At 43.5% G+C, this 144,179-nt stretch overlaps 1 protein-coding gene across 4 annotated transcripts; it reads right to left on the bottom strand.

Annotated features, from left to right (window-relative positions):
- Nucleotides 1–6,508: 6,508 nt before the first annotated feature.
- On the bottom strand, nt 6,509–108,746 carry CDC42BPB (CDC42 binding protein kinase beta). Of its 4 annotated transcripts, none has more exons than XM_083609380.1 (38): nt 107,933–108,734; nt 83,106–83,197; nt 73,181–73,264; nt 71,496–71,591; nt 63,963–64,111; nt 57,302–57,395; nt 56,529–56,729; nt 55,529–55,777; nt 54,731–54,810; nt 53,276–53,442; nt 53,047–53,166; nt 50,303–50,436; nt 47,211–47,453; nt 46,290–46,400; nt 44,670–44,917; nt 44,376–44,481; nt 43,716–43,840; nt 42,350–42,455; nt 38,545–38,693; nt 36,954–37,048; nt 35,686–35,765; nt 32,704–32,754; nt 31,220–31,312; nt 30,708–30,782; nt 29,112–29,217; nt 28,541–28,677; nt 26,679–26,818; nt 26,128–26,209; nt 23,825–24,041; nt 22,822–22,884; nt 18,153–18,749; nt 15,013–15,110; nt 14,816–14,900; nt 14,174–14,291; nt 13,922–14,039; nt 12,023–12,128; nt 11,868–11,938; nt 6,509–8,481 (listed from the first exon to the last, which is right to left on the bottom strand). In XM_083609380.1, exons 1-38 carry the CDS (start codon nt 108,108–108,110, stop codon nt 8,350–8,352), a joined length of 5,196 nt encoding a protein of 1,731 aa, XP_083465506.1. In that variant the 5' UTR covers nt 108,111–108,734; the 3' UTR covers nt 6,509–8,349. The 4 variants fall into 4 exon arrangements, with proteins under 4 accessions (XP_083465506.1, XP_083465505.1, XP_083465507.1 ...); XM_083609379.1 differs by having other exon boundaries at nt 14,174–14,294; XM_083609381.1 differs by lacking the exon at nt 32,704–32,754 and having other exon boundaries at nt 14,174–14,294; nt 107,933–108,746.
- Nucleotides 108,747–144,179: the final 35,433 nt, after the last annotated feature.

Consider the following 144,179-nt stretch of genomic DNA (forward strand, 5'->3'; position numbering starts at 1 on the left):
GTGATCAATTCTGTCAGCGTGCTAACAAAGCACATTCTGTTCCCTTCCTGAGGGAAGACACGTCCCATCACCCACTCAGGGGCTTTTCAAAGAAGTAGGAGGCAGGGCTGGCTGCTGTGAACTTGCTGGAAATGGTGGAGTGCCCTGATAAGCTGCTCTCACTCCTTTAGGTCTAAGCTGCATGCCTTGGAGGGGGCTGAGGGCCGGAGGGAAGGATGGGAAGGGGTGCGAGCAGTGGCGTAGCGTGGGGGGTGCAGGGGGGGGGCCGGCCGCACCGGGCGCAACATCTGGGGTTAGGGCAAATCCACGGGTTAGGGGGCGCAAATCCACGGGTTAGGGGGCGCAAATTACTTGCCTTGCCCCGGGTGCTGACAACCCACGCTACACCACTGGGTGCGAGAGGCATTTCCTCCATCAGAGGACTGATTTCTCTCGCAGAAAGAGTTGGGCTGCAAAGCTCCCGGGCGATTCCTTTCCATTTAAAATTTTGTTTATGAATTTCCCAGAAACGCAATACAATCAGTTCCAGTGTCCAGTGTCCCTTAGTGATTAACTTCCCTTCCGTGGTTTCCTCAAGTGATTATTCTATTCCTTCTTTCCTCCATCTTACTCTCAAAATAACTTTTTCTGCTGAGCATACTCCAAACTGGCTAGCGTTTTAGCATGTTTACAATATTTTTTTTTTTAAAAAAATAAAAATCTATGGTTTCCAATCCTCCTTGAAGGCTGCCTCATCTCATTCTCTTAATTTGACGAGTTAAACTTGCTGATTCAGCATATTCCATCCATTTCATCCGCCACTCCTCTTTTGTAGGTACTGCATCGTCTCACCATTTGGGGGCATATAATACGCTCAGGGATGTGGGTGGCGCTGTGAGTTAAACCACAGAGCCTAGGGCTTGCCGATCAGAAGGTTGGCAGTTCGAATTGTCAAAAGTGCAAGTAGATAAATAGATACCGCTCCAGTGGGAAGGTAAACGGCGTTTCCGTGCACTGCTCTGGTTCTCCAGAAGTGGCTTAGTCATTCTGGCCACATGACCCGGAAGCTGTACACCGGCTCCCTCGGCCAATAAAGCGAGATGAGTGCCGCAACCCCAGAGTCAGCCACGAACTGGACCTAATGGTCAGGGGTCCCTTTACCTTTAATACGCTCATTGCAGTCATCACCCAACCACCCAGGTTCCTTTGATTCTTCAGTAGACCACAGAGATTGTCAAACTCTGTGCTGTGAAAAGTTTGGAAATGTGCTGTGGGGGAAAAAGCAAGCCATCACATTGGATACGTTGGGTGCTCTGTTACCAAATCTTTTGGGCCACTGGGCGCATTTAGGATTCTGAGAAAGTGTTGTGGGTGTCAGTCACAAAAAAATAGGCAGTGCATTTAAAAAATAGGTAGCATCACAAAATGGTGCCAGAATGGCTTTATATCAGTGGGGAAAGAGCACTGATAACCATCCTTGCCACTCACTCACAGCTCTTGGTGCCTCTTCTTTATTAAGAATGAGAGGTGTCTCCAATCCTGGCGCTCATCTCGCTTTCAAGCTGAGGGAGCCGCCATTTGTCCACAGACAGCTTTCCGGCTCATGTGGCCAGCATGACTAAACCACTTCTGGTGCAATGGGACACCGTGACAGAAACCAGAGTGCATGGAAACACTGTTTACCTTCCCGCCACAGCGGTACCTATTTATCTACTCGCATTGGTATGCTTTCGAACTGCTAGGTTGGCAGGAGCTGGGACAGAGCAACGGGAGCTCACCCCATCGTGGGGATTTGAACCACTGATCTTCTGATCAGCAAGCCCAAGAGGCTCAGTGGTTTAGACCACAGCGCCACCCGCGATGTGTTCAGTGCAGGAGAGGTGGAGCCAGTGCAAACAGGAAGTTAGAAGGCAGAGTACACAGTCTCACCTGTACTGTGAATTTTTAAAGAGGATATTTGCTGAAACCTTTTGTGGGTGCCATAGCAGGTACCAGTGGTCACCCATGGGTGCCTGAGGGTGCAGCAGTGAAGACCCTTGCTTTATGCCCTCTGGGAGACCCAGTGTAGCCCTGGATTCTCTCTCTCTCTCTCTCTCTCTCTCTCTCTCTCTCTCTCTGTGTGTGTGTGTGTATTAGGGGCAGTAAAAATAAAATAAAATAGAGACACCAATACTCATAAATTGCTAAAAGTGCCACGGGTGCCGGCACAAGTAAAAAAGCTATCCAGTTCCACTTAACCCATATCCTGTGTGCTTCAAAGTCAGTATACTTTTGTATAGAATGTAAAAGCACTACATTTGTAGAACAAATATGCCCATAATTTTCATTGCCCATTCATTTTCATATGCCCATAATGTTGACCTTCTGTTTCACTTTTTTGGGCAGTGGGGAGCAATATTTTTCAGTGTATGGATCACGTCGTTTTAAACGGATGCTGACCCTTTCAGGCCTCTGAAAAAAAGAAACCCAAATTAATCGTAGCTTGTCAGTGGAAAAAGATAACCTTGGATGCCTTTGTCACACCTATGTACCAGCCTCGCTCCCTGCCTCTGATCACTTCCCACTCCCAGCCAGAAAAGGCAGTGCCTGGTCATGTTATTATTGTTGGAAAGGACTGAGGTGCCGGAACTGCAAGGAGTGCAGCAGATGGCTTATCTCATCCATTTTTATACTGTAGCTCTCTGGATCCAAACTGACCTCAGAATAGCTTCTTTGCTGGTTTACACAGCCGCCACGCCAAGTACGCAGGGTGTAGGGAACAAGCCTTCTGTGACTGATATTGTCCTGAGTGTGCTGACACAAGGAGGAAAATTGCTTTGGTAATCTGTTTTGCCTCTGGGTGATGTATAGGGAACCAGGAGATAGCAATGAGATGGGCTGGTGAGAGATTTATTTTATTCCATAGTCCCCCTTCTGGTTGAGACTGTGGTTGGCATCCAGAAAGATTTTACTTAGAACAGACCCACTGAAAGGAATATGATGAAATTCAATCCATTAATTGGAGTGGGTTTGCTCTGAGCAAAATTTTGTTGAATACCACCCCTGTGAACTGCAGCTTATCAAAGTGTTGGTGCTGACCTTTAAAGCCCTAAACAGCCTCGGTCCAGTATATCTGAAGGAGCATCTCCACCCCATCGTTCTACCCGGACACTGAGGTCCAGCGCCGAGGGCCTTCTGGCAGTTCCCTCACTGCGAGAAGCCAAGTTACAGGGAACCAGGCAGAGGGCCTTCTTGGTAGTGGCACCCGCCCTGTGGAACGCCCTCCCATCAGATGTCAAAGAGAAGAACAACTGCCAGACTTTTAGAAGACATCTGAAGGCAGCCCTCTTTAGGGAAGCTTTTAATGTTTAACAGACTACTGTATTTTAATACTTTGTTGGAAGCCGCCCAGAGTGGCTGGGGAAACCCAGCCAGATGGGCGGGGAATAAATAGTAAATCATCATCATCATCATCATAAATCGCTTGTAACAAGAGCCCTAGGGGCCACTTTCTGCAATCCTCCCGGTGGCCGTTCCTCCTCTGGTCACTGCGGTGGTTGCATGACCTGTCTGTCTTTCTTCAGGCACCACAGTTGCCTACAAGAGATTCCCACACGGAAGGGTTAATGTTGCCAGCCTTCAAGCCAAGGTTGCAGACATCTTTGTACTGCAGACTTGGCCTGAACAATGGGCCTGGTGCCTGAAGCTAGCTCCCTGCCATCTTCCATTCTGATGAGGACACAACCTCTAAGGTTTTGCTCATAAACTAAAGGTTCAATTCAAGGGCTAACCAAAGGCAAAGCAACAGCCCATTCAAATATTCCCTTTGGTGTTCTGTATATACAGAGCTTGCCCTAGTTTTCAAATTGCACCATCGAGCATTGGGAAGGTCTTCCCCCTTGGAAACCCTAATTTGAGGCCTAAGTTAACTCTCAGCTCTCTTGGGGCTCTTACAAAGACTTTTAGATAAGAGGTTTATTAACCATCTTAGTTTATACTTCAACAGTAATAGCCAATCAAGCTTTTAACATGCTGGCTTTTGATGTTAATTCTTGAAGACCAGTTCAAACTGAGTAGCTGTATACTGTCTGCTTATACTTTCTTCATGGCAAACTCAATTTATGTTCTCAAGGAGGAAAAGCCTTTAATTATGACATGGTCCTCCACTAGGATGTTGTACATATGACCATAAACCTCATGGACAATAGTAATGTCCCTTCCATTTTTCCAGTTGTGTTTTATTGTAAGACACATTTCCCAATCTACCTGCTTTGTCTTAGGTTTTCCCCTGTGGGGACAACTATTCCTGGAAGTAGGTCTGGAATGCTGGGGGTGTGGCAAATTTTGCAATCTGTGCCTAAGATAAAAGGGTAGCAAGTTTTCAAGAGATTTGTTTCATCATTTAATTCCTCTATGCTAAAGTGCTCTTCTAAATATGTACTTCTTCTTTGGTTTAAGGCATATTCCAACCTAGCAGTTCGAAAGCACGTCAAAGGTGCAAGTAGATAAATAGGTACCGCTCCAGCGGGAAGGTAAACAGCGTTTCCGTGCGCTGCTCTGGTTCACCAGAAGTGGCTTAGTCATGCTGGCCACATGACCCGGCTCCCTCGGGTACGCCGGCTCCCTCGGCCAATAAAGCGAGATGAGCGTCACAACCCCAGAGTCGGCCACGACTGGACCTAATGGTCAGGGGTCCCTTTACCTTTACCAGTTCTGCTCTAGCTATTCAGTCATTTTACAGCATGGCAAAGTTACTGAGAATGAATATAATCTGTTAAGGTGCAATCCTATGTATTGTTTACTGCCCGGAGAACTTTGCTGAATGGGAAGTGTACATCTGTCAATGATAAAAATAAATTCACGCAGAAGCAATTCCCACTGCGTTCAATAAATCTTACTCCCAGGAAAAATATATTTAGGAATGTAGCTTAAATGACTTTTAGAAGATCCTGGGTCTAAAATAAAGCAAAATTGTGCAGCCACATCATGCTCAATTTACTCCAGCTTTGCCATTAGCGTGAAAATATTTGGAGAAGCAAATATTTGGTGGCAGTGAGCTTGATCTGGCACTTGGTGTCCATGTTAAATCTCCTGGCCTGTTTATGAAGTTATGCCTTGGTTGTATCCCAGTGAAAATTCAGCAAAAGAGGTCAAAGTATACTAGCATTTATTTGCTAGGATACCTCATTTCAGTGATGCCTTTGCATTAGTAAATTGTGGTTCAGGTCCAGCCTGCAGCTCTCACCTGCTCCCTAAATGCTGCAAATAAATTGACAGCTTTTCAGCCAAGCGCTGTCCCTAGATAGAAGAGGGCTGCTTAATTTAAACTTCCTGCCTTTGCACATATTCTTCACTGTCACTCTCTGTCTCTAAGTAGTGAATTCATGTGGATTCTTCCGCGATTGCTGTTATGTCTGCAGTGCAACCTGGAACAAGTTGTGCATGATCAAATCCACAGTGTTAAATTACATCCTCTAGAGGGGCAGCCATTAGTCTGTTGCAGCAAAACCAATGGAGAATCTTGTGGCACTTTAAAGACCAAAAAGTTTATTGGCAGCACAAGCTTTTGTGGACTGGAATCCACTTCATTGATGTAGAACAGGGGTGGCCAACTCCCGAAAGACTGCAATCTACTCATAGAGTTAAAAACTGGCAGTGATCTACCCCCTTTTTGGGGGTTCGGGGTCAAAGTTGAGTTTTTTCAGGGAGGAGGTAAAACATTGAGCTTTTTTTAGGAGAGCCACAGTTGTTCAGCTTCTTTGGGGGGAGCCAATGTTCTACCAGTGATCTACCGCAGACGTCCAGTGATCTACCGGTAGATCACAATCTACCTGTTGGACATGCCTGTGGTAGAATATTCAACACCAGAATTTAATTCCTAGTTCTCACCCCTCTCCCACCTTAATTTTTCTAAGCTACTTAAAATATATTGCAGCAAATTTGTCGGGGTGTGTGTGAGAGAGTCAACAGTCCTTAAAAGCTTCTGCATTTCTGGAACAAAATCCCACATGATTGTTTTTCCGGGGCCTGGTCAAAATGCTTGTGTGTAATACTGGCAATGCCCCATTATGTGCCCCCCCCACCCAAAAAGAATAAGAAAAGTGCTTTCCATTTGCATTGAGGAAAACAAAAAGGTTAATCAAGACTATTAATACCATTCTCATCTAGCTATTATTTCCAAGACAAGCTGCCTGCTGTCTACTGCTCTGACCTGGCCTCAAGTCTACTGGATGACCCTTGGGCCAAAGGAAAAGAGCAACAGAACATCAGCAGCAATTACCACTCTTTCTGCAATCTCTAGTAAGGAACTGAAAGACTACGGCAAGCTACAGGAAGCAACTTCAGGTGCTGATACATTTCTCGTCCTCAGAAGACCACTTAAGAGTTGCTGTTTGTATCGAGGTTGCGTATTTGGTTGGTTGAAGGTGAAACACAGAACACAGGGTTGTTCTTCCCCTTTCAAATCATGTCCTGGTGACTTTCAAATGAACCAGACCGGTATAAGAGGCCAACGCATGCTTGTCCAGAGAACGAAGACAGGAGCTCCGGGTACTTTTTAAAACCTTCCTCTTCTGCTTTATTGACAAGTAAATTGTTCAAAAATGTTCTCACAATTCAATAATTACAAAGACTTCAGACTTACATTTAAAAAAAAAAGGTGTAAAAACCAGAAAACCCCAAAAGCAGTAGTGTCCAGCTCAAATTGAGCTTCATTGATCAAGAATCTGAGAAAAGAGCAAGTATTGTCAAACACTTAATGTAACAGGATTAAATGTTGACTAGAGCCACTTGATTTAAAACTAGGGATAAGTGCATGTCCTATACAGTGTTTCAGGAAAGAGTATTAGCCATTGGTATAGCATTAGCCCATAGAAACCAGATTTTTTAAAAAAACAATTGACATCCAACTGTCATCAAATTGGCACAGAAGGCACACTAATGTGACAATGACAAACTGGATATGCCAGCCACAGAATTAATTACACATGCATTTTTAAATGAAACATGATCACAATTCCCCCCGCCCCCTGGGAAGGGGGTGTGGAGAGGTGGAGGTGGGGAAGAGGGAAAATTACTAAATGTATAATACATGGAAGCATGAGATTAAATATACACGCAATATGTCACCGCTGCACATGGGCCGTAGCAAAATATACAGGAGTGTGCTGTGCATTTTTCCTTTTTTCTCTACATGATCAATACTTTTGATTAGCAATCATGGGGTCTTCATGCAGGCGAGGATACAATGAACTGGGGAAGGTGGTGGTGGGGAGAAGATGAGGCACCCTCATATACACATCCTTCAACGTTTCCACTTTGGTTACCAATCAAGATAGACTGATGGTTTAAGTACTACTACACAATCCCTTCGCATAAGCAGCCTTCAAGGGAGCGATCCCAAGAGAACGCTCCCTAGCGTATTTTATTTTATCTTAATGTAGTGTATCTTTAACACTGGAACAAAAGCAAAACAAAAAGAGGAATTACAAGAATGTCCGCGAAGGTGGTAGCAGGAAAAGCAAAGTAAAACCTGTTTCACAGCAGTCTTTTTTTCTTTTCATCTTTTTTTTAAAGCCCTGCCCCGGCTAATGATGAACTGAAGAGGTCTAAAAAAGCAGGGTAAGGATAAAATGTTACCGGCAATAGTTTTATGTACATGACTAAAAAGTTGGGAGAAGGACATTTACAAAGCTGAGAATGTATGTAATGGCTAAATAAGTTAAAAGGCCACAAACTAGAACCTCGGTTTTCAACTTCCTGACATACTTCTACTGATGCTGGGAATGGCCCTACAGCTTCCTATCATTCTCCTAAAACTTGAAAAAACACACAACCAGAATATATTTAGAATATATTTAGCCAAGGATGCAACTAGCCTGCTTTTATAGCCTGCTTTTTACTTCCCACTCAAAAGGACCATTTCCCCCCCTAAAAGGATTTCCTGTTAACGAGACATTACATCATCCTATAGAAAAATATTCCTGACACCGCACTGTAGTAAAAAAAAAACTACCAGCGACTCTTCTCTATTTTCTTTCCAACTTAAATATGAAGACTGTTTACCAAAAACCTGTAGTGTATGTCACATTAATATCACGTCTGTGCAGAAATTGATCCACCATAGGGTTAAGAACGAACAGTTTTGCATAAAAAACAGTAACAACTTGATCCGTGTCGTAATAAAGAACTCGCTCCTCCTTTTTTTATTCTCCCAAATCTACACCTCTAACTATAGAATTTACTTTTGTGCAACACTAGAAATTCAGTATCAAGTCTTGGCACAGTTGTTGTTGGAGACGGGCCTCCTGCTCCTGAATACTCCGTGGAGTAGCTGCTCCTGATGCCGATGGTCCCGAACAGGATTTGGGGAGGGAGGGGGGAGCCGTAGTGTTATGCATCGCAGGTCGACTGGTCCAACCCGTCTAGCGTCAGCTGATTCCTATGTGGGGAGTTGGGACTTGGGGGCCCGCTTGGGTTCGAGCTGTTGGAAGGAGTCGAGTGTTTGGTAGAATCTGAGTCAGGCTGCAAAAAAAAAAAAAGGGGGGGGGGAGGAAAAATACTGCATGTCAAGCGCCTGAAACCATTAGGATGCTTCTGATGGGAGACAGAGGCAGTGCAGCAAGAGCTCCCGAAAGAACTGGGCCCAAATTGCACCTATTAGTGTGGACAACTGGCTGACAGTGTGATAAGAGGGAAGGGAGAAGAGGGGGAAGGATGAAAAGAAAGCCTGTCTTTCTTCTCAGCATAGTCCTATTGCGGAAGGCCCTGCAAGGAAGTGTGGTGTTCCCAGGGGCTGCCTGAGAGTAAATCTTCTGAGCCATTTAGATGGTCTTGGGGGAAATTTCCCAGAGTTTCTGGATTTGGGGTCAGGGGACCCTCAACCCAACCTGAGGAGAGCTTCGAAAGACTAGCCCGTCTCTAGTTCAAGCAGCTGCCTTGTAGGTTTCTATGCATTAAACCGTCTTCAGTCAGAAGCCAGAGCTCATCATTTCCCAAGGCCTTGCACAGAGAGCATCCAGCCTGCTGTCGTGATAAACATGAAGCCAAAATGGGAGAAAAAGTGTCCTAGGAAGCGGCTGCAGAGGGAAAGAGAAACGGCGGGGTGAGGAGTGTTCAGCACAAACACCCTCCATAGATCCTTCTGAGCTTTATGCTGCAGCCTTCCTACTTTAGAAAAGTCTCTCTCTCGGGGGGGGGGGGGATAGCAGCACCTTTTTCATCCACAAGGAGAAAACATAATGGGCATACATTCACCCCCACAGGTGGGAAAGGAGTGGGGCAGGACTGGACAGTATTAAAGGCAGTGTATCCACTCCCATCTCTCTTCCTGCTCCTGACAGCAGCCTTGGGTGGCTGTTTTACATTAAAAGCAACAACAGCAACACACCACCACCACAAACCCCAGATAGGGGAAAGGATCACTCAGTTGTGAGTAGTGAGTAGCTTGGAAAAGCAGGGGCAAAGACCGTTATGTAAAACAGCAGATGAATTTGTCCACTGGTTATTTATGTTATGTCCTTGACAGCAAAAAAGAAAAAAAGGGGGGAAAAAGAAAGAAACTGAAGGTTTCTGACTGCAAATGGTGTCAGGGAAGACACAAATGGCAGCCCAAAATGAGGAATTTACTGGACAGTCAGTTGCGCCTATCCAGCCAGCATTATTTTCTAGTTTGTTGCTGATGGCTCTGTGGTGTAGCCCTTCCCTTTTCACTTCAGCCATTTGCTTGGACATTTTCCCAGCATTTTGGAATGCAGTTAGCTCTTTGCAAAGTACAGCAGAACTGTTGCCACGCCAGCTCATTTAATTGGGGGAAGAAGAATTTATATTTAGCCAACAGATTAAAAGCCGATATCACTGAGAGATACCATCAGCAAGGTTTTGCTGTGGGTGTAAACAGCAACTTCAGACTATCATTTAGGCAAGATCTGTTAAGGGAGAGCTGTGACAAGGCAAGGAGCCACCGAGTTTCATAGCACACTGTTGATATACAGGCAATAGCTCACATGCTCTGATCTTAACTATTGTAAGCATAAACTGAAAATGCCACCTCAAAACCTGACACTTATGGCAACCTGCTGGGCAATTCTCAGGGCTGCAGCTGCAAGCTTCGCCTCTTATTTGGGTCACCATGGATGGAGTCTGCAGCCGTGTGGTTTCTGCAGTCCTCATGGGGCAAAATTAACAGAATGCTGACCCAAGGTGCAGATGGCAGAAATTTAAAAAAACAACAACCACCACACACCAGTGACAGCCCACAGCCCAAAGGGTGCTGGATCTTTCCACAAATGTGGCTCTCTCTAGTGCAGTATTCAGTAGGAAAGTGGCAAGGGTCAACAGATATTTGGGGAGCTTTTAGTAGATGCTTTGAAGCTCACTTTCATCCTTTCATATGCACCTTCCCAACACATGCTTCTTTCCTCCACGACACCCACCAGGCACTATTGTATATTTAAAGGTATCTTTTATTCCACCTCTCTCAAAACTGGAAGCCCCTCCATTAATGGAAGGAACAGGTGGGAAGGAATAGGAGGGTAAGGGAAGCAGATGGCAAACATGACCCTCAGAGCCTGATGCAACTGGACTGCCTCCTCCGCCATGGGTAAACTGGAACATAAGATGCCAGCTCCTGCTCCAGCCTGCCTGTTTTACTTTGAGCATGTCATTTGTGGCGTACCCTGCATTTTATAAATACTATAAAGCACTTTCATGACTACAGTTGAAAACTGACATATAAATATACTACCTTAAATTTTGTTTACTATTGGCCGTTACTTTAGTCCCCAATGGCTCCTTCACTAACAAAGAGGCTACAATCACTACATATTCATAAAACAGCCCCGTCACTGCCACTGCTAACAGTGCTAGAGGGTATCGGAGGAGGAGAACAGATTTAAAAGCTGCAGGCTTCTTTAAAAGGTCCAGCCATCCAGCGATGGCTGTATTAGCATTCTATGATACAACTGCAAAAATAATTTTGCAAGAGATGGAAGGAAAGCATTTGTGCGAACCCACAAATTAGGAAACCAGAGCATGGCTATGTTTGCTCCTGATTTCAGTCTCAGAGACATCTTCCACTGGGAAAATTGTTTTCCTTTGATTAGAAAGGGCTGTAGCTAAGGGTAGAACACACACTTTGCATGTAGAAGGTCCCAGGTTCAATCCTTGGCAACTCCAAGCAGGGCTTGGAAAAACTTGACTGAATCCTGGAGAGCTACTGCCAATGAGTGCAGACGATATAGAGCAGATTGGCCAATGGTCTCACTCAGTACAAGGCAACCTCTTATGTTCCTTGTACATGTCATTAAAATCAGGCATGGCAGGTCCTGGTCTTTGATGAATTAGGAACCAGTTTCAAAAATGCAGTTGGTACTGTTTGATAATCTCTCTAACACTCCAGGAACATTGCTAAAAGTTGATGCAAGGTGGCAGACCAACTTGCTGGCAAGAGGGCTCGGATAAGGAATCCAGGCTGTGTTCTTCTAAAGCAGGGCTTGCAAAACTTGGGACTCCAGCTGTTTTTGAACTACAGTTCCCACCCTCTGCTAGCTAGGGATGATGGGAGTTGTAGTCCAAAAACAGCTGGAGACCCAAGTTTGGGAAACACTGTTCTAAAGCTTATCACCTATTTTGGATCCTCAGTTATGAACTGTTGCCAAGACACCCACAAAGTGTTTGAGCATGTGTTTCTTGGGAATCAGAGCTTTCAAGACATTTCTCCCTAGTATTTTGTAGTGAAGGAGTCTTCTAGAATCAAGATTCCTGAAGGTCTATGAAACCTGAGATCTGGCACTTGAGATATACACAAATAACCAAACAGCTGCTGTATATGTAGAAGGCTCTTTCCAGACTGCATAGAGAGCTATGCACCAATATGAGGAAATCAAAGGGTGTCTACAGATAGATCTCACCTCTTTGTCAAACTCCTGGTCTGGATCAGACATACTCCTCAAGGGCATAGCTGCTCCTAGGTCACTGCCACCTGTAAAGCAAATATGTTTGAGACTCTCCACTCTGATAGGTTTACAAAACTGCAGGATATAAATAGATCCATTTCTACTGTTACCTGAAGATGGCCACGAAATGTAGCTTTTGTTTCTCTGAGGTGCTTGGCGTGAAATGTTGGTCGTGGGAGGACAAGCCTTTTCATCTTGTGAAGGAGGTAAGACACTCTGCAGCAGAAATGTAGCCACAGACAATTAGACAAGACACTTTCAACATTATTTTCTTTCTCAGTGAAACATTTAGCAGAGTTTTTTTAAAACACCGAAGGAATACTGCTTTCAGAGCTATTGTATGGTGGTATTTTTTTACAAACTAAGCTTTGCTTGCTAAAGAGGGCCATTTAACACAAAGGCACATCATTCAAATAACCGACAAGGGGGCAATTTATCCCTCCTCTCCCCCCCCCCGCCTCCCAAAAAGCAAGCGAAACAAAACTGAGTCATCAGTCTAAGTTCCTTCCAAGTGCTGGAGGCAGGATAACAGAACTCACCAGTAAACCAGACTGTGTAAAAGAAAAGAATGGAGTTTGACTGCAGATCATGCCTCAATGTTTTTTCCAATTACAAACATATGAAAATTGTTTCTGAGCTATGGTATATTTGACACCTGGAACAGTAAATACTGCTTTCAAAGCATTCTCCAGTGAGCTTTCCCTTTGCCACCTGCTGTTGGAAGGACCATAATCTAGTCTGTGTAGGGGTTTAGCAGGACAACCTGCTAACTCGAGTGTAGGATTCAGAGCAGCAAGCACTAGTTTATATATATATACAGGTTAGTAATTCTCTGCAAACTGCTAGTGCCCCCTCCCAACTTTTCTTTAATGTTGGCAGAGAGGCATAATGCCCACCGTCACCATCCAGTTCCTAAAGAGCTGCTCCTACCCTTGCTACAGAAGCAGAGGAGGGACAGGAAGAGGAGGAAAGCAGTGAGGAAGAATGGTCACTCTGGAGAAAGATTTCAGCAGAGATAGGGCTCGTGATAGACGTGCTCAAAGCCTGTTGGAGGTGATATCAGAGCAGAATGTCGGGAGAGTGAAGGGGAAGGAAATTCATTCTGTTATTTTAGACAAGACAAACAAGAAAAAGGAAGGAGGAGAGAATAGTTATTTAGAAAACACTATTGCACTCTTGGCAGTGATGCCTGCTTACTTTCAGTGCCGTGTGCGTGTGCTGGTATTCTCAAAGAGAGTTTTCACACAGCCTGCTCAGGCATCTGCCTCCCCTCCCCTTCCCCTCCTGGATAAGATTTGTCGCAGGGGTTGGGCTGGCATGCTTGCTCCTCTCACTATGGAAAGACCTGGGGGGTTCCTAGGAGATACAATCCCTTTTAAAAGGGAGTTTGATTTCCCAGGGTTAGAAGACATCCTACAACTGAATAACTATCCTGTCATTTGCATCACCCTACAGTGAAGCGAGCTGAAGAAAAGTGGGGAGAGAGCAGGCATGGCCAAGGCCTCCTCCTGATCCCTTCCAAGACGTACACAGTGGTGCCTCGCAAGACGAAAATAATCCGTTCCGCGAGTCTCTTCGTCTAGCAGTTTTTTCGTCTTGCGAAGCAACCCTATTAGCGGCTTAGCAGATTAGCGCTATTAGCGGTTTAGCGGCTTAGCGGCTATTAAAGGCTTAGCGGCTTAGCGGCTTAGAAAAAGGGGGGGGGAGCGAAAAAAATTGCAAGACTCGCAAGACATTTTCGTCTTGCGAAGCAAGCCCATAGGGAAATTTGTCTTGCGAAGCGCATCGAAAAACGGAAAACCCTTTCGTCTAGCGGGTTTTTCGTCTTGCGAGGCATTCGTCTTGCAGGGCACCACTGTATTAGCCCTGATTAAACATTGCAGCTGCCCCTTAGAAAATGAACAGCCGCTCTGCTCAAGCTATAAAGTTCTTCTGCCAGTTTGTTCCCAAGATATGCGGGCTGAGCATAGGCCTGCCTATCTGCTTTCCCTAGGAACAAGAAGTTTTACCAGTGGGAGATCCATGAGCACTTGCATCCCATCTCCTGGTCCCATATGAGCCACGTGGTTGAAATTGGTCGGATTGGAAATCATTTTGGATCGGAGTTCAGGGTCTCGGAGCATCTCCCTAAACCAACAAAGACATTAAATGATGGGTTTGCATAAGTAGAGTCTCCTTTACCACCAACTGTGGTGTGTGTGTGTGTGTGTGTGTGTGAGAGAGAGAGAGAGAGAGAGAGGAGAGAAATAGTAAAGCCACACCTTCTTTGTTGTATTCTTTCTTCTTCGGGGACTTTAAAGACAAATCTTCTCTTGCTTCTGGTGCGAAGCATTTGCTTCTTGCTGTTGTCGGATGTCTCCGGCACGCTAAGGGCGGCTCCTGCTGTAACAAGACATAATGGAGTTTATTCGGGTTCTTCCCCTCTTTAGTATATCCTCACAACAGAACAGCCCTGAGGTAGGTTAGGCAGAAGGTCTGTACAAGCCCTGCTGCGGTGAAGGAGACTCATGCAGGAGACCTTTGTGGAATCCTTAAGCTCTTTTTGCAGAGGAACCTAGGAATTTACAAAGCACCAGGTGGACTCTTTGCTGAGTGAGGCAGGGTTACAGCCCTCTCTTATCTGATCTACAGAGTTGTGCCCTGCATGCACACATGTGGGGAGTGTGGGCTAACCACATCCACTACCTGCATGCAGCCCCTAGAGGGCAGGCCGAGGCTGAATGTGGCCCTTGGGGTGAAGGAGGCTAGCCACCCATGGCTGCCTCTGTAATTTTTTACACATGGCTGTAATTTTACACAGACTCTACTTGCCTTCCCTGCATCACCAACACATTACAACCACTCTTCTTTATCCCTTTTCCTTTGTATGTTCCCCACCCCCCACCCCGACCGAACGCACTAACCTGAAAACTTGTTCTTGAAATAGATCAGTCGAGGAGGTTCACAGTTAAGGAGATTCAGTGTGCCCATCACATTTAGGGGTCTGATCTGTTATGGAGACAAAGTAAGGGAAGCTTAAACTTCATCCTCAACACACTGCCAAGAAGTTTGGAGTAAACGAATAAGGCACTGTGTTTTACAGTACGGGCAAGCTACTTACCTTTCTTAAGCCGATAGTCTGAACCCATTCCATCGTGCTGACATTAAATACATCAACACCGTATTCACTGTAGACCGTTAAATAGAATGGACTGCAGCCTAGAGAGAAAATACGAAAGCTGGTTATGGCTGCATACTTCTGAGATAAAGCTGAGCACCATCATTATTTCAACTGTTACTGTTTCTCAAGCCATCTCTCAGGTCTAGTTCTCGCTGATATAAGTAAATGAAAAGGCATTGATTCTGGCAGTCAGCATATTAAGAACTCTTCATCCTGACATTTAGCTTTTCGTGTGGGAAAGATTTATTGTAAAGGGAGCATTCCATCATGAGAACACCCTCCCCCTCCCATCCTGCATTGGTACAGCCTAGACAGATTCCTATCTAGGTATTTGTCTATTTGAAACCCTTTTTATACCTCCCATCATTCTATATAGATTTTCAGCACAGTGTGCCATCAGTTATATTGCAACACAAATACAATAACAAAATAGATAAAACCATCAATGACAATAATAAAAAATGCACAAAAAATGAGCAGGTGGACAATTTTTTTTAAGGGGGCACAAAAAAGATAGCAATGTGGCTATACTATATACCATAGTTGGGGGACGAGTGCTGCGAAAAGCCTTTCCTCTGTTGCCACAGACCATACAGAAAAAAGGTTGTGAAGTAGGTTGTAGATCAGGCCTCTCTGGAGCAAGCAATTTTGTTGCAAGCATTTCATTATAGATCATCAGCAGTTTAAATCTGCAGGGTCCTTTCCAATGGCCCCTCTCCACCAGCCTGCAAGGCAGGTCATCCTTCCCATTTAAAGACAGAAAACGGAGGCTGGAAGATTTCTCCCGGGTCCAGCCTAACAATCCACCCTGCTATCTACCAGCTATGCCTTCAAAGGGTTAATTCTTTGAAGATGGGAGGAGAGTCTTATTTTTCTGAGAGAGACTGGAAGGCTACAGGAAAGCCAAGATTGCTTCAGAAGGTGCTTTAAAAGGCACAGTACTAGATATGTCTAGCAACATATCTAGAATGAGAAAAATATGTAAAAAAAATTCAGTTAGAGGTGTAGCTATGCTACACGCCTTCATTTCTGCCTTTTTGGAAAAATACAGCCCTTTGCCTGAGTAGGTGTTTTGATTTATGGTTTCCAAACACCAGCTGGCTATGACACACTTTCTGGGAGATGCATTTGACTTGCTTTCTGCTGTATAAAAGACACCTGCAAAGAAGAACAAGACTGACAAGTCCTTTTACACGGTAGCAAGGCAGAAATACCTATTCCACAGGCAAGATTATCTGCGTAAATACAGAGGAAGAAGGAAAGACGTGGGCAGGGCTGTCACTTCCAAGAGGCAAGCTAAGGGAAGGAGGAATGGCTTCCCCTGGGCTCTCCGCCTCAGCCCCTCTGCCATGCCTTGCTCTGAGGAAGGGTCAAGGGGGACCTTCCTCAGAGGAAGGCATTCTGGGTATGTTAGAAAGTTTAAACAGAATTTCCAACTGCTCTGGAAGAAAGAAAAGGGGGGGGGGAGAAGCGAGGAGGAGGAGTGTGGCATAATCTCTTCTGCTGCACCTGGTAGTGAGGGGAATAGAAAGGTCACTGCACTCAGTCGCTGAATGAGGATGAGGTGAACTCCAGAAGCTATGGGGTTTTCCCAAAGAGAAGTGTGGTGTGCTATGGTCATAGGAAGTTGCTTATACAAGAAAACCCCTTTCAGAAGTGATTCAGAGGAAACACAGCAGACCATTTCTCCCAACGCGTGGTTGGGTCCCTCGTGAAAAAGAGCCCTCCCCCATGGTCTTTACCAGTGGTCTTTCAAAATGGAGCGCCTGATAGCAACAGCTCTCCTATTCCCCCCCCCCCCCCGCCTCCAGCCTCTAGCTGGAACCATCACAGCTAGCAGCTACTGCAGGGGTGGCACTTTTGTTAAGGACAAGCTCCTGTGCCTTAAATCGTTGAATGCATGAGATGTGCACCAGCTGAAGTATTTCCCATTACTGGAAAAGGTATAGCTGCTGCAGCTATGTTTGCCATACAGCTGCTTAAAGCACAGAAGACTCAGGTGGTGCTGTTTTTTTAAGGGAGAAAAAGGAAAAGACGTGGCAAGTCTAAGCCACTCTTTAGTTTTGTTGACTGCCTTACTCACATTTCTTAAACGTTTCAATGTTTCAAGTGTTTAATCCCCACCCACCCCCCCGGAATAACTTCCATGATGTTATGTGAGCCCGCTTTGTTGGAAGTGGTTGTTACAGATCGCAGTTGGGAGGGCAAGCAAACTGCAAGAGAACAAGCCCAGACAGGACTGAGCATGCCATAAAAAAGGCCCACGGACAAGGCTAACAAAGGTTTGCAAAAATGTGGGAGGGCAGGGAGTATCCCCTCTGTGCACTAGCACTATCAACACAACAGGGTACACATTCACACAGTACAGTGGTACCTCTGGATGCGAACAGGATCCGTTCCGGAGCCCTGTTTGCATCCTAAAGCGAACGTAATGCGCTGCGAGTCACGTTTCACCACTTCCTCGCATGCCATCATTTTGAGCGTCTGCGCATGCGCAAGCGGCGAAGTGCAACCCCAAAATGCTTAACCTGAAGCGTATTAATCCCAAGGTATGACTGTACAGTGATTAGGAGAAGATGGGTTAAAATCTGCCTTTTAGAACAAGACATTTGAAAAGGTCAGTCAGATGTTTTAGGGAGTACACATTTACACACTGTGCTTGAAGTTGACTGAACTAAACTATTGGTTATCAACATGAGAAGTACATGTTTTAAGGGGGTGGCTCATATCTTACAATTAAGCCTTTACTACAAAATCAGTGTTCTCCAAGAGCACCTGGATTTGGTCTGTGAACACCTGCTCAAGAACCTTGCCCAAGAAGAGGAGATTGGTAACTGGTCGGTTATGAAGGTTTCCTCTCACCCAGCCACCTAGCAGCTGGTATGTAGAGCAATACAGCCTTCACTTAGCTGTCATAATTAGTAGGCACTGAAAGCCCTATTCAACGTGTATAGGTCTATATTAGCGCCATCAAAAACAATGGTGGTATAGCGCGATTTAAAACTATGATGGTTAAAACAGTTATTTGCCGATTATTTTTCAGACAAGTGAAGCAGCAACAGAAAAAAACATATACATACTACAGGCAGCAGGAGTTGCAGGCCACATTAGCTCTTGCATGCGTGACCTTCGACCTTGCGCATCAACGTACACTCCCAAAAGGCTGAAGCAAAGCAGGTATTCCTCATTGCTGAGCTCCACAGCACAAAGGGCGTCAAGAGGCTGTTGTGAGAGGAATGCAAGCGATGGGTCATTGGAATTTACCAGGTTTATAGATTGTCCATCACCCTGGATGTTCAACAGAGAGAAACCAGATGGGTAGCCAACACAAAGCCTGTCTTTGAACACTGTCATCCACTGTATGCTGCCAGGTGCCTGGATTTCACTGAACTTTTTATGGAAAGGTTTAGTCCTATGAATTTCATAGCACAGAACCTGCCGTTTGACTGCCACAAACAAACTTGTTGAAGAGCTCTTCTTCAGTGTCCCAGTTGTAATGAACTGGCAGCCTTTAGTTTCAGGAAGCTTAACATCAAGACTGCCTTCAGATCCATCCAGAGAGGACCAGGGATACAAGTGAACGTGATGATTCCGGCCACAGATAAGGATAATGATTTTCTCTTTGGGAGCCAGCTCTATCTGGTAGACCTTCTTGCAGTCAGCAGCTCGGACGATCACTGTGAAAACAACAGGTCAATGTGAGTAAGTGATAGGAGTGCAGACAGGCTGAGCCATTTTAAGTGTCAGCAATGTCATTACTTAGGATATATGCATATTTCCATAGTGATAGCAGCCTTCCTCAATCTGGTGCCCTCTAGATGTTGTGGTCTACAAGACTCACCAGTTCCATGTAGCATGGCCAATGGATAGTGATGATGGGTGTTCTAGTCCTCAACTTTTGGAGGGCCACGGGTTATGGGAGGCTGATGGTAGGAAGACATAGTTTTGACCCAGTCCCACTCTCAACTTTCCCTTAAAACTGTACACCAATATTGCAGTATTACAGAGAAAGAATATTTTGACCTCTTAAAAAAAATGCAATATCCATGGACCACTGGTATGTTTTAAACATACAAAGCAGGAGTACATACTCTCATCTTTTAACAATAAGGTATAACCAAACTGTGTCAAATGGTCCTATATTTCCCTTTCTGGATTAGCCCATTCAATCCAGTATTTTTGTAGGTAACATAGTACTATGCTGTCCACCATAAATTAGTTAGTGGCCTTCCAATCAATCATCCCTGATGTAGAGTGAACATATTTTTAAGGTACCCAGCGCCAACAGACAAAACCTTCCTATTTTCTTATATCCAGGGAAACGCCAAATGCACTTTACATTGTATTTTAAAGGTCAACACACATAAGTTATTATTCTATTAATAACTCATTTTTTATGAAGAAAAGGTTTTTCATTATTAATGAACAAATGGAACGGGGAAGAAAGATACTGGGAAATGCTAAGATAGGTGAGGATGATGCAGCATTAAAGAAAAAAACAATTCTTTGACCTGGTTGGAGGGGTCTGACAGCAGGCATACACATTGAGTGCAGAAAAAGTGAAGACTGAAAGATAGGATGGAGTTCAACATTACACTGAGCTTTACTTCAAATAAAATATTCTGCAATTACAATATATGAAATACTAAAACTGGCCAGATGCAATGTGAATGTCAGTGAATCCCATGAAAGCTACCGTATTTTTCGCTCTATAGGACGCACTTTTTCCCCTCCAAAAATGAAGGGGAAATGTGTGTGCGTCCTATGGAGCGAATGCAGGCTCCCTGGCTTCAGTGATAGCAACGCGAAGCCTCAGAAGCCTGCGCTCCGGAGGCTTCGCGTTGCTTCCGCTGAAGCCAGGAGAGTCTGCTCTTTGAGGCTGGCGGTGGGGAAAGCAGCGCTTCCCCCATTGCCCGCCCCAGAGGATGGGGGGCAGCAGGAAGGCGCGCAACGCCTTCCCGCTACTCTCCAACCCGGCTTCGAGGCTGGCGGTGGGGAAAGCAGCGCTTCCCCCATCGCCAGCCCCAGAGGATGGGGGGCAGCAGGAAGGCGCACGACGCCTTCCCGCTACTCTCCAACCCGGCTTCCAGGCTGGCGGTGGGGAAAGCAGCGCTTCCCCCATCGCCAGCCCCAGAGGATGGGGGGCAGCAGGAAGGCGCGCGACGCCTTCTCGCTACTCTCCAACCCGGGTTGGAGGCTGGCGGTGGGGAAAGCAGCGCTTCCCCCATCGCCTGCCCCAGAGATTGGGGGGCAGCAGGAAGGCGCGCGACACCTTCCCGCTACTCTCCAACCCGGCTTCGAGGCTGGCGGTGGGGAAAGCAGCGCTTCCCCCATCGCCTGCCCCAGAGATTGGGGGGGCAGCAGGAAGGCGCGCGACGCCTTCCCGCTACTCTCCAACCCGGCTTTGAGGCTGGCGGTGGGGAAAGCAGCACTAGGTGCGTCCTATGGTCCGGTGCGTCCAATCGTGCGAAAAATACGGTAAATGCAGCTATTTAGGTCTGAAATATTTGTACCATTCTGAACATATATTCTAGTAATGCAAACATTGGGAAGAGCATTCCCCAAATGGGGAGCCACTGAAGAAAAGGCCAGTTCTTGCGTTGCCACCCTCCAGACCCCTTGTGGAGGAGGCACACAAATAAAGGCCCCAGATTATGATTGCAGAATCTGGGTCAGTTCACAGGGGGAGAGGTGGTCCTTGAGGTACTGAGGTCCTAGGCCATTTACAGCTTTATAGGTCAAAACCAGCACTTTGAATTGGGTCCAAAAACTAATCAGCAGTCAGTACAGTTGGGTCAGGATCTGCAACCATCTGATCAATAACTCTGCCCAAGAAGGGGAGATTGGCAACTGGCTGGTAGTTACTAAATTTTAAAGATCCATGAGGGGTTTCTTGAAGAATGGTTTTATCACTGCTGCCTTTAAGCAGGAGGGACCACCCACCCGCAGGGAGGCATTAATCACCTCCCTGGCCCAGCCAACTGTCCCCTCCCTGTTGGTTTTATCAGTCAAGAAGGGCTGATAAAATCTTCCTTTGTTAACAACTAACAAAATTATGGCCACTTCTTCACAGTAACTGAGCTAAAAGGTAACTTTCTGGTTTTTCTTACTCTCTCTGTCTAGCGTTATAAATACTGCCATAAATTTCATTCTGCTGGTTCTGTTTTTTGTACAACTCACTTCCTTGATAACAGAAGCAAACCTATACAATTCCATTGCAGCAGTAGCATGACACTGCTATTGTTCAGTTTAATCACATGCAGAGAAGCCAGAACGGTTCTCGAGTGAGGCTCAGGAAAGTATTCTACTTTTCTTTGGTAGAGAGAAAAATGTGATAGAGTTTATACTTTGCTATTCATTAGTTTGCCAGAAAACATGGTGCATCATAGAATTATTTTCCTCAGGGGCATGCAAGGTGCATACATAAACACACTCTCACTAATTAATTCTAGTATTTAATGAGACTGTTAGAATAAGGAGAGTCACATTGACATGCAGAATATGGCCACAAGATGTACCCATAAAATAAAAATAAAATAAAATAAAATAGCCTCTAACCAGGGAAGAATAGATACTGATGTCTACAGACTAGTTATTCATTTGAAATAGTTAGTTTTCTGAAAGCTCGTTGACAAGCCATAAAGATTTTTCACTTCTACTGTAATAAATGAGAGCATGAGAGGAGAAATATTTGTCTGAAAATCACCACTGCCTTCAGACAGCCAAGTGAGAAAAAAGAATCATTATTCCTGTAACCCAGAGAAAATTGTACCTGTTTCCAATTACTCAAGTCTATCAAGAGTGTACATGGAGCAAACAGCCCACAAATTTCACTGACATTTAACATGCTTTCAAAAGTCATGTTTACTCCATGGCACTAGCAATCAATGCTGGGTGAACTCAGCAGAGATGGCCTGGACAACTTGTGACTCACAAAAACAACATCATACGGCTGACATCTATGGTTTCACAAAGGGCTCAATAAATCTTCTGGTTTTGCTGCCTGCCTGAGATTGCAAAAATGGTGTATGAGAGCAATACCTGGCAGGTCACAATATACAGCTGGTAGGTGTTGATGGGCATGGTGCAAGCCTCCATTAAAGTCTTTATCACCACCACTTCATTCCCCTTTCACCGGTGATATGTGTGTGTGCTCTATTTGCTATATAATATGTAGCAATAAAGCAGGTCTGCAAACTTTTAAAACTTTTGCTTCGTGTGCAATGAAACCCGGCATGGCAAACATGCCCAGCGTTAGCACAAGAGTCGATCACAGTTATGTCCTTAAACTGCATTACGCTCCTGCATATATTGGTTTCAATGCTAGCATGAGCATGGAAGTGTGCAGAAAGAGGCAAAATAGTAGATACCTTTTCTGGCCCCTCTTTCATAGCCGAAAGCTCATCTGTGCAAACTGTATGGGGAATCCTTGGATGATCATTCTTCTAGGGTGTCAACTACTTAGCACTGCAGGAGCGCCTTTGCATTTATGGAGTTTGGAAATGCACTGAAAGGGACTTCTAAGGTGTCTATGGGGAACTGCAAACAGTCCTTACCTGCCTTCAGTGGTAAGATGACCAATGAGATTCTCTTCCGCCAAAAAGGCAACTGAGAGTGGCCAGCTTTTGCCAGATAAACAAGTTTTCTGTATAGGATGGACTGCTGTGTAACCAACTTTAAAACGGAAATTTTAAGTGATGGGGCTCAATAAAAAAAATATATGCTGATTATAGAAAGAACTTCACTTACCATCACGGGTCACGTCTACAACATAGAGGCCTTCTTCAGCACCAATTGCTATTCTATCTCGATCTAATGGTAGTGGGGAGAGGGGGGAGGAAACCACTATTAATATAAACAGGTTTGAAAATTGCGAGCTTCTGCTGTTGTAATGGAAGGGACCCATTTGATAGTGATAGTGAGCTGGAGGGACTTCACAACTGTACCGGCTCCCCAATTTATTTCTGGGCACCAATGAAAAGGAATTATTCTAACCTTTAAAATCTCCAGTGGCCAGTTTATCTAATGGAACTAACATTTCTGTATCAGACTCCATGGACACAGAAGTCACTAGAGGATGTTCTACTCTAAATTCCTTCTCTAATTTAGATTGGTGGGGAGAAGGCTTTTTTCTATAGCAGTGCCCTCCCCCTTTACCAGGCTGGTCTCATCTTCACTTTCTGAAGCAAGGAAGAAATTTCTATCCCAGCAAGCGTTCAGAGGGTGAAGGGGATTATTGTTTTAACCAGCCTGGTAATTTACATTGCTACAGCTATATGCTCTATGGTTTTAAGCTGCTCTTAATATTGCATCTTATTTATTGCTCCAAAACTGTTTTTTTTATGTGGTGCCATTGTGATAATTTTGGTAGCTGCCCTGAGGCCCATTGTCCAAGAGGCAGGCTATAAATATGAAAATAAATAATACCCCCAAATGAGAAGGCCTGTAGGGAAAATATGCACAATTGCATTTTAAGGCATCATTAGTGTATGAGCTAGCTGTTTTTCCTTAAGCCAAAAAGCAATGGGCATAAGAATAAGACGATTCATTCAAGCACTGCAGATGCCTACTGCAAACAGAGTTAATCATAATTAGCTTTTAAAAATCAATTAGTAAATTTCACACTACTAAGCTTCTCTGGGCACATATGCAGATGAGGAAAAATGCACAAGGATGGCAGCACAGGCAACACATTAGCTCCATCTGCAGCTGTAACAGCAAACATTCAAATGTCTCATTATATTCAACATACCTATAATAGTAGCAGCTAAACTGGCTTTAATGAGAGGAAGTGTGCTATCATAGGCTTCCTGTGGAATATGTACAACTTGGTTTTTGAGTTTATTTTTGTGCAGAATAGATTGCAGCCCCTCTAGGATTCCAACCCACTTTCGCTTCTCGTTCTCATTTTCTGTTAGGATCAGCAGAGAGCAGGTCTTTGAAGGCGAGCCTAAGAGAGAGGCTGTCACCTTGACAGCAAGAGGAAGCAAGATGAAAATATTCAAGTGAAATTTGCTGCCTCTCTATTGCCGGAGAAATACATTGGCTAAAGTAAGTTGCAAATACATCACTCGCAACGGCTTCGTAAAAGTGACAGCTTCAATATACACAAGCCCTTCCAGTTCCTCTTAAAGTCTTATGTGTAAAATCCTGTTTCGTGAAACCCTCGGTCTTCCTAACATTTCCCTTAGTACAATGATTTGGCAATCTTTGCAGAATCCATTTTAATGCTGAGCTAAATTCTCACATTTACGGTATTTCGGGAAGTGGATGTTGTTTGTCCACACTGCATTACTTTCAGCATGATGCACGTTTAGGGAGATGATGTGCATTATCTTGTCCCACAACCTTGCATTTCTATCTAAGATGTGATCATTAGAAATATTCTCAAGAATTTACATTCAATGGGGCCAGTGTCATTTCTTGGCAACGCAATCCAAATCCTGGCTGGGGAGGAGCTGTGGCAAAGTTGCATCTGCTGCTCAAAAGATGGTGGCGGGAGCAGGCAAATCACTTGAGAGGTGGGGCTTGGCCAGCCCCACTGCTGCCACATGATAACACCAGCTTGCTCATATGACTGGGGAAACAGCTGGGAGAAAAATGTTAATCTTTGTCTAGAGCCTCGTTCCTTATTTCTTGGCTGGTATGTTGTGCTCCACAGAACATTACGCAGTGGGCCAAAAGAAGCTGGGGGAACAGACTGCACACTTCTGAATGAGAAACAGTAAAAAAGGCATGTTTCTTGACACTATGCATACTGACAGGAGAATATGAATATTGCCTGGAGAATGTACAAAATGCTATTGAGATAAGCACATTTCCAAGGGGCCTCTTGGAGATTATGGATACTGATCAAGAAATGTCCACAATTCCTTCTTCATGGATGTATTATGAGGCCTGGCGGCACGATGGCCACTTGCATTAATCGTTCAACTTACATTACCCCTAACATGCTTATTATAAAAAGGTATGAAAGTCCCAACTGTGTTATGACCCAAAGCAAACAAATGAAAGGTTGGTAACATCTGTAGTACCTATGATAGATTACTAGTTGTCGCTAGGGAGGTATATGTAGGTATAGGTCCATTCAATCAATGTATAGGAATCGTTAATGAAAAGAGATGCAGTCCCATACGGCAGGGATGGGGAACTGTTGGCCCTCCAGATGTTGTGAATAGTTTTGATTAGTGTATCTAACTTACTTTTTTACATTTTAATACGCTTTTTTAAATTCTTTGTTTATTTGCTCTTTAAAAAGGTGGCCCTTATATGCCAGTTGTCAAAAATTACAATCGCAAAGAAGAGACAGTTAGTTTAGACTCCTACCTGCTACTAGGCAATGCACCCTGCTAATTTATTAGACAAGGACAACAGCCTAGTCTAATACACGTGTATGGCAGAGTGGTGCAAACCAGGGGTGGGAAATCTTTTTGGGCATTCCCTCAGGGGTAATCTGTTGGGGACCACATTCTGGTGTTGATATGGCCAGAGCCCAATATGAGCAGGGACACCCTTCTTCTCTCCCCTCTTCCAGAAGGTTGCCGGGGAAGGAACATGTATCTTTTGCTAGAAGTCAGAAATGCTTGTTTTCAAAGGGATTCTCTTTCCTCCCATGGCTTCATTAATTTCAGCATTCCCACCCCTCCCCTTTTTCCTCCTCCCACTCTCTTCATCTCCCTTGGTGCTCCTTCATTCATATGAAATTAGGGCAGGGCGCTGCATGTTGCTCACCTCTAGCATAAACCACCTTAATATATTTCAGCAGCGTCCCATTTTTTTTTTTTTTTGCCAGATACGAGCACTTAATTTTAGTATCTGAAAGCACAAATTAGTCATATAAAAATTGAATTGTAAACACACAGCCTGTCCTTCACAGATCAGTTACAGCAAATTGATTAATCTTCAAGAAGTGTCCCTCTACCTACATGTTAAATGGATGTTTTAAAACTGAGATTTATACTAGAGACAGACAATACAACTATTTATCAGTCATTCACTGAAGCAAGGTATGAGAATAAGAAGTTGCAGTAAAATAAAAACTGCATTTGAACATACCCTGAATATGCAAGGAATATCTTTGCGGGTTGCATGTATAACATCCGATGCTAGGACAGAGCTCACGCAAAAATCTTCATCTCTGGTAAGAAACCAAATAATTCAAGTAATTGGTGTTGGATTTTACACTTATTTAAAAGTACAGCTAAAGCAAAAGCAGTCGGCCTCCTTTCCCTAGGACGTTAACACACGAACTGGTGTTAATTCTTGGTTGTGCAGTCCAGGCAGACCCTGGGTACAGATAAGCTAGTTACAGCAACAAGGTAAACCATTAGATTTTAGCAGGGAGAGCAGGTGAGGGAACAGACAAACACAGTAACAACATGTGCAAATGCAAGGCTCACTCTAACGTCGTTTTGTAGACCAACATGGCCATTTTGTCAAATCATTCCCTGAAATAACAAAGCACAGTACACTATTTTGATGAAAATTAAGGAGTTGTATGCCAATTTCTGATTGCTTAATTGTATCCCAAAAAAATCCCGCGTAAATTTACCATGCGAAGGGGGAAAAATGGGGTTTATCACCAAAATGACTACACCAATACAAACCTGAGATCCAGGACTTGACTTGCAACCACTCCCGGCTGGGTAGATTTTCCCTCAGGTACATCATAGAGGAATAGTTTACAGTCACAGACAACTGCATAGGCCCGCTGCCATCCTTTCTTAACTCCTGTTGGCTTTGGAACCTGTAAATAAACAAATGCACACACACATCATTCACATCTTAGCAGATAAAGCAGAAGCGGGACCCTTGAGCACATTTCCATGCTACATTTGACTCTGATTTTTAGTGCTACAATTTTTGGTGCTATAATTTTTTATTATAGTGCTACAATTTCTTGTACAGAATATGAGTACCATGAGCTTAGATGCATGTGCAAATGTATCATGATGCGCTTATTGAAGGACCTATGACCTCCATGATGAACTCTGGAGTGCTATGGATCATGGAGCTATAAGAAACCAAACGGCATGCATAGTCATATGTGAATTCAAGCATGGAAATGCTAGTGTGTCTGGAAATATAGCTAGCTAAAGAAACTCCAGGGAAGACAGATTTTTTAAACATTCCTCTTTTACAAAACATTCCCCTTTTACAAAATTAACTTCAGGATGTGTGCACTTCAGCATTGCAACTGGAAAATATCAAAGAGAGCGTAAGATGATGAGAACATTTCTCTCTCCCATTTAAAGTTTGGCTAGAAACAAACCTCTATCACCTTTCCCAGAATTCTTTCTCAACTTTCAGTCTGTGGCAATCCAGCTGCCAGTTTCCAGAACTTTTTATCAAATCACCTGCTGTGCTCACTAGTATAAAGATTAGCACTAAGGGGATTACTATAAATTGTAAACAAAGCCTTGGGGGCTTTATCATAATTTGGGAAGATGGATGGATAGAGAGAGAATGGGTTTTCGGCACAATTCTAGGGAAGATCCTCTTATGCAGTTTGCCCCTTCTAGCATGCCAGATACTAGTGCAGAAGATACTAAGCCGTACGCCAAAGGAAAAATATTTTTGTAATATACTATGATAATCAAATGCCTTCCAGCTACTGCTGCTGTAAAGAAGCAGTACGCTAAAATGACACATAACAAGCATTTTGTTTTCTTCCCTTTAGCTTCTGCATAAAGTTTGTATTTTCAGTTGGACTTTCCAGCTTGGAATTCTAATGCCCCATCTTATGTGATATCAAACACACACAGATTCTTTTCTCATATATACTTGCGCGTCTCTGAAAAGCAACAGTTATTTTTTACACTAGTCTGCTGCTTAGTTAAGTGACAAAGCTATTTACATGTGCAACTTTCCATCTAGCTTTGATGCAGGGTGGGCCTCACGAGTTCATGGAGCGCACCACGATTACAGTACATTTTAGGAGATGCAATAGGAACCAAAAGCATACCAAAACCAACAGGAACCAAGAAACACAGATGATTTTGGTACACAGTGTTCTTTCGGTACCCTTGCTTCCTGTTTAACGAAACCAAATCCTTTTTTCTAATCTCTGCATTTTGCTGAAGTGGGGGTATGAAACCTGAAAGAAAGGTGATGTCTTTTTAAAGCAGTAAAGAATGAAATGTATTATTATATATCTATGATGTGAAGTGCAGATCAAACAAACAAAGCCCTCCTTTCAGGTTTTATACCCCACCTGAGCAAAATGCAGTGAAGAAATAATTACACAATATACTGTACTTTTTATTGTACACTTCCATGCTTGAAGATTATTATTTAATACGGCACTGAATGAATTAATTGAGTTTGTACCTAATAACCTATGCCAATCAAGCTACTGGATTTGGGGGTAAAAACACAGTAGTGTTTTTAAAGACAGGTGGGATTCAATTAACACTACTGTTAGAATCATAATTCTCTCCCTGCCTCTGCTCCTGTATAATTTTCCTACCTTGACGTAGCCTTTGTAGGCTGTTCCTATGCCTCTTTGAACATCTACCCCAAGGGGTCTCTTGGCTTGCTCTGGAGGTATAGGGCAGACTTGTGGTGCGCTGTCCTTGCAGGAAACATGGCATGCAAATGAACACACTAAGAAAGAAAAGGTGAACTTGTCAAAGTTCTTTGCTGTTACACAATAAAACCTAAATTTCAGTTAAAAATAAGGAGCACAGCATCATACAAGTACAGTGTATTGCTAGCATGAGGCTTTCTGATTAAAACAGTTGACACATGTGACTGATAACACAGCTTCAACTCTATGGGTCAAAATGGAATTGGAACTAATGGGCTCACATTAGTAACGTAAATAACCCGTTTCTGCAGCTGACCCTTCAAATATGGCGCAAATGACAATCATATTCAGCTTCCTTTGCAGTCACTTTTAACTTCTATTTTAGATCACCCAGCCTTTTGCTTTAAAGAGGCATATAACCATTTCCTCCAGGTAACTGTCTTGCTGCAATAAAGATGTAAAAATTATGCTGTTAAGTCTCTGAGTACTTAGAAGACTTAAGCCAACTTACCATCACAAGCGTAGCCCTGTCTAATCAATCCCACCATGAGGGAGGTGCAGTGGCTGCACTGAGTGGGGCTTGAAAAGGATTTGATACTGAGTTGATGAGCTTTAGGCTGGAATATAAATTCAGGGTAAATAACATTTTCAAAAGGTTAATAAAATGACAAGTAATTGTAAAATTGTATCAGTGGCAGAAGTTCCCACTTCAGTGGGCCTTGATTTGAAGAGGTGGCCCTGGTTATGCCTTCATTTACTTGCAATGGAATTTCAGCAGGAACCATTACTCCTGAACTGTGTACTGAATATTATTATTATTATTATTATTATTATTATTATTATTATTATTACTATTTGAGCATCTTTTTGAAATAATACTCAATGCAACTTACAAAATGTTTAAAATATGTAGAGATCTAGCAGTTCAAATTCTCTCTTGTTAACTAGAATACTTGTAGGAAGTAATGCTAAAAAATATGCTCTCTATACAAATCACACTATTTTCATTCCTACACTTAGCTGCATGGTAAAAGCAGTGGGCGACACACTTCTGAGACTGGGACTCCCTTGCTCTGCCATTGGGAGATGATCTCACCACCTATATGAGGGCAGAGATGTTTGCCCTTATATAAGTGGCTTGGCTTAGTGCTACATCTGAACCTAGGCTACTGGTTGCTTTGACTTGTTCTAGATTTCAGCCAAGGTGTGCTTTGACTTCCTGCTCATGGTTCGTCTGAGGGAGGCAAGCCACAAGCCCATGTTCAGATGCAACTCTATGCCATACCACGACTTAGCTAAGAACATGATAAGAATACTGCTAGGTCAAGCTAAATGCCCATCTAGTCCATCATCCTGTTCTTATAGCATCCAACCAGATGTCTGTGAAAAGCCCTATGGGAAGCTCTGAGTAGAGTGAAGCAGCAGGACCAGGACAAGAGTGAAGTGATCAATATTTTTACTAAGCCTTGGTTTTGCTTAGTACACTGATCAAGTGTGTTGAAATTGGTTCTTTCACTGGTTTTTCAGCACTGAAAGCTCTCTCTCGGGGGGGGGGGCATATTTGCTACCCACTCTTCATGGTGACGGGTGTGTAACAATTTTTAAATGAACACAGAAAATATACTGTGGTGGATTAGCATTGAATAAAGTTTTGCATCATGGCAAATTTTAACTATATGCAGACCAAGCAGACCAGAACTGCAACCTAAAGGAAATCTATTCCGGCACCCCAACAAAACTAAAGCAATGAGTAAGGACACCACACACAGGAGTGTTTAATAGCACAAGCCTGCACAACTTGCAGCCTACAAAATCATACACAGCTGATCTGCCCCATACTGGCTTGCTGTGTGTTTAACAACCCCATTGTTTTTACAGTCCCAAGGAGACAGCAGACCTGTTGGGCTGTTGGACACCTGGCAAATGGACTGCATAAGGCTTTGTAAACAGCTATGCAGGACCAATTTGAAATAATCCTAAGAGATGAAAATGACGAACTCAGACAAAATTAACATACAGATGGCTTATGAATGGGATATAATCATTTTCATATCTGCACCCCCCAAAAAAAAGTTCTAAGCAAAACAAGTCAACAAGTCCCCCCTACCTTTGGTACAGCTAGAGAAATGGACTGAATGGTGGGGGAAGGAGCAGCAGGCATCCTCTGAAGCCGATTTGGTTCCTGAATTGCAAAAAACTACAGTTGAGCAATTAAATACTTCCAGGATCCAATATGCATTTGGTTTGGCAACAACTCGAGTATCTTTTTTGAAGGTGAGTAAGAGCCGATATCACAAAACGCAGCATTGTTCCAAATTTACTAGAAGCAGGTTTGCAGATCAGAAAGACTCATAGGAAAGCCTGCACTCTAGCAAGCAGCAGAAGGTAAACAAGGAAGAAGATGGAGCTCAGCGATACACAGGGACCCAGGGAAAGGGGAGCAAAACAAATGGGAGCTCACAAAGCATGTACATTTAAACACTGACGAAAGTCAACACAGAAAGAAGCTGCGAGGAAAGAAAATGTTTTCTTGCGGACTGATGGCTGTAAACATACATTTGTAAATCTAGGGCTCCGCAAAATGCTTTAATCTGTATTAATGAAACAACGGCGGCTTACTTCTTGCTGCTGCTGCTCTGCAGTCACAACAGATGTCGATGGCGAGACCTCTGCTTTAGAACCCTGTGCCTCCTGCTCACTAACGGAATTTGTCTGCAAAGTGGGTTGGAGGAGAGGAGATAGTAAAGGAAGTTAGCTTCCAGCAACGGATCCCTGAGTAGCAGAACAAAACCAAGTTCACCTGGGGCACAAGAGCCTGTCTGCTCAGAAAATGCTTTGTGTAGAGCATTCTGCTGAGCTCTGTAATGTCAAGCTAGTTAACACCTACACTCTAAAAGGAAACCCTCCACCAACAAAGGCCACAGCTATATTATATAAGTGGAGTTGGCTGATGCTGAAAACCCCAAAATTGTGAAGTTATCAGTTCATTCTGAGATTAAGGTAAAGTATTAATACATGGCCTTCAAATACCCTTTGAAGGTTACTTCTAACTCACTGTAGGAACAGACAAGATCAGATCTGCCTGGCAAGGACTTACCTCCATATAGCAGGTGTGTGATTACACTGTGCTTGTGTGTTTTTGTCTCTCTGTATGTGTGTGTATGCACCCTCCCAATCACCATAAAATAAGACTTATACGGTATCTTCTTTGTTCATTATTGTTAAAGCCTCTTTAATGAGCATTAGATATGGAGATAGTACTAATGATTTCTGTATTTTAAAACAAACTGTTAAAAGATGAAATTTCTGGTGGGGAGGGGAGAACAAAACTGAGGACTTAGGAGGAAAATGCAGAAATGCACTATTATGTTGCATCTAAATAAAGGATAGAAAATGTTATAAAAATAACCCTTATTTTGCTGAACTATATGGCCTACTCATTTAAGATTTAGAACTGGGTTAGGTAATTCACTTAACAAAAACAAAACACTGTTCAGCAGCTAGAAGATGTAACACACACAAAATTTCATTCAAATTTTAAATGGGAAAATATAGCTATTAGTAGGTACAGAGCTAAGGTGTATTTAGAAGAATCATTTTTTGACTCTTAGATAATGGGCCTTTAAAAAATGCTAATATTGTTACCAAAATGAAATTCCACACTTTGGAGCTCTGAAATCTTACATAACAGAGCTAGTCTTTAATAATAATAGTCTTTAATAAGATGCTGTTAGAGAAAGAAAGGTCTTAGAAAATACATATGCTACAGTGGAGTTCATGTGCTGTTCATCTTATAGCAAGTTTCAATGGAAACAGGAAAAGTTTTGGCCCTGTCACTATTCTGCTGTCCACAATACAAATTGCTTTAAAAAGCATAAATCACCTTTAATACACATTGTAATTGCCACAGCAACTTCAAATGAGCAGTTTACAAGAGAACTCTTAGGAAATGAAGCTATTTCTATTTAGTCGGTTAATCTTCAGTATAATTTAATAAGCATGTATAAAGGAAACTAAAAAAAAAAAAGGTCACTAGTTTAGGATGGCAATTTTACACATACAGGTTACAGATTAGGGAGGTAAAGCCATCAGCATGAACTTACTTCTTCCCAAAAGGCTAGCAGAGAAGATGAAGACGAGGAAGAAACATTGTCCTTGTTGTAATAGATATGAGAGGATAAAATTGATCACTTTTTACCCAGGAACAAACCATCAGAGCGGCTATTAGCAAACTAACTAGGTAAGTTAGTAATTGGCAAAGTTTGCAGACTGCAAAGGCAACATTTTCCTGATATTCCCAAATTGTGCATTAGCAATATTAAATATTCCTCATATTACATCTGAACAGTGTTTGCTGTCGAATACAACCAACAAAATGTTGTCAGAGAAAACAGCAGCTCTGACTCGGTGAGTGGCCTTGGGAAAGCTCCTAGCACTCAGCCTCCTTTTCCCATCTGCAATACTGAAATATACTGATCTGTCTCAGCAGCTATTGCGAGGTCAAATGAGGTAAGGAACTCGAGAGTAAGTGCAACGTACAATAATAAACATTTCCTGCAGATGTATATAATGAAGGCAGATATTTGATCTTCATAAAAAATTCAACGCCTCACTATAAAGGGCTTTTAGATCTAACGTAGCAAATATCTTTCTACTTCCCAGTTGTCGGTAACAGCTAAGGTTTGGCACAACTTGTGATTGCATTCTAGTTTGTTTTCGAAGAGGCTGCAGAGTGGGTGGAGAGCAGCACACAGCACATCCTTCTGCAACAGCAACAAACCAGCGCCCACTTTCTGTGAGATGCAAGCAGCCTCTCTACAAAGACTTGCAGCCAATTTATCTTTTCCCTGGCAACCAACATGCAGTTTGAAAAGGAAATAAGGAAAGCCAGGAAGCTGCAAGAATAGATATAACTGTAGTTCCAGTGATCGCATGTGAAATCGTAGACCCAAACTCCATACAGGTTTTTATCTGAGCTGGGTTGTGACACATATCCTCTCTGGGCTTTATGAAATTCCAGATGCAGATGACTAGGCACTTGCAAGTAAGTCATACATCCCCCGAGGAAAGAAAAGTGGCATACAGAATTAGTCATGTCAGGTTAAGCACTCTTGATTTCTACTGACTTGGGAGTTTGTTCTATAAAACATGCAGAGTGGAAGAGAATTAAAAATACTTTCATTAAGATTTCATTTTTCACCGTGAATATGACTGTGCTGAATTTGTAATATGACTCTACACTGCATTTATTATATTACTGTTGTATCTTGTGACCTTCTCTAAGCTTTTGGCTTGCAACACATGAATTATATGATCGCTTGGTCTGATCAAGCAAGGCAATTGTTAGCATTCTTTTATCTGTTTGTGACGGTCATTCCAATCCCATTCCAATCCACAGATGAATTTCCATACAATAAAACAAATATGCAACCCATTAAGTATTGATAAGGACACTGAATATAAACTGTGCTCAAGTGTGTGTTTCTGACAAACACAGAACTCATTAGTTTAAGTAGGTGAATTTATCAAGAAGAGAATATATATATATATTTTTAAAGTGTCTAGCTACTAATCTTCAGTCACATCACCTAAAAGCTGAAGAAAGGGCCTATTTTTCCTGTCAGGCAAGCTGTAACTGACAGGTTTTGCAGTCTGCTTGGTCTGCTGGATAATTTAGTGGAGCAGCATAGCTTTGGGGATGTTCTTGTGATTTTATTTTTCTATAACCCATCTGTCTTTTAGTAACACTGTCATGTATCCCCTTTCCAACAGAGAGAGAAATAAATGAATGGAGCTGAGGAACATGTGGTCCTCAAAATGCTGTTAGAATACAACTGCCATGATATTGGCCCATTGCCAAGGTTGCTGGGACTGATGGGAGTTGTAGTCTAACAACAGTTAACTACTGCTGTATGGGATGAAACACACACACACACACACACACACACAGAGAGAGAGAGAGAGAGAGAGAGAGAGAGAGAGAGAGAGAATATACAGATATGGGAGATCTGAAAAATGGATACAGGTAGGCTCTCTCTTTGTTTAGCCTTAATGGGAGGTGGGTTTAATAGACAGCTAAAGGGAGGTGAACAGAGGCTAAATAAGCATGTATATATTAATACTGTAAGAGGAGCCAAACAGATATGGACCACAGAATAGGATATTTAAGTTTATGTTAGTGAAGAAAAAACACTCATTTCTCTTCTTCCACGCTGTGCTCTAACTTTAAACTACCAAAAAGTAAACTTCCAATTTACACAGCACTTTACAGTAAAAGCAAAAGAGAGGAACCCTGTCTCAAGGAGCATACAATTCAGATTGCTTGGGGGACAGGGTCCTTTTTCTTTATGAACTGCTATTACCTACTTCAATATCATATAATAAGTGAGTCTGAGTTAGAAAGAGATGAACCAGTTTTTGAATGTAATTATCTGTATCCACTTTGTTGCATACACTGCTATGATATCCCCACTTACTTGCCTTTCCCTCTAAAAAGGCCCAAATGTAACTCCTTGTAGGGGAGTTACACCAGCCCCTTGGTCATTGTGGCTGCACGCTTCTGAACCTTCTCCAGGTCTAGCAATATCCTTTTCAAGGTGAGACAACTGGAACTGTTAACAGTATTTCAAGTGCAGTCACACCATTGATTGATGAAATGGCATTATGACACGGGCAGTTTTATTTTCAATCCTTTCCCTAACAATCCCTAACATGGAATTCATTTTCTTCACGGGTGCCTTGACATCTTCACTGAACTATCCAATAAACACTAGCCCAGATCCCATTGGCATCTATGCAAAATTAGGGTTTTTCTCCCCAATGTGCTTAACTTTACATTTGCTGATGTTGAACTGCATTTGCCATTCTACTCCCCATTCATTTTTTGGAGATCCTTTTGGACCTCCTTTGGATTCCTTTTTGCAATTCTGATGGTATCATCAGAAAAACACAGCTACCCACTTCTCAGTCATAACTTTATGTCATTTATCAGTATAGATCCGGCTATCCTTCTGGCTCCACATTCCTTTTTAACATCCCAACTCACTATGTTTCCTGTGCAAAGGTTTAAGGGTGCTAATACTCACTCTGAAAGTCAGATCGTGAGCAAGAGGTGATGTATTGAAGTATTCAAAAATAGAATCCTGGAAGTCTGAAAGTTTGAGACCTGGAAAAAGAAAGCACAATTAATTAGTCATCATCCTGCTATTTTACTTTTTTTTAAAAAAAAATTGCAATAATCATCATGGTAGTGAACAGTATTAAATAAAATTACATTCCTAAAACAACTACAAAATGCATCACAAATTAGTAACTCAGAGTAAACCATCGGCATAGCTGGATCACCCCTCTGGGAAAGCCTGGGTAAAAAGTTGAGTTTTGAGAAGGTGCTTTAATGCCAATACTGTAGGTCCCCACCTGATGTTTGCTGGAAGCCTATTCCAAAGCCAGGCCTGAACCTTGTCTGGAATGGGTCTAGATAATGTGTATCTTCCAAGAATGTCTGAATCTTGATCGCCTTCCCCCAAAACAGGGCATTTTCAACTAGTGGATAGCTGTCACAAACTGCTGGTATTGGGGTGACTTTTTTTTTTTAAAGGAATGGCCATACCAAAGCCTCTTTAAGGGCAGTGGAGTCCACCCCCTTGTGTAAAGGCATGTAAATCACCTCCAGACCCAACCAGACATACCCTGCTGTCTTGATTTGATTAGTCATGAAGGACAGTGATTGAGAGGGCACTTAGCTGGATGCATAGCTGCAAGCACCTTGAGGTCTAATAATCTGAAACTGACCAAACAAAACAGGGCAAGATGTTGTACTGGCGGCCTGACTAGGAACTGTCATAATCATGACATCAAGGTGAGTGAGTTCTATCCTCAAAGTGTCATGCAAACATGGCACAACAGATCTTCGAAGAATCCAGTGGTGATCCCTCCATGGACAACTGTTAGACCACCCTGTACAGTTCCACTGGGAGACTACTTGAGGATGCCATGGAGGCACAAGGTATGTTTGCTGTCCTCATAGCCACACTGGGTAAGAATGATTATAACCAGTGCTCAGTCGACCTCAAAGTTATTTCTGCCACCTGTGTTCTAGTTGTCATCTGGCCTTTTTCATTGCTTCAGAGTCCCCAGAGTACCAGTGACAGAGTAGCTGAAGAAGTGTGCATGCACACAAAAGCTTATACCCAGAACAAACTTAGTTGGTCTCTAAGGTACTACTGGACATTTTTTGAAATTTTTTATTTATTTCGACTGCATCAGACCATCACGGCTACCTGCTTGAATCTAGTATCTACTGTCCATTCTACAGCAAGACAAGGGCCTCAACAGGATTTAGTGTCTACATTACCTGCATCCGTCCTGTATTTCTCCTCCAGCTTCTTCTTTAAAGTTTCAACTTCTTCCAAGAGTTCCCGATTTTTTGTTTCAGATTCCTTTAGTTTGCTAAATGGTGAAATGGAAACCTTGAAACATTTGGAACATAATAAAGCAAAACACTTTTCTTTGCCCTCGGGGGGCTCCAATGGATGTGGATTTGCTCAAGCTCTAGGTTGCTACACTGCCCAGTTTCAGAAAGAGAAGCCATGCGTCAGATGTACAAAACCAACTTCAAAAAAGCTTGCCAAAACCGTGACACTTCCTAACAACATGACACTTTCATGACCCATAATCCTGCACATGCTGGCTGGCTGGAGGAAGCCAGCTGCAAGTCTCTAACAGGGACAGAGATGCCCCAGGGCTTGCTGAAAACAACAACAGGCTAGCCAACCCACCCCCCTTCCTGCACTATGACAAAAGCCAATGCAAGAGCTCTAGGCTCAGGCTGCAGGGCTAGAATGCCTTGGCTTCCTGGCTGGAATTTGACCTAGGGTATCATGAGGAAGGAAATGACTGCTTGCTTGGCCACCTTTTTCTTCCGTCTCTCACAATCCCGATTCTTCCTCCTACACAGGAAATTCGGAACAGGGCTACTTCTTCTCTTGAAAGAGAAGCAGCCATTGTGGTGCAGGTGTTGATGGAAGTGATATGGGAAATGGTGCGGAGGTGTGGGGAGGTGAAAGGTGTATTGGGGAGGGGGTAGAAAATATGACTGGATGGGTTCTGCGCTCCATCCACCCATCATGACTTACAACTGAGAAAAGAAAAGCAGGCCACAGAATTACATGCTTCTTTCCCCCAGCTTGTGTTGTGTGCAATTCTTCCCCCCTCCCTTATGCTAATAGCCAAAAACCATGGCTAAGCGTTATGACCATACAAATGTTAACCATGACTAATGCTTGCCCATTTCAACCCTTGGTTTCAAAATGGTTGACATCCCTATAGTTAAAGCTTAAGAAGGTGCTGCAAGAAAAGCAGCGAGAGGAGGAGGAGGAACCCACAACTTGGCAGTTTGCTTTCCAAACAGACTTAAGGGCATTAGCCAGCATCCAAAAAGTTATGCAAATTCACCAAAGGGCTTTGCACGGCCAGTGGGATTATTTTTTACTGTTGTTTCTAAGAGCGACAACCCCAATGGCAAATCCCAAACTGCTTTTCAAAGCTTCCCCAAGTTTGAAAGAGTTCCTCGCTTTTCCCTTGGGCAGGAAGGAACTAGTTGCATTGTTCTTTGGATCTAGGTCAACCTTCCCCAACCTCGTGCCTTCTAGACATTTTGGACTACAACTCACCCCTAGCCCAAACTGAACTGGCTGGGGATGACAGAGGCTGGTAGCCCAAAACACCTGGAGGGCACCAGGCTGGTTGAGGGCTAATCTAGGCCACTATGCTTAAACTGTAATGCAAGGCAGAGGCTTAGGGCTGTTTATTTTGAGTGCTTAGACTCCCTGGCACATACACGTACTTTCAGAAATATGCATCAAAAAGTCAATTACATAAAGAATTACATGAATGCCATATTTTATATTAGAAAAGCAAAATTAAAGAATGATCTGAAACATTACCTTTCAAAGGACAAGTTGGCATCTTTAACCTTCCTTAACTCTTCCTGGACCAGCTGTTTGGCACGTATTTCAGCATCAAGAGCAGATTGCAGCTCCAACCTTGCTGACATATCCAACTTCTGACTACGTCTCACTTTCCAGAGTGGGTCCTATTGCAAAAAGCAATGGTTAATACTGCTAAAGAATTTATCACATGTGTTTAAATATTAAAAGCGATTAAAAAGCTTCAGTTGTATTCATCATCGTTAGCGAGGTAGGGGTGGAGGGGAGATGAGATCTTAAAAGGAAGACGGCATTCAGGGAAGAACAACATTTGTAATGGAATCCAACTTAAAAATTGGGGAGGTGGGGGTGGAATGCAGCTGGAAAATGTAGCTGAAACACAAACCTAGCAGTTTTACATTGAGAGCAAGAGCTGACCAAAAAATCCCCAGAGAATGAATTGACCAAAATATTGCCCTTGAGGGCCCCTGGTGGCCTGGCAGGATGGATGTAAATACAGAAACAAACAAAGCCAAGGACAAGTTTTAAAATTTGCTTCAAAGGTGCTTCAAAGAGGCAATTATTGGATTGATGATTTGCCAAAATCCATTTCACTGTGGAACTATCCGCTATCCTTTGTAAACAGATAAAATCACCATTTTCCCATTCTAGCCTGACATTTGACATTTTTTTTTTCATATTTTAATGTTTTTATACAGATTAGACTGTTACATTAGAGTCTCTAAAGAGCAACTGAGGCAGTAAACAATGACACCGTCCAAAGACTGTACGAGAAAGGAAACTAGCTCTGGGACTCACCCTTCCCCTGGCTTCCAATAGGAGAAACAACTCCTCTCCCTAGGGCCAATTCAGCTGTAACAAGCAGCATGTTGAGAAGGGAGATGGGAATGGGCAAAGGCACCAGCTGTTTAAGCCAATCTATTTCCTGAGAAGGGCTGCTTCCTTCTGCTATTGATTGCCAAGGGCAACGCTCCATCCTCATTTGGAACTTTTCTAAGTTCCATGCTAGATACCATCCCATTCCTGCCTTCTAGAATTCACTGAATGATGTGAGTCTTCATTTTCATTGATTCAAACTCTGTACACTCCTCTTCCTTCAAAATGGTGGCCCAAACTGGGTAGCATTAAATAAGTAAATACAATGAAAGATAGATAGAAGAACTGCCCAGTAATTTTCAAAAAAATACCCAAGGGGGGCGGGAATCTCAATTATAATGAGAACTGAAACAAGCCAAATATATGGTAACTGGTTCCAGAATCAATTCACAAATAATATACATTAGAATTAGGGAACGCAAAATGGATTCTCTTTGAGATGGCCACCAGTCTCAAATAGGATATTGTAGTACAGGAAAAAGTGCAGAAAAGAACAACTAGAATGATCAGGAGGCTGGGGCACCTTTGCTATGAAGAAAGGCTATAGCGTTTGTGGGGAGGTTAGTTTAAAACGAAGTTACCTGGGGAAGGGGAACATGATAGATATTTATAGAATTATGTATGGCATTGGGAAATCAGTAAGAGAAATGCCCCCCACCCCAGCAGTACAGTACCAATTAAACTTATTGGCAGGAAATTCCGTGCAGAAAAAAGGAAGCAGTTCTTCACACGGTATATGAGTCATTTGTGGAACTTGGAGACACAAGATGTGGTGACTACCACTAGCTCAGTTGGCTTTTAGGTGAGTCTATCAATGACTACTAGTCACGATGGCTCCACGTAATGTGACACTGAATAGCAGCTGTTGGTGGAATATCAAAAGCAAAGGGCTATAGCTGCTAGTAGGCTGCTGAGGACTACTGGCCTGATTCCAGCAAAGCAATTTTTATGTTCTTATGGAGAATGCAGGAGGGAGGCTTTGGGGGAGGAATGGTCTGCCTTTTCTCTCTCTATAACAAAAATATAAGAATGTCATCATGCAGCCCCATGGGAGGATCTGTAGTACAGCGTCACAATTCTGAATTTGCACGAAGTCAGGATGGGATAGGGGAGCAACATCAAAGGCAGGTTGCACAACAACATTTGCCATGACGTGGGAGCAAAAAGGGAGGTACGATGAGAAGGGGAACGTGGTGGTTTAAAGTAAAGGCAGACATTTGAGCAAAGCAGGGATGGAGAGAACGGAGAGGAAAATAGTAGTTTTTGAGCAACAACAGATGTTTAAATGAAGCAGCGATGAAGGCACACTGGGAGGAATAAAGTGGCAAATTTAAACAACGGCAGAGGTTTTGAGTGGAGCAAGCAGGAAGTGATGCAGGGGGCAGTGGAAGTTTAAACAAAGTTTGAGTACGACAGGAAGGGAATTTGGAATAGCTCTGTTGTTAGCTTTCTGGTGTTGTATCCATCATTTCTATTTCTTCTTGTTAAAACTGCGCTGTTTGGTTTTTTTTTAAAGGCAACCCTTCTGTGTCCTCCATCCCTGCTTTACTCCAACCTCTACTGTTGTCTAAAATCACCATTTTCCTCTCAGTGTGCCTCCACCCTCACTTTTACTCAAACTTCTGTAGTTATTGAAAACAACCACTTGCCTTCCTTTCAGTGTCCTCTGTTCTCGCTGTATTCAAGCTTCTCAGAGATAAAAGATTAGGAGCCCTCAAATATTCTATAGTACCTTCACAAAATGCATTTCACTATTGCTACCATGCGTTGCTTTTAACATGAAGTTCCAGATTCAGTGTAGTTAATTTAGAACAGATATTTTGTTAACAAGCAAATACTCACATCCACCAACTTAATTTAACCATCTCTAACTCAACAAGCTAACCAACAGGCTTGCTCTTAAGATTCTATTCATCTCAAAGATACAGTAACATATGTGGTGTGTGCACAAAAGGAGCTGCAGAGTAGGAGAGAGGATGAGGAACGGAAATGGGAGCGATCTGTGTACAAGGGAGAGTTGAGAAAAGTAAGGAGGAGGAGGGGAAAAGGGGAGTGAATGTGAAAAAGAGGGTGCAAAGAGAGCTGCAAAAAAGGAGGAAGTAGGAAACGTGTGGATGGGGGTGAAGATGAAAGCATGGCTTCATAACTGGGTAGAAGCTGAAAAGGCCGCTTAGTAGTTGCAATGTGTGGGGATGAGGAATATGCAGGTGGTAACCATGGGGTGGAGGGATGCGGGTGGCGCTGTGGGTTAAACCACTGAGCCTAGGACTTGCCGATCAGAAGGTTGGCGGTTCGAATCCCCGCGATGGGGTGAGCTCCAGTTACTCGGTCCCTGCTCCTGCCAACCTAGCAGTTCGAAAGCACGTCAAAAGTGCAAGTAGATAAATAGGTACTGCTCCAGCGGGAAGGTAAACGGCGTTTCTGTGCGCTGCTCTGGTTCGCCAGAAGCGGCTTATTCATGCTGGCCACATGACCCAGAAGCTGTACGCCGGCTCCCTTGGCCAATAAAGTGAGATGAGCGCCGCAACCCCAGAGTCGGTCACGACTGGACCTAATGGTCAGGGGACCCTTTACCTTTAACCATGGGGTGGGGTGTGTGCAGGGTGGAGACTACACAGAAGGAGGGGGAGGAGGGGTGGACATGGGACTGAAGATTAAAATGGATGCAAAGAAGGGCTGCAGAATAGAAGGGGGTTCAGAAATGGGGCTGAGAAGGTGAAAAGTGAGCATTGTAGTCGCCTAGGGTGGGAAGGGGACGCTATTGTTGGCTAATGTGTAGTGCAGGGGGTTGGCAATTGGAGCGAACGAGGAAACAAACCCTTAATCATTTTTAAAAGAACTTCTGGATTCATTGAAGATACACAAAATTGGAGGCCCCTCAAATTGTAAAGCTTTCCAGTTAACCAGTTAAGATATTCATGCTTACCAAAGTCCTTGATCCCAGACTGGAGCTTCTTAAAGATTCAAGTTCTTCTGTCATCTTAGAAGCTAAAGCTTGAAGATAGCCACGGGCATCTTTTTCATCACTCACCCTAGTGCACAATCATAAAGAGTCACTCCTTTATATTGATAAAGGACACAGGCACACACACATTCAATAACATGTTATCACCCGTTTCAGTGTTCAAACCATAAAATGTTGCTTTTCTTGCATGAAAATTTTCAGGATTAAACTCAGCAGACACAGCCAGGGTAGTTTTCCCTACAACCATCCCAAGGTAGACCTATTGTAACACTCCTGCTGTGGAGATAATTAAGCAGCAAAGTTTATTGACAGGGGAAATTTGGAGTTTGTGATGACCTGTGAATTCCCATCTCTGAGGTACTAAGAATGGGCCAACCTTGTTTGATGAGAGCTACTCTTGATGGACAGACAGGGTCATGTGAAGACCACTCCAAAGGGAATGAGCTTCCCCTTTAGTTCAAGGAATGTATTAAGAACCTGTAAACAGCCCAAAGCAATAATAAAATAACAATTTGCAACAACCACGAAAGAGCCTAACTGAGATATTGCTGCTTAACAGGCAGTGCTGGTCTGGGAGGAAAGGGAGAAACCGTTTTCTTTGATATTCTTAGACCACTTGATAGCTCAGTCAGTAGAGCATGAGACTCAGTAGAGTATGAGGCAATCTCAGGGACATGGGTTCGAGTCCCACACTGGGCAAAAGATTCCATTGAAGGACTAGATGACCCTCATGGTCCCTTCCAACTCTACAATTCTCCGATTCTTTTGTGATTCAACAAAAGGAGCTCTTTCCATCAGATAAGACTGCCCTACCCTTAAGGAGAATGTAATTTGTGTTGAGATTGTTCGTATGTGGTTGTTAGGAGCATTATAAACTCCTTTTGGAAAAGGCTGTGGCATAATGGTTTCAATCTTCCCCCTACATGTCTGTGTTACGATGTGAATTTTTAAAAAATCTTTGAAGGATCTACACTGCCTCATTTATAAGTCTGGCACAAGAATCATAAGGTTGACTTTAAAAAAGAAGAACTGAAACAAAGAACTGATGAACAGCCAGGCTGCAACCTTTTCATTTAATACAAATTAATTTTTAATGTATGACCTAGACATTCTCACTTTGGTGAAATCAGTTGACATAGAAGGTTAATAAAGTTCCTGTAAGGGTAATAAAAATGAGGGAGCCAGTGTGTATCAATCAATATTTGTGGCTGCATGTGATTTCTGAAGTGTATCATCTACAAGATGACACATTTCCGTTCTATGGGAGCCTTCCCTCTGCTAATACAGCACTAATTTATTTTTCAAAGGATCCTCAAAATGCACATACCACTGAATAATTTCTGCAATTTGAGCTTCCCAGTGGGCAACAGATTCCTTCTTTGCCGCCAAATCCTGAAGCTCATCTTCTAGCTGCCTGTTTTGTGATGTTAGTTTATCCACAAAGGAACAAAGCTGCAATGAGAAAATTAGAAGTTTTCATAACTGTAATTTAATGTAACTTTGAACCTCCTGCAGCAAATGCGTAAAACCGCCTGCAACATTTTGTTTTCCAAACAGTCAAATTAAGCCAGCCCAGTTAAGTGGCAAAGTATGTGTATAAGCAGCACTGAAGGCTTCTTTGGTTTTAATAACAGAGATGAAACACCCAGATTTTCACATCTGACATGGAATAGTCAGACTTTCACACACAATTAAAACCACTGTATTATTTTTTTTGAAAATTATTTGTAGCCTCTCTTGAATTAGGAGCAGGGCAGGGAACTCTAAAATGGTATTTGAATTATAGAAATAAAACATAAGATATCTTGGGGTAGCCAACGTGCCCTCCAGGTGTTGCTGAACTACAAATCCCATCATCCCTTACCATTTGCCATGCATGCTGGGGCTAATGGGAACTGAAGTCCATAGCATCTGGAGGAAGCCACGTGGGCGATTACTGTTGTATCTGATGAAAAACTGTGCTTCTTCACAGGTTATGACAATTTACCTTCTCATTTTCGGTTGTTATTTTCTTGTTATCTTCAAAGAGCATGGTTCTCTCTCGCTCATATTTCTCTTTCAGAGTTCCCACTGTTTCCTCCATCTCGCTGTGCCTACAAGCGTGAAATAATATCATGTAAATGCCATTTCACAGAACAAAGAAACTATTGCTGCTTTTTATGGAGTTGAGTACATAAATCTTATTTAGTTTTTGGATGCCACATTATGTATAGTGACATTTTTTTTGGCGGGGGGGGGGGAGGGGAATGTTTCCAAGAAAGCAGTTGTACACAGAACTTACTTCTCCCGTTTGGCCTTATCCAATTTATCTTTTAACATCATGATCTCTTTCTGCAGTGCTAGCTGATGGCTTTCTAAGTCATGCACCTCCTTTTTCACATTTTTTACTTCCAAGACATGGGATGCTTCTCGCCTGACCAGCTCCTCTTCGTAAAACAAGATTTTCTTCTCCAGCTCTGACTTCATTTTGGCCAGTTCCTGCTGATGCTCATGCATGGCCACGCCAGCAGCACGACCTCCCTGCTTTATCTGCACAAGAGCAGGGGGAAATGTCACACAGACAACACCACAATACAGTACATTCAATATTAGAGACTTTAGTTTTGTTCAAAGTGACATAAAACCTTAATACCAGAAGAGTTGATCATGAAGTATAAACACATACATATTTATTTGTCTCTGCATAGCTTAGAGATCTCATTTGCTTCATCATAATCTCTCTGGAAGCCATGAACTGAGAGCAGACTTGAAATATGCAGAAAACAGTCCACATCAGACTGCAGCGGGAGGGGGACTGCATGCTTCATTCATTTTGCCTTCATGTAGAAGACTAGCATGTCAAAGTGGAAAGGTTTTACTCTAAGTCTCATAATCATGCTGACTTTCCACTTTCTTTAGACCATGGAGCACACACAAACACACATTATTTGCATCCTGAAGAAGCACAGACCACTATTTAGACATCATTTTAGTTATCTGTTCCCCATTTATTGAAACTATTTTTTCCAGCACCAGCCATTTGCAGGAGTCCCAATCTGAACATATTCTAGTGAGCATTTAAGGTCCCCATCCCTATTTTGCGGGCTGCCATCTGATTGGATTTCACTTTGATTCTGACTTGATTTTAGGATGTAGGATGTATTTTAACTGATTGCTTGATATTATGGTAATGTGTCATATATTTGATGTTAGCTGCTCCAAGCCCGGTTTTGGCCGGGGAGGGCAGGGTATAAATAAAATAATAATTATTATTATTATTATTATTATTATTATTATTATTATTCAAGCCAACTTTCAAATGCTGTTCCCCCCCTTTAATTACTGTTTTAATGAACATATTGTCTCTTGCCTTGCACTCCTGGGACTAGGTTTTTTGGGGGGTGGGGCGACTGTGTAAGAGGATACAGCAAATAAATCTTGTCTGGGCTCTGTAAGAGGCTAATTCTGGGCTGGTACGCATGAGAACAGCCTGCAGTGGTAGCCCCCATGCAGCTTAACATGTGCTATGTGAGGTTTTTTCCTGCACTACTCCAAACTTCCCAAGAAAAACCTATAAAATGTATGGCAATCTAAAGGTCTACCAAAAAAAAAAAAAAGAATAAAATAAAGTAGTCAACCTGTAGTGGGGATGAGAAATGTGTCAATGTCAATGGTTGCTTCTCACATTAAAATTGTGAGACGAGGAGGATTGCTACCTATCCTGCCTAGATCCAAAAATATCTTGTTGGAATGCCCAATATACGTTGAAGAACTAAATCTCGGGCCTTGCACATTCTGGCAAGCTGTTTTTCGGAAGTGCATAAGTTGCAACTGACATGGGACACCCTGGAGATCTGGATTTCTATCCCTTGTCAAGTGAAGCTGTTCTTATATGGCTTAGATGCTTTTCAAATAATGTCACCTTTAGGGTCTCCAGTTCATTTTCAAGCTGCTTAGAGAAACTCTCACTGTGCTCTCGAAGCTTACGCTCTTTTGATGCCTCTGCTGCTGCGTCATCAAGTTGGGCTTCTAGCTATAAGAAGGAAAACAGGCCTGGTTATTGAAACCGCTATAGCTTAACCCTTATTATTTTTATGACTAGAGCAGATATAAAAAACAGCAAGGGAGACATATGCCCATCTTGAGGTTTACAATCTAGATGACAAGGGTCACAGAAAAGGAGGAGGAGAAGATAAAAACAGTTTTGGAAGATGATATATTACCTTTTATTCCCAATCCTACCAACTTTCAGAAACTTCAAAGGAATACACACACACACACACACACACACACACACACGCATCTTTATAACCCATCCTCATGCCTATGGCGACTTAACCATCTCATGGAGGCCTGCACTGTAATATTTTGTAGCCAACTAGGAACCAGTTACTTTAAAAGGGGAAACATGGAATCCAAGATCAACAAGACAGATCTGGGTAGCTAGGAAACTTCAGTATAAGGAAAGAATGACTGCGGCATTTAACTATAAATATAATAATTGACAGAAAAAAGTTAGTGCTTCTGGTTCTTTCATTGCTTGCTTTCTCTCCTTTACAGACAGACGAAGGGAAGGAGGGAGAGTAAGATGAAAACAGGAAGCCCAAATTATGGTCCAGAATGTGCTACTGTGATATAGCAGGAGTTTTAGCAAAGTGAATCCATGGAATAGCTGGCTCACACATTATGTTACTCCACACAACCCCACAGGGCAGAGGGGTTGTGGAAGAACTGCATGAAGAAATAAACCAGCTGCTTGTATGTGTGGAACCCAGCCACAGTAACTATTTCAAGCTAAAATAGCAGCTGAAATCCATTATCCTCAAGTACCCTGCCGAGCTACCTCTTTTCTCGCTTTCTCAGATTTACGGATTTCCTGTCTCATGGAGTCAATTTTCTGCATGATCACTTCCACTTCTTCCTCTTTGTCACGGAGCTGTCGAGATAGTTTCTGCTTGTGGGAGCGCAAGTCTGCCATCCTCTCGTTCAGCTCTGAGAATTCCTGCATTGCTAGCTTTCTTTGTTGATGGGCGTCCTTTAGTTCTTTGGACTGTGCCTTTAATCTTTCAGACGCTTCAATGAGTTGCTGGTGAAAAGAAAGGTCCAAACAAGTGTTTAGAGATCGACACTCTTGAGCATGAAGTTCAATCTGATTGCAAAATCACATTTTGACAATATACGTCCTCATCTCCACCTCTCCCCATCCCTGCTCTCAAAATAATGACAGGCATTTTGGCAGTATATAAGCAGAAGTATTTATATATCACCACTCTGATATCCCAACGTATTGTATGCTTCCATCCTTCTCCCACCTTCCTCTATTCTCCCTCCCCTTCTTTCATACATTCCCCCTTTCCTCCTCTGTCTCTCCTCATATCTCTTCAACCACTCTTCCCAGCACCATCTCATTACTTCTCTTCCTCTTTTGTCATCTCTGCTTCTTTCTGTTCGCCTTTTCTCCATCTCCCTTCTTCCCTACTCCTCCCTTTCCTCAATCGTACTCAACCTTCTAAAAAGAAAGGAAAAATAAATATCAGGATAAATTCTTTTATCCCTGTGTGTGCTTCTGCTTTGCGGTGTTCACTTGCATGTGGTGGGGATCAGAGCCAGTCCCAGGGGCAAAAGGAGGTTATAAGCTGATGCTTAAGCTTCTGCTGAAATCCCTGGCAGAAGGACGGTCACTCCCACGAGCCAAAGGACACAAAAGGGTTAAACACCACAGGGAACAAGAGCTGATTACTGCTAGTGATTACCCTTTTTCTCTAGAGAGGACACCAGAAACCTGAGCAGCGCTTTAGCAATGCCACCCTCCCTCAACGGGAAAAGGGGCTGTGAATAGCTTGGGGAGCCCCCATACACAGCCTACTTCCATCAGCCCTTTAGTTTTCTTCTGTTGCCTCTAGCCTTTGCAGTGTATGTCCAGGGTGGGAGGAATGCTTCTCTCTTTTATAGGGCTCAATTTTATTTTGCTTTAAAAAAAACCATACCCAAACCTTTTGTGCTTTATATTATTATTATTATTATTATTATTATTATTATTATTATTATTAAACATTGTGCATACAGTCTGGCACAGTCAATATGGACAGAATGGGACTGATACTGACACAATAACATATCAGTTCTGAGGGACATTCTCAGTGGAAAAGGTGCTACTGGTCAATCCCTCAAAAGTGCTTAGAAATTCTGCCCTATAAAGCCTTTTTCTCATCTTTCCCCCTTTATAATCCTTTTCTTTAAGTTATTATTTTACATATACAACATATCAACATTTATATTCCATTATAATACAGTCAACTCACAACTTACACAGGGCTTATGTTCTGGGGATTGTGTGTAAAGCTCAAATCACATACAGTATAGCCGGAACAGCCCCCACGCGAGCATCCCTACCTTCTCAGAAGCTTGTGCGCCAAATGGGTCTTGCCCCCTCCTCCCCACGCAAGGTGGAGAGCTTCAATTTACGTGCATTTAATTTCTGTGATTGCAGTTGCAAGTGCCTAACACTACAATCACACAAGTTAAATGTGTGCAAGCTGCAAGTTGACTGTATTTCAAACCTAAACAAAGCCAGCACGCTAGGATTATGAAGAAAAAAATATTTTTTTCTGATAAAGAAACAAAACTACTAATTTCATCTAACATTATTTAGATACTTGTGCATTACACCTGACCACAACCATTTATTTTTGCTGTATTCAGCAAAAGTATTCCATCTCATCTGAAACCTATCATGCCTTTGTTTTTGTTGCCTAAATCTGAGATGGTGGGTTAATTTTGACATAGCAGCAAATTCCCAAAGTTTCTCCATCCATTAAAGAATGGATGTGTGTTAGCTGATCTCCATGATTTATGCTCCAACTGTATGCTCACTGAATCCAAACGTAATACTGAGATTCACGTGGGAAGAAAACAACGATATAAGCTGGATACATGCATTCACTGTATTGTTGGTGTGCAGCCAGCAGTCCCTACAACTATGCACCTACAGCAACTGCACTAAGTACCCTATTTGCAATGGGGGGGGGGGCTTCCCGAGTGGCAGTTGGTAACTGGTTTTTCCAATGAACAAGTTTAACTTGTGTCCCTGCCCAACAGTTTTGGGGGAGGCTATAGCTCAGTGGCAGATGTTTCCAGATCCAATCTGCAGCATCTTCAGGTAGGGCTTGGGAGTCTAGCAGGGAGAGGAGCTGTCAGTCACTGAAGACAAGACTGATCTAGAGATACCAATGGTCAAATGTGGTGTAAAGGCTGCTTTCCCCTATGTTCCTACGACAGCACGTGTCGTCTAATGGATGAGGAGAACTGGATTTGGCTTCTGATTGTTCCAATGAAGCTTGGTAGCATGGACATGTCACTATTACTGAGCCTAGCTTATACTACAAAGTTGATGTTACAGATAGGTAGCCGTGTTGGTCTGCCATAGTCAAAACAAAAAAAATTTTTTCCTTCCAGTAGCACCTTAAAGACCAACTAAGTTAGTTCTTGGTATGAGCTTTCGTGTGCATGCACACTTCTTCAGATACACTGAAACAGAAGTTGCCAGATCCTTCTATATAGTGAGAAGGTGGGGAGGGGTATTACTCAGAAGGGTGGTGGGAATGGGTGATTGGCAGATAGCTGTGATGAGCCTGTTGACAACTCTTAACGACTGCAATAGGTCTTACAGGAAAAAGCAAGGGGTGAGAAGGTGAAAAATGGCTTTGTCATGTATAATGAGATAAGAATACAAAGTTGATGTAAAATGGGATAATTGCATGTATGCTGTCCTGAGCTCCATGAAGGAAGGACAGGATACAAATATGACAAACAGCAACTCTCTATATAGTGAGAGTTCCACATAATGTTCCACATTGCTGGCAATACCACCTTTCTACTTGCACTCCCTAGTCAACACCCACGTCGTTGGACTGAAAAATTTTCTATACTTCATACCTTATGGAGATCCTCTTTCTCTTGCCGAAATATCCTACATTGCTTTTCAAGTCCTCTTAACTTGTGGGTGGAGTCTTCAAGTTCCTGCCGCAGCGTCACCGCGTCTTCCAGTTGCCGCTCTAGCCTATTTGAGTCTATAAATTTTAAAAGGGAGGATTATTCCATAGCGTTTTTGCTCAGTTGGCATATGCAGCAGTTCTGCATTCTTCTCTGCCAAGAACAATTTACACTGGGTAGTTCAGAGCGAACTCATTCATTCTTCTCTCTAACATAACACACACTGGCAAAACCCCAAGTCCCATCATCACAGCTCAACGTACACGGTGTCGACAAATACAAATAAAATCCAAATTCTACCTCAGTCCCAGTACCAAAGAATTCCAAGTTCTGAAGGCAGAATAAATTATGCAACATAAGCATTCTTGCCATCTGCTTCTTTCAACAATACTGAACCTGCTTTCAATACTCATGTTTTCAAGGAATGAGATCCAAAAAGCTATTTTAGATAAGACCACTGTGGCTTTGCTTGAACAACAGTCCCCATCATATCTCAAATTGCGCTTGAAAGTCCCATCGCTTTTGAAAGCAGCTTGTCACGTGACTTTTAAGTAGCTTTTAAGAGACACACACGTTCAAAACCCATTTGTGCATGCAGAGCTAGAGAAGAGGAAGGGCAAAGAAGAGGAAGGGCAAACATTAAGGTTAGGGTCAGATAAGCAGTAAAGGAACAAGAAACTAGTTCAGGCAATGTAATCACAGCTCCCTGCCTACTCTAGTCTGACTTAGCCTTAACCTCCCTACCACCAAAGAGATGTCTCCAATCATTGCTGACATATTTTCAAGTTTCCATGCTAGCACAATAGGACTAGAAACCTTAAAGGAAAAAACCGGGAGTGGGTATATAAAATGATGTCTCAGAAACTCAAAGTACAATTCATTTTCTCGAGTATAAGAGGGTGGACAGTTCTGGCAGAAGCAGAAGCCCCACTGGATTGCCCCTTTGGAAACTGTTATCTTTCCTTCCCCAATTTTAGCTGCCGCCTGTGAACAGATATAAGCAGGTTACATGATATTACTGTGGTCCTTTCTTTTCCTTTTTAAAGAAAAATTGGATCTTGAATATTCAAAGTAAAATAGAATATTACAGCGGTGCTGGTTCTGTGGACAAAACTTGCAGGTTTGTTGTCTGTGGGTAGCTGTGGAAAAATGTCAGCCCTCCCCCTGCCCCCAGTTCAGAAAATGGTTGATCCCTCAATTTCCATCCATCAGATTTTCACCCAAATTTACAACTATGGCTACTTCAACACAGCTAACTATAAACCAACAAAAAAACAAGTTTTATTTTTCCGAAGTTGAGAGGTACCTCATGGGAGCAGGGAAAGGAAATGCCTCTATGGGGGGAAGAGAGAAACAAGGCTACAAGTCTGACAAGTGTTTACTTGTCAGCAACAGCCACCCCTTAGTTTCTAATACTGCAATGTAGCCTATCCATTCAAAAGCAGCTACTTCAGGTAGGAGATTCAGTATTGTATGCAGCCATTTCTTCCACCTCTAGGGAATGTCTCCTCGCGAGCCAGAGGGGCAAGAAGGGCTTTGTTGAGCTGCTCAACCTCCCTGTCTAACAGCTGATATGTGGGGCAGCACAGCAGCAGCAGTTGCTTCCCTGCCCATCAGCTGATTGGCTCAGCAAGCCTCCGGGTTGCGAGGAGACCCTCTCTGGAGCCCAAAGGTAATGTCCTCTACAGGCTCTGGAGAGGGTCTCCTTGCAAGACAGGAAGTGCTCCCCATTTCCAGCTTCCACTTCCAGGTTCCCAGCACTGAGTGTGTACACGGTTGCACGCAAAGAGGTCATGCATAAATGGGGAGTTGCCTGTACAATGGTGCCAATTAGCCTGGCCTGTGGATCTGACTTCGAGCCTCTGAGCGAAATGATATGTAAATTATAATTTAACGTTATTTATAAATTAAGATTAATTTAAGGTGTTGAATATATTCAATAACCTTTGATTGTTTTGTGTCCCTGTTAAGGTTGCACCTGGAGCAGGTTCTCCTACTGCCCCGATCTAGTTACCCTACTGTCTCGTAAAAAGAAACTTCAGGTGCATACCGTGGATACCTAATTACCAAACAAAAAGAGAGTCACCAGTTACAAAGGCATAACCCTATAAAACGGAGGGCTCTCAGAATGGTGAATGGATGCAGGACCACATCAAACAGCCACATTCTCACATTTCCTCATAGCTGATGTAGACATCATAAGCGAAATACTGTGCACTGCAGCTTAACATTTTCCATATGAATGGCACTTGTACAAAGTTCAAAGCTTGCCCCTTTCTGGGGAAAAATATTAGAAGAGGATATCCTGGGATTTTTATAGAAACGATAGAAGTCAAAAGAATTATCTAAGTGAAGCCGTACAAATTGCCTTTTATTCTTGGCTCCCCAGTGGGAATAATCTGCTATCAAGTAAAGGAAGCTTTAGAAGAAAGATAAGCTTTTGTTCAAAAATCTAAATGCTGCTTAAGGTTGCACCTGCCACACTTTCCAAAGCTGTATCATAATGTAATATTTCATGCATTTCCACACTGAGCCATCTCGGTACTTGAGCTAAAGATCCAAAAGTAAAAAAGAATGAGGCTCATGTCTAATAGGCTGCTATGAGGATTAGCGCTTTACCACTGGACTTATTTTGTACTTTTTTTGAGAACTAGAGAGAAACCTATTAAAACACGCCAGACACATACCTGCTATTTTGTTTTTCAAGCGCTCGATTTCCTCATTTAGCTTTTTTATTTCTTTATCCCGGTTTGTGTTTGCTGTTATGCGAGCAGAACCATGAAGGGACTGAACAGCCTGGGTAGATTCTTTAAATTGAACCGAAAGAACAAAGCAAAACAATTTGTTTAGTCCAACCTGAAAAACATTCTGTTGCTCCATCGCAAAGCAACATAAAAGGAAAGCGAGAGGGCGTACCTTGCAACTTCCTGCTCAGCTCCAGCTTCTCCTGCTCCAACCTTCGTATTCTCCTTTCATATGCCTCTATTTGCAAGCTGTTGTCCAAGTCACGCTGCACATCCTCATCTTTGGTTATACCACTGGACTGCATGACACTCTTTAGCGAGCCTCTATCAGAAAAACAACTGGAAACCAGAAACATTGGAGAACACGTTTTAATCAATTTATGCTCAACCCTAAGTAGCCGTTTCCTGTTGGAAATTCAACAGAAGCAGAAACCTTGGAACAACTGTGAAGATTATATAACAGAGATCCTTGCTTCAGTACTATCTGAGCTGGCCTGCAAGTAAAATGGCAGCAATGTGCTGTGTGATCTGTTTTCTCTCACTCCAGCCAGCACAGGCTAGCTTATCGGGGAGGAAGCAGCAGCAGCAACTTTTAATTCAGGAGAGACTGGAAATGGAACAATGCTGCTGCTGTGACAATTGTCCCTTAAGTTTAAGAGTATGGACACACTACATTTTCCAGGGAGGGCAGGTATACTGCCTTTGAAAGCTGAAGGAACCACAGCTCAGAGCAAACACTTTCCAATAAAAAGTATCAGGTTGAACTCCTAGAATCTCCAGCTGAAAGGATCTCTGCCGCAAAACCTGGAGAGCTACTGCCAGTCATATCAAAGTGCAACGGGCTAGGTAGAATGATGATCTGACTGAACCTCATATAAGCTCGTGTGCATCTATGATATCAGTCTGTCTAGGCCTTTCACCACTCCACACGCCCTTTGATCTGCAAGAGAACAAACCACCTCCTCAACATTATTTTCAGTACAAAAACTGGCTTTAAAAAATATTCTGCAACTCGAACCTCGTGGAAAGCCAGTCTATCGCCCTTCTATGATCACAGCCAGTGTAGTACAGTGGAGAGAACCCAGACAGGGAAATCCTGGTTTAATTCCCTGATCAGCCTTAAAGCTCACTTCTAGGGAAGAAGTATGGTGATGTTCAATTCACCTTGAGGCTGGAGACTGCAGATGATGGATTCTCTTTGTGTTTAGAACTACTGGTTGGGGCACCAGTTAAGTGATTACCTTGACAAAGTGCTCTCGCTCTCTATTTTACTGCTCAACTCCCTTTGTCCTCGTTCCCAATTTAAATTGTGCTTAAATATGCGGAAGTGTATTTGCTTTAATTTACCCTTTTACCTTACCTTGCCCCTTCCTCACTGCTGAATTGTAGATTTCAAGCTCCCTGGGGCAAAGACCTGTCTTCTGCTGCTCAGATTACTCTTTAAAGCACCATATCCAGTGATGGTGCTCATATAAATAAATCATAAGCAACAAAAAAGCACAGGAGCCTAAGACACGCAGGGCAAGCATTTTAAGCTGAAGTTGAATACGTTAAGAGAAAGGCAAATGACGAGATCTGAGTGTGGTGCTTTCCCATATGCCCATATGCATGAACTTTTTTCACCTACCTCTCAGTTGTGTAGGTAAAGCCAACGAACGGTAAATGCAGTCCAGAAAAGCCAGTGTGAGAACCAGGTGGTATCATTTCCTGCACAAAAAGGAATGCGGGATGAAAACCAAGTTAAATCTGGAAGGACATGTTGGCTTTTTTGTCCCTCGCCTCAGGGAAAGGGAACAGCCACAACCCTATTTCATCCACGTGTATACTGTCCATCTCATGTAAAAAGGGCCATAGTCATATAAATGTTATTTAGGAAGATTAAGTATTCAGATTTATTCATTTAAAGTAGGAATACCTCACTCCGGACTTTATCTGCCAGTGTTTTCACTATGTACCAAGGAAATATCAGTGAAATGTTCAACAATGGCAGACCAGCTTTTCTGAAAGCCTATCAGTTTTCCTTTCTTTCTTTCTTTTTTTTGTTAAATCGTTTTTTATTAATTTTCCAATAAAAAACATCCACTTAACAAATCAAATCATAATCCAATTAAAAAAAAACTTTTTAAAAAAGACCAAATTATCATCCAAAAGAAAGCCTATCAGTTTTCACTCTTGCTGATGATCTACTGTAGTCACATGAGAATACACAGCCACTGGCAAGAATTGAATATGTTCTCAACTGCATTCAGTTCATGCAGAGGAAAGATGAGGCCCAAGAGAATTAACATTAACCTGGTGTGCACATTAGAACTGCCCCCAGAATCCCCTGGGACATACAGGAGTCCTGTCAGTGATGAAAAGGTTTGGTTCAAAGAAGCAAGTTTGAAAACTATTGCCTTTAAGAAGAAAATAAATAATCACTCACAGGGTTTCTTAATACATCGTCATCTACATCAAAGTTTGATGTGTCCGAAGGACTGCTAACTTCTGGAATGTAAGGTGCTTCTAAATTTCGGATATTGTCCCAATTTAGCCCTTCAAAAAATGCATGAGCCTTGAAGTCTTCTATTCCGTTCTGCCCCAGACGACGTTCCCTACTGCAAATAAGCCTCTGGATCAGGTCTTTTGCCTCTTCAGACACATCACTAACATGGGATGGAAACTGGAATCTCTCCTAAAGAAAACAGAACGGGGAGGGGAGACATTGTTTCAGACTTCTACAATGAGAAAAGGCTAGCTAAGGGACTGTTTTTGAATGGGCTTATGGTAAGTCAGAATGCAACGGAAAATGTTGTGGAAGTTTTAACAATAATAATAATTAGGGTTCACAAACTGTGCCTAAATTTGGTAGCCAGCCATTATTTACACACCAGAATATAATTGTGTTTGAGCACACACAGTTTCCTTTCCATGGGAAGGAACTGCCCATCCATACCCACGCAGAATTAAGGACAAGCTCTTAGAGAAGAGACAACAGAAGTTCTTCAGAAATTAAACACTGACTCCACTTGCACTCCATACATTAGGGGCAGACAGACCTCATGCTTGCATAGTCTACTCCTGTGTATTTACTAGAACTATCTATGTACCTACAGTGGACGCTCGGGTTGTGAATGTGATCCGTGAGTGAGGCACGTTTGCAACCCACAGCGACGCGTCTGCGCATGCACGGGTTGTGATTCAGTACTTCTGTGTATGCGCAAAGCGCGATTTAGTGTTTCTGTGCATGCGCCGAAACCCGGAAGTAACCCGTTCCGGTACTTCTGGGTTCGGCGCAGTGCGAAACCCGAAGCATCTGTAACCCGAGGTATGACTGTACTGCAAAAATCCCAAAGCTTCCAAAAACATGTTGTAATTATTCAAGATATAATTAGTACATAAGAGGAATGAGCATTTTAGTGAATGCATAGTTAAATAGCTCTTACTTCATGATTCATAATCTTCCCGTAGGTTTCCACCAGCGACTCTGCATAGAAAGGTGTTTCACCATACAACATTTCGTACATGCAGACTCCCAGGGACCACCAGTCGCACTCAGGTCCGTATTTCCCCATGCCATCCTCCATTGCTTGCAGTATTTCAGGGGAAATATAATCAGGTGTGCCCACTGCAACTGAAGATTGCACCTTCAAAGTAAAATAAATACCTAAGTCTTAAGATTAATTCATCTACACACACTACATTAAATATATCCTAGCATGAGAGAGGGCTATGCATCCCTGTGTAATGAAACGTAATGGATTGGATTCTGGGAACCATAAGCAGTAAGGGATTTTCCCATTCCGTCTACTACTCCACCCAGCAGCCCCATGTACCCATGGAAAGTCTAGAGGATCAGGAACTCTCCTGGACAATGTGGGATGGGGTTCAGGCAAAGGCACTTTGTGGGTGTGTAAGGGAGGCTTGCAGTTTTCAGGATCCAAGCCAATGTTGCTGAGTTACGTTCTTAAAATCTTCATTTTGAGTGAACACCTTACAAAAAATATCCTGGAAGCATGATGTTCTAAAATTTCTATTTTGGCCAGCTTAGTGCATGAGGTTCTCCCCGAACCCCCACCCCGAAATCTCTAGTTTTGTTTTCAGTTTTTACATATTGCTTCTTCCAAAAAATGTACAGATTAACATGGAGCAATTAAGCCACAAAAATGCACAAAGTTCCATTTGAAATAAGTAATCGTAAGATTTTATTGATACGTACAGTGCCATCTTCACTCATCTTCAAACACGATCCAAAGTCTGCCAGGCGTATATGGCCGTTCACATCCAGTAAAACATTGTCAGGTTTTATATCCCTGATTTGAAAAGAAATTATTATTTTCATACAGTACACACATTAGGTCAAAGCACTAACTTCACTGAGCAGTTAGTAATCTAATTTAGAAATAAACCATATATTTTCTCCAGTAAAGCATTCTGTTTACCTGGCTATAAATGAAAATCATATATACCTAACTACAATTTTATGACGGTACTGGGCATTTAAAAATTGGTATGCAACAACCCACATTGGTTTGAAATATACCCAACTCGCCAATTTCATGGAAATATGTTAATGACATTTAACTAAATATGCAAATATGTAGACTACTGATTACTTCTGAGACATCCTCAACATTAAAGAAATTGCCTTTTCTGTATTTGGATTAAGAAACCAGGTGTATGCTTCCCATACTTGATAATTGCATGCGTAAGATAATTGTTTTTCATAGTTTTCTGAGGTGGAAGGTCAGAGCAGAAATGTTTCCAATATGAAACTACTTTACTTTTCTTCCAAATTAAAGAGATAACGCAATTAATGGGGGGGGGGGTAGTGTCACTTTCCACTTTCGCATCATATTGAGGCAACACTGATCAAGTGTTTTGCCTTCTGTTTACCAAAGATTTTTCTGGAACATGCTTTGCTAACAGCAGTTCAACAATAAAAATGTACAGTGTGTCCTTTGCCTTCCATTTCCTTCCCACAGGAAGGAAGGTGATTAACTATTGGAGAGTGTCAAAAACGAATTCTTCTGTTTTTTTAAGCTTTTCTTGAACATGCAGGCACCGCCTTTCCTCACAACCACCACAAAAAAACAAGTTTCTTTTTAGTAAAATTAAATACAATCAAGCAGGTAACAATGTTCTTAGATGGCTATGTTATACATCACATTACAGAGTCCCCTCCCCCATGGCATTTTACATTTGTTTACTTAGAAAACTTGACTTAAATGCCAATTTTCTAGCTAGCTCAATCCCAGGCAAAGTCCTCAAGTGATTTCCTGAGGTAGCAGTAATTTAGAAAGGTCATTAAAAGCCATGTTATGTTTTGCAAGATAAAAAATACTTTAATGACAAAATCATGGCACACACATCACAAAGAGATGCTAACACAACGACCAGAAGTGACTTTAAAAAAGGGTTAGACAAATTCATGGCGGATAAGTCTATCAATGGCTATCAGTCATGATGACTGTTATGTTACCAGGATCAGAGTCAGCATGCCTCTGAGTACAAGTTGCTGGGAAACAGCCATGCGAGAGAGATAGTTGCCCTCATGTCCTGCTGTGGGAAGTCGCCCTCATGGTATACTAAACTGTGTTTTAAATCATCCCAACATGAGCCATGCCAACAAAGGTCCGTATAGTAAAAGCCATGGTTTTCCCAGTAGTGATGTATGGAAGTGAGAGCTGGACCAGAAAGAAGGCTGATCGCCGAAGAATTGATGCTTTTGAATTATGGTGCTGGAGGAGACTCTGGAGAGCCCCATGGACTGCAAGAAGATCAAACCTCTCCATTCTGAAGGAAATCAGCCCTGAGTGCTCACTGGAAGGACAGATCCTGAAGCTGAGGCTCCAATACTTTGGCCACCTCATGAGAAGAGAAGACGCCCTGGAAAAGACCCTGATGTTGGGAAAGAGAAGGGGATGACAGAGGACGAGATGGTTGGATAGCGTCTTCGAAGCTACAAACATGAGTCTGACCAAACTGCGGGAGGCAGTGGAAGACAGAAGTGCCTGGCGTGCTCTGGTCCATGGGGGTCACGAAGAGTCGGACACGACTAAACGACTAAACAACAACAACAACATGAGCCTTGGAATTCAGGGTGCTCATAAGCATCTGGATGACCACTGTGGAAAACAGGATGCTTTAATACCTTTTGTGTGATCCATGTACTTCCTATATCTCTCACATCGAGATATGGATACGCTCGTACCCCTTCCAATCTGCGCCTCATCCCGAGGGACGAGGGTAGGGTGAGCAAGGATTACTCACCTCCGTCACTGGTGCTGTGCAATGCCAGGTTTATAGGCAACGAAACCGCCACGCTGCGAGATTTCTTTATCTCGCAGGGGGTCGACCTGGCTTGTGTGACGGAGACCTGGGTGCGCGAAGGGGCAACAGTTACCTTACGAGAGATGGCGCCCCCGGGTTTCTCCGTCCTCCACCAGTCCTGGACTGTGGGCCGGGGGGGAGGGGTGGCATTATTAATCCGGGAAGATTGTCCTTTCAGGGCTCTACCATCACCATCGATCCCCGGCATTGAATGTGTTGGCCTAGTGTGGGGCTCCGAGGAGAGCTTGGCTGTCTGGCTAGTGTACCGGCCACCTAGCGCACCAGCAGCCACCCTGTCAGGCCTATTGGAGGCGGTGGCCGGCTGGGCCTTGGAGTTCCCTAACCTATTGGTATTAGGGGACTTCAACATCCATGCTGATGCCACTCCCTCCTCACAGGCTCTGGACCGGGTGTCTTCCATGGCGACACTAGGGCTCTCCCAGTTTGTTTCGGGCCCCACACATCAAGCAGGCCACACGCTGGATTTGATCTTTGGCGTAGGTATAGATGTGATGTCTCCTTCGATGAAGGTGCCATGGTCTGATCACTACGCTCTGAAAGCCAGGATTGACTTTCCACCCCCACCCTGCTTAGGTGGCGAGCTGATTTGGGCTCGCCCGCAGAGGCTGATGGACCCTGATAGATTCCACCAAGCCTTGCGGGACCTTGCTCCCCCTGGCGACTCATTGACTGAGCTTGTTGAGGGCTGGAATATCCAGCTCCTGGCAGCCATCAATGAGATCGCACCGAAGCGCCCTCTGCGACCCCACAGAAACCGGGCTCCCTGGTTTACCGAGGAGCTCCGGAAAATGAAGCAGGACCTCAGACGGCTAGAGCGAGTATGGCGGGGTGCCCGTGACGGAGCCTCAAGAACATCTTATAGGGCTTTTATGAAAACCTACGAGATGGCGGTGAAGGCTGCTAAGAAGTCTTACTTCTCGGCCTCCATTGCATCCGCTAGCTCTCGCCCGGCGGAATTATTTAGTATAATCAGGTCTTTAACGTCCCTTGAGGGACAGCCAAATTTAAATAACAATTTGACACACAGCTGTGAGGCATTTGCGAGCTTTTTTGCGGAGAAGGTCTTGTTGCTCCGCCATGACCTCCCTGCCAATTTGGATACAATAAAGGAACTGGAGGCCCCTCGACTGTCCTCGGGTCCAGTATTGGACCACTTCGACCGGATATCCCCAGCCGATGTGGACAGACTCCTCCAAGCTGGAAAGCCCACCACCTATCCTCTCTACCCGTGCCCGTCTTGGCTGATTAGAGCGTGTCCAGACGAGGTGCGGGCCCTCCTGGGGGATATCATCAATTTGTCCCTTGGCACGGGGACATTCCCAGGGGAACTGAAGGAGGCAGTGGTGTGCCCGCTCTTAAAGAAAACACCATTAGATCCTTTAGATCTATCCAATTACCGCCCGGTTTCGAATCTTCCGTTCCTGGGTAAGGTGATTGAGAGAGCGGTTGCTGAACAGCTTGGTGGGTTTCTGGATGAAACATCGGCTCTGGATCCATTCCAGTCCGGCTTCCGCGCTGGTCATGGGACCGAGACGGCTCTGGTTGCCCTAACAGATGATCTTCGTAGACAGCTGGATCGAGGCGGGTCGGGGCTGCTGATTCTTCTAGATCTGTCAGCAGCTTTCAACATGGTCGATCACGAACTTCTGGACCACCGCCTTGCCGACGTGGGGATCCAGGGCACAGTCCTTCAATGGCTGCGCTCGTTTCTCTCTGGTCGGGGACAGAGGGTGGCGCTTGGGGGGGGAACTGTCATCGCGCCACTCCTTGGTGTGTGGAGTACCTCAGGGTGCGATACTCTCCCCGATGCTTTTCAACATCTTTATGCGCCCCCTCGCCCAGCTTGTCCAGAGTTTTGGGCTGGGTTGCCATCAGTATGCCGATGACACCCAACTCTATCTGTTGATGGATGGCCATCCTGACTCGGCCCCAGACACACTGACCAGATGTCTGGAAGCTGTGGCTGGATGGTTACGTGGGAGCCGGTTGAAGCTAAATCCTTCGAAGACAGAGGTTCTGTGGCTGGGACGGGACGATATGGGACTGGGGGGGCAACTCCCATCTCTTGCGGGGGCGCAATTAGTGCCAGCACCGTCCGTTAAGAGTTTGGGTGTAATCTTCGACACCTCCCTTTGCATGGAGGCGCAGATTGCAGCTATAACAAAGGTGGCATTTTCCATCTCCGCCAAGCTAAGCAGTTGGCTCCTTACCTCTCTCGCCCTGACCTAGCCACTGTGATCCACGCGACGGTCACCTCCAGACTGGATTATTGTAACTCGCTCTACGTGGGGCTGCCCTTGAGACTGACCCAGAAACTCCAGTGGGTGCAGAATGCTGCAGCGAGACTCCTTACAGGGTCTTCGCTGCGAGATCACATTCACCCGGTGCTATACCAGCTGCACTGGCTCCCGGTGGAGTACAGGATCAGGTTTAAGGTGCTGGTTTTAACCTTTAAAGCCCTATACGGCCTAGGACCCTCGTACCTACGGGACCGCCTCTCCTGGTATGCCCCACAGAGAAACTTACGGTCTTCAAATAAAAACATCTTGAAGGTCCCAGGCCACAGAGAAGTTGGGCTGGCCTCAACTAGAGCCAGGGCTTTTTCAGCTGTGGCTCCGACCTGGTTGAACACTCTGTCACAAAAGACTAGGGCCCTGTGGGACTTGACATCTTTCCGCAGGGCCTGCAAGACAGAACTGTTCCCCCAGGCCTTTGGCCAAGGCACAGTCTGACCCCCTCCTTTGGCAATCTTCGCAGAGCTCTGGCCCAATGGTGGCCAGTGGCTTGAATTTAATTAATTTTATAATGAATGATTTTAGAGTGTTGTTTGTGTTGTACTTTTGTACTGTTTTATTGTTGTTAGCCGCCCTGAGCCCGGCTTCGGCTGGGGAGGGCGGGATATAAATAAAATTTATTATTATTATTATCCCCACCAGTGGTGGGGGTTTTTTGCAATCACCTCAAACACACCGCCATGTTGAAATCTGTCTCATAAAAGAATTCAGAATGGGGGCAACTACCAAATGGCAGACTTGATTTTTGATGGCTGCCATGTTATACCAATGTACACTGAACCACTTCCCAAAAGAAATTCCATATCCCAACACGTACGACAGAAGAATAGACAATTGTGCAATTGCCCCAGATTGGAATTAATCCCTATTAGTTGTGCTGATATTCTTAAACTGTAATTAAGCATACAAACATGGAGTTTACTTATCAGTAAATATTGTTAGGCTTAAGCTGTGACATCAAAATACAGAGGAGTGAATAATCTTTATATATATGCCCCAAATTAGTTTGGTAACTTCCAACTCTTCATCTGTAACCCCAAATTATTATTTTTTAAATGGCCACATGGCCTCAGAATCTGTGGGTGTTTCTATTAATACAAAATATTAGCTGATCTGTAGTTTGAGCTTCCTTGCTCACTAATCATGTACTGATACAAATTAAGAGGTTTCTAGATGAGACAACTTGACATTTCTGATGCCATGCTGTTAATTTTTCTTTCTTTTTCTGCATTGATTGTGTTCCAAATGCTATTATTTGCTGTTGTAAGAATAAAGCCATCAAAGCTCAAGAGCACTCTAGCTATCCCCCTCTGTTTCACATATTCAAGCTTCCTTCGTATCATGTACAATTTAACATTCTGGGTATTCACCCCTTACTAAATGGGGTCATTTTCTTATATGTGTAATTTTACAGTTGTGATTATTTGTGTCAAGCGCACACTGCAGACACTTCCACGTAATGTCATCCTTCAGTGTGAGGCTCGCCTTAATTATATTCTTATTTTTCTGCTTATTAATAATTGGGGAAAGAAATATTATTTAGAAGTGAATGTAATGCATATAAACAGTTGCAATCTGGAAGTGCATATAATGTGTTCTCGTCAGGCATATCTAATCTAATTCTCAGGATCAGAACATCCGTTTTGCTGAGTCGTAGCAGCTGCACAAAGTACAGATTGGCCAACATCTATAACGTATCACAAAATCCTCTCCCCTGGAGAAAGACTTGCAGCATTTTAAAATTTGAAGGTGTGTGTTTTTTAAAGTAAGTTGGTGAATTACATTTTGACTGTTTAAATATAAAAGCTATGTTTTGGAAAGCTGAAAACATGGGACAAAAAGGACATGACCGACAACAGAACTGGTGGTGGAACCATTGCTACATATGTCTGGAAGAGTTGCTAACTCTTCTATCACTGTGAAGACAGGAAGGAAATAAAAAGCACCCCACAGGAGGGATATCATAGCTATTCCTGTTTTTACTACATCAATCTTATATTTATTTCTAATCTTCAGGTGAACATGCCAATGCTTATGAAGCCAAAACTGTACCACTCAAAATAAGAAATATTTATCAGCAGACTTGGTGTAGCCACAATGTATAGAGATGGATAAAATGTTTGGTTGGAGGTGGGGGTTTTCTGTTTTACGAAAATTGCTTACCCGTAAGTTGTAAGGGTTTCCTCCACAATGTTATTTATTTATTCACAACCAACAAGACAGAATCCTTACCTGTGCACATAATGTAGCTGATGAATGGAATGTATAGCAAGCACCATTTCCCCAATGTAGAACCTGGCCATATCTTCAGGAAGCTTGTCTTCAAACTTGCTAAGTAAGGTCAATAAATCACCACCCACATAGTAGTCCATTACTAAGTACTGAAAAAAAATGCAAAAACAAAATAAACATGGGTGAAAAATCAATGCAGAATGCGATCCAACTGATCACATTCAGCAACTGCACAACCACAGCACAAAAGATGTGTCTGCAAAAAGAGGAGTCAAAGAGGCTGATGTCTTTAAATTATTACCATCCAATTTACTATAGGTTCTTCACCAGCAGGTCCTAGGGAGGGTTGCAACAATTTAAAATTCAGCATTAAAAGTTAAAGCAAATTAGAGCCATGGAAATAAAACACAGAAATATCAAAATGTACTTAAAATGTGCTTTTAAATTATTAAGTAATGAATGCAGTTACAGGAAAGATGGAAAGTTAATGTATTTCAAGCTTTCATACAGCCAGTTGCTAAAGTGGGCACAAGCCATCAAATATTTCTCCTCTGCAAGCTTCAGTGAAATATGGGAATGTGTGTGTGAGTGGCATGGTCCCAGCTCAAGAACTGAAGGAAGATGACATTAAGCTAAGCAGCTCTAAGTCTGGTCAGTTCTAGAAACCTACACTACCTTGAGTGCGACAGATGAAAGGTGGGGTGCAAATGTAGCTGAATAAATTGATCAAATAGCTGAGTTATAATGAAGGTGCCTGACTCAATTGCACCCAGTGAAAGTTCTATTTATTAACTCACTGTAGGTAACCGAATAGCTTTCAAGAATATTTTAGAGCATTTACACAGAAAATTGAGTGGCAATATTTTGCTATGAAAATAGATTCCAAGAGTTGTAGATTTGTCCTGAAGACTTGTAAAATGATGCTGTCAGGGAACTGTCATCTGAGACGAAGGAGGTGAAAGGGCTCATGGAGGGTGAGAGAGACCACTCAGCGGAGGAGGGGACCAGCAGGGGGAGAAGTGGAGTTCCAAGGGAAAGTGAGTCGGAGGGAGAGCTCAGAGATACTTCAAGCGAGAACAGTGGGGGGGTTTCAGGACCTCCCGTAGGAACACCCACTCCTCGGCGGAAACTGTCACGCCGAGAGTCCAGAAGACGTGTTTCCGTTAAGGAGCTTTTATGCTGGAAGAAGTTCCGTAAACGCCCACTGTCCGATTCAACGAGCGATTGATGGAGCCATGCTTAAGGAGCTCCATCACAGACAGAGGTTTGGGAACTTAGCCAAACTCTGAGGGATCAGGATTTTACGCACAAGCAGCTCACCATCCCATCACAGCAATCGGACAGTCCCTGAAAGCAGCTTGTGCAGAGAGGCATCATGAGCAACCCAGCCGGAGCCGGAGGAGCAGCAGGAGCTGGAGAAGGTCCAACTCTGGAAGAAAGGTACAGAGTGTTGGAACTCCAGCTAGCAATGCAAACGGCGAGGCTAGAAGAAAGGAGGGCGCAGGATGCAGAAAAGGCAAAAGGCGCTACACTAGCAAGAAAGATGCCAGGAATGGTGCAGAAGTTTGGGGGGGACCCCAGGAACTACCAAGCCTTTAGGACAGAGATGCAGTATGCTCTTGAACTGCAGTTTAATGACTTTCCCGATGAGGCATCGCGAGTGGCGTTTGTGATTGGCCATCTCGAAGGAGGGGCGAGAGACTGGGTCCGGCCCCTGATGGCAGGGAATAGTGACATGCTGAAGGACGCGAGGAAGTTTTTTCGCGCCATGGATTTGATGTTTTCCAGCGAGATTGAACAGGGACTGGTACGCAGACAATTGATGGCTTGCAAACAGGGGAGCCGATCGGTTCGTGAGTACTGGACTGAGTTTACAATGTTGATACATAGATTGGGGTGGGACCTATCGGCGGAACCCATTCAAATGCTATTTGAAGAGGGGCTTTCTTCGGCGGTGAAAGACGAACTTTCCCGGGCGCCCAGGGCGGAGTCTATGGACCAGCTGACCAAATCAGCGCTGACCATTGGAGCGCGCCAGGAGGCAAGAGCCTTGGAGAAGCGGGAGGGGAAAGGAGAGCGTTGGAGAGATTTCCGCATTCCAGAGATTCCAGAGCCAAGTTTCCCGCCCGGAGAGCCGATGGAAGTTGGAACAGCGCGCGCGCGCGCAGTTTCAAATCCCAGTGAAGGGAGGAAGAAGGAGGGAAAGAGCGCCAAGAAATGTTACCTCTGCCAGCAGCCAGGTCACTTTGCCAGAGTCTGCCCGCAAAGAAAGGAATGGCAAGGGATGGCGGGGGCTGTTGGGGGGAAGGAGGAGGAAGTCCAGGAGCCAGTAAAAGCCAACGCCTGTCTGCCTCTGTCAGGGCACTGCAGACAGGCCAAGGAGCAGTAAAAGTGCCCACTCCGGAACCTCCAAGACCAGCCCTAGTAATAGAGGTGTTGCTAGAGCTGGCAAACGGATACCCACTAAAGACCAAGGCGCTGTTAGACTCAGGCAGCTCCTGTAATTTTATGAGCAAGGAGTTTGCAGCTGAACACCAGATACAGACACTCCCTTTAAGCAACCCCCTGCAGGTCACCACGATCGATGGGAGGGAGCTGTTGGGGGGAGAAGTTAGCCTACAGACCGTCCCAATGGTTATGAGGGTGGCAAGGCACACCGAAAGGATAGCGTTCAATGTAGCCACCCTGGGAGGGGCGCCAGTCATTTTGGGAATGAGCTGGCTAGCGTTGCATGACCCGCTAGTGGGCTGGCATCAGAGAGTGGTGTCCTTTGGGTCAGGACATTGCCTGGAACACTGCAAAGAGGGAAAGGTGCCAGAAGGGGCAAAAGCCTCCATAGCAGGGACGGAAGTGGCGAACAAAGGGAAGGTGCCCAAACAATACGCTGACCTGAGCAAGGTCTTCAGCGAAAGGGAAGCAGATAAACTACCACCGCATAGAGACTTTGACTGCCAGATTAACCTGGTCCCTGGGGCCCAGCTCCCCGTGGGCAAGCTGTACGCCATGTCAGACAGGGAAATGCAGGAGTTGAGGGAGTTTATTGACAAAAACCTGAAGAGAGGTTTCATCAGAGAGTCCAGAGCGGTGGGGGGCAGTCCAGTGTTTTTTGTGGACAAAAAAAACACGGATAAACCGAGATTGGTCGTGGACTACCGGGCCCTGAATGCCGTGTCAGAACCAGTGACTTTCCCCATGCCCAGGATTGATGACATTTTGACCAGGGTGAGGAAGGGAAAGATATTCACGAAACTGGACTTGAGAGGAGCGTACAACCTGATACGAATAAAGAAGGGGGATGAATGGAAGACAACGATGTTCACCCCCCTAGGGGCTTTCGAATATCTCGTTATGCCATTCGGATTGCAATCAGGCTCCGCCTGTTTTCAATCGCTCATGAACCATGTACTGGGACCTTTGCTCTACAAGAATTGCGTGGCATTCCTCGATGACGTGCTGATATATTCGGAGAATGAGGAGCAGCATGTGAAGGATGTCAGGGAAGTGCTGAGCCAGCTGCAAGCAAACCAGTTGTGGGTGAAATTGGAGAAGTGTCAGTTCCACACCAAGGAGGTGGAATTCCTGGGGTACCGCTTATCAGACAAGGGATTAGCCATGGATCCAGGCAAGGTCCAGGCGGTGCTGGAATGGAAGACACCGAAAACCAAAAAAGATGTGCAAAGGTTCTTAGGGTTTGGGAACTTTTACCGTAAATTCATCAAGAACTTTGCCCACTTAACGGCTCCCATCACGGACTGTCTAAGCAGCAAGAAGAAATTCGTTTGGACGGCAGAGGCGGAGCACGCTTTTGAGGAATTGAAAAAGGCATTCGCTTCGGAAGAACAGCTCCTGCATGTGGATTTACAAAAACCCATGAGAGTGGAAACTGATGCCTCAGACCGGGCGGTGGGGGCAGTACTGCTTCAGCCAGGGAGCAATAAGTCGGAATGGAGACCGTGTGCCTTCTTTTCGCGTAAGCTGAACAAATCCGAGAGGAACTACACGGTATATGACCGAGAACTACTCGCCATTCACGAAGCGTTCCGGAGATGGAGACACTTACTAATTGGCGCACAGCATAAGGTGCAAGTGTGTACGGACCACAAGAATTTGGAGTATTGGAGAACAGCACGAGTGCTCAACCAACGACAAGTGAGATGGGCCCAGGAGTTCTCCAAATTCCATTTTGAAATCTGCTACGTGCCAGGTCCAGAAAACATCAGAGCGGACGCTCTCTCTCGCAAACCTGAATATTTGGAGGGGGAGGGAGCGCCAGAAGAGAGACATATTATCCCAGAGGACCACTGGGTGTGTGGTGCGGCCTGGGTGGGGCAAAGAGAACTGGTAGAGGGGACGGTAAATGATGAGTACGCCCAGGATAAGCTCAGAGGTTTAAGGAGAGAGGGAGAAGACCCCGGAGGTTTTGAAGAAAGAAATGGGGCATTATATATACCCGAAGGGGAATTGAGGGGGAGAGTACTCAAACAGTTGCACGACAATCCCACAGCGGGGCATTTTGGGCAACACAAGACCATGTGGTTGGTGACCAGGGAGTTTTGGTGGCCCAAGGTGAGGGAGGATGTACGGGAGTATGTGAGAAGGTGTGACCAATGCCAGAGAGCCAAAGGAGAAAGGCGGGCACCAGCGGGTTTATTAGAACCGTTACCCACACCAGAACGACCGTGGGAGGCGGTGTCGATAGATTTTATGACTGATCTGCCCAAATCCCAGGGGAAAACCGCCATACTAGTTGTAGTAGACCAGTTAACTAAGATGGGTCACTTTGTAGCTTGCTCACATGCAGTCACGGCGGAAGAGACAGCGAAATTGTTTGTAGAACATATTTTTAGGCTGCATGGCGCCCCCTTGAGGTTGGTGTCCGACAGAGGGAAACAGTTCACGTCCAGATTCTGGAGGAAGCTTATGAGCTTGTTGCACGTTGAGGTCAACTTTTCGACTGCCAGGCACCCTGAGACCAATGGGCAGGCGGAGAGGGCAAACGGTATCCTTCAACAATACCTGAGGTGCTATGTCAATGACAGAGAAAACGATTGGGTCGAAAAGTTGGCACTAGCGGAATTTGCTTACAATAATGCAGAGAATGTGTCCACCGGGATGAGCCCATTTTTGGCTAATTATGGGTGCCACCCCAGGGCGTTTCCAGGGGAAGGAGGAGAGAGATGGAGTGTTCCGGCCGCTGAACTTTTTGTAGAAGAAATGGAAGCGATCCATCGTCAACTCCAACACAACTTAGAAAGGGCCAAAGAAGAATATAAGAGGCAGGCAGACAAGAGCAGAAGGGAAGGTGAAACAATTAGGGTGGGGAGTCGGGTCTGGCTATCAACCCAAGGGTTGCCGTACAAGGGGGGTTGCAAGAAATTGAGACCCAAAAGATTGGGACCATTTGAGGTCATCCAACAGATCAACCCAGTGGCTTTCAGACTCCGGTTACCGAACCACATGAAACTGCACCCAGTATTCCACAGGTCATTACTGTCACCAAACAGGGGGGAAGGTGAAGGGGTATCCACACGGGGGCCAGCCATAGAAGAAAGGGAAAGCCGCAACTATGTGGCAGAAATCATCGACTCCAGGTGGAAGGGGAATCAGGTGGAGTATTTGGTCGCGTGGGAAGGGGAACCAGAGTCAGAAAACACCTGGGTGAAGGCAGAGGAGGTCCATGACGAGGTCTTGATCGAAACGTTCCACCAAAGGTTCCCCAGGAAACCTCAGACAGTAGCGAGGTTCCGGAGGGAGTACTTTGGCACCACCGACGATGAGGAGGAACTGGAGGGATTCAGGGAATCGGAGTTGGAAGGAGGTACCGACTCCGAGGAGGAGGAGTACTTGGAAACCGGGAACAGCAAAAGGTGGAGGGAAGTGTTCGAAACTTCGGAAGATGAGGGAGGTTCCTTCAGGGGTTTTGCTCCCTCGCCTCCCGCAGAGGAGGGGAGGGAAGGGGGTGAAGGGGGCCCTGGAGGGGAGGTGGATGTCAGGGAACTGTCATCTGAGACGAAGGAGGTGAAAGGGCTCATGGAGGGTGAGAGAGACCACTCAGCGGAGGAGGGGACCAGCAGGGGGAGAAGTGGAGTTCCAAGGGAAAGTGAGTCGGAGGGAGAGCTCAGAGATACTTCAAGCGAGAACAGTGGGGGGGTTTCAGGACCTCCCGTAGGAACACCCACTCCTCGGCGGAAACTGTCACGCCGAGAGTCCAGAAGACGTGTTTCCGTTAAGGAGCTTTTATGCTGGAAGAAGTTCCGTAAACGCCCACTGTCCGATTCAACGAGCGATTGATGGAGCCATGCTTAAGGAGCTCCATCACAGACAGAGGTTTGGGAACTTAGCCAAACTCTGAGGGATCAGGATTTTACGCACAAGCAGCTCACCATCCCATCACAGATGCCTTGGAGACAATCTGCTGGGTCAGAAGTTTGGTATCATCAGTTCTTGACAGGCAGTTAACTCAAGAGAGTACAGCTTGAGAATATGGGTCAGCCAACAGTCAAAGATACTGACTGTTTGTCATGTAAGAATTCTGGGACTCTTGGTCAGTACTGACAAAAATGCTTTCTGGAATTTAAATGATTTTATTTAAACTTTTTTTAAAAAATGTGTTATTTTCTCTGTGCTTTCCTATCTCCAAACCACAGGATGATCAGCGAAGAAAGATTTTCAAAAAACAATACTTCAAATTAAAAGATACACAGAATAAAATTAAGTGCAGAAACTGTGCCAAAGGTGAGAAGGGTTAATTTGGTTTGGAAAACATAACTGTAAAAAAGTACAAGAAAATAAAAGGAAATCTGGCTACTCAATCATTTGGGTACAGTAACTTTGACCAAGGTTCCCGAGAACTGCATCCATTTTGTATGGATAAAGTTCCCGTGTCTGTGCATGTCGGTTCCTCAATATCTCTCTTCAAAGACACAAGCAAGGTAATTTTTTGGTGCAATTTCTCTGCAATAGCCCTTGGACAGTACAGCTGCCCCTGCTGAGCCCCAGCCCTCCAAACATATGCAATGGCACTGCAAACCTAGGCATGCTTACTAAGAATAACTCCCTTTTAAGTAAGTGAGACTGGCTCCTGGAGAAGCATGCATAGGATTGCACTCTAAAGTTGGAGTTTTTCTGTGTTTTTTCTCAGAAATATTTCAGAGCTGTAACTCAACATTCTAAAAGCCACAGTTGGCCCTCAAATCAGTCGTGCCACCCTGGATTTGAGCAGAAGCCTTGGGATCTTGTGTATAAAATAACACATAATGCAACTGAGCCAAGGTAAATAACTAGAGAATAAAAGCATTTAATGAACAATTATCCTTCTAATTCAATTCACTCTAGCTCATTACGTTTAATGGCAAATCAACATATCAAAAGAGCAAAATAAAGTGTATATGAATGATGTAGGGAATCTGTTTTAATTCCACAATAAAGACACAAGCAGGCAGGCAGATAATGCTCTAGATTCAAAAAAGATACCCAACTGAGAAACTAGGAGTCAATGCCCCATTCCTTTAAAGAATTGCAGTTTTCACATACCAAATAGTTTTCATCCTGAAAGGCATAGTGCAATGTAGTAATCCACTGGCAGTCTCCATTCACCAAAACATCTCTTTCTTCTCGGAAACAAGCAGTCTAAAAAGGGAAAGGGGAGTTCTTTAAAATATTTGACATCTTTGCAGAAAACACAGGTGCAAACACATGTTTACACCAATTCTGCAACACACCAATATTCATAGCAAGGAACCATTTACTACTTACAATATATCAAAACAACATTTCAAGACAAGTCCAAAAGGCTCAGTATCTCATTCTATGAATATTTATAAACCACCAAATCATTAAAAAATTGCAGTGTAAAAGTTACATTTTTGTTTTACAAAGTCAAACATTTCTTTGGTCACAAAACTCGTTAACCATTCCCAACTGACCCATTTATACAATGGGTGTGATATAGCTTCTTAACTAGTCCAGAATTTTTATTTCTATATTTATGTCCCTCAGAGGGCACATGAACACAGCAAAACCATTTATAAGCCACCCAGAGTGGCTGGGTATAAATATAACAATACAACAACAACAACAACAACAACAACAACAACAACAACAACTACAACAGTAGTAGTAGTAAGAAAAAGAGCTAGCACCGTTCAACAGATAGCAAAACCAAGCCATATAGGGTAGGGAAGGAAATGGTGTCATTTTCCTTTCAAACATCTGAACAAGCCATGGAATAGGGAAGTGACAGATTTCTAGCAGCAGCTAGGACTATATCTATGTGAGCAGAATAGAAACTATTTCCCAGGACTTCTTACATGAAAAATAAAGTGGTAACTAAAGAACTGGAGAGCTATGAAACTCTTACAATTGATAAAGGTAGTCTTGTACCAGAGACTGGATATGGTATCCCTACAATGCAATGCAGCATCCAGTCATATATATGTCTGTCCAATGAAAACTAGGCACTAGACTTGTATGTGAACTTTGCAACCAAATTTCCTTTATACTTTATACTGAGTGTTCTTGCTAAATGTCATATATGTCTTGTTATAAATTATCATTGTTTAGTTTTTTGCTAACGCATTCTTCACTGTGATGCATACTATGCTAAGATGCTTTCTTCAGGATATTGTGTCCCAGTCTTTTTAAAGGTATGTAAAGGGTCTATCAAGGCATTTATAACATTTCAGAACCAAGTATTACATTTATTAAGGGATGAACACTGCTTCAGTATTTTCCTTTCACAAATACATTCTGATCTTTTTTAAGGAACTGAAAAAAAATCCTCCCTCAATTAACTATCCTTCTTGAAGACTTGACTTTCAAATTGCACAAACTTACATTCTTTGTCTTGAATAATGCATTTAGCATGTGGCTCTGTATGTCATAGCAACTGAAATCTGAAGCCTCCATGTAGTCTTTAACTTGGTTTTATAGTAAACAAAAATCTGGCCAATATAATTCATGGTAAAAAAAACTAGGGCAGACTGTCTGGTAAACGAATACACAGTATTGCTGAGAACAACAGATGCCTCGAAGGGACTGTCAGACTTGATTGCATTAAAGCAGCTCACTTGGGGGGGGGGGGGTTGCAGGGAGGAATCAAGCTCCTATATGCTCATGCAGTAATTCTTTCTAATCTGGCTGAAGTTCACTGTGATTTTCTTTAATGCCATTTTTTTTTTAAAAAAAAGAAATCTATGAATTGGAAATACTGCACTTACCTCTGCCCTTTTAAGCATTTCCCATTTATTTAGAATCTTCATTGCATAAATGCGCTCCGTGCACTTCAATTTAACAACTGCAACCTGGATTTAAAATTTAAAAAAATGAAGTCAATGACATTTTAACAATTTTGAATGGATTGATAACTTCTGAAATGAAATACATTTTCTGATGAAGAAAGTATATCACAATATGAATATCATCTTACATTACACCCTACTGTAAATTTGGGGGAGATCAACATGCTACTGATAATCAGTTTCATATTTAAACAAGGACCATTGGGGAATATACACATGCAAACCTGCACATCCTAAGGGTAAACAGTGGGTCACGTGTCACCAAATACTTATGAACAAATAAATGGGAAGCCTTTTATATGAAGATGTGGGGGGGCAGTACAGGCGACGACCATTTCAGGGGCGATCACCGATGTGGGTGCTTCTGGACCCAAAAAGAGACTTAATGGGGCAGGTATGCTTATACACACTCCACCGACAAACGTGGTGGTCAGGAACGGAACCTCAGCACAAAATGGCCACCGTCTGACATTATTTACCAAAAAAAGCGTATTTGTTTACTATGGGATGCACATTATTATGTCCTTCCATTCATGAAAGAGTCTTTGATTTAGTAGAAGTGTCCACTAACAGAAGACACCATTCTGGTTGGAATGGCATTACTTATTTTTATAAGTGTAATTGTTTTCTTTGTTTTAATAACTGAACATTATATTGGTGAAGCCCACCCTGGGATCTTATGGTGAAGGGTGTGAAGAATTCTTGTAAATAAATAATTGGGGGAGATTTGTGTGTGTGTGTCGATTCCCACTTCCCCCTGCTGTCCCCTGAACCACTTCCAGCAGGTTCTGGAAGGATTCCCAACCTATGGAATAGATTTTCAGGGTACAGGGGACTGCTATAGTGAGAAGGAATTGATGAAAATCATCTTCCCCTGCATTAGCAGAAGCATCTGTTGGATAAAAGTCCCTTCTGCAAACAGAAAAGCACAACTGGATCCAGCCCTATGTCTCTAGGCGGCAGGGGGGGGGGGCTGGATCTGGCCAGCAGGTAAGGTTGTTATTTCCACCACCCTTTGTGGGCCAGCTGTAAAGCACCTGATATTGACAAGTGGCCTGTTTCTGCATGCACGGTTTGAAATCAAACCACACTGGCAAAGGCATAATCCACGAAGCACTGACGATTAGCTGCTCATTAGATCTTAAGAAACCACCTGGTTATTGTAGCTAGTGAAGCCTGGTACACAGCAATTTGCATAAGGTTTTGCAGGTACCTGCACACCTCCTTCTGGCTCAGCTGCACCTTTACCTGCACCACTCCTGATGTTATATATGACTTCAGGTGTAAGGCATGGCTTAGCCAAAATTCCCTTGGGGCCAAATGGGTAAGCCTGCCGGACCTAATTAGGTCCACCAGTTGGAAATTTCACACTGCTCCTCTAGTCAATAAGAAGTTTATGCAGAGTAACCACACAAAACAAGAGCTAGTACCCTAGAAGGAAACAAATTAGACACCAGTTTGAAGGGGGCCAAGTTAAACAAGTATTTGAAAGATATGCACATAATGACCTATATGTGAGTATTTAGTAGCAACATGATTTTACTACAAGACCAATAGAAAACATCTGTCCAAGCTTAGGGTGCACACTCCTAATACAGATCTGCAACCTTTATCACTCTGTCATACACAGTTTAGGTGGCTGAAAGAGCCGTAGAGATTATGAACCTGTCCCCATTCTTCAGCACGTGTCAGACTGGCAAAGAACTGGAAACTCCTAGATCCTAGGGCAGCATGCAATTTTTAAATGCCCAAGATTTTTCCAGCTCCAGCTCCATGTTTGCAATTTGTACTTGAGAATTTTCTTTAACGCTGTTGACTTGAGCACAAGCACAGAGAAGTTATTCTAGATTAATTCAATTATAATAAAAGTGATCACATACACCCCTCTAAAATGAGCAAAGCAGACAAAAGGTTAAGAGAAAAGCAAGTTGTGACCCACAGATTCAAATCTGGCCCTAAGCATAGACATTGGATGCAAGGAAACATGTTTTATGTTAAGCACCTTGGTTTCTTTCTAGGATTCCTTTGCCTTTGTCTTAGAAGGAATGGTCAGCCTTTTGGTCAGCCTTTCTGGTCACAGCTAATGCTGATAACGAAGGGATTCAATAATTCTTTGCCTTTGTCTTGGATTGCACAGCAAAGTCAGCAATGCTGGCTCTCCATCTCTTGCTTTATTCAAAATATGATTCCAAGTAAAACTTAGTTACTAACGCAGGACTTAAACGATGTTTCACTCATCTCTAACAGCTTTACTTAAAAGGCACCAGGAAGCAAGTGATGCAAGAGACTACTTTGGGTTAGAAGGCCAAATAAATTTGACCTGAAATGTGGAAGTTCCCTAAATTCCATAGCTCAATAAAAACAACTGTGGATGTCCTGTCACAAAAAGAGAAGAGACTGCTCTTCAATGAAATGCATTTTAGAGACACTTTGGTGTGTGGGGTCGGCGGAACCCTTTGGCTACAGCTAATGTATCATTCATAGGAAGTTGCCTTATACTGAGTCAGACCTACTGGTCCATCTAGCTCAGTATTGTCTACACTGACTGGCAGTGGCCCTCTGGGATTTCAGACAGGAAGTCTCTCCCCAGGCCTACCAGGAGATGCTGAGGATTGAATGTGGGACCTTCTGCATGCAAGACAGATGTTCTACTACTCAGGGTAGCTCTGCCTCTAGCTACAGCCCTCCCCCAATGATGTTATTTCCTAGGCTAGTATCATCACTTCTACTAAACGAAGTTAATTTTGGGAGAGAACACACACACTATCTTAAAATCTGGGCAGCTAAGTGGGAGACTCATTACAACACTGTAATGAGTCTTGGCACCTTGACAATTGCACGTTTTCTCGAAATCAGTGAAGCAAGCACTAGCAGGTTCTAAAGAGCAGTAGAAAGTAGGATTAGTTTAGCTTTCCACTACTGCTGACATACAACTATAAGCAGGGCTGCTTATTCTATGAAATTTCTAATACCAACTGCTTATCTGGTATACGACTGTTTTCTTTTTTTTAAATCTAGGTTTCATGGTTGCAGGGCTAAGTTCTAAAACACAGAAGCCACAACTGTGCATGCCAATAGAAAACAACAAAATGCATTGAAATCCAAATACTACAATTCATAATAAAAAAGCTACTTAAAAGTTTCCAACTATATTCCTTTATCCTACCCTAGCCTTCCAAATTTATTTATTCAAATGTTTATACCCTGGCTTCCTGCCCCATATAACACTGTAACTCTACTGACTAGAATGCCATGATTCTAGAGTCCAGGACACCCAATCAGGATCACTGGACTTAGGAACTCAACTCTGTCTTTGAGACCAACAGTGGTGATCGGAGACCCTCTGAACCAGAGGATGTTAAGTTCAAGGCTTCTGGTGTGGATTCTATATCAACAGAGTCCATAGAACCAGAGCAGGGACCTTTGCATCTGAAGTTTTTCAACTAGTAGGGTGCAGTGCTTTTTTCCCTAGAAAAATGGGTGCCGCTACTCACCATGAGTTGTAAAAGTTAAGTGTCACACTTTTTAATCAGAGAGAGAGAGAGGTGTCAGTACTGTGTGCCCTTGAGTAACCCCCCCCCCATTTAAAAGAAAAAACCACAGGAGACGAAAACTGGAGGCAGAGGCCCAAAGAATCATAGGTGACCTCTAGTCCTCATTGGAGCAATTTGCTCCATCGGCGCTCTCTGTGGTGCTGAAGCAACCAGGCTGCCTCGTTGGACCCCATGGACTCCTCTGGAGGACCAAAATACTGAGGAGCACCTCCGTCTGGCCTGCATGGCGGAACCCAATTCCAAATCTTCATTCAAACTCTTCCAGCAGTTCACTATAGATATTAAACAACATGGAAGACGTAACAGAATCCTATAGAGATTTCCTCAGGCCAAGGGAATGAGTAGAAGTTCGCTAGCACCACTTTCTAGAACAGCTTCTCTGGAAAAGAATGGAAGCACCATAAAACGTTGTTAAGTTCCAGCCCAGCCAGGCTATGCAGAAGGATGCCATAATCAATGACAGGCACTAACAGCCAACAAAACCAAGAAAGGCACACTCCCTACTGTCTGGTTTCTAGAGTAGGTCATGAAAGCTGTCTCTTTTCCAAAGCCAGACTTGAAGCCAGATTGAAATGGGTCTACATATCATCCAGAAAGGCCAAGAATTAAGCCTCAATGTCTCAATGTTTCTCTATTTTACATTTTTAAAACTTTTGTTCCCGTTATATTGTCATGTTATACAGGCAGCCCATTTACATACGTTCATTTGTGTGCGAACATGTATACATGCATCATGCTGAACTCAGAAACGCCATAAAGGTGTCAATGAAACATCACTAAAGGGGTGGGATAGGGTGCTTGCAGGCTTTTTCTACGGTTTCAATTATACATGATTTCACCGCCGTATGCATAACCCCTGTGTAAACAGGGGCTGCCTGTAACTGAGCGCGCTGTATTGACTAGCTTGCACTAGTGCATGCAGTGGGTCAGTAGTATATTCTTAATTCAGTCCTATGACCTAGCTGTTATACAAACTCTAACCCCAAATTTGTGAGTTGTCCCCAGACAGCTCATAAACTTTGTTAGGTGGCATTAATCTAGCTGAATAAGGAGTAACTCCTTTGTATTGAGATTATTGCCTATAAACCAATTGAGGAGCGCGGGATTATATCCCTCCTCGAACACACACAATTCCAACATAGGAAGACAAGAGAAGAAGTTACTGTAAGGGGTTGGGATAAGGGGTTATGCACAATAAGGTTTTAGGACCCAAGAGGTTAAAACAAAACAGAAATTGATGGATGCCCTATGCCTGTTTCAGCAGCAACAGCAAATGTAGCAGTACATCTTCCATAGCCACTGTCTAAATCTGGGCACTAGATCAGGCAGTCATTACTGCTTAGATTACATGAGGAATTTTCATCAGTATCTCATTCATGAAAGAACTACACCTTTGCACTGTGATTGGGCACTTAAGGCATGATCTGCATGGTTCATTATCAGTTTTCTGGCCACTGAAAAGCAATCCAGAAAACACAAAAGCATTTTTAAATCTGTCTTCATACTGAGAAAATGGAATAATGATTAGCTATACTGAACTCTTGGATTTTTGCTCATATTAGGCATGGAATGTATTGTTGTAGAAGTGATAAATAACCTATACAGGCAGCTATCCCTTTATATGATTCCCTGTTCAATCCAATCTGCTGCTTGGTATTTTGAAAAATATACTATTTTTCACATATGCGTGTCATTAATCATTTAAACTGACAACCAAGCTGCTGCCTGTACTTTGAATAAAATTCACTGTCTAGACTAAAATGTGCAAACCACAGCTACTAAGTGTCCTTATTTGCTCACAAAATATATAAGAGTTCTTTTGGGGAGGGAAGAACCATTCTGCTCTTTATTCTATGGGGAAAAAACAGATTTGAAGTCATTTTTCCCTCGTATGTCCCTGTCCATTTTGTGTGACACAATGGACTTATCAAGACAAAGCAGCTGTGGCTTTTAAGGAAATGGAGCCATGGCTGCATCACACAACCAAAAACCCAAATCCTCTCTGTACCAGAAAATAATGTTTAGAACTTACGGGAGTAAGCCCAAATACTAGGTGTAAATTTAACATTGTGCTTTAATGTGAAGATCAGGCTGTATTGTTTAACACAGTTGACAAGAGGGGGTAGTTCTGTTTGTTGCTTTTGCTGCAACAAACTTTTGAGCGTTGAAACACTTAACATTTTCTTATGGCATAAAACAGGGACCATATTCAACTATCAGAAGAAGCCAGCTCAAGGAATTCTGCTATTGCAATGTTGCTTCCCGCCACAACCCCCCCCAAATCTACTCTGGGGAGTCAGGAGAACCCCCAGAACAGTGTTAGAAACTGGAGTAGAAAAGCTAGGAGCCAAATGGCTTCTGGGACCTGGGTTGTGGGCACCAAAACAGAATGTCTAGTAGCCGGGGGGGGCGGGGGGCAACACTTTTTATTATTTTAGTAAGCATGGATTAATATGCAATTCACAAAAGTGATACATTTTTAATATCATTTTTGTAGCCTAAATTGTTAATACATGTTTAATTTTGCATTTACAATAAAAATACTGGTACCATACTTGAGTTTTCAAAACACTCTACTCTTTATTGTTAAACGCCTTAACATATTATCTATCCTTAACATATACTTCAAGGCTTCAAAGCACATACATTTCATTAATCCTTGAGTATCAGCCAAACACAAAAAATAGCACCCAGACTTTTTGAGGTCCTCACAAATGGAAAATCTTTAGATGCAAAATGCACCTGGTGCCCCAGAATTTCGAACACTGCCCCAGAATAGTGTGTAGAGAGATGAAGGAGGAAATTGTTCTGTCAGGCAAGCAGAAATGTTTGAACTGATGGAATGACCTTTGTTACACTGAATTCCACCTTATGTATTTGAGCTGCTGCACGATTCTTTGTTTTAATATAAATAATTTGTTTGCCTTTACCATGAAATAATGAACACCAATAAACCTAAAATTAGCTTCAGTGGCTTATTTATATAAAGAATTGTTCTGAAATATTTCTTGGGGGTGTGTGACATTAGCAACTGAAAAAGCCAACATGGGTGCACTAACCTTTTAATTAAATGCTTATCATATTAATTTTCAGCCTTTTTGAACAAGGTTATTTAATTAAGAAAGCTATATAATGTAAACTAGCACTTGCACAATCTAAAACTGGTCTGAGCATTTTCACAAACATGCTTTACTGTTCTACTGCATTTCAGAATATATCTAACTTGTATGTACTATATTTGGAGGAATCCTTAAAATACTTCTCAGGCTGAATAAATTTCTAATAAACTAAAACTATTTAAGATTCCATGGATTATAGATGTTAAGACAGCTTTCCAGATTAAAGATTAAAGTACAGCAAGAAAACCCGTCTTCCTGGGTTTGTGGACAGAACTTAAGTGCAGAGTTACAATGCAAAACCTCTTCCAATCAAGGAGAGGGATCAGCTGGAGGACTGTCCCCCCCCGCCCCCCCCCCCGGGTTAGGGAAGGTAAATCAAAACTAAATGTTCTGCTATTTTAAAAATCTTATCATCAATAATAATAAAATAGGTAATCACTCAATTAATTAATGGAAACAACAGAAATGTAGAATAGCAGGATGTTTTTCTCTGTTCCCTTCCCCAAATTGGAAGCCCCTGAGAGAAACACAAGGAGAAAAAGAACATATTCTGTTGCAAATGCTATATGAGAGACAAACACATACACCATATACAAGCCAGGAGCTGGTAAAGCTCTAAAATAGGATACAGGAACTCCACCAAATTAGAACAGACAGCAGCATCAGGAGCAAAAAACTGACCGATTGCTTCATTGATGGGTTCCTATTTAAATGAATTTGAAGCATATCCTCTCTTTCTAGGACACATTCTACATACTGAATTATAAAAATAGACCATGCAATTGTAAGCAGAAATAAAATATCTTGATAGTATAGGTAACTGTGGTCTCTTCTTAATATTTTCTCCTTTATCTAGTTTCTTTTCCAAAACACAGCACCACACATGTCACCTTCTACAGATGACCTAGAGGGGCCCATTCTAAAACACTATAGCACCTAAAGTTAGGTAAACACAGCCACTCTTCATCCACATGACAGAAAGAGACCATTCCCTTATTGACCAATCAGAAGCCAAAGCTTCATTACCTATGCCTTTTCCTAAACATGCAATGAGCATGCACCTGGGCCTTTAACAGTGCTACATATTTACAAGACATGCACCTGTCCTTTGCACTTTGATGTGGAGAACACCAAAAGCAAAATCAGCAGCATCATCACAGCAAATATGACTGTTGGGATGGGAGAACATGCATGCTGCTTAGCCACACCATATTAAGCCACATCATTCCACAACGCAAAATGTCATTTTTATTAATTCAATAGTGTTGTAATCAATGGTTTCTAAACAAAGACTTGAGCTTCCCATTCTGAAGATTATGTAAACTTTTTATCTAACAAAAATACAATGTAATGGTCTGAATTAAAAGACAGAGTAATAGTTTATTTAGAACAGTGTCACTTAGAACAGGTTAAATACTCTAAGTTTGCAAAATGCTATAGAGGGAATCAAAAAATAAAATCCCTAGACTACTGAACCAAAGTATACTCTGAAGAGTATAATGGTCTCTCCTACAAACCACTAGAAGCGTGGAAGTGTAGCTCAGTGATAGAGCATCTGCCTTGCATGCAGGGGGTCTCAGGTTCAATCCCCAGCCTCTCCAGGTTGAGGAGGAGAGGGCCCCTGTCTGAAACCCTGAAGAACCAATCAGTAAAGACAGGACTGAGCTGGATGGACTAGTGAGTCTGATTCAGTATAAGGCAGCCTCCTAAGTGTTCCCGAGGACTGGAAATGTCCCTTTATAAATTAAAGATCTGATTTGTCAGGGAACCAATACCATGCAATAAACAAAGGCTATTAACCAAAGGCTGGACTTCCAGTTCAGGGTCTAGGACTGGAAATACCACTGATATACAATTTTCAATTATCTTTCCGTTCCAGCTTGTGTTTCCAGAAATCAAGGATGCTGACGCAGGTCAATGATTAAATCTCCCATGGAAATATAATACCAATGCAAGAGATCCAGTTGCACGAGCGATGCCCTTGTTGGTTCAGAAGCAGCTCTGCATGCTTCCCTAGCAAGTGGTAGCTCCAACCACCTTCAAAACCAGCTTCTGGTGCATTGTAATGAGTTGCTATTGGGAAGGGGGTAGGGAAATGAGAACTTCCAGTTCACATACACAAGCCTAGGAAGAACCTAAAGGGATTATGCAGTTGCAGCCAGATTCTGCTGATGAATCCAAAGAAGACCCTGAACTCTTTTCAGCATGCAACATTCTCCCGGGATCCAGTACAATTAGTTAAGTGCTGACTGAGAAGGCAGAAGTACTTGCCCAGACACCGAGATAGCCCTTTTACCAAAATAAATCTCACAGTATTGTATATGACTGAGAAGGCTCTTAAAACATTTATTCCACTCCCATTTATCATGGAAGCATACATTCCCTGGAATTTAACAGAATGCTATCTTCAAGACTAAACATTATGCGTTATGTCTCTTTACCATCACTTTGCTAATTTAGCTACTATCTTTAGATGTGATTTCCAAATTCATGCCTCAATAGAAAATAATTAACAAATAATTCTCTACATTTTTCACACTATATCCCCATCAATAAAAGCTAACATTTTTTCCTGTGCACTTTTACAATTCAGATTACTAGCCGCTACAAACTTTTTGCCTCATGCTAGGCTAGCCAGAATTCCAACACATTATGGGTTCTACCCAATAGTGTCATGGAAGTATCTTTGATCAACAAGTGGGAGGGAGGGAATTTTTTGCCAATTTCTCCTTCTTCTTGCACATGCTGTCTTTCAACTCTCTGGAGCAGATTTTTAGGGTTGCAAGGAAAATCAGTGAAAACTGTATTTTTTCCTCTTCCATTAGTGGAGGCCTCCATTGGATCAAAAGCCCTTCCACAAAATGAAGGACCCAACTGGATTCAGTCCTATATGTATGAAGTGTTCACCCCTAGGCTATGGCAGCTATAGAGTTAAATATTCTAAAAGGGTGGGGGAATTGGTTTAATTTAGCAAATACAATAAAGATTCCTGAAGCACCTTAAAACCAAGCTATTTTATTGTGCCATAAGCTTTTGTGGTTTGGAGTTCACTTAGTCCAATGAACTAAAAATAGTTAAAAGAGAAACAGTTTGAAAGTAAAGCATGCAGTGTATTTACCAAAAACTTACAATAGACAATGTATCTAAAACTGAGCTCCAATGGCATCTTACCTCACCAAATGCACCTCTCCCAATCACTTTTATGATTTCAAAGTCATCTCGATGAAGCTGCATTTCTTTCACCAGCTGAGTAAATGGTTTCGCTGTTGAAAATAAAGAGAAAATCACAAATTAAAGTCTATATAATAGCCCAACCTTGTAAGTAATCCCACAAAGGTTACTGGAATGCCATCTCACCTATACAGGTATTATTAACCTATGGCATGTTATCACTAATTTACAAAAGTTCCCCACCTGAACATCTTCTTTACCTGATACAAGTAACCAGTCATGCAGCTCTTTACAAGCTAACACTAGCCAGTTTCAATCAGCATTTTTGTTTCTAATGTTACCTTACATTAGAAATAGCAACAGAGGCTGCAGGGCCAAATCCAGACCTCTGAGGAGTAACACTTTGCCCCCCACCCCAGTTGTCTGCAGGATGTATTAAGGAAGTGATTGCTAACAGAGAGCTCTAGGAATGAAATTTGTTGAGTTCATGAGGAGTGGGGGAAACAAGCCTGACCTACTATCTTTTAATCTCTCACAAAAACTAGCTGCAGATCAGTGTTGTACAAAGACTAGTCAAATCAGCATCCAGAAAAATTGCCTTAAAGCATTACATCAGTCACATAAAATATAGAATGAAGCATATACTTAGAACATTTCAAGTTGTGCCTTTTCCCCTATTACAGATAGTGTATGTTCCAATAGGCATACATTCACTCCCTCAGACAAACACACAAAAATAAGGTGCGAAGGAAAGTGTCAAAAATAAGGCAATAGCTATCCCTGGGTGTAGCACAGAAGTCAGCAGCTTAGCCAACAGGTCTAGCATTCTCTGAGTGTCTTGTCAAAGTTCTCAATTCAAAAGCAATAATAGCACCACTATTATGACAACTGAACATATGCATTAAGTACAGCCCATTGTTTTTACCACAATGGCACTTGGCAAGAAATTTGCAATACAGACAACTAAGAAATTACAGGAAGATGCTAGGATCCAGGAACTGTTGCCGCCTGAGCATATTTCTCTCCCAGGCCTAATAGCCTACAGCAGGGGTGGGGAATCTTTTCTAGCTTGCTAGATCAGTATCACCCTACCCGTCAGGTCAAATTTGACAGATGGGTGGGGTTGCTGACCTGCCAATCACCTGATGTCAGCAGTGATTCCATATATCATATGTGGTTGTAGCCAGTGCTAGTCCAACTCAGAACAGACCCACTGAAATTGATGAGCCTAAATTAGTCATGGGTCTCCTCTAAGCTGGACCGGCAAGGGATAAAATCCAATGTATTTATACTTCAAAATGAAGTTACTGCTGTGGACTCATCTTATGTACAAACAGATATCTTATTGGAGAGGCAGATGTACTCTGCGCATGCCATTTATTTATAAGGCTCATAATTTTAATTTATCTATCTCAGTGTTTAAATTAAACTCCTTAGACTCTATTAAATGCTTTGACTAGGTAGAATATTACGTGCAGATTTTCCTTCTCAGTAAGCCAATTGACAAAAGCTTTGTATGACACCTTTTTGCAAACAAAACATCCCACCAGAAGATCTGGAGTCTCATGATAAGATAACACACGTTATTAACTAACTCACTCTGCGCTCCCCTCATATTTTCAGACATAGTCACATTTATTTAGGTGAATGAAAAGGGCCCCACAGACCAATTCCGCTGCTGCAACCCATACAGACAAGAAGAGCAGAGGAAAGTGCAGGAACCAAAGGCTGCTGTGACTCATTCTCATTAATGCTAAGCCATGGCTTAGCAGTACAGCTGAACCAGATCACTGTGGTCTGGTTCACAGTCAGAAAAAAATTACTCTTCTTACAATGACTGGTAACATAGCTTTGAGTGGGTTTTTAAACACCTAGTGTCCTAGGGCAAATTATCCCATCCCCTTTGAGCTGAAAACAGTAAGTATGATAACATGTTCTTCAAGCTTTAGAATGGAGGTAAAACTTAGTGGAGCCTCCAAACATTATTGCAACACCATTTTAAAAGGTCAGGCTCTCTTGTGAGCCAGAAGGGTACTACTGGAATCAATGTAATTGCACAGATGATCATGTTGACTACTATATAAACTTATATACCACCCTTCATCCGAGGATCACAGAAGGGTTACAGTATAAAAACACAAAAATGCATAACAACAAACAAAACAATCACCCCTTCCACAAATGCAGTTTAAAAAGTCATAGATTGCTTAATTAGTTAAAGGCTTGGGAGAATAGAAATGTTATCTCCTGGCACCTAAATACCGTATTTTTTGCTCTATAAGACTCACTTTCTCCCTCCTAAAAAGTAAGGAGAAATGTGTGTGTGTCTTATGGAGCGAATGCAGGCTGCGCAGCTATCCCAGAAGCCAGAACAGCAAGAGGGATTGCTGCTTTCACTGCGCAGCGATCCCTCTTGCTGTTCTGGTTTCTAAGATTCATAATATTTTTTTTCTTGTTTTCCTCCTCCAAAAACTAGGTGCCTCTTGTGGTCTGGTGCGTCTTATAGAGCAAAAAATACAGTATATGTGATGAAGGTGTCAGCCTCCCTGGGGAGAGCATTCCACAAATAGGAAGCCACCATAGAAAAGGTCTCTTCTCTCCTTGCTACCCTCCTCAGCTCTTGTGGAGGAAGCAGACAGAGAAGGGCCTCAGAGGTTGGTCACAGATTCAAGGGCTGTTCATATGCAGTGCACAGTCAATCCTATTGAATTAAATGTACATAGGAATAACATAACCTAGTGCAACATGCAACCTATCTTGAGACAGAGAGCAGTCTTTGCAAATAACTTTTAAAATGAGTTTTGCAGTCAAGCCAGAGCTACATATGCAAGGCTTTAGGAACCAGTGCAGGAACACATTAAGATTTTTACTGTGAAAACTGCTGTAAGAGAAGACTCTGGAGGCTGATAAGAATGCTGAACAGATACTGAGGCCGTGGAATTAATTAATACTGGGGATAATACCTAAAGTTACAAGAGATTTCAGGGGAAAATATTTTCTGCTTTAACAATCAAAGAACAGAATGCTGCTTTATGCTTTGATTTCTACTGTTACCCCTTCAGAATACTTCAGATCACTGGCCAAGCCTCTTGTTTACATCATATTTTAGTGTGCTTTCTTTTTTAAGAATGTGGAACAGCAGCATCCACAGTATGCAAGATTAGATAGCTGGGTAGGTCTTAATGGGTCTGGCTGCTTCCCCAGCAAGGCATGCTTCAACAGCCTGTTCCATGATATTGCAGTTAATACTTTCCCCCTGAAAGTCTTGCACATGTGGTATTTTCCAGACACTAACTTGCCTCCTAATTAATGTAGTCTAGATCCTAATTAATTCAGCATAGAAGAGTGAGGTGGTAGGCTCTTGAAATGGTGGTATGAAGTGCACCACTCCAGAGTACAAGTAGAAGACGTTTTTGAATACTTCATGGCATGAAAGACTCCCTGCAAACAGAAAACTAGTTCACTCCTCAGAAACAGAGCTAAAACATTTTCCCCTCATGAGTTTATTTACTTACTGGGGTGTGGGGGATGGGAAGGGAGAGAAAAAAATGAAGAGATGCGGAAGTAGATTTAGAACGTTACCTTAAGTAGCACAGTTCATTCTACAACCTGAAGATTCTGCCATTTCAAACTGCTGCATGTATAAGATCAAACTATAGACAAATCATGATTTAGGACAGAAATCATTTTCCAAGGCATTTTTCCTAGACTTAATATGCAACAGTGATAGCCAACCCCTGCTCTTAACTGCCAGCATGTAGTTAATCAGTGGCATACTGACATTTTTTTCACATTTTCCCGTCAGCTTCAGCAGGAGACACCCATGGGCTGTTTTGCAGTACAGTACAGCCAAATTAGGATTTAAGGGACTAAGATATGGGATTATGTGTATCCTCCCTCTCTTTTGGTGTGTACAACCATCGTCAACTTTCTACACCACACCATTTTGTAAGTATCCATTATGTTCTCCCTCAATTTTGTTCTAAGTATTTTTTTTTAAAAAGCCTTTCCTAATAAGGAAAAGTAAACTAACTTCTGATCATTTCTGCAAATGAAATGAGACCATCAGAAATGCACACTTATATTCTAATTAGGAAATACCATGCTGTTTACACAGAGTGATACAGAATGTTAAATTTGTAATGTTACTAAGTGGCCTGGATAGAGCTACATATGGTACAAATTCAATCAAGCCTATCACACTGAAGAGATGTTAACTTTCCCTCTTCATACCCACACTCAGTGTGAGTAGGGTGTCTGTGTGTGTGTTACTGATCTGTACTGACAACACAGAAAAGGCTTTAAATACTTTTAAATTAATAAAAGGAGAACCAAGTTTCTCAAATTGTTCCCAACTTTGTCTGTCTTCCTAGTCATATCATTTCTGTAAACTATGGCACTGCAGTGACGTACCACACTTTATCAAACCATTTGTACTCAAAGTTATGCAAGTTCACCATTCAGCTGGTATTCATATTTGAGTGTTGATGCTGTAACCTAAAAGACTTTATAGAGGGCTCATTGATATTCTATGAAGATTTTAACTTTTATTGTGGTTTCAGAAAGGGTGAAATGAGAGCATATTAGAGAATGTATGCTATGAGGAAGTATCATGGAAACTAAATCAGAACAAAAGATATACACCTTTAAACTGAGTCTCCTTTCCAAGAAAAAAAAACCTTTCTCTTTGTACCCAACTTGAAAACTGAATCAGGATTTCCTGGATCTGTCACTGCATCAGTTTACATCCAAGCAACCAACACGCCTACCTTCAACAAACTGCACGCTTAAAAAAATACTGCAACAGTACTTGAAAATAAAGTGAGAGATAAGCAACGGAGGACAATGTGAGCTGTCCATGCGGCATTATAGATACTATAGTGGTACCTCAAGTTACAAACGCCTCAGGTTACAAACTCTGCTAACCTGCAAGTTACCTTGAGTTGAGAACTTTGCCCCAGGATGAGAATGGAAATTGTGTGCCAGCGGTGTGGCAGCAGCGGGTGGCCCCATTAGAGAAAGCACACCTCTAGTTAAGAACAGTTTCAGGTTAAGAATGGACCTCCAGAATGAATTAAGTTCATAACTAGAGGTATCACTGTACTGAATGACCTCAGAATATCTTCAGCGTGAACTATAGACACATTGATGCTAATTAAGGAATTAACCAATCCTCATAAATTTAAAATGCTGTTTGAAAAGGAACTAAAAGAGATTTGCAAACAAGACTAAGGAAACCCTCACCAATGTTAGCACAGCTGTCTCAAGACTGTGTGTGAGGGACAGTATTTTCAGTTGTTTTTTAACTGATCATAGGAAATTTCCCTTATACCAGACCAAACTCTCTGTCCACCCTAGGGCACTACAGTGTATACAGATCTGCAGCAGTAACTTTAGCTTCTCTTATAACCCTCTACCTGATCCTTTTAACTGGAGATGCCAGCAACTGAACACAGAAGCCCCCAGTTTCAAAGAAGCAGCTCTACAACTGAGCTAAGAGTGACTTTTCTAAATTCACATATAGGAGGAGGAAAGTACTGAATTTTTTATATCCGGGTTGCCAAACCCTTAAACGAATTGTGTTTTGTGGGTATCAGAGGTATAGCGTGCCACTGACAATATACCTACTGCGTTGTAACTTGCCATAACCTGCTTTAGTTTAATAACCTATCTGATAAACAGTACATCTATACTCATTACTAGTAGCTTTCAAAGCTGTAGGGCAGGCAACTCTCCCTACAGAGGCACAGACAGCTGCCAAGGGAGGCTCAAGCTCCTGTGTATGTCAAAACACCAAACCTTATATTGATTTATGCACTAGGGTTCAGCAGGAAGGCATGTAACATCTTTGCTCCACCCAGCACCTTCTGTATAGTGTACACCTATAGCACCTCCACGAGGCCTGGGGCTGTGAGGGACATAAAGAGCACCCACCTAGTGAAGAAGTCACGTGGGGCAAACTTACAGCTGCTTCAACAGCCAGAAGATTCAGCTGCAGAATGGCATGTGCTGAAACAAAGGAATGGGGAACTTACCTTTACCCTGCTGGTAGTGACTGTTGTATCACTGTTTATTTTATTGTGTTGTAGAGCTATTGTAAGCTGCTACAAGAACTTCAGTTAAAAGGTGGGGTATAAATACTCCTAAATAAATAAATAAAGCATCTGTTTTAAAGCTTTTGGTTTTGCACTTTAAGGTATGTTGTAAGTACGTGGAATACTGTTTCTGCACTTGTCATGACGAGAGAGAAAACAGCAAAATGAACCCTCAGTTGTCTCCAGCCACAACTGTTTGCTATGTCACTGTTTGCTATGAGGAGTGGCATCCTTGTGGTGAGTTTCACATCCCTTCAGACGCCTCATCCAGTAAAACTTGCTGCATCAGTTCCAGCCACCACTTAGACAGCTCCCCAGACCAAGCTCTCAGTGCAGGCTGTGACACTCACCACACAAGTGCCCTGAATTGCCCAGGAAGACAGGGTGGGAGGCTTGTCTCCATGTGCTTTGGCAGAGACAGGACAATAACCCTAGGATCTCACATTTGGCTAATATTGAACAGTTCTTTTCTCTAATTAATGAAATCTGAGAACACTTCACTGATAGTCTTTTAATAATAATAAAATAATAATATTAATAAGGCGTTTGGCATTCCTTCTGGACTGAACTGATGAGGAATTCTTATGTTCGTATTTTTTGTGAAATGTAACTTTAAATGAGAAACGAAATTAAGATTACTTTTTGTAAAAGAGGGGAAAGAACTAAATAATTGCTAAACAGATTTTCTATAGTAGCTGGGAATTACAATACCACTGTCCTGTGCTATAAATATAACTGACTTTCTGAACAGGTGGGTACTTTATGCTTACAATTCAGGAACACAGCACAATAAATCTGAAACTAGAAGTCAATGAGATTTGAGAATAATCCTCCTTAAAGGAGAAGTTTTCTATAGAATGCTTGCTGAAAGTAAAAGCAGTTTTGTGTTTACTGTTGGGACACAGTCTAAAGATTTATACAGAACTTATTCCCTACTAAAGATAACTACCAAAGAGCAATGATCAGAGAACACGTAGGTGTGGCACACCTTTCTGTTCACTGTACTTTCTCTTAATAAATGGCAATATACAACCAGCCATCTTCAACTCTGTCCCACACCCTGTTTCATTTCCTTAGACAGAATTCTAACTGAAAGGTTTGTGAAAGTCAAACCTCTGCCTTGGGCAAAAATCCATGAAGACACATAAGAGGCACTCATTGCTGCTATTAGCTGTAATACTTGCAGTGATGAAAGCTATCCAAAGACTCCAATTGAGGACTTTTACATTTGTGATGAACGTTGGCCAAAAAAAGAGTTTTACAAGACTTTTTATTTATTTGTTTAGCAAACTGCAAGTTCTACAAGGGTGGTGTCCCTTTCTGAGCGTGCTTGTTTGTCCACCATTCTCTGGCTTTTCACGCTGGCCTACCCTTAAGAAATGTTAGCTTTGTTGCTGTTTTTATTGTACATTGCCTTAAGACAATTGTGCAGAATGCAATTAATAAATTGATGACAAATTATGTAGGGGTTACATTCTGGGGATTGCGCTTATAGCAAAAATGGCATATAGTCAAAATACATCAGGCTCAATGCCAGTGGGGTTGTCAAAGTCATTTTTCCTGGAACCCTGGCCCCCTTTCCAATGTTTAATGTATTTTTTGCCACACGCATAAAGCTGAATGTGCGTAAGTTAAATGTGTATAAATTGCTGCCCTACCGTACAAGGCAAGAGCCACAATACAATTGACTCTGCTAGAAGCAACAGGTACAAAATAGGCTTGGGAGACCTAAAGCAGTGGTTTTCAACAAGTGTGCCGTGGCATCCTGGGGCACCTTAAATGATGGTCAGGGGTGTCACGGGCAACAATGGCCTCTGTCCCTCTTTCCTTCCCTCCCTCCTCTGATGCCCTCTTGCATCTCTGCCACCCAAAGGCTTACACAGCTGTTTGCTGCAGCAGCCCTGGCTACAGGCTCCGCAGGCGAATGGTGCCTCTGGGGCTGACCAGGGGGTGCCTCCCAGGCCCCTGTGGGGCAGTGTGAGGAGGCACCTTTCTTTGGGGAGGAGGCCCAGAGGACTCCCAAGGAGAGGGGAGAGGAGAGGAGGCTGAGGGAACACTCCACAAGGAAGGGCGTTTGAAAAAGATTGAAAGGCTGCCAGCTTTGCAGGCAAGGGGTGACATAAGTGGGCTCCTGAGCCCCACAGGGTGCCGAAGAATGTAGATGGTCAAGGGAGCCATAGACTCAAAAAGTCTGAAAACCTCTGACCTAAAGGACTGTCAGCTCCTGTACCACAGACGAGAGGCGGCCTGCTGTGTGTCTCACCTCACTCACAAGTACAATCTTTGTGTGTGTGTGTGTGTGTGTGTGTGTGTGTGTGTGTGTGTGCTTTTCAGCTCATATCTGTGTGATCTTTTCTCCCCCTGGTGCTTTTGTTGTGCATTTGAACCTTATTATTGTAATTTTATGTTCTTTGATATTAGCCTTCTTAAGTGCTCCACTGAGTAAAAAAGCAGGACAGGAAATCATGAAATCACTAACTGCACAACTATGTGGGATGTTCTTCTAATAGTTCCATTTGTCCCGCCTCAGTTTGACAATATCCATCTTCAAATCAATCTCACACCTTTCTCTCAATCCTTTGGAATCACCGTAGTTTTCTGATATTAACCAGCTTTGTTTGTGAGCATCCTTTTCCATTCCACCATTTGTCGGACTCAAGCATCAGGAATATAGGAAACTGCCTTATATTGAGCTTGGACCATTGGCCCAACTAGCTCAGTATTGTTGACATTGACTGGCAGTGGCTCTCCAGGGTTTTAGTCAGAGGATATTCAACCTGGGACCTTCTGCATACAAGTCAAATGCTGCACAACTGAGTTACCGCCCTTTCCCAATTCTTAACAACTGTTAAAGGCTTTTACCCTGCTCCTACATTCATAAATCACCTTGCAATTTTTTGAACCTGCATTAGTACCCTACAGAAGCTAACACATTACGTCCTCCAGGCCGTATGAGCTGGAAGAGATGTAACATTACGGGAATATTGCTACATCTATGAACATGTACTGATTTTTCAGGTTCAAGTCTTTGCAGGATTGTCTGAGATTGTTCAGGAAATAATTCTCCTTATTCCAGTGTAGGCATTCTTTGATGATGCACCAGCTAAAGTATAACATAAGGGCCTAGTGCAACTCCTTTTAGCAGTGGGATTAACAGAGAGGCACCGGAAATAAAAAGATTTCATGGAATACAAATGATGTTTCAGAATATCAAGTACTGACCATCCACCATTATTATTTTTTTAAAATACACATTGCAGTAAATATACAAGGGGGTTAGCTAAACAAGACAACCTTTTTACATTTGGTTTTTATTCCTGGCTAGCAGAAACAATGAGAAAACAAATCCACACCTGGCACAAACTAGAGAGACTCTCTATTGTAAAGTGAACTGTAATGGGAACTCACAAAGTAAGACAATGACATTCATTTTGAACAGAAAAGTATCCTGAACAAATTATTCAGAATTGCTTAAGGGGTCTTGGTTCTTGTGAAAATGCGATTAAAAATAGTAAGAATGCAGAGCTAAGCATAACTCTTTACAGGGCCCTGTGATGCATGCATTTACTCTACAAGTTGCCCTTCTCCTGATGAGGGCACAAGTAAGGACTGTATTTAAAAAGAAAAAGTGATGGCAACTCCAACACATTTCACTACAATGTGCAAGAGCCACAGAAAGTAGCTGAAAGACTTACTAAATTATCAGAAGATGATAATCTTCTGATAATTAGAAATACTAATTTCTAATTATCTAACTAACACCCAGCTTAGAAATACTGTTGTTGCTTGTGCAATCAGAAGAAAGGAAAACTTCTTTGTATGAAGCTGTTCTGCAAACCTTGGTTAAGAGGGAATTCATGGTTAGCAACAAACCATGGTTAAGCCAAAAGAGGTAAGGAATACTCCTGATCTCTTAACAATGGCTAACAAATGGAGAATATTCTGTTTTTGCTAGTCCTTCAAATAGACAGAGAAGGGTATTCAGGGACTATTCTGTAACACACCTCTTTTGGGAACACTGCCAAAGTTCAAATATTTTCAGGAAGCATTATGAGACTTTTCTATTTCAGCAGGTTTTTAGCAGCTGGGATTAAGCCAGCAAAATTATGAGAGTTCACAAGTTCTGGATGCAGCTGGATTTTAATTGAATTGCAATGGGATACAATTACATGATCAATCTATTTCAAATTTACATACACAGAGAAAGAGAGAAGCATTTTCCCTTGTCCTCTTTTGTTTTCCACAATTCCTTCTCCACAATGATCAGAAGGCAGCAAGAGCTTGTAGAATTCAACATTATTTGCATGTGTGTTTGCGCACTAGTCTCTTTAGAGCACCACTGATTTGTCCTAGCGCTTGTTCTTAGTATACACATCATTCCTAGAAAAGCTCTGCAGAACTTGAATATAGCTGAGCCATTCCTAAGTTCCTAGCTGCATGTTCCAGAAAACTTTTCACATTAAATTGGGTTTAGGAAAATGCAGCAAGAGAGCCATGAAACTAATGCTTAAGATTACTGCTCAGTTACTCTAAAAATGTGTGGATTAGGTAACTAGTCTTTCCTGCCTTCCTACAGCGATACAGATACTCATTTGGGCGCAGCTCAGTGATAGATCATTGCTCTGCATGGAGAAGGTCCCAGGTTTGACCTCTAGCATTTCCAAGTAGGGCTAGAGAAAAACTCCAGACTAAATCATAAAGAATAATGGCAAGAAGGACCAATAGTCAGCTTACAACTTCCTATGTTCCTATCCATGTACAAAGTGCTTCTCCCTTGTCCATTCAAAGAGTACTTTAGTTTGACCAAGCTCTTCCTAGCATTTCTTGTGGGCAGGGACTCACAAGTACATAAAAAAAGATTATTTTGCATTTGGAAGGGGGGAACCAGGTGTTAAGTTGATGGCAACACACAGGTTGTGCAATACTTATATATTGAGTTTTCTTAGTTTCTGCCTCCCAGGTGGCAATTCAAAAGAATGTCCACATGGAATTTCCAGAACCAAATGCCCTTTGTTGTCATGACTTCTTAAAATGAGATTTCATTCCTGTCCCCAATGAAAAACATGTTCTAAAGGTGTCACAACAAATTTGATGCTCTCAGTTCCAGTAATGATATTGTCTAGTTTCCAGTCTAAGGGCTTTGGATTAATGAGTGATCTCATCTTATTTCAATTACGCTTTTCTTGGAAGTGTCTCCCTAGAAAGCTGGCTATACATTTATCATTAAAAAACTGACCAGTTTCAGCTTTTCAAAAGAGGACAAGAAGAAGCTAAATTTCCAAATGCAGTATATTAACACTATCTGCAGCATTATTGTACAAAGGTACATCGGGTTACATACGCTTCAGGTTACAGACTCCGCTAACCCAGAAATAGTGCTTCAGGTTAAGAACTTTGCTTCAGGATGAGGACAGAAATCGTGCACCAGCGGCGTGGCAGCAGCAGGAGGCCCCATTAGCTAAAGTGGTGCTTCAGGTTAAGAACAGTTTCAGGTTAAGTACGGACTTCCGGAACGAATTAAGTACTTAACCTGAGGTACCACTGTATGTTATAGGGGGCTCAATGTAGGGCTGCCAACATCTGGAATTCCCTGGACAAAGACAGGTTTCGTCTGGCAAAAATTGAATTCAGGCGAAATTTTCAAAAATTGGTTAAAATGTCCGGGGGAAACCCGGGCGTATGGCAGTCCATATTGGAAGTCTTGTTGTTTTTTGCCAAATTTCCTAAAAATACAATAAAAACTTATATTTATTTATTTGAAATTTTGCTCAACATCTTTTGTGTCCGGATTTTCATTTTATGAAATATAGCAACCCTAGCTCAATGTAGACAAAAAAACTATTCCTAGACAATACATATTATTAAAGTAGAATTAATTCAATTTATTCTACAAATTGTTATATCTAATGCAGCAATGTCCAAACGCGATTGACAGGTGGATCCCCGGGGTTCCGCAGGTCGATCACAGGAGTAAAAAAAGAGATTGCCCGGTTGCTCCTTAGCGATCTCGACGTCCTGCCACAGGCGCTATTTCCACTTGCTCAACAACTCTGGTATCTCCCCCCTAAAAAAACCAAAGCTCAACAACTATGGTAGATCACTGCCAGTTTTATTCTACTGGGAGTAGATTGCAGTCTCTATAGAGTTGGACATGCCTGATCTAGTGAATATATTATTGTGTCTACATTCCTTATATGTAAAGAAGCTTTAAAGTGAACATTGTACAATTTTTCATCTTTCTCACTCAAGAACCAGGAAAAGTATCCATCCACAAGGATTTCAAGAGGCTGTGAGGGAGGATGCATCCACTCCTCTTCCCCCAACCAAGAAATAATCCATTATCTTCTACCAGCTGTCACCCACTTCAGTCTTCACCAGATGAGCATTTTTGCAGCAGCCCCAGAGACCTAATGCATTTCTTCTCAGGGCTTTCATTTTAACATATATTTTGCAGGTCTTAAACACACCTATGTACTTAACACTGGCACCTGTGGAGTGAAAGTGCATGCAGTTTTAGAGATTTACAGTATTAAAAAATGGAACTGACTTTTTGGAATGTAAGCAGCAGGAGAGATTCTTAAAAAACAGGTTCACTGTCCTAAAATAACTGTAACCAGAAAGAAACTTAATGTGTGCAATCTACCAAATGATCAGTTATTATTACTTATTATTATTATTATTATTATTAATTCATTTTCTCAACTGCCCTTCACTATAAGGTCCGAAGGTGGGTTACAGCTACTGTATTTTAAAAATCCAAAATGTTGAAAGTGGCATCAAAATGGATAGAATCTTTTATGTAGGAGCAGCCAAGCACTTTTAGCAACGTCAAGATATTATAAAGCTGAATAATGGGATCCAACTGAACAGTAGTGTAATGGGAATTGGGGTTGCTTGTGCGTAAATTCCAAACTGCTCCCAGCTGTTGGGGTAGCTAAACCTTTCCCTGATTTGACAGCCCTTACAAGGCGACTGTCTCAGTCACTGGCAGAATCCGTCAGTGGGCGTTCCCTGAACTTCTTCCAACATAAAAGTTGTTTGACGCCAAGTCTCCGCCTAGCCTCCCTGCACGGAAGTCTCCTGCGCAGAGTGGGCGTGGCCAGCGGAGGTCCTGGGCTCTCCCCGATGGACCCTGTGGAAGGGTCTTGGAGCCCTCTCTCCGAAGACCTTCCCTGCTCCCCTTCCTTCCTGGTGTCACGCCGATTTCCTTCCCCAAGGGAAGTGTTCTCCCTCTCCCTTCTGGTCCCTTCTCCTGCATCGTTGGGAGAGCCCTACCTCCACTCTTGGCTCCGATGTCAGTTCCCTGACAAGTAGAATGGTGCTGGCTGCTGTTTTATACTCTTGCTCCAAGCACACAAAGAAGAAAGAACTAGAAGGGCACAGCAGCAAACACTCCTGCAAGTTCCAGCATGACAGGTTACACTGCACCCATCCCATCTATGAACTGTAAAATAAATAAATAAATCAACTTATTAAGGCAAACGTGGCATTAAGACTATTGTGCTTCCTCAAAAATGTCCAGTTCCACAGTAAAAATAGAACAAGTACAATGGCACTTAAAACACATGTCTGTATTTTAAATAAGTTGATCAGTTCTAAATTATAACATGTTATCTAGGAGAGTACATTATTCCTTTATTTCTGTATTGCAGTACAAGATATTGCTATCTGAACTAGACTCTTTTTTAAAAGCTCTTGTAACCCATCAAGAGTCATTTTTCAATGATCTAAGACCTATTTCTTCTAGCATAACCACCTTACACTCTTGGGGGGAAATGTAAGAAACAGTTTTTCATGCCTAACGGAAACCTGAGATAGGGCATACTCACAAAAAACACATATGAATATATATGAAAATTATTACATAGGGAAAAATGTACTTGGGCAACATTCAACGTACCTATTATCTCATTTAAACTGGATTGCCTCACCTGCATTTGCAGTGTAGCACACTAGACAGTAACCGGGTATGCAATTTAAATGTTAAGCTGGCCATGTGGCACACGACCACAAAGGTACCGTAATTCTTAGTTAAATGTAATCCTGAGCTTTACATCTAACTAAGAATTACATCTAACTAAGCAGTATGAAAATGCCTTTTTAAATTATAGCTGTTGCTAGCAAGAAATAGGTGTAGCTATCTGAACATGATCATTATAGCAAACTGTATCATTGCTTTCTTCACAGAATCTGTAATCACTGCTATTTTCCAAGAGGAATTAGCAAAATACAAGGAAAAATGAAGCAAATACTTTTATTTACACTTCTACTCTTTTGACAAACATATAAGTCAACCTTTGCCTATACACAGAGAAAAATCTAAGTTCTACTTTATTAATGGTGGGTAAGATCCAGAGTTCCATGAGTGGGGTAATCCTCCTGAAAGCGTAAGGGGAAGTATTTTCATCAGTTCCTCCCCACAACCTCATGCCCCTGTAAAGCTGCTACAGAGAGTTGGGGGGCTCACCAGAACCATATGGGAGATGGAGTGGGAAGAAGAACAAATTTACAAGCAGACTCCCTTCACCCTTCTCAGTTATTTTCATCTGCTGAAAGGATATTCTGTCCATTCCAGTGTGTATGTGTAATTTTACTAATATACTCCCAGTATATTTTGAAGCAGTGCTTCATTATAGGAATAACCTCACCGTACATAAAAAATTCACATTAATCAGATATAAGACATTTGATCATGTGCTCTTGCTTGTGATAATTTAATCATATCAAAAGAAGAAAGAATAGTGTTCAATCATCTGTTTATTCTCATTGTGTGACCTCCTTCTTATTTAACTGTTTATACATTTTAACACTTCACTGTTGAAAGTCTCTAGCAATCAGAGGAGAAATGTTCCTTTATAAACAGCTCACCAATCTGAAATCACCCACACACCCATTTTGCAAATATCAGAGCAATAAAATAAAAAATAAATGTGAAATATAGACTAACAGTAAGTTTCCACAAGAAAGGATTTTGCAGCATCATGTTTCCATCGGCTTTTAAAGGCATCCAAGCTGGTGACCATGACTACATCTTGCAGTAGTAAATTCTATAGTTCAACTACACTCTGTGTGACTTCCTATTGCTTGTGCTGAACCTTCCAGCATGATCCAATGTATGAATCACTATAAAACATTTCCTTGGAAAAGAGTTTTGCAAACTTCAGAACTGAAATTTAATAAATAATAATACAGGTGGCCATTGTTTTTGTTTGTTATTATGGTGTGTATATATTTTTTGTTTTTATATTGTAAACCGCCTTGTGATCTTTGGATGAAGAGCAGTATAGAAATAATAATAATAATAATAATAATAATAATAATAATAATAATAATAATAGTGATTATGTTTTACGTAAAAATCCAACACAAATATTTTTAATTAGAACTTTAACATATGATTTAAAATTAAATGTATCATGATATCAAAGTTATGTGATTGATATTCTGAGCTTTATCAGGCATTAGTTTAAGATGCTCCAAACACTATCTTAATAGTCTCCCTTTGTCACCACTTCAGTCTAGGGATTTTCTTCCTTATGGACAACACCAGCTAAATCTACCATGGTTATGTGCTGCTGTGCTTTCACTGGTTCCTATTACAAGAATGATAGATTTCCACAAGACATGGAAGCAACCATTTCTAATGTAGCTTGAAAATAAAATGATGATTTTAGCATTTTGTTCACATTTATCTACCACCATCGTAATTGTCTCAGCAACATATGATATAAAGTTTGAATAATTATGTGAAGATAATAACTACATTGATGCATGTAAATAAGTATCGTCCAACATATTAAGTAAAAAGGTAATTTCTCAGACACGGGAAATACTGATGGCACTGTGCCCCAAATCTCCTAATGACTGTCTCCAGGAGTTTCAAAAAGATATTACATCGCACTGGAGATAAAATAGTGCTCTTCTGTATTCCATAGCAAAACTGACAAAGGGCCCAAAAGAACTTTCCCAATGGCACTGTCTGAACTTGGCCATGTAGATAGGACTGGAACCACTGTAGAACCTACCTCCAATTCCCAGTCCATGGTCTATGTTGTCAATAGCTATGGAGAGGCTGGGGACCAAGGTCACCCTCCCCTTGTCCTGCAGGGTTTCAATCCCTACCCAGCCATGAAGTTCACTGGGTGACCTTGGGTCAGTCACCATTTCTAAGCCTAACCTATCACACAGGGTTGCTGTGAGGATGAAATGGGAAGGAGAAGAATCATGTACACCACCTTGAAACCCTTGGAAGATAAAGGTGGTATATAAATTTAATTAATAAAATTAGTAAAAGTTTCCATATATTGCTATGCATTACGATCACCCCAGTCATCTAAGCGTAAGCGCTGTAAGTGGGAGAACCACCATAAGATGGTGTAAGCTGGAAATGACAGCCACAGCCTCATTTTACACCAACTATTATGTAAGCTTTGTCTATATGTTTATGTTGTATGTTGATGGTTGAATCTTTTATGGCTATGTACTTACTTTCTGTTTCAAGCAAATACTGACAATTACTTGAAATAAATGGACCTGGACTCTGTAACTCATACTCTTAGTTGTAAACAGACTGGACTACTGCAGTGCTTTCTACCTACGGCTGCCTAGATCACTAACAACAACTTGCATAAAACACAGCTGACAAAATCCTGGGTCATGCTCAACAATCAGATTATAGTGTGATGACTCTGCGTCCACTGTTACTTACACATTTCAGAGATCAATCTAAACTGCTGGTACTAATTTTTTAACCCCCTTCATGATCCAGAACAAGTTTACCCCCAAGTGCTGCCTTCACCTATCGGAACCAACCTACCCAAATCTTAAAGATGGCCTGCTCTCTATCCCATGAACTGGACAAAACTGAGGACAGGACCTTCTCAGTGATGGCACCACAACTCTTCCTGGAGAACTCTTATAGGGCTCCTCTCTTCCCAGTTTTAGGTGGGCTGTGAAAGCTTCTTTATTTAAACAGACATTTGATGTGCAAGTTTTCTATTTTTACCTGTTCCAAGTGCTTTAAAAGTTAGCTTTGTTTCTGTTCATACCATTTTTAAATTGGTTGTGTTTTATAATAATATTCCTAGAAACAATAGATTACTTTGGTTTGCCATTTCTGAGTACATTTTATGTAGGAAAGCAAGCCAAAATGGCCTCAAATTGCTACCTTTAAAAAAAAACCTACTATTAACATAAGCCTCCAGACCATAATTTGAAACTATGACATGAAATGAGCTTGCAAGCTATGGTTTGACGGTTAGCACTAACCATAATCTCATTTGGACATCACAACAAGCCTCAGTTAGAGGAAATGAAGGAGAAAAATCTGAGCTTCACAAAAAGTGAAACGGAACTATGGCTTACAGTGAACATGCAAGCTCAAAGACAGGAGATCATGATCACTTTGCTCCTCTTCCAGTCCTGCTGCTGCTTCTGTTGCTATCTCCTGTTGCACAGCTGTGTGTTCAGCTATGATTTGGCTTAGCGGGTTCATCCAAACACAGGCTTATGGTCTGTCTCACTCCAGACAACCCATCAGCTGCAAACAAGCTTTGTTCTTAGGTTTACAGTTCATGGTTTGTCCAGAGAAAGTCCAACTATAAGCCCGGGAGTAGACAAAATGCTAAGCCACAAAACCATGGCTTGAATCACAACAAAAGGAAGACTGGGAGAGAAGCACAGCAGCCATGCTCTCCTCACACTGAACCCTCATACTATGCCATGGTCTTGTTTAGCACTGTGTGCAAATGAACTGTATTGTGAGAGGTAAGGAGGAAAACGATGGAGCCGGAAGGCACGTAGGGTACTCCCAATCTTCCAAATCATGGTTTGGACAATCAGAATGCAGCATCTAAACAGGCCAATGTATATGACACCTATAAAACCCCAACATACTGTCTTTTCTTGCTTTCTGTGGGTCAGAGTTTCAAACAAGAAATCTTCAAGTACTAAACACATATGTTGCTGTAGATTTCCAAATTCTCTTAAATGGCTTAAATAGCAGTTGAACTTTCTGTGCTGGACAGATATTAAATAATGATGCTACACTCAGCTGTATCCTCCAAATAATGGAAGTGCAGATAACCCATCTCATCAAACTATTTTCTGTCCTTCAGCCATCCCCATTCATGTGTATGCCATTCCACCCCACCTCAGCTTCCATGCTCCAATACACTCAGATGGGAAAATGAAACATTTTCATGCCTTCGAGTCAACCCTTGCAGAGTAAGAACGTAGAATCAAACTGTATTAGGCACTGTCCTTCCCCAAAGCACTTCATGCTCTATATTTTAACTTACACAGAAGAGCTCCGAGTTCTGTGTGCATGCAGAGGCTACTCAAATCTTCAACATGAAAATAATACACACTCAAATCATGTAAAAGTTTATAAAACCAAGCACCAGTTTACTCATCTTTTTTTTGAGTGCTACCACCTGTTCCAATATGCACTGGCTTGGAACCCAAGCTAAAGGTAAAGGTACCCCTGCCCATACGGGCCAGTCTTGCCAGACTCTAGGGTTGTGCGCTCATCTCACTTAAGAGGCCGGGGGCCAGCGCTGTCCGCAGACACTTCCGGGTCACGTGGCCAGCATGACGAAGCTGCTCCAGCGAACCGGCACCAGAGCAGCACACGGAACGCCGTTTACCTTCCCGCTGGTAAGTGGTCCCTATTTATCTACTTGCACCCGGAGGTGCTTTCGAACTGCTAGGTTGGCAGGTGCTGGGACCAAACGACGGGAGCGCACCCCGCCGCGGGGATTCGAACCGCCGACCATGCGATCGGCAAGTCCTAGGCGCTGAGGTTTTACCCACAGCGCCTTTCTGTAAAAGGAAAGGTGCCTTCCATTCACATAAGGGACTCCAACACAGAAAAGGCTCCAGCTGGCAGAAGGGGAGGGAATAATTTTTGCCAGTTTCCTTTTTTCCCTTGCAGCCACCTCCCACGCTATTCCAGAGGGCCCCTGTCCCAATCTCCCAGAGCAGATTTTCATGAAACTACAAAAGCAATTCTAACCTCAAAGAGCAACAATTGATATCTACATTCTGCTTCTCTGAACTAATAAAAATAGCTGTTGCTAGTCATACACCTGAACATACGAAGTTGTCCAGTATTGAATCAGACCATTCATTTAGTCCAATATTGACTAGTCCAACTGGCAGCAGCTCTCCAAGGTCTGAGGCAGGAATAATTCCCAATCCTGATAACCCTTCAGTTGTAGCATACCAAGGACTGGAACTGAAATCTTCTAAATGCAAAGTATGTAACTCTTCCACTAAGCTATAGCGCTTCACTATTTGAAGTATCTTGGTCGCTGGCATCAACCATCTGAATTAATGTTCAACAATTTGCTAACTCTGCCAGAGTGAAACTAAAACTATATGTACCATTTAATAGGTGAAGTAATAGGTTATCAATAAGGTATTTCTTCTAAAAAGACCGAAGAGCTTTGCTAAGGGTTTGTGGCCTGTCACTAATAGTTGCATAGCAGAGTGTTGACAAATTTCAGGATGTTCAACAACTAGGAATTTCCTTGTTGTTTCCTTATAAGCACTAGTTGCCTAACGGGAGATGGCAAGTCACAGAAATAACTTGGGCCTTTAACAGAAATTTGGGCTTTAAACACATCCAGTTATCCTGTATAGCACCAGATGGTGGTTCACACATGCATTTCAATTACTTTAAAAAAACTACTTTCACTCTGATGCTATAGTCTGCTAAACAAGGCAAATGTGGGTAGAAATGGGTGCTAAGGGTCACAATATGGGTCACTGCCCACATCAGAATTGAATCAGGATGTTGCACCGATGCAAGAGTTCAGGACAGTGTTAATTAACTACACACTAGAACATGATTTTTGTGTGTGGAAAAGCGACATACAAATAAAATGAATGAATACCTCCAATTCTTTCAATAACTGCAGTCTTTCTAAATGCTTCACAAGGAACTTTACAGCGCAGATAGTCAGTCTATAAAAAAGGGAACTCCATGGTTCCTGCAGCAAGCAAGATGGAGTCATGGGTGGTCCTAGGCAGCCCTTATGCTTCTGTTCAGAGATTACTGCAGAAATAGCAGGAGGCAAGTAGAAGCTTTGTTATGCTGCTAGATCTGCCCCAGACTGCTGCAGGTTAGAAGACAAAGAACTCTCCTCTCTTTGCTGACACAATCAAACAAACAAAAAATTAAGATGTACTGACAGAATAGTATTCTTGGTTTAATGGGCTATTTAACCAGCCATGTATTTAAACAGTAGCCTGGTAGTCACAAGTAACTAGAAATTCCATACAGACAAGGAGTGGACTGGCAAAGGAGGGCTCAGTTTCCATGCTAGTTATGGGGAAAGCCCATCCCTGAGCCCACTCCCTCCTTGACCAACCTGTTTTGTAGATCCAGTTACAGATAGGTAGCCGTGTTGGTCTGCCATAGTCAAAACAAAAAATTTTTTTTCCTTCCAGTAGCACCTTAAAGACCAACTAAGTTAGTTCTTGGTATGAGCTTTCGTGTGCATGCACACGAAAGCTCATACCAAGAACTAACTTAGTTGGTCTTTAAGGTGCTACTGGAAGGAAAAATTTTTTTTTTCTGTTTTGTAGAACACTTTAAAAAGAGCTGCCTGCTAAGAGGGCAGCATCCTGCGTTTCCATGCTGATCATGGAAAGAGGGTTTCCCCTACTCTCCAGCCAGCAGGGAAACACAGGCTGCTGGCCTCTTATCAGGCTAGGAATTTTTGCGGACTTATTTACAAAACAGCATTGGATTTCAGTAAAGTGTGTAATCAGTTGACAATATTTCACCAGTTGATTGAAGGGAGTGCCAAACCTAAACACAGCAGTATGCAAGTATTATTAATTTTCACACTCATATATACTTTTGGTGTCCAAGAATAGCATGTGTGTAGGGCAAGATGGGAGTTTAATCAGTGTAATTCATTTTCTTGATTAACCTATGTCACTATCCCAGAGCCTTTAGGATGTAACAAGTCATATATAAAATAAAATCAGTTAGCTAATTTTTCTTTCACTAAGTTACTTCATTTTGAACTGTAGTAACTGCTTTTAAGATAGTAGCTGTAAATCTTTTCTACTTTTTTAAAACATTCATCAGTCATACAATGATGACATGGAAGCTACTGCACTGGTATCAGAATATAAAGGTGTTCACTTCCAGAAATATGCCTGTCAATTTCCTCTGTCAATCAGTACACAAAAATGACCTGCACATGCAAGAACACTTTTCCCTTCATGAAACTATATTACAACAACTTATCCACATGAACTGGTTTACACAAATACACAGAACTCATGATGGAGGTGCACCATATTTCTGCCACAAAACAAGCAATCAATGTGGTGGGCTTCCAAAGCAGATGCTGGACAGTGTTTAATTATTCAGTTGGCAATTATTGACGCCAATACAGATGACTCCAGGAAGTGAATCCTCTTAGTTGGTTAATGTATAACAAAGAGCAATGGTCCCTACAGAAATTGAGAGCCAGCTGTTCACATTTTAGAGCACTAAGACTGAGTAAGAAATACTTCTCCAAAATTACATGAAGCTCTTTCTAGAGAAGTTCTGACACTTTTTAAAAGACGTCTTCCAGCAAAAACCAAGCAAAACAACAACCACCATTTGGGAGAAAAGGAATCGTTTTTGAAAGAAGTGAAATGGAGCATTAATACTCTTAAATGTTGGTTCCCCACCTGACAACTTTTTACTGAATGGAAGTTAGTTGTCCTTAGCAATAAATCTTGGTCAAAAACAAATTCTGAAACCATTTCCAGTTTCCTTTGGACCTATCTAGAAGCAGATAAAGTACTTTCAGAATCAAGAAAATGTAACGTTCAGAATTTAAAAGCAGTATGCTGATTTATATTTCTATTATTATTATTACAAAGTAACTTAAAAAAATAAATTCTCGGTCCTTTTTTCCTGCTTCAGTCTGTTTAATTGCTGAACTCTTTTCACTGTCAGCATGCTTAAAACTATGATCACAAAACACAATTATTGTGTATTCTGTATAAAATTTAAAAAATTAAAGTTAGCAAAAAATATCATGAGGATTGTGCAAAACTGACTTAGTGCATTGAACATTTACTCACAAACATAACCCTAACAAATCTGACAGAATAGGATATGAAATACTGTTGAAACAGTGGAACTTGAGTGCCTGCTTCTCCTTTCCTCTCCCTCCACCCATTCCAGGTAGAACAGGCTAAGAAAGGTCATGGGATTAACTTGGCATTTCAGGCTAAGCTTAGCCTGGCACCAAGCCGAGGATATTTCACTGCTGTGTTTTCTACGTACATTTTTATTTATCTTCATTTTTTTATTCCTTTTGGTGCAAAACACTTTAACCAGTGTTAAATAACATACAGTATCAGTGCAACAACAGTGTCAAAACACAGAAGAGCTCAGCTGAAAGCATGTATAAACAAAAGCTTTTTTTCTCTCCACAACATCTATATGTTTTCTCAGCAGCACCTCAGCTGTAAGTGTTGTACTTCTGAACTGGCGTCTCCCTCAGTACCATATCCTGGAATTTCCCAAGAAGGGGATTTATGAATTTCATCTCCCCCCTCCTGTCGAATCCTTGCTGATAGGCAGGCTCATTATTGCTTCCAGGCAGGTCAGCTGACAAAAGAAATCACTTGGTCAGTTGCCACATGACCACCATAATTCGTGGAATCTCTTCCCACTTGGAGAATTTGTCACGTGTAGCCTCCAGATCAACTTGCAGCCCAAAACTGCAGACAACCAGACTACACACAGTTAGTCCCACATTGTTTCATAACTCATAAGTAAATCAAATACTTAGAATGCAACAACTATGAAATCCAGTCCATCAAGTTGTGCTCCAAAAGTTCGATCTCAACCTTTAAGTCACTTGCCTTCAACTGATGGGTAGAGACCCACTACTGGATTGTGATCTGATTTAAGGTGGACTGCAACAGGAACACTTCCACCATGCAAATATGACAAGTATGGTAAGAAAATGCAGTTTGACTGAAAGGTGGGTCCCACATCTGGAAAAGTTGAAAACTACTGCTGTATATCAAGAGGTCCATTAGCTACAACAGCTTAACTCCCAATCCAGAATGCTGGCAAATGCTATCCTCCTGCTCCCCAATTTGGAAAAGCATCTCTTACTGTAACCAACAGTCAAGAGGGCTTTTTCTCCCCAAATTGGGGAAGGGGAGATAATCATTCATCTAGATTACCAATATGAAGGCTAATCCTGAATTTACTCTCCCAATATGCCATCCAACTCTGCTATGATAGAATCAGGTTCCCTCACTCTACCACTCTACCATTGGCCAGTAGGTGAAAATCTTCTTCATACAACCATATATATTTATATATATATTTCTGCCTGTATTTCTGTACTCCTACAGAACAGTAGTACTTCCTTGCTGGGAGCTGCTTCTGCTAGGTAATAGCATCAATTATTTCCAATACAATATTTATCCAAACTGCCACCAGCATGCAGCATTTTCACAAACCACGTAAAATATTCTCCTCAAAAGACCCTCCTTGACCATGATCTTGGCCAGTCCTTGCTTCTACCTTCACGCATTATTGTTCCATATCTAGAAAAATTCTGCTATACAATTCCAGCCCTCCACACCCCAGCAAAGTTCCTGTTCCTGATCTTGCATATGCATCATTATCTTTCTTCCATATCCTTGCTACTTCTATTCATGAGTCAATGCTCTTCCTACCCCACCCAACTTCCTCACCCCATCACCAGCAAATTCATAGGCTGACAAAACCCATTGCCGGACAGCTCACTGACTGATCCCTCTTATTTCAAGGCTCGCTTTAACCTATGTTTGTGCTACTCATCATCTCCTTAATAATATTGTATTCCATTTCCCACTGCAAGCCCAAGAGGTGCCATTTATCCCTTAGCTGCTCCTAGCCCCATTTCTCCATGTGTAAGATTTTATACTTTATAATCTGAAAGTATCCCCACACATACTCCAAATCTGGATACCACCTCAGCTTTCGCTTCCTTTATGTATGCCGTGCTTTATAATTTGATGTGTCCTCTGCTTGCCAAGCGCCACTAAATACTCATTCCCTCACCCTCATTGTTGTCACCATTCCCAGAGTCTCCTAATGGAACAATCATCAACAGGCTATGATGCCGCCCTCCACACCAATACCTGTGTCTGGGGCTAGGCTAGGCCCTGCAAGAGCAGCAGCTCTCCCTGCTCAATCCCAGCCAACACTTCCTTCATGCAACCACCATGCAGGCCCTGTTGTTGCACCATGCCCATTGTCCCTTCACATCGCTGTCAGATCCCTCTCCCAATCCGCTCCCTAAGAAAAACCACCCCCAGCACCCGGAAGCATTCTCCAACTCCCAACCCGGTGTGATCAAAACTCGCCTTTCCTTAAAAGTTTGCTCTCTTCCTTACCCTCCCCCCGCCCCGAAACTATCCCGTCCTCTCCAAACAGACCTGGGCCCAACCCTCAGCTGACAGGTCTGCACAAAGTCATCTGCGTGGGTCTGGGGCTACCTGCCCCTCTGTCGAAAACTCCCGTAAGCAAATGTGCGGCGGGCCACCCACCCCCCAAAAAACCCTTCGCTCCCCGCCGGAGATTTCCTCGTATTTCTTCTTCGATTCAGGGCCCGAGCCTCGCCGTGGCTCCTCGAGAGCAAGCCCTGGCGATCCTTCCCCAAGACAGCACCCCCACCCCTCGCTTCCCCTCGCGTCCCCGGCTCTCACCCCACTCGAGGAAGTCGGAGACGAGCCTGTCCCTGCGGAGCGGCGAGTCCCGGCTGCACTCGGTGTAGAGGCCGACCAGGAGGTCCAGCAGCGCCTCGACGCTCAGGACGCTCTCGTTGCGCCGCGGCCCGTCCAGCAGCAGCTGCTCCAGCTTCTTCAGCCGCACCTTGGCCGACATGGTGGCGGCGGCCGCTGCTGAGCGGAGCGGCTGGCCGAGCCCACCAGGCGGGAAGGAGGGAGAGGCCGCGAGGCTGAGGGAGCGAGAGAGAAGCGAGGCAGGGGGGGAAAGACGAGAGAGAGGAGGGCGACCGAGGAAGAGGGAGGAAAGGAAAGAGGCGCCGCCTCAGGCTCTGGGCAGCGGCGGCGGCAGCATCCGGCTGCTTCCTCCCTCAGCGCTCTCCGGCGAGAGACCCGGCGCCCCGGGCCCGGCTGAGGCGCTGGCGACGGCCGCTGCGCCTCCGCGCTACGCCCGCATTTCCACAGGCCTTCCTCGAAGGCGGCGGCGGCGGCAGCTCCTCCGGGCTCGGCTCCAGGCCCGGCTGGTCCATGGGCCGGTCCCTCCCCCTTCGGACCCGCCCTCTCGCTTCGCCTGGCAACCGAGGAGGAGGAGGAGGCGGTGCGTGTGTGGATGTGTGGAGAAGAAGCCGGGCGGGGAGGGGGGGTTTGTTGTCGCCGCCACACAGGCCGCCGCCGCCGCCGCCGCCGAACCGGTGGCCCCTTCCCAACGGTCTGAGGGAGCTGCCACTAATGCCGGCAGCCTCTCTCTCTCACACACACACATTCACACACCCCCTCCCTGGCGCGCCCGTGCGCACGCGCGCCTGGGATCCCGATGCGTTGGCTGTGGCCATCCGGGCAACGGGAAAGGAGGGCGAGGGGCGGGGCCGGGAGGGGGCGGGCCGTGTCGTCCCGAGGAAGCTTCCCTCAGGTTGGCCGCTTGCGCAACCGTTGGAAGCCGTTGCCCGGGGAGAAGGGAGCCGCCGAGTCATAGCTGATTATTATTATTATTATTATTATTATTATTATTATTATTATTATTATTATTAGGGTTTCTTACCTGCCCTTCACTGCAAAGTCCCAGAGCGGGCTGCAACCATATAAAAATACAGTATTAAGTTTCCTTAAAAACAAGCTACGCCTCTGACATCATAAAATGCAGTACGAAAATTAGTCTGAAGGACCGTTCACATTTGTACGGCGCTTTCAAGGGTTTTAAGCGCTTCAGGGGCGTTATTTATTTGTTTTGTGAAATTCATACGCAGCTTGATTTGTTAAAACAAACAAACAAACCAACCATCGCAAAGCAGTTTACGGAAAGATAACACATTAAAAATCAAGAGAGGTTTACAGCCCTGCTTGGAAATACTAAGATTAAAATCTCGGTTTCCTAAGCATCTAGGTTGGCTTGTCTGAACAAGGATGTTTTTAGCAAGCGCTGAAAACTGCGGAGAAGGCACCTGCTAGGTATTGATAGGCAGGGTTATGCCGATTTGTATCAGGGGAAAGAGGCTGCTATTTTATGGAAACAATACAGTGGTTTAAGGTTGTTGTTTTTCACCTCTCTCCCACTCCCTGTGACTTGGAACAGTTGCATCAATGGTGGAAATTTTGATGGGGTGGGAGCAGCAGCCTCTCCCAGCACAGACAGATCACTTTCCCCCTGCTGAATATCTGTCTGTCACACAGTTGTGTGAGGTGAGCTGTTTTCCTTTCCTCACCTTGGGGTGAACTCTGCCGCTGCAGGGTAGGATGGGATCTTGCAGTATGCTCAGAGACTTGGGCTGCAAACCCATATCTACACGGGGAGATTAACATCAGAGCAAGCATGTGTAGAATTTTTCTACCTGGTTTAAATGTCATTCATATCCACATTGCACATTTAAAGGTAAAGGGACCCCTGACCATTAGATCCAGTCATGGACGACTCTAGGGTTGCGGCACTCACCTCGCTTTATTGGCCGAGGGAGCCGGCGTACAGCTTCCGGGTCATGTGGCCAGCATGACTAAGCCGCTTCTGGCGAACCAGAGCAGCGCATGGAAACGCCGTTTACCTTTCCGCTGGAGCGGTACCTATTTATCTACTTGCACTTTGACATGCTTTCGAACTGCTAGGTGGGCAGGAGCAGGGACCGAGCAACGGGAGCTCACCCCGTCGCGGGGATTCAAACCGCCGACCTTCTGATCAGCAAGTCCTAGGCTCTGTGGTTTAACCCACAGATCCACCTGCGTCCCACTGCACATTTAGAGCACTCTAAATACCACTGTAGCATCCATTGTTTCCCAAAAAGGATTCGGGGGCGGGGGGGACGTTTGTAGCTCTTGCAGGGGTGTGGGGTCCTTAAAAGTCTTGAGAGTGAAATTCCTGCATTGCAAGGGGTTAGACTAGTTGACCCTCAGGGTCCCAAGTCCACAATTCTATGATTCTATGAAATAACCACCCATAAGGACATAAGAGCTCTTCTGCATCAGGCCAGCGGCCCAACTAGTCCTATTCTCACAGTGGCAATCCAAATCCAAAGCTCATAAGCACTACGTTGATCATTCAGTGTGACTTTCCTTAGTGAAAAGAGTACACCTTGAACTGTTTGAGCATGCCTCCCCCCAATTCCCAGGGAATAAGGTATACAGGTACCTTGGATCCCGAATGCCTTGCAACTTGAACGTTTTGGCTCCCAAATGCTGCAAACCCGGAAGTGAGTGTTCCGGTTTGCGAACGTTCTTTGGAACCTGAACATTCAACGGGGCTTCCGCAGCTTCCAATTGGCTGCAGGAGCTTTCTGCAGGAGCAAATCTATTTTCTGCTTTCCCTATCGTTGCTATAATGGCCAAAGTAGAATACGGATTGTCCCTGTAGCAGATTCTCTGAGCTCTAGAGCAGCTGTAGGGAACCTTGAGCCCTCCAGATGTTGCCAAAACTCCCATCATTCCTAGCCATTGGCCATGCTTGTCATGTGGTGTAGTGGTTAAGAGTAATAGACTTGTAATTTGGTGAACCAGGTTCGCTTCCCCACTCCTCCACATGCAGCTGCTGGGTGACCTTGGGCTAGTCACATTTCTCTGAAGTCTCTCAGCCCCACTCACCTCACAGAGTGTTTGTTGTGGGGGAGGAAGGGAAAGGAGAATGTTAGCTGCTTTGAGACTCCTTCAGGTAGTGATAAAGTGGGATATCAAATCCAAACTCTTCTTCTTCTTCTTGGTTGATGAGACCTGCAGTTCAGTAACATCTGAAAGGCCAAAACTTCTCTGCTTCTGCTGTGAACACAGTTTAATGAAGGCAAAAGGCCATAACAAATAATAAATATTTAAATACAGTTTTAAAATGTGACTATCAACTCTAGATTTACAAAGCTAGAGCAACAGTTCTTCTTTCGCACATCACCAGCGCAACCCACTTCTGTGGTTCCAACAAAATAATACTGGTAAATGGCATATTTGTTCTTTGCTACTTGAAAGTAATATAGTATCTGTGTTGCACATAAAATATTTATTTCACTTACTATAAGATCAATAAATCACTGTCTTGGAGCTACATATAGGCTGCATGCTAAAATGTAATGCAGAGGTTAGTGGACTACCAGCTCCCATCATGAATCTTAAGACACGCTGACTGGGGCTGATGAGAGTTGAGAGTACACCAACATCTGGAGGACCACAAGTTCCCAGTTGTGACATAATACACCCTAACTTTTATTACTGGTGCAGCACAGACACATTATCGGGCCCCTAAGTGTTTTTACTGTATTGGGGTTTCCATCCCATACAATCTGTACAATTTAAAATGATACCCAGTTTTTTAGGTAGGGCATGCCTCTACAGTGTTACCCACCAAGCCAAATAGAGGTCACCAACCATATAGGGCAGCCCAATAATATTATTTTGCTTTTGCAACTAGCCTGGGACTGATGAAAATAAAGAGATTCTCGGCAGCCTGCATTCAACCTGGTGGGTCACAAGTTGTACTGGCCTGGGGTAGGTGTTGTCTGTCTTGAGGGACATGCTAAAAATAAAAGTGACTTGACTAGAAGGAAAGAAAACATGCCCTAACAGTTCCTTTTTCCTGCCTGATGTCTCTGTGGAAAAATACAGACCTCTCTTCCTCACTCCAGTCCTATGAAATTATGTTCAGTTGTTGCTTTTGTTGAACCAGTGAAAATGAAGAGACTCCTACAGTGTTTTTCCTGAAATGGCCCTTAATATGCAACATTTATGTGAAGTAAAACTGGAGGGATATTCTAAGGCAAGATGCTTGCCCAGGTTTCTTGGCATTGTTCCAAGAAATGGAGTAGATAGCACAAGAGGAATATCCTGTGTTAGATTTTGATGGCAACAGGAAATGGCTGTGTCACTGCTTCAGGAAAATCCACCCAGAGATCAGGGGGTTTGGACCAACAAATGTGAAGTAACCAATAAGGAGATAGAAGAGTACCGATTCTCAAAATGTCAGGATAGCTCATGCTGTGGAGAGGCTGTGGTGAATTCAAGACAATCATTCCCGGAACTCAGGAATAATGTTGGTTCCAGGATCGGAGGGCAGTCTTTGGCACTCTCAGGGAGCCCCCTTAATCTGAAAGAGAGAGGGCGTGCAAACCAATAATTCTCTCTTAGGTCTGAGCTTGGGTTCCCTGTGCAGAATAGGAACAGGAGCATTATTAAGGGGGCCTTGGCAAATACCCAAACTTGTCATTCTCTGGAGCTCTTCCTGAATAAAACCTGCCATGGGGAGACGCAGGGCCACTTCAAGTGGTTTGATGAGTCAATTAAAAACCTTTCAGCCAGCAGAAAGGTGATTCAAGGCAGCAGCAGCAGACCTCTTTAAGAATTGATGTTTGTTTTTATTTATTCATTCACTTGTGATCCCCCAATAACAGTGTTCTCTGAATGGACTACAACAGTAGAACACTAAAACACAGTAACCACCCGCAATCAATTTGAAAATCAATGAACCGATATAAAAACAGGGTGTGTGCTCTTTTTATATGTGATATGAATAAAAAAAAACCAATGAAAAGAATCATAAAAGGATCAGTTGTAGCAAATTAAGATGCACTGCATCACTAAAATCTGGGAGAGTAAAAATGCCCAGATATCAGAAGTGTGGCCTGATGCCAGAATGAGAATGAGGAAGGTGCCAGATGAGTCTCTGCATAACTCGGGTGCCCCAGCTCAAAAGGCATCTCAGGGGGATACCCAGAGAAGGGCTCCTAAAGATGATTTCAGGGTCCAGGTGGGTCCATGTGGAAGGCAGTGATCCTTCAGGTAATCTAGTCCCAAGCTGTCAATACAAGACTTTCGAAAACTATGGTTGACTGGCATTGCCTTAAAAGAGGCATTCTGAGAGTGGCTGTGGCTCCCTACTCTGCAAAAGAAAGCCCTCCGTTTGAAGTCATACTCTATTTGGAGAGCTGTCCTTTCCAAGGAGATGACAGGGAGAGCAGGAAGGATTTTGAATTGGGCCCCCCAACAGCGGGCAGCTGGGCAGCAGGCTGAGTAGGCGTACAGATCTACTGTACTCCCTAACCCTTGGAACATGTCGATGCAGCCCCTTGCACATACTCAATCTACACAGTAGGTTAAGTGAAGGGCTTTAAATCATTCATTCATTCATTCATTGAAAGCATTTTGACGAGAAGAGCTCTCCTGAGCGCCTTACAGATCAATAAAAAGCAAGAGAGTCCCTGCCCTTACAATCTAAAAGAAGGAAAAGTGAAAGTGAGCTCAGCACCCAGATCTCCCAAGTTGGGGTGGAAACAGGAGGTAGGGAACAACTGAGAGGGCTAAAAGAAGCTAGTTTCTCAACAGAACTTACCTTCTCTTCCTCTTCTCAGCAGCCTGATGGAATGACTTTGAATGTGGGAGTGACAAAGTTTCACCAACACAATGGGGGTACAGCTCTGAATAAGGAGATAGTCAGTTCCTCACAGAGAGACTGTACCATCCCAAGTTTCCCTTCAAGGTGCATTTCACTCAAATCCCACTTCAAGACCCACCTTCTCCATGAAGCTTTTGGCACACCCAGTTCTCATGCCGCACTGTAGCGAAACCTAAGTGGGCATAAATTAACTTATCAAACGTTCTTCTGCTGGGTCAAATGTTAGATTGTAAGCTCTTTGAGGCAGAGGCCTGCACATTTCTACTCTGTCGAGTGTTGTGCCCATTGATGGTGCTATATGAATGAACGGTTTGAGAGCACCCCTATCTTAAAATGACTCCTGTGTCAGTAATTTGCCAGACTGAAGAGAAGGCCATGTAACAGCACAAAAGCCAGAAAATACTGATTAATAATAATAATAATAATAATAAATTTTATTTATATCCCGCCCTCCCCAGCCGAAGCTGGGCTCAGGGCGGCTAACAACTCAGGCTCTCAGCCAAGGCCACATGTGTTCTACACCTCCACCCCGACCATCTTTAGGAAGCTGTCTTACACCAAGTCATAACTTTATCTAGCTCAGAATATTGACTGGTGTTATGTACTGAGTTGAATAGGATCCAAAATGCAGCAGTCTGATTGGTCCTAGAACAATAGGATCCAAAATGCAGCAGTCTAATTGGTCCCAGAACAATAGGATTCAGAATGCAGCAGTCTGATTGGTCCTAGAACAATGCAGCAGTATGATTGGTCTGCAGGAGCCACCCAATCCAGCTCCAGATGGAAGTGAATCCACAACCTGATTGGCCTACCGGAGAATTCCGGAATTAGCCAATCACGTGCAGCCCATTGTGTAAATAATGTATATAAAGCAGATACTTTGAGAGGACTTTCATTCCTCCTCACCACTATGAGCTGAATAAAGAGCATGAAATCCACTCTTGACTCCGAGTATATTTCAACTGGCAGTAGCTCTCCAGGGCTTCAAGCGGGGGTCTCTCCCAGCTATACCTGGAGATTGAACCTGAGACCTCCTGCCGGAGCTCTGCCACTGAGCCCTTCCCCGACAGATGTTAAACATTTCTCCCGTTATCACAAACCTCATGCTGTCACCTCTCTGGAATGGGCCTGCCTGCCTTGGCAGCTGTGGCGTAGGCGCCAAGACTCTAATCAGCCCTTGGACTAGAAGTTCAAATAAATGCAGGTTTTTAAAGGGGCGTTTTGTTCCGTCTAGAAAGGTGAGACTGGGACAAGAGTCTGAAGAAGGAAGGCAGGAGCACTTATACTTCCTCTGTCTCTCAATTCAAGGTGGTGTACAGGGCAGCGACTGGCCGGAGTGAGCTTCATTGCTCTGGTCTCCTAGGTGCTGGTCTGACAGTCTAACCAGGGGTCAGCAAACTTTTTCAGCAGAGGGCCGGTCCACTGTCCCTCAGAACTTGTGGGGGGCCGGACTATATTTTTTTTTGGGAGGGAGAAACGAATTCCTTTGCCCCACAAATAACCCAGAGATGCATTTTAAATACAGTGGTATTTACATACGCTTCAGGTTACATACGCTTCAGGTTACAGACTCTGCTAACCCAGAAATAGTGCTTCAGGTTAAGAACTTTGCTTCAGGATGAGAACAGAAATTGTGCTCCGGCGGTGCAGAGGCAGCAGGAGGCCCCATTAGCTAAAGCGGTGCTACAGGTTAAGAACAGTTTCAGGTTAAGTACAGACCTCCGGAACGAATTAAGTACTTAACCGAAGTACCACTGTAAAAGGACACATTCTACTCATGTAAAAACACGCTGATTCCTGGACTGTCCGTGGGCCGAATTTAGAAGGCGATTGGGCCGGATCCGGCCCCCGCGCCTTAGTTTGCCTACCCATGGTCTAACCACTATGCCACATTGACTCACTGGGGTGCACTTCTTTGACAGCCAAGGTATTTTGTTTTGTGGGGACCCACTTCTTTTGCCGAATCTGTACTGTTCTCTTTTTATTGGGACAGTTTGGCCATTGTGTTGATAACTGTATACTCACGTTTTTTTAACTCACCCTGGGACCTTACGTTGAAGGTGTGGTAGGAAACCTTCCAAATAAATAAGCCAAGGCTTTTTTTATTTTTTCCAGCCAGAGCTCACTGCAACTCCTCCTCACTGCACCTCTCAGGTGGGTGCCATTGTCATTCTAAGACAAGCATCCTCAAACTCGGCCCTCCAGATGTTTTGGGACTACAACTCCCATCATCCCTAGCTAAAAGGACCACTGGTCAGGGATGATGGGAACTGTAGTCCAAAAACAGCTGGAGGGCTGAGTTTGGGGGTGCCTGTTCTAAGAGAATGAAGGAGGTGTTCATGGTTAGCTCTGGCACCTCTTTTTCCAGAAAAATAGCACTGGAATAAACAAAGTGCATTTCTTCTGACAGCAAAATTCTGACGCCAGTTTCCACAAGTCCAAAATGTTTGGATGCTAGATAGATAGATAGATAGATAGATAGATAGATAATTTATTACGGTCAGAGACCAGCTTATAAAACACACTTGGGGGTACAATCCCAGAAGGAAAACAAACATTTAAAACAATGTACAACAATAAATTTAAAATTTATAAATGCGATAAGCGTATAGACACTTAAAACTTTAAAATAAGCTACCGCAGAGAGATGACCCAGAGTCACCCATGGAACCGAGTTTGGGGATTTTCTTAATGAACTAATTTGGGTCGGGGGATGGTCTGCGCCTACAGACCTGTACACAGAATCTGGCGACCATCCGGGTCATCTTATGATCTTTGCCTAACAGGAAAAGGTCATATTTTTGCTTTTCCGGGAGGTCAGTGAGCCTCACCAGCAGGGGATCAATGGTCTCACTACGTGCCTCTTCATAAAAGGGACATCTAAAGAACAAGTGCTCTGGGCTTCCTATCTCCCCCAATGAACAGGCGCAAAGTCTTTGAGCATATGGGACTTTTTTAAAGGATCCTTCCAGGACCGGCGAGGGATGCAAGATATTATAGATGAGACGCCATAGAACGATGTGTGGACATTCTACCTACAACTGCTCTCTTGGGAATGTTCACCTCTAGGCAGCAGCAGAGTGTATGCCCACGCTGCCCAGGGTGTGGCGTGCTCCTGAGGGGGGCGTGGCACGGAGGGTGCCCTCCCAGGCATGGGATAGCCGCTTCAATGCCGAGAGCGGTGCGTGCGCCCCGCAGCTGGGGATGGAGTGAGCCATCCACGGGGGTGGAGGGAGCCGGCCATGGCGGACATTTGGCGCAACGCCTGCCCGCGACTCCCAAGCCTCCCCCAAGCTGTCAAAACAAAGGGGGAAGGGGGAAAATGCCGCCGGCAAAGTAGCACAGATCCCCCTCCATCCTGACGGCTTGGGGTAGGCTTGGGAGTCGTGGACACGCAGCACGCCGAATGTCAGCCCCCTCAGTGAGGGCACCTGGGTCGGTCCGCCCCCCCCCCCGTCCCCCCGTCCTACGCCCCTGCCTCTAGGCACATAATGTCACCTTTTAAAAGCTCTGTCAACATGCTGATGAAATTAAGACACACTCTGTACGATATTCCATTCCACTCTTGAAGCTTGTCATTGTAACAGAGCAATCCTAGATAAGCTTTTAATACAAATGATAAGCTTGACTCAGGAAAAAGGTTCTAACATACTTAGAAGGCTGCTTTTTGTGTTGTTGTTCTCCCATCTGAGTCGGAGGTGGTGGGAAATAAATCGTTGCACTTTGGCCAACTCCCTCTCTCTCTCTCTCTCTCTCTCTCTCTCTCTCTCTCACACACACACACACACACACACACACACACACACAGTGGGAAACAGTATGAAAACCTCTATTGCTTGTTCAATTGGCTGCCTGTTGTGAACTGGCATAAGCCCATCCATTGTTGCTGAAGGCACATAAAACACATTATGGATTTAAAGGAAATACTCAGAAATGTAACAGGCACCGAGATGTGCCTGTCTTTGATGTGTTTACTCATGGCGTTATGTAAGAGTAAATGGATAGCATTGTTTCTCCTGCACCAGAAGAAAATGAGCTCAGTTTTGACATGTCCGTTCGAACAGGCCTGCCAAACTCATTGATTTACTTCCTCAGATCTGTATCCTACCTTTCTTCCAAGGAACTAAGGCAGCCTACCTGCCCCCCCCATTTTTTCCTCACAACAATCCTTGCGAGGGAGGTGAGTCTTGAAAGCGAAGGATTTGGCCGCAAGCTTCTGACCCAGTGAGCATCCTGGCTGAGTAGGGATTTGAAGCTGGCACCCCATGGGCATGCTAACCACTACATAACACTGCCTCTCCTTTTGGGAGATGTGGGATATCAGTCATGTATTACGTGTGTGTACTTCATAACACACACTTACTGGTTCCTTTTTTAGTCAGCCCTTCTCCCAACGAAGAGGTGTGTGAGAAAATACAGATAAAACCGCAAAAGTCACAATAAAAACACTAACAGCACAGTCCTAGGTAAAGGTAAAGGGACCCCTGATCATTAGGTCCAGTCGTGGCCGACTGTGGGGTTGCGGTGCTCATCTTGTTTTATTGGCTGAGGGAGCTGGCATACCGCTTCCGGGTCATGTGGCCAGCATGACTAAGCCACTTCTGGCGAACCAGAACAGCGCACGGAAACGCCGTTTACCTTCCCGCCAGAGCGGTACCTATTTATCTACTTGCACTTTGACGTGCTTTTGAACTGCTAGGTTGGCAGGAGCAGGGACTGAGCAACGGGAGCTCACCCCGTCGCGGGGATTCAAACCGCTGACCTTCTGATCGGCAAGTCCTAGGCTCTGTGGTTTAACCCACAGCGCCACCCGTGTCCCTAACAGCACAGTCCTATGTATGCTTAATAAATAATAATAATTTTATTAGTTATATGCTCCACCATTCTGGGCGGCTTCCAGCAAAATATAAACATACAATAAAACATCAAGCATTTTAAACTTCCCGATAACAGGGCTGCCTTCAGAAGTCTTCTAAAAGTTGTGTAGTTTTTTATCTCCTTGACATCTGATGGGAGGGCATTCTACAGGGAGGGCGCCACTGCTGAGAAGGCCCTTTCCTTGGTTACCTGTAACTTCACTTCTCGCAGTGAGGGAACCGCCAGAAGGCCCTCGGCGCTGGACCTCAGTGTCTGGGCTAAATGACAGAAAGATTCAGAAGTCTCATTTTTTCCCCACAGATATAGAGCCATAATGTATGTCTGTATATATCTGTAGAATTGTGTTCCGACAGTTCACCAAAATTCATGAAATCAGTGTGTTTTAATTATGTATCATGCCACTCCAGATTGCTTCATGAAATAAACCCTTTTATCTTTTCTTTTTCTAGACTCTGACAACATCTAAGTGGCGGTGCCTCGCATTAAAGGGAGCAGGTCCAAGGACCACGAATGTAGCATTGCATGCTTTGCAACACCTTTGTGACTCTTAAAGAGGCCCTTTTTGCGCTGTTGGCAAGAAAGATTAGGAAGAAGGAATTGGACAAAATAATAAGGGAGATTCAGAGGTCTAAATTGAAATGTGCTCTGTGTAGTTGTAGAGGTTCCCCATCTATAGTCTCATTTGCAATACATGGTTCTGTTGGTTCAAGTCGAGGTTCTGGTTTATATTTTATACTGCCTGCATTGTATGGTTTGGCCATGTCCTTTGGCTAGCACGGGACGCGGGTGGCGATGTGGGTTAAACCACAGAGCCTAGGACCTGCCGATCAGAAGGTCGGCGGTTCGAATCCCCGTGACAGGGTGAGCTCCCATTGCTCGGTCCCTGCTCCTGCCAACCTAGCAGTTCAAAAGCACATCAAAGTGCAAGTAGATAAATAGGTGCCACTCCAGCGGGAAGGTAAACGGCGTTTCCGTGCACTGCTCTGGTTCGCCAGAAGCGGCTTAGTCATGCTGGCCACATGACCCGGAAGCTGTACGCCGGCTTCCTCAGCCAATAAAGCGAGATGAGCGCCACAACCCCAGAGTCGGTCATGACTGGACCTAATGGTCAGGTGGCCTAATGGCTAGCTACCTTGGCTAGCACAACTTTCTGAACTGAACCGAACTGAACTGTTTTTATATTTAGGCACACTAGAAAAGGGAGGAGCAAATTTGTGTGTGAGCAGGTCAGGGGTAGCATGCGAGTCTGCAGGCTGCTCCCAGTTGCCTAATCATGGTTTGATTGTGACGTCTGAACTAGGCCCGCGTGTCTGTCTCCATGCAAAACAGTCTTATGTCTTTAAAGACATGAAATCTAAACAGTAAGTCTTAGCAGTTTCTTGGCCTTGTGGTTTCCATTTGGGTTGAGATGAAGATGTGTCTTTTTTCGGCTGGATGACTTTTATTTCTGATTAAGGAGAAAGAAAGAAAGAAAGAAAGAAAGAAAGAAAGAAAGAAAGAAAGAAAGAGCAACCATAAATCTCTGGAAGAAAGGAGAGAAGGCAGCAACAAAGGCGTCCCTTCCAAGGACCATCTGTGTGTTCAAGGCTCCCATAAGAGAGTCGCCTTCTGCTTGCTCACACCAGAGCAGCCACAAAGCAAGTTGGATGGCTTCTCAAGGCATTGCATAGGAAAAAAACCTACCAATGTCCAGTGCCACTATTACATTTGTAGTGTTATTATTCCTTTCCTGTTGAATAATTGCTACCTCTGTCTAGTGTTATATCACCAACCACCAGGCCAGTCACATCCCATTTTGCTGTTTGAGGCAGACTGGGAAGTGTGCCTCTGCTGTCTATGCCACCCGCCCAGACATCTCCACCACTGGCAGAGAAGTGGCTCCAGCATCGGTGCCAATTTCTGGTAGGATCTCGCAGATTTGCCATGAGATATTGCCCAAAATCAGCACTGATGCCAACTCCACTTCTCCACTGGTGGCAGAGGAGAGGGGTGCCCGTGGGGGCTTTGCTTTTGAGTGCCTGCCCATCACTTTCCTTACAGCTAACAGTCTAGGAGACTGATCGCCAGAGAATTGATGCTTTTGAATTATGGTGCTGGAGGAGACTCTTGAGAGTCCCATGGACTGCAAGAAGATCAAACCTATCCATTCTTAAGAAAATCAGCCCTGAGTGCTCACTGGAAGGACAGATCTGAAGCTGAGGCTCCAATACTTTGGCCACCTCATGAGAAGAAAAGACTCCCTGGAAAAGACCTTGATGTTGGGAAAGATGGAGGGCACAAGGAGAAGGGGATGACAGAGGATGAGATGGTTGGACAGTGTTCTCGAAGCTACCAGCATGAGTTTGACCAAACTGCGGGAAGCAGTGGAAGACAGGAGTGCCTGGCGTGCTCTGGTCATAGAATCATAGAATCATAGAATCATAGAATCATAGAATCATAGAGTTGGAAGAGACCACAAGGGCCATCGAGTCCAACCCCCTGCCAAGGAGGAAACACCATCAGAGCACTCCTGACATATGGTTGTCAAGCCTCTGCTTAAAGACCTCCAAAGAAGGAGACTCCACCACACTCCTTGGCAGCAAATTCCACTGTCGAACAGCTCTTACTGTCAGGAAGTTCTTCCTAATGTTTAGGTGGAATCTTCTTTCTTGTAGTTTGGATCCATTGCTCCGTGTCCGCTTCTCTGGAGCAGCAGAAAACAACCTTTCTCCCTCCTCTATGTGACATCCTTTTATATATTTGAACATGGCTATCATATCACCCCTTAACCTCCTCTTCTCCAGGCTAAACATGCCCAGCTCCCTTAGCCGTTCCTCATAAGGCATCGTTTCCAGGCCTTTGACCATTTTGGTTGCCCTCCTCTGGACACGTTCCAGTTTGTCAGTGTCCTTCTTGAACTGTGGTGCCCAGAACTGGACACAGTACTCCAGGTGAGGTCTGACCAGAGCAGAATACAGTGGCACTATTACTTCCCTTGATCTAGATGCTATACTCCTATTGATGCAGCCCAGAATTGCATTGGCTTTTTTAGCTGCCGCGTCACACTGTTGGCTCATGTCAAGTTTGTGGTCAACCAAGACTCCTAGATCCTTTTCACATGTACTGCTCTCAAGCCAGGTGTCACCCATCTTGTATTTGTGCCTCTCATTTTTTTTGCCCAGGTGCAATACTTTACATTTCTCCCTGTTAAAATTCATCTTGTTTGTTTTGGCCCAGTTCTCTAATCTGTCAAGGTCGTTTTGAAGTGTGATCCTGTCCTCTGGGCTGTTAGCCACCCCTCCCAGTTTGGTGTCATCTGCAAAATTGATCAGGATGCCCTTGAGTCCATCATCCAAGTCGTTGATAAAGATGTTGAATAAGACCGGGCCCAAGACAGAACCCTGTGGCACCCCACTAGTCACTCTTCTCCAGGATGAAGAGGAACCATTGATGAGCACCCTTTGGGTTCGGTCAGTCAGCCAGTTACAAATCCACTGAGTGGTAGCATAGTCAAGACCGCATTTTACCAGCTTCTTTACAAGAATATCATGGGGCACCTTGTCAAATGCCTTGCTGAAATCAAGGTAGGCTACATCCACTGCGTTCCCTTCATCTACCAGGCTTGTAATTCTGTCAAAAAACGAGATCAGGTTCGTCTGACATGACTTATTTTTCAGAAATCCATGCTGACTATTGGTGATCACAGCATTCCTTTCTAGGTGCTCACAGACTGTTTGCTTAATGATCTGCTCCAGAATCTTCCCTGGTATTGATGTCAGACTGACTGGGCGGTAATTATTTGGGTCCTCTCTTTTCCCCTTTTTGAAAATAGGGACAACATTTGCCCTCCTCCAGTCTGCCGGGACTTCGCCTGTTCTCCAGGAATTCTCAAAGATGACTGCCAGTGGTTCTGAAATCACATCTGCCAGTTCTTTTAATACTCTTGGATGCAGTTCATCCATGGGATCACGAAGAGTCGGACGCGACTAAACGACTAAACAACAACAACAACAGTCTAATTGCAGGTTTATTGCATGGCAGCACCCAATCCACAACTGCAGGAGGTGAATTTGCCAGTGTGCTATTGAATCCCACCCACAAATTAGCAACAAGTCTTGACCCTACCCGTTTTTAACCCCAACAGTGCTGGAAATAGTTGCGCCATCCATCATTTTCCAGACAAAAGGGTGTCACCTTTGTATCTATAATGATATTATAGGCAACAATTCAGAAAAGACTAGAGAATTTCACAAGTTTCCAGGCCTGTTCCCATTTCCCTCCTCTGGATATGAGACATGAGCTGCTCTCTTTCACGATGCGAATGCTGAATGGATTGAATGGAGAGCGATGGGAGCCCATCCTAACACAGATTTCTGATGCTTAGAATTTTGGTCCAGCTCTGTAAGCAACCAGCAAAAGGCAATTCCCAAATATTGTTTTGTGACTGCAGTGGAGGGAGAGAGATCATGGTGAGATACATTCCCTAGACAGAGAAGGGAGAACATCTTTTATATGCTCTTTCATGTGCCAGCTAGTTTCCGGAGCACTTCAGGCATCTTTCGCTGAGTGCATATTATAAGGCTAATTCGTTGGGGGGGTGGAGTTGGGGTGGGTGAAAAGCGAGAGGTCGGAGATGTACCATTTTGCAGTAGGATCATGCCTGCTAGTATGCAGGCTTAAGCCAGCGGGACAGTTGTAAATAATGCAATCTGATGCGATCTAAGGGAAATAATCAGGATATTTTAATTATTATTATTTCATCCCCTCTGAAGGTGCTCGTTAACGTTTCATGATGACATTGAAGGAGCTAATTCGATAAATACCAGTACCAATTAGTGACAATGGCCGGGCAGCTGGCGTGTGGGGAGAGAGGCTTACTAAGCTAATCATAATTGCCTTGCTGCTACCTTGTGGTCCTCTGGGCTCTTTGTTCTGTCCATCTGTTGTCTCTCCGCCGCGGCCACAAGGCTTTTCGGGAAGTGACCTCAGCGCTATTCATGTACAGTACCTAGCACAATGGGGACTCGGGCCGGGGCTTTCAGGTGGCAAAAACAGATCAGTTGGATGACTCACCTTTTGGTCCCTGAAACGCTTACAACTTGTTGCAAGATAAAATATAAAAACAACAGCAGTGTGTGTGTGTGTGTGTGTGTGTGTGTGTGTGTGTGTAGAAAGGGATTCACAAAACCAGCAGATTACAAGAAGCAAAAGTCTAGTTAAACCTGTAAGACTCCTGACCATTGGGTCCAGTCATGAGCGACTCTGGGGTTGCGGCGCTCATCTCGCTTTATTGGCCGAGGGAGCCGGCGTACAGCTTCCGGGTCATGTGGCCAGCATGACTAAGCCACTTCTGGCGAACCAGAGCAGTGCACGGAAACGCCGTTTACCTTCTCGCCGGAGTGGTACCTATTTATCTACTTGCACTTGACGTGCTTTCGAATTGCTAGGTTAGCAGGAGCAGGGACCGAGCAATGGGAGCTCACCCCGTCACGGGGATTCGAACCGCCGACCTTCTGATCAGCAAGTCCTAGGCTCTGTGGTTTATCCCACATGTAAGATAATTCCAAATAACTCAACCAGCTACCAGAGAGATCCAAATCTTCTCGGAAGGAAAACTTGTTTGTTCATGACACTGGAATAGCAATGCACAGTTCCTGTGCGCGGTATGAGAGTATTTCTTCATCTAGCATTCTTTGAATCAGTGGGGATGGGTGCCTTTTTCCAACTTTGGCCGGTTAGAACATAAGAAAGGGTGCTGGATCAGGATAATGGCCCACTTTATCCAGCATCCTGTTCCCACAGTGGCCACCCAGGTGTCTGTGGTAAAACCCTCCAGCATGACCCAGGTGCAAGTGCATTCTCTGTGGTTTCCAGCAACCAGCACTCTGAAGCATCACTGCCTCTGACCATGGCGGCAGAGCATGGCCATGGTGGCTACTTGCCATCGATAGCCTCGCCCTCCATGAATTTGTCCAACCCCTTGTAAATCCATAGTTCACCAGCCATGACCTCTCCTGACAGAATCAGATCTTGCCAGAGTCATTCAGGCCCTCCATACTCACCACCATAGATAGCACTTTGTGTGGGGCTGCCTTAAGTGGTAGAACATCGTCTTTACATTGGAAGGTCCTGAGTTCAATTTCTGGCATCTACAGGTCAGGCTGGGAATGTCCCCTGTCTGAAACCCCAGACAGAGTAGGCAATACTCAGCTATTATTCCTGCATTGCAGGGGGTTGGAGTAGATGACCCTTGGGATCCCTTCCAACTCTAAATTCTATACAGTGGTACCTCAGGTTACAGAAGCTTCAGGTTACAGAAGTAGTACCTTGGGTTAAGAACTTTGCTTCAGGATGAAAACAGAAATCACATGGCAGCGGCGTGGCGGCAGCAGGAGGCCCCATTAGCTAAAGTGGTACCTCAGGTTAAGAAGAGTTTCAGGTTAAGAACGGACCTCCAGAACAAATTAAGTTCTTAACCTGAAGTACCACTGTAATTCTATGAAACCATGATCTGGCATTTGTTGTTGTTTAGTTGTTTAGTCGTGTTCAACTCTTCGTGACCCCATGGACCAGAGTACGCCAGGCATTCCTGTCTTCCACTGCCTTTGGAACACTGCAGTTTGGTCAAACTCATATTGGTAGCTTCGAGAACACTGTCCAACCATCTCGTCCTCTGTCATCCCCTTCTCCTAGTGCCCTCAATCTTTCCCAGCATCAGGGTCTTTTCCAGGGAGTCTTCCCTTCTCATGAGGTGGCCAAAGTATTGGAGCCTCAGCTTCACGATCTGTCCTTCCAGTGAGCACTCAGGGCTGATTTGATCTTCTTGCAGTCCATGGGACTCTCAAGGGTCTCCTCCAGCACCATAATTCAAAGCATCAATTCTCCGGCGATCAGCCTTCTTTATGGTCCAGCTTTCACTTCCATACATCACTACTGGGAAAACCATAGCTTTTACTAAACGGACCTTTGTTGGCAAGGTGATATCTCTGCTTTTTAAGATGCTGTCCGGGTTTGTCATTGCTTTTCTCCCAAGAGCAGGCGTCTTTTAATTTTGTGACTGCTGTCACCATCTGCAGTGATCATGGAACCCAAGAAAGTAAAATCTCTCACTGCCTCCATTTCTTCCCCTTCTATTTGCCAGGAGGTGATGGGACCAGTGGCCATGATCTTCGCTTTTTTGATGTTGAGCTTCAAGCCATATTTTGTGCTCTCCTCTTTCACCCTCACTAAAAGGTTCTTTAATTCCTCCTCACTTTCTGCCATCAATGTTGTGTCATCTGCATATCTGAGGTTGTTGATATTTCTTCCGGCAATCTTAATTCCGGCTTGGGATTCAACCAGCCCAGCCTTTCGCAAGATGAATTCTGCATATAAGTTAAATAAGCAGGGAGACTCATGACTGAGTAGGGGGATTCAAACCTTGGTCTCCCAGGTCCTAGTCCAACACTCTAACCATTACACCACACTGCCTCTCTAAATTGGGCCTGGTAGCTCAGTGCGGTGCTTTTCCAGAGCCAGCAATGCATGGTCCCTTCAGGCTGCTCCACTTGCTATCCTGGCGCCCGCATTCTGCACTAAACAAATCCTCCAGACTGTCTTCAAGGGCAGCCCCATGAAGAATGCACTACAGTAGTCCAGGCATGAAGTCAACAGAGCACATAGCACTGAAGCTAACAAGCACCTTCACATGGGATGAAATAATAATAATTAAAAAGTACTGAGACTCCAGTGGCAAGATAGGACCCAAGAGTGCCCCCAACAAACCTGTTCTTTCAGGGAAAGTGCAGGTCATACACATAATTCAGGAACCAGCTGCCCACAGCACTTTCATCTTATCAGGATCCGGTCTCAATTCATTGGCTCTCCTCCAGCCCATCATTGCTTCCAAACCCCAGTGCAACACCTTCATAGCCTCTCCTGACGCAATGTTCCCATTTTTGGGCAATGTCTTTCGTAAAGAGCTAATCCTGGCGAGACCAAAACTGTGGTTTGTACACCGATTTCCTTCCATTCAAGTTCCTTTGTATTGCACACACGTCTTGCCTTTGTCACCACTTCTCTGTTCCAAATAGAACAGTTCTGAAAGAACCTTCCTTGCGACTCCAAATAATGCACGTATATAGCATCGTAGTTAATTTAAGAATGAATGGAGGAAGATGGAATAGAAACCTTTGAGTGCCCTCTAGTGACAGGCTGGATAGCTTATGCCTCAGTCGATTCAACAATTGCTCCTACTAGTCCCTAGCCTCCACGACTAGCCCAGCCTTAGAGGCAAAGTACCGTAATTCCAGGTGTGGCTAACCTCATCTATGCAAGTCTCTCGGGAGAAAAAGACAATGCATTTTAATTTTTTAGAGGAGGAGCACAGTGGCAGCTTGGTATCTAGTGATTTCCAGGGGGAACAATTTGCCTTGGGTGCCTTGGGAAGAGATGCAAATACAAAGAGAAATAAATAAAGAGAAACACATTTCAGCCTGATCTGCCTCCCTCAGCATGCTCCCAATGCCGCTTAGATACTTAATTTTTTTTAAAAAAATATTAAGTGGGATATGAATGTTTTTAAGTAAGAAAAATAGATAAAAATATTTCTGTAGCTGGCAAGAAATGGATATAGATACAGATACAGATATATAGATATTACAAACACACACAAATCACTTTCAGTGCGCATGATGATCCTCTTTCAGTGCTATAGGACAGACCTTCTGCCCCAGGGAGCTTACAATAAGATATAAATTGCTTAGGGTTCATTCACATACTGGCATGTGTGCCATTTCTCCCCTGCCCAGTGCATATGACCTTTCATGATCTGTTTATACAGTGGTACCTCAGGTTAAGTACTTAATTCGTTCTGGAGGTCCGTTCTTAACCTGAAACTGTTCTTAACCAGAAGCACCACTTTAGCTAATGGGGCCTCCTGCTGCTGCAGTGCCGCTGGAGCACGATTTCTGTTCTCATCCTGAAGCAAAGTACTTAACCCGAGGTAATATTTCTGGGTTAGTGGAGTCTGTAACCTGAAGCGTATGTAACTTGAAGCGTATGTAACCTGAGGTACCACTGTATACTCAAATGTCTTTAGGCACTACTATGAATGATACATATGCACACAGGCAGTGTGATTCTAGATGAAAACAAATATATTTCCCTTCAGGAATGGGTGCAGGGTGAGTTCCCTTTGTCCCCATGCCAGTCTTGAACCTGCTTATCTGAAAAACAGCCATCATTTGAAACTTTCAGTTCTTTGCATTTTGCAATGCAGTTCTCCAGGCAAGTACTCTATACAAATGTGTGTGTGTGTGTGTGTGTGTGTGTGTGTGTGTGTGTGTGTGTTAGAGATTATCAGTGGTTTCCATTACACCATTGTTTTATTGCTATGTTTTCTTCATCTGTATGCCACCTAGAGAACTGATTTTATGAGGCATCCAAGAAATACAAATAGCAACAAAACAGATTTTTATTTTTTCTAAATAGGTATAGGTTTGCTGTGGGTTGGCTGAGAGGATCAAGGCATTAATGCGGAGGTGAGATATGGTTATTCAATATCCTACCAGATCAACACACACTAGTTTCCTTCAACTCGTAAGTCAGATTTATGAATTAAACATACAGAATTGCAGCCAAGGAAATATATAGACTAAATCACAGTATTAGCTTCATCATCTAAAATATGCCCTGCCTGATAAAATTGGCAGATAAACTTTATCTTTTGTAGCTGTAGAAGAGCTGGAGTACAAAGCAATACATGAGCCTCTGTCTACAAGATGCATGAACAGAAGGGAGCAGATTTTCTGCTGACTCTAAACTAAAGAGCCTGAACACAAGACTTGGTTGCATGTTTATAGGAACTTGCCTGTGAAACTGATGCAATGGCATGATCAGCCTTAGGTTATCCAGTAGAGGTCAAGCCACAGTCAAAGCAATAGTAGCAGGATGCACGTTGACTGCTCAGGCAGGTTGGAGGTCTGGGCGAAACAAAGGCCGATCAATTGTACAAGAAGCATATTAGACCGTTAGGAAGGAGGCAGGTTGGGCATTTGAGTAAAACAAAGGTCAGTTAAGTATGCAATTTCTGCAATTTAATTGTGCATCCCTAACTCTCCAGGGATGCGGGTGGCGCTGTGGGTTAAACCACAGTCCTAGGACTTGCCGATCAGAAGGTCAGTGGTTCGAATCCCCTCGACGGGGTGAGCTCCCGTTGCTCGGTCCCTGCTCCTGCCAACCTAGCAGTTCGAAAGCACGTCAAAATGCAAGTAGATAAATAGGTACCCCTCCAGCGGTAAGGTAAACGGCATTTCCGTGCGCTGCTCTGGTTCGCCAGAAGCGGCTTAGTCATGCTGGCCACATGACCCGGAAGCAGACAGACTACTGTTTTGTTTTTTAAGGCCAAGTAGTTTTGTGTGTGTGTGTGTGTGTGTGTGTGTGTGTGTGTGTGTGTGTTTCAAACTACAGCTGCTCACAAAGTGGGTTGTTGCTTTGTGATTGCCACAAGATCCAGCCAATCAGCATGCTGCACAGCCAGATTCTCTGGGGAATGGAAAGAATAGCTTTTGAGTTCAATACACTTTGGAAACTTATATTGTTGTTGTTGTTCAGTCATTTAGTTGTGTCCAACTCTTTGTGACTCAATGGTCCAGAGCACGCCAGGCACTCCAGTCTTCCACTGCCTCCCGCAGTTTGGTCAAACTCATACTGGTAGCTTCAAGAACACTGTCCAACCATCTTGTCCTCTGTAGTCCCCTTCTCCTTGTGCCCTACATCTTTCCCAACATCAGGGTCTTTTCCAGGGAGTCTTCTCTTCTCATCAGGTGGCCAAAGTATTGGAGCCTCAACTTCACGATCTGTCCTTCCAGTGAGCACTCAGGGCTGATTTCCTTCAGAATGGATAGGTTTGATCTTCTTGCAGTCCATGGGACTCTCAAGAGTTTCCTCCAGCACTATAATTCAAAAGCATCAATTCTTTGGCGATCAGCCTTCTTTATGGTCCAGCTCTCACTTCCATACATCACTACTGGGAAAACCATTTGGAAGCGTATAGGTTTGCCCAAAAAGGGGTGGGTGCAGATTCACAGCAGGTTCACTACTCATGATATTGTACCCATCTGGGAAGACCTGGCAAATCCATTTTCTCATTGGCTCTAGGAAGAATGATTACTGGCATGAGGTCTGAGTAAGAAATAAACTGTGCTTATACGACATGTCTTAAAAGAGCCAAGTTCCTTGATCAGCTAGATACAGATTTTGAATCTCTGCCTGTTGTGTGGTTTTGCCAGTAAAGTCTTGATGAAGGGGAAATAAATGCAGCTATGGAGCTTTTTCAAGAATCCAGCCATGGCTAATATTAGGCAACAGCCAAATTTAAACATTCAGAGGCATCCCTTGGAAATTATTTCAGCATGGAGAAATAGAGCATTTTCCTCTCATTTCGTTTGATAGCATGTTCAGGGGTGCTGCATGAAGTTATCCAGAGCAGCCAAACACAAAGCCAGCCAGCAATCATTCATTCAGTCATTCATTCATGCATACACTTCCATAATGAAAAAACGCAAATGAATGGAGTTCCTGAGTTTTGTGGGCCCCAAAGTCCTTGAAATAGAAAAGTGCTGCTTCAGCAAATACCAGGTCATTGACATTTATGAGCTTTGCGTAAGTTGGTGGGCAGCACAAGCACGGCACTTTATGTCTCAGCCGTTCAAAGTTCTAGCACAGGATTTAGGGCACTGGCCTTCAGAATGTAAAGTATTTGAACTGCAGACCCCAGGGAGTGCCATCTTTTAAGAAGCTCAAGATCATGCACTTGTTGGAATCAGTAGGAATGTTTTTACTGGGTTCTGTGGGAGTTCGGAGAATAAAGAGCTCCTCTTTGCCACTTCCAGCAAGCCAAGAGTTCAAGTGGGCTTGCCAAACTCTTGATAAAATTCTGTTCAAACAGGTAAGTCGTTGGTATTTGGTAGCTGGTTGCTGTTTGCCTTTGTGCCAGGAAATTCATGTTGCGTGTCTAGACCCCGCAACTACCCGTCGTTGAGAAATAAAACACACCAGGACACAGATATTAGGTTAATGTTACTGGGCAAATTTTGGCCACAACTTTATTGATTACAGAATGTGAGTGGTAATTGGCTTAGGATTAAATGGACCCGGCTGTATCTGACTCCTGCCCGCTGTGCAGGAAGTCCAGTAAGGGTAAACCACCAAAAGGGGGAGCCCCATCGATGCAAACCAACTTGAGCTCCCCCAGATGTTCCTGATGGGGTCGTGTCATGGCCCTAGCCCCGCCCCGGGCTTCGGACAAGATCCACATCCCTGGATTCCTTACTCTTAAGCTTGGAGGGGCAGGTGATGGCCACACCTCACCATAGCTGTCAACTTTCAGATTTGAAAGGGATCAGCAGCCTCAAAAATAAGGGATCAGCAGCCTCACCTGTCCCGGGGACAGTCTATGGGATATCTAACAATCCGGGATAGCAGCGGGAAACGGCGCTGGAATAAGGGAATTTCCCACAAAAAAAGGGAAGGTTGACAGCTATCCACCTCACCTCCCCCATCAAAAGGTCAAACAACTGTAAATATCTGGATACCGTAAAGATCTAAGAGCATAAGGAGAACCTACGGGACCAGGCCAATGGCCCATCTCATCTAGCATCCTGTTTTCACAGTGACCAACCAGATGCTTGTGGGAAGTCCACAAGACTGAGCACAAGAGCACTCTCTCCATTTGTGTTTCCAAGCAACCACAGTAGAGATAGAACATATTGTTAGATGCCACCCCAGTCTCTGAGTAGTGCAAGATTCCAGAGGTACCAGGTGTGTTTACTGGGGTCTGTGTTTCCTTTTGGATAATGAAGCACCGTAGAGACTGTAGTGATATATGGTTGATTTACACACATATATAGAACCTGGGCCTAGGGTGGAGGTATCCATAACATTTGTTGTTGTTTAGTCATTTAGTCGTGTCCGACTCTTTGTGACCCCGTGGACCAGAGCACGCCAGGCACTCCTGTCTTCCACTGCCTCCCGCAGTTTGGTCAAACTCATGTTAATAGCTTCGAGAACACTGTCCAACCATCTCGTCCTCTGTCATCCCCTTCTCTTTGTGCCCTCAATCTTTCCCAACATCAGGGTCTTTTCCAGGGAGTCTTCTATTCTCATCAGGTGGCCAAAGTATTGGAGCCTCAGCTTCAGAATCTGTCCTTCCAGTGAGCACTCAGGGCTGATTTCCTTCAGAATGGAGAGGTTTGATCTTCTTGCAGTCCATGGGACTCTCAAGAGTCTCCTCCAGCACCTTAATTCAAAAGCATCAATTCTTTGGCAATCAGCCTTCTTTATGGTCCAGTTCTCACTTCTATACATTACTACTGGGAAAACCATAGCTTGAACTATATGGACCTTTGTTGGCAAGGCAGTGGCGTAGCGTGGGGGGTGCAGAGGGGGCCGGCCGCACCGGGCACAACATCTGGGGGGCACGCTCGCACTTGCAGTTCTCTGCCCCCTGCTAAAATGCACGGGTTAGGGGGTGCAAATTACTTGCCTTGCCCCGGGTGCTGACAACCCATGCTACGCCACTGTGGCAAGGTGATGTCTCTGCTTTTTAAGATGCTGTCTAGGTTTGTCATTGCTTTTCTCCCAAGAAGCAGGCCTCTGCTGTAGTAAAGGTCTATAGCTTCTCCCAAAGGCATTTGGGTCCAAAACACAGAAATCAGCCACGCTCTCTGTCGCTTTGTTACAACCAGTCACAGTCAGCCCACATGGTGCTCTGACCTTCTCTGCAGCATAAGACAGATAGCCGGCCTTCCTCTCTGGCCCCCTCTCTCCAGCTTGCTAAATGGACACTTTTTTCCTGTTCACGAACTGCAATCCTAAACCAAAACTACTGGTCTTTTGTCTTATTAACTACCCCCTTTGCAACTGGCACAGCCTTTGCTTTGCTGATTGCCAATCTTGATGGGTCATGACTCTGTCTTTGTTTCTTAATGGCTTCTCTCCAGGTGATTCCCTGGTCAGGAAAAACAAGTTTAGCCTGTTTTTTGGTGTTGTTTTTTTACACTGCTAAATTCAACATCTGACACCTTCTCTTAATACTCCAACCAACACTCCAAGTATTGGTTAAATTCTACCATTTATTAAATCTAGGACGTATGGCACCCACAAAATATGGCACACAGACATGGCTGTGATTTGGCCCTAGTAAACAGTGTCCAGGCAGAAATTGCTTAAATGTCTGGGAAAGTGCAGATTGTGGCAAATTCCATTAAAAATAGCTCAAAACTTAGCAACCCTATATAACAGTGATGTAAACAAAATCTGCTCCTTTTTCCTTATGGAGTATCCAAGAGCCTGTATAGAGTCCTTAAGTGGGTTCCCCATTGGTAGGAGAAAATAACAGAGGCCAACCAGAGAATATTGAGAAGCAAAGCAGCTAGTAAGCCTGATCTTTATTAAACTGTTGCAACAGGGTCCTCACTTACCACATGCAGGAGGGAGGAGGAACCCAGAACCATGGTGTGCAAGCCCTTATATAGACTTTTGAAATTGTCCACCCTGTAGTTCAAGATCACCCCCAAAAACATCATACATACATACATACATACATACATACATTACAGAAGGAGGCGGTCTACAACAGAAATTCTGTCTTCCAGGATATCTGACAATGGACAGTGATTGCTTACTTGGGCAGCCTGGTCATTCTTTTGTGATGGTAAATACTGCATTTTTCCGTGTATAAGACTAGGGTTTTTCCTAAAAAATAATGTCAACAATTTCGGGGCGTCTTATACACGGATACTCCTCCCCCCATTTTCTTAAATCGGAGTCTCCAAAAATAGGGGGCACCTTATACATGGGGGCGTCTTACAGATGGAAAAATACGCTACTTTAATTCCTGAATCCAGGTCACAGGCTCACCTTATTCATACAAAGATGCCCTAAAGACAGGTAAGCAAAACACAATGGAGAGGCTTTTCCATTTCCTTCCTCCTTGCTGAGAAACATTTGAGGTTAATTTGGGAGAGTCAAAATGGTTTCAGGATTGTTCTCCTGTACTATTCCAGACACGTGGTTTACATACGTATGTATGTGTTTGCCTTGTAAATTTATGAACATTTAATTTATATATTTGAGATCTTACATTCTTATAACAACAGTATCGTGGCTAGTAGCCACTAGTGAATTTGTCCAATTTCTCAGTACAGTGGTACCTCAGGTTACATACGCTTCAGGTTACAGACTCCGCCAACCCAGAAATAGTGCTTCAGGTTAAGAACTTTGCTTCAGGATGAGAACAGAAATTGTGCTCCGGCGGAGCGGCAGCAGCAGGAGGCCCCATTAGCTAAAGAGTGGCTGGGGAAACTCAGCCAGATGGGCGGGGTATAAATAATAAATAATAAATAATAAATTATTATTATTATTATTATTATTATTATTATTATTATTATTATTAAAGTGGTGCTTCAGGTTAAGAACAGTTTCAGGTTAAATACGGACCTCTGGAACAAATTAAGTACTTAACCCGAGTACCACTGTACCTGTATAGGTGAGATGACATTCCAGTAACCTTTGTGGGATTACTTGCAAGGTTGGGATATTACATAGACTTTAATTTGTGATTTTCTCTTTATTTTCAACAGCAAAACCATTTACTCAGGTACCACTGTATAAAGCAGTTTCATGTGAAGCTCTATGCACTAACTACATCTCTTCTGCAACATCTTCCCCTCCTGCCCCTAAATTTCAGGCTATATTTTTGGTGCTGTCACTTCCCTGTAGCGTCAAAGAGACTGGTGTTGTCAGGGTACAGAGGAGATTAAATAAACACTTTCCTTTACTTGGCACACAAACAGATTTCTAGCTGTTGTGGTTCAGGTGTTTTTCTCTTGTAGCCCATCACGACAGCTCCAGTGACAGCCCTGTTTTCGGCCTGCGCACTTAACAGACAGGTCCCAACCGATCTCCTTAATTACAGCGCTCTCTGTTTTCCGGCATTCTCCTCTCCTTCCTGCTGGCAAGAATGTCGCTCCTGCTGGCACCCAAATCTCCTTCAGCTTGCAGAAACTCTCGCTCTCTGTCAAGCGGAGGTCACTGCCCTCAGAGACAACGGGCAGAGGCTTTGCCAACACGACACTCAGAAATGCAAGAGAGACGGGGCGGTGTTTTCTGCAAAAGGCCTGGGGCCTTCCGAGTATCTCTATCTGGCCCTCAGGAGTCTCCCCACATCCAGGGTTTCTTTCCAACCTGAACTCACCAGAACTCAGTTCTGGCACCTCTCAGGCAGGCGCCATAACCAGGCTAAGAGAACGAGGGAGGCGTTCATCACCATGAATGCCTCCCTCGTTCTCTTAGCATGGTAATCCTGGCATCTCTTTTTCTAGAAAAACAGCACTGTCTACATCTCTCATACACACCTGGGATGCGGGTGTCACTGTGGTCTAAACCACTGAGCCTCTTGGGCTTGCCGATCAGAAGGTTGGCGGTTCGAATCCTTGTGACAGGGTGAGCTCCCATTGCTCTGTCCCAGTTCCTGCCTGTTGAGAATTTCCATTCCACCTTAAGGAGCAGACGTGTGGAACTGTTGCATGTCACATGTCTGTTTACATTCCAGCACAGCTTGCTGGGAACTTCTGTTGTGTGTATTGCTTTTGCTTTTGACTCTCTCACCAAGAAGACAAAGAGAGAGACGACATGTTTCTTTGTCCTGATATATGATTAATAAATCTGTAGTTGTAGTATGCTTCCACAAGCCTCACGTCTATTCTGTGTGCACAGTTCGATCTGCTGATAGTGTGCCCTGGCTTTGAAGCCCAGGTCGCTGATTTACGTCGGAGCAGAGGTCTTCACAGCGGGACGGCTGGAAGGAGATGGCCCAGCTGCATGTCGACACTGCCAATCTAGCAGGTTGAAAGCACACTAGTGCAAGTAGATAAATAGGTACTGCTGTGGCAGGAAAGTAAACGGCGTTTCCATGCGCTCTGTTTTCCATCACAGGGTTCCGTTGCACCAGAAGCAGTTTAGTCCTGCTGGCCACATGACCTGGAAAGCTGTCTCTCAACAAATGCCAGCTCCCTTGGCCTGGAAAGCGAGATGAGTGCTGCAACCCCTAGTCGCCTTTGACTGGACTTAACCATCCAGGGATCCTTTACCTTTACTTTTACCTTTACCTCATGCCTCCACAGCCACATCCCCTTGCTGTCCCTGCTTCACGTGGGTTTTTTTTGGCTGACTAAAATGTGTTATTAAACACTGATGATGCATTTTGCTTGTGTGGATGGAGAAGGATAGAGAGGGGCTGTAGAATTGCAGAATCCAACCTGGGGTTTTCTGCATGCATGCAGATGCTCTGTTGCTGAGCAACAGCCCTTCCTCAAAGACATGGGCACAGTTGGCCCCCCTTAGATCAAGTAAATCAATAAAAATACTTAACTAACTGAGGTTCTGCCCCCTCACCATGAAGCCTGCCCCCCAGCATAAATCCTGGCTACATGCCCATGCCCAAAGATGCCCAAGATATGAGGTAAACAAGTAATATTAGTACCACAACATCCATAAGTTTTTCAATGACTATTATCAACAACAATATATGTTCAAACACAATATCAGCATGTGTTGTTTTCTTCTTGAGGGAGCCAATATAATATAGCTTTGTACAGTGCTTTTTTCTGGGGGTACGCATATCCCTAAACATTTTGTGAATCCTTGTACTTTTGTCCATTTACTGTATTTATTTTCCCCAATTTGAACTATAAAATGGTGATTTTCTTGAGTCAGAATGAGAGTACAGTGGTACCTCGGTTTTCGAACAGCTTAGTTCCTGAACAACTTGGAACCCGAACGCTGCAAAACCGGAGGTAGGTATTCCGGTTTTCAAACCTTTTTTCAGAAGCCGAAAGTGGTCCGTTTTGAGTCCCCCTGTGTTTCCTGTTGCGCTGCTTATTTGCGTCCCCCCCATTGTAATTCAAGACTTCCATTTCCAATTGCAGTGTTCTAAGGTGATATGTGGAGCTTATATTTGGTGCTTTTGTTTTTGCTATTTATTTTGCGTTTTTTTTTGTTTTGAAGCTTTTTCAGTTAATTTGTTTTTGCGACTGTGTGGATCCCAGTTTAGCTACTGATTGATTGTGTGACTGCAGAAATGGATAAAAGTCCCCCATCCAAACAATGACTATAATCAGTGCAAGTAAGAAAAATTTTTTTTTTATCATCTACAATACTGTTTTATTTAATTTATAGTACAGCACATTGATTATTGCTTTCATTTTATGGAAATTTTATTAGACAGTAAGATTCATGTTGAATTGCTTTTTTTAGGGGTTGTTTTTAAAAGTCTGGAACAGATTAATCCGTTTTGCATTACTTTCTATGGGAAAACGCGCCTTGGTTTTGGAACGCTTTGGTTTTGGAACAGACTTCCGGGATGGATTAAGTTTGAGAACCAAGGTACCACTGTACCCCTAAACATTTTTTTAGGGAGGGGGAAAGCACTGGCTTTGTAACAGGAGAAAAATGCTACGTTCCTAACAAAGCCTCTTTGTAAGAACCACAAGAGGGAGCTAAAAGTAAATGAAACACTTGCTACTGCCCTTTCAACATGCAGAGGAGTTAAAACAGCTTCTTATTTCTGTACGATGTATAGAAATAAGCCACTTGCCGAGGGCTGATCCAAACTTCCTCTTGTCGTGCTGCTCCCCCTGCCCTCAGGGAAAACAGCACTGCAGTGCTCAGTAGGAGTGAAGGACAATCTGGGTTTTCGGACAATCTGGGTTTTCTGTGACTTGATATTTGCTCCAATTTAGCACTAAAAAGCAGGTTTTCATTGGGAAAGGTGTGGGAATTAGACTCTAGTTCCCATTTGCAGAAGTCAGCCCGGGTCGTCTAACGCTTTAATTAGATCTTTTTTCCCTCCTATAAAAACTATGCAAGGACATATAACTTTTACTTAGGGTTCTTGCAGATTAAATATACAATGCAGGTAGGAGATAGAGTTCTACAGCTCTTGCAATCAATAATAATAATTTTATTTTTTACACCCTGCCCATCTGACTGCCACTCTGGGCAGCTTCCAACATATATAAAAACATAATAAAACATGAAACATTAAAAAAAAAGCCACTCCCCTATGCAGGTGTCTTCTGAAGATTGTATAGTTAGGTATCCCCTTGGCCTAGGGGGTCACAGAACTCCATACCCTCCAACATTTCTCAGATGAAAATAGGGACAGCCCAAGGAAAAGCGGGACATTTTTAACCATGATCTCAACATGGGGGAATGGTTGTTGAAGTTTTTGGAGGTAAAGTTGTTGTTACGTCAGACTGGAGAAAGACTACTGTGGACATTTATCAATGATAAAAATGGGAGAACCTCCTTTAGACTTGTTATGTGGAAGGGGAAATGAATGAACTGGAGGTGCCTGACTCTGAAGACTGGGGAAACATCGCCTAGCAGAAGGAGGAACAGCTGGCTAAAACCTTGGAGTGCATATTTTGGAAAATATTTGTACCTATAACTGACCGATGGAAAACCGGAAGCCCTTTTTATTTCCCTCTCTCTCTTTTGCTTTATTTTCTTTTTCATTTTTCATTATTATTTGTATCTTCCTGCTTCTTTTTCTTCTTCTTTCCTTGCTTTCCTCTCTCTCTCTCTCTCTCTCTCTCTCTCTCTCTCTCTCTGTGTGTGTGTGTGTGTGTGTGTGTCCTCTACTCTGGGTTACTGAGGGGACTGTACACACAGGAAGGTGATGGCTGGCTGGTGAAGGACCCGATATGAGACTCTGATTCTAAAAATCTGCTGCTTTGCAGGACATCTGCTTTGCAGGACATTAATTTTTATAGTGAAATATTTTTAGAATGTTGTTTTATTTGATTGTTTGATTATTTGAATGTTGTTAGCCGCCCTGAGCCCGGCTTCGGCTGGGGAGGGCGGGATATAAATAAAATTTATTATTATTATTATTATCTGTGAGAGAGGAAAAGGCTAAGGAGTAGAACCTACACAAATCTGGAGTGGAGTCCCTAAGACAGTTGGATGGCGCCTTGTACACCTCCTTCCAGAAACTCCTGCAGCCAAGCTGGTACCAGACATATTGCTCTGCTTTCCTTTGGACCAGGCTTGCCCCCAAGAAGTCACTTTGGCGTCGCTAACACAGTGATTTGACTTCACCCCTGGAGGCACACTCCATTGTATCTTGAGACAGATGGGTGCCAACAAGGCAGTTGCAGGCTGACTGAGGGCAGGCTGAGGCTGATGAAGCAGTGCTCTGTCTGCTCCAATGGACCAGCCTCCCCCACCTCTAAGCCATACTCCACCTGGTACGCAGGCTGAGACCCTACCTGCCCGCGGACTGTCTCGCCAGAGTGGTGCATGCTCTAGTTATCTCCCGCTTGGACTACTGCAATGCGCTCTACATGGGGCTACCTTTGAAGGTGACCCAGAAACTACAACTAATCCAGAATGCGGCAGCTAGACTGGTGACTGGGAGCAGCCACCAAAACCACATAACACCAGTCTTGAAAGACCTACATTGGCTCCTAGTACGTTTCTGAGCACAATTCAAAGTCTTGGTGCTGACCTTTAAAGCCCTAAATGGCCTTGGCCCGGTATACCTGAAGGAGCGTCTCCACCCCCATCGTTCTTCCCGGACACTGAGGTCCAGCGCCGAGGGCCTTCTGGCAGTTCCCTCACAGCAAGAAGCCAAGTTACAGGGAACCAGCCAGAGGGCCTTCTCGGTAGTGGCGTCCTCCCTGTGGAACGCCCTCCCACCAGATGTCAAAGAGAAGAACAACTGCCAGACTTTTAGAAGACATCTGAAGGCAGCCCTCTTTAGGGAAGCTTTTAATGTTTAGCAGACTACTGTATTTTAATACTTTGTTGGAAGCCGCTCAGAGTGGCTGGGGAAACCCAGCCAGATGGGCAGGGTATAAATAATAAATTATTATTATTATTATTATTATTATTATTATTATTATTATTATTATACTTTGGCTTACTGTGATGTGTGAACCAGGCCAGAGACTTTCACCCAGCTGAGAACTTCACAGTCGAGGAATGGGTCCTAGTGTTGGACCTGAATCTACACTTGTCCGGTCAGGCTCTCTAACCACTGCAGCACCCTGCCTCTCTGATGGGAGTGCCGGCTACATTCAGACTGGTTAACCACAAATCATGGAGTCTTGCCGGGCCAACGTGCTGCCCAAAGCCATTCCAGTTAAGCAATACGTGACTAATGTGATGCTAAAAGCCTGCTGAGAAACGAGACAGCAGCTTGTCAAAAATGTGTGGAGATTTTCAAAAACTCAGGAACAATAACACGACGCACACACACACACACACACAAAAAAAAAAAAACCCAAACAAAAAACCAAGACTCTCTTGCGAAATTTGCAGTGGCCTTTTCAGGCATTAATGAATCTGTTGAAGGAACATTGTCAGGGCAGGAAGACATTTGGATTCCAAACTGACAGCAAATACAGCAAAGCGATGATTGGGGTTAAGGCTTGCGCTGCTAATAATTGCAGTGGGTTCTAAAAAAAAATAAAAATAACAGTAATGGCATAAAACAGCGTAAGAAGAGGACAGAAGAAAAAGAAACACGCCACCTCCCCCTTACTCAAAACAGGCTTCATGTAAGCTCTCCCCCTCCTCCTCACCATTTCTGCCTTTTCTGGTTGTGAGTTGGCTTCTGAAAAATCCTGGAGCTGTAGTTAAGGGATAAGTGGATTTGTATCACACTGAAACATTCCCACACTGTGTTTCTGTGGGCGTTACAAATTGCTAAGCAGATTTCAAGTGTTCTTTTGAGTTGTGAGCTGCAGATTTTCTGCACATACTGATTATTCCCCCCTTCTTCTTCTTCTTCTTCTTCTTCTTCTTCTTCTTCTTCTTTCCCCAAAGCACTGTGGGCATGATCCTACAATTGTTGTCCCTATTAAAAAAATTAAAATTAGGACTAGGAGAATTCCTCCCCCGCCCCCCGCTCCTTTTGGATAAGGGTTGTAGGATTAGCCTCAATTAGCTGAGTTATAGGATATTATTTGATGAATCTACTCTGTGCCACTGCCTCTCTCTTGCATAAGGATCAGGCAGCAGGGCACAGAATCAGACAATAGAGTCTTCCATTCACGCAGCCCACACAGCATGCGCACAATGCAAGCCCATGAACGCCATGCGGAATGGTGCATTTAAGCACAATAGTGATGTGTAGTTTAAGTGGAGATGGCAGCACTAGTTCTGCTATAGCACCTGTTTACGCTGCCATGAAAGCTTCGCCAAGCTGATTATAGCATAGAGACCGACCCTTTCGGGACTTCAGAATTAGCTTCTCTGCTGACACCCACTTGGTGCTGTTGGGGTCCCATGTTCCACCGAGAAGGAGCGGAGCTCAGAGCAAAAGATGTGGGCTTGCAGTCTTTGTGGGATCCAATTTGAAAGGAGGCAGGGATCCGGCGTCGTTGAGTTAGCCGTACCATAGAGTTAATTTCCCCCTCCTCACTTTATAATGGAGCAAGGATGACTCACAACTGTGTAGGCCTGCTTTGAAGCGAGCTCTGGACCGACACAACTCATTTGATGCAATTTTACTCAGAAGTAAACCCAACGGAGTTTAGCAGAACCAAGGAAGCGTGCACAGGGCTTCAGCAAGAAGCAGGGCGGCCCACTCGCACATTGCAAAAAAAGAAAGAAAGAGGACATGGAAGGGGTTTAAAAGGGATGTTTGGACTGACACTTTGCCTGAGCAGCAGTGGTCTTCCTGGCTCTTGTGTGTTTCCAGGGCCGGCCCAACCATTAGATTGAGTGAGGCAACTCCCTTAGGCAAGAGATGCTGAGGGGAGGGTGGCCACAAGGTGTTGGAAGGCAGGGCTGTATGTGCCACACTGAGCTAGCCAGCAGCCATCACTTTTGTATGCGGAACAGGTAGGATGCAGCCTTGCCTTTTACCTAGGGCAGAAAAATACATTGTCCTGCTCCTGCACACATGTCAAAGGAATCAGTCAGTAATTACACAATTCAAAGGTGGCCCTTTCCGCAGATTTGGCTGAGTGTCAAGCCTAATGAGCAGAGCAGCTCCTTCCCATGAAAACCAGCTTACTCCATGAAAATCAGTTGCCAAGACTGAAAGTCCCCCACCTCCTCACAGCCATCTATGTCCCCGCTTCTCCAGGGTTTTCCCAAGCAGTTGGAGACTGTGCCTGTTGCTGCTCTGCTCTTTTCATGCCTCTTCTGGCTCTGGGAGACTAGAGGGGATGAGAGCTTGTTGCAGCAGGAGGGGGAGATACTTGTGACCCTTCCCCAGCCTAACTCATCTCTCTCTGCCTCTTCGCCTCCCTCCTCCCACTCTACTGCTTCAGTTTCTGTCTCTGATTCTGGACTTCTCTCTGCCTCAGATTCTACCAGCTCACTGAGTCCTATTACCTCTTCAACGCCTCCTTCTCTCAGTCTTCCTCTGACCACTCATCAACACCCCACCACTACCCCTTGGGCTTTGAGCCTTCTTCACTTGGTGGTTCCCCACTTGGTTCCTCCCACCGTGCCTCTATGTCCAGCCAGTCTGTGACAACACATTTCTGTGCCCCACCCTCTTGTCTGACCCCCCCCCCGCTCAGTCCTTATACTGTTGAGAGTTACCGTTTGAAAAAAGTTAGTAGGACCCCTTGCCAATTTGACTAGCAAGACTCCATGTCTTTCTCTTCTCTTTCTGTACAGTCCCCTCCAAAGGAATGGCTAAAGATCCTCTTTTAAAGCCATCAAAGTTAAACAGGAGGATAATAAACAGTAATAAATGTCTTCAGGTCCCAAGTGCTAAAAGGCTGTGTGTGTGTGTGTGTGTGTGTGTGTGGAGATAATGGTATAATCTGAGAAGAAAGAAACTGGCATTCTATTGAACATGTTTGTACAATACACATACACACAGATATATCCCTCCCTGTCAAAGGGCATCTTGGGATTAAAGGCTGAAATGGATGCCAAGCCGCCCTTGAATTAATCTGTGGGTCCAGGAGACACAGCTTTTAAAAAGAAGATTCTGGTTCAGTGTAGAAGCAGTGACCGATCCCTTTCACGATAATCGCTTGCCATCACTTATATCTCACGCTGAGAACAATGACCATGAGAAGCGAGGTGAAGGCCTGCGGAAGAAACAGTATCTTCAGTTAAAGGCTTGTTCTGTGGCTGACATGTAACACCAGGATGAAGGAGCTGAATTCTCGTTCCGTTACTAAGGAGCCGTCGCACAGTATTGAATGGGGAAGGTGATCCAATCACGGAACGAGAGAGAGAATGAGAGAGAGAGAGAGATGATCACAGCAGGGGTCAGGAATCTCATTCCTCTCCTCTCCTGCACACACCAATTTGAAAATGGTTTGACATAAAGAGATGGTTCCTTTCTCCTCTGAGGTGCTGCTGCAAGCCCGATACCAACAAGAAATCCTACATGTCAAATACAACAACAACAACAACAACATCTCATTGAGAAAACCACAGGTAGCCATGGTGGACCCATAGTAAGGTGGGGGGGGCACAATCCAAAGCTAACTGTAGGCTAATATTAATATGTAACAATGAAGTTAGTTTGAATCAATTAAAACTTTATGACTTGGATCACACACACACGGCAGCAAGACAGGGACGCACCAGATTTAGGGTGGTATGGGCAGTCGTCCCCCTGGCCGGGCGTTGAGCTGAGGGGGCACAAAAAAACAACAACAAGCTATATTTATGCAGGTACCTATTCAAAGTACCAAAGGTGTTATGAAGTTCTCACCCTGGCCACCAGGGGTACTGTGTATATAGTTTTCACTCAGGTCCATGTAAGTTAATTTAGGTGTTAAGTTATTTTGTTGTTATTTTGTTTTTACAACGCTGACAGCTGGTTGCCTACAAAAGCAGGCCGGCTGAGCTGATCAGTTCAGTTCCGTTCAGTTCCAGCTTACTTATAAAGAACTACTTGGAGAAATCTCTGTGTCGTCTGCTATGTACACCCACTACTTAACAAAAAGGAATATTGCGAATATAAGAAATATTTAGGGGGGAGAGCCAAATTTTGCCCTCACTCACGATGCCATATTAGCAAAATCCACCCCTGGCTAGGAGTTACCAGTGACTACCAGGAAGGGGCCTCCGACTCTGAGCTTGTTCTTTCTTATAAAGCAAGTCTCTGCCCCCTCCCAAAATAAACTTATGAAGCAAAATATGCATGTACCCTTCTAAGTGATTGCTGTGAAATGAGTTACCTGGCTGCTCATGTCTGTCAGTGTTATCAGTCAAGTTGGAGACTTGGAGATGCTATCAGGCAAGTTGTTTAGACACAAAGCAATAGGAATCCTTAGGACCCTTTTCCTGCTTCTGTCTTATTTTCTAGGCATAAATTCAGCAGGCTAAGCCTCTTCTTGTATGGAAATATGATTACAGAAATCCACTTGTGGAATGCTCTCCCCAGAGAGGCTCACCTGGTGCCTTTATTACATATCTTTAGGCGCCAGGCAAAAACATTTCTCTTCTCCCAGGCCTTTGGCTAATTAAATAATCTATGATCTTTTAAAC

This window comes from Podarcis filfolensis (assembly GCF_964270895.1).
Source record: "Podarcis filfolensis genome assembly, chromosome: 1".
Lineage (NCBI taxonomy): Eukaryota > Metazoa > Chordata > Lepidosauria > Squamata > Lacertidae > Podarcis > Podarcis filfolensis.

Bases quoted from the DNA above. Each gene is read 5' to 3' on its own strand.
- CDC42BPB (XM_083609379.1), bottom strand. From the start codon at position 108,110: ATGTCGGCCAAGGTGCGGCTGAAGAAGCTGGAGCAGCTGCTGCTGGAC. The intron at 46,401-47,210 runs GTAGCTCGGCAG...TCCTTCTTATAG, and splicing joins CTGAGAAAGCGAGAAAAGAG to CTAGAAGCCCAACTTGATGA. The intron at 11,939-12,022 runs GTAACAGTAGAA...TTTGCTTTACAG, and splicing joins CATTTCGTGGCCATCTTCAG to GTGGCAGTGACCTAGGAGCA.